The following is a 144,179-nucleotide window of genomic DNA, read 5'->3' as shown; positions in this document are numbered from 1 at the left end:
ACCATGCAAACATGCAAAACAATTCTATGAATAATCTCAATGTCAATATTGTAACATTTTTAGCACATATTAGATAGTAAAATATTTAATATTTGCTTTTAAAGGATTATTATTCTTATAAAAATCATATTGATGTGCTTTGTTTTATCTTTTAATATGAATATTCAGATATCTTAATTAATGGTTCTTTAATAAAATTTTGAAAAAAGAATTCGATGAAAAGACCGATATCAAATATAACTCCTGAAGGAAATGTTATCCATTAATGAACTAACTAATTTAGCAAATTTTAAGCGTCATCTGAAGCTTCATTGTTTTCAACATCTATAAAGCTCTAGCAGTGATGAAAGATATTACGGATTGTTGGAAACAACTGAATTTGAAATATTATATGCCCCATTTTCTGCTTACATTAGCACAAATTAAGCTAAATTATTTTCTTTTTCATTATTATTAAAGCTTTCTTTGTGCTTTTGTAATTTTGTTAAAGATAATTAGACTAAAAGGAAAATCTACCATATTTGAAAAGTTTCAACGAAAAATTTCTGCATTACTTATATTACATATTTAAAACACTATGCTTACAAAGATTTGAAGTTTCTTTCTTTGCAAGAAGTAATCGAATACTAATATTATTCTTACTTTACGTGATAAGAATTTATAGTTCTTTGAGACTTTTATTATTAACTTTAGAATGAAAATAAGAATCTCTTGCTGCTGTACTTGATGAAATACAAAAATATATTCTAAAGTTGATTCCTCCAAAAATGGTCCAGGGAATTTGCAAAAGTTATTTCAATAACGTTAAAATAAATATTATTATTTTTTATAACAGTTATTAGCTACATGTCTTCAAATGGTAACATTGTACAAATTTTGAGAAAAAGGCTAACAGTATGTTCTTAAAAAAAACATTACATTGTATGAATATTTTACAAAGATCTGGCTTGAATTTGAAATAAAACAAATGTAATTGGATTAAGTAAATGAATTCTGTTTGTGAAATATTCCTTTAAAATAGTTCTTTGAGTTGCATTGAGTTAGGAAATAAAATTTCATTTATTTTTCTTGAATTTAATTGGTAGTGTAATTGCCTATTTTTCGTCTGATACGTACTGCTAATGATATCAATCTCATTGCTTGGTATTTAAAACGTTATTTAGTAAGTTTTTATTTGAAAGCTAAGACTTTGAAACCAAAATTAAATTTATCCTGTTGTTACTATATACCACATAAATCCTGGAGAGTGCAGAAAATTTGTTAGATTTTTGATGAAATATCTAAAAATTTTCTCCTTTTACACTAAGATACAAAAAATATCTCAATTATTTCAAATCCTTCTTTGTACGTTTTGTCGCTATTATAGGTTTAAAATTTTTAAATCTACTCTTTATAGGATTTGTACACAAACTCAGCAAACAAAAGTAATATTAACGCTTCTACGAAGAGATTTTCAAATATTATTGTTACCACATAATTTTAATGTTAGAAATATATTAATTATGAGGAAACTCTGAATTAATGAGATGAAAAAATACATTGTTCAAAAAAATTAAGGAATATTGTGAGTTCGTTAGGAAACAGACATATAATTGACAACTTTTTAAACAAAAATGAAATAGAAATTAAATAGGAAAATTATAACGTTAACAAAGTTCGGGATGTGTATATTTTGTCTGTGACGTAGAAAACTACACGTTTTAGATAAAGAGAGAAAAGTGAGCAACAACGTGCCTTCTGTTGGAGTAGATTAAAAATAACTGACACGCGCTCAATGTTTAACAGCGAATACAATGTCTCGACAACTTGACTTAGTTGAATTAGTACCCTGGAGGGTCATCTATCGTTTAAAAACAGATCAAGTGCAACCTGTTTTAGCGAAACCGTTAGTAAGTTCCCCAAAGTGTCATTTGCAAATTAAGGAATCGTTTCCTATATCTTCATCGCCAAAAATAGGGACCAGTTCATATTCCTGCAACAACCAAAATAGGGATCGATATTAAACACTAATGGTCAGAAGAAACCGCACCGTAAACGCCACGTGCAACACCCGCAAAGATCTATTGGTAGATTTAACAATCATCTTAATTGCTTGAAATAGACTCCGCCGCGTGGGTTTGTATGCTCACATTTCAATGGCTTGTGCGTCGTTGGCACGGGGACACGTGTCATCCGCAGCAGGTGCTCACCAGAGAATCTCGGATGGGGATGGGGATGGGATGTGATGAGTGGAGGAGCGTGCTCTTCACGGACGAGTCACGCTTCACTGAGCAATCTGAATATAGACTAATCTAGAGGGAATATGGTACTACTGTTTTTGTGAGAGAATGATCCTGTTTTTGTACATGAAAGTGTTCGATTTCGTGGAGGTATAATTATGGTCTGAATCGATGTTTCTATAAACAACCTTGCCGACCTATGCGTTATCAGGAATGGAGTTCTAACGACTCAACTATACAGAGATGAGATCATTAGATCTATTGTTGCCCTTCTATTGCAATATTTAGAATCTAAATCTTCATTGGTAGATTGCTTAAAATACTGGTCAAAGCTAATCATATGGTTACATTATTTTTCTCTGAATTAAAGTAACTTGATTTAGATTGGTGAATGAGATTTATGAATTATATATTATTAATCAGTGCTAAGTGTTATTATTATATTTGTCTCATTTAGAAGCAACCCGACGGCTATTTTGGGGCGAAACTAATAACTTTGAATCGTGGTCAGATGACGACTACGATATCTAAGTCACTGATTACAGTAACTTACGAAAACTTATGTCTCAATACTGATAGTATATATGACTGCGCTGTTCAATGTACTGACGTTTGTGCAGCATTGCTAATGAGAATTTGTGGGAAAGGAAAAAGCGAACGACATAAACAATAAAAATAATTTTGAGTGATAATTTACAAATTATTGTATACATAATATATAAGCCGGTTCAAAAATACATCATAATGCATAAAAATAGTTTTTAAAAATACACTTTTGAAAGTGTACTAAAAGTAGAATATGTTTTTATTTTAAGTAATTTGTGCAGTCTAGCTTTTAATTTCAAATTCGTTATTATCATGTCTTGATATTGTCCTTTTTTTCTTTTCAAATTTATTACTAGATAGCACCACTCTTATAAAATCAAAATTTAAATTAATTATTTGAATGATTGTTATGAACTGAAGATATTAAGATTGTATATTTCCATCTATACAAAATTCAAAATTCATTCAAAATTCTCAGAAGCCCAGGTCATAAGAAAGGAAGATAAAATTTGACATTCTATCTTTATGAACATGAAACAAGTAACAAGTGTTTTAAAATATCTGCATTTCTATACAGCTTGTAATTTCATAATATCCATAAACGCATGTGTATTGTGTAGGTGAAATGTGAGGTATCTTTACAGTAGGGAAATTTAATAGTAATTTGTAAGCCTGTTCTCTACAAAATTAAGCCTAAATTTAAGGTGTAAAGTTGGCAGAAATCGCGAATTCAAATTTGTATTGTATCTATCATTATATCTAGTATTATAATATTATATCTAATAGTTATATCAAATTAGTATTATATCTCGACCTGCACATGTCATTCTTTTTGACTGTTTACCACAATGAGCGACCTCCCCGCGACTTGCAGGGTAATTTGAATGACTGGTCGCAATTAACAGGACACTAAAATGGACATAATTTAACCCCAATGATGGTGCATATCATTCATGCAGCCCTCACTTAAGAGTTATGTTCCGTCATCGGAGTTCAGATAACTGGATTTCACACCATTATTGTACCAACCAGAAAAACGAAGACCTGTTTACTCGTACTGCAATTTCTCATCCCCGCCTAGTGGGGTAAGGGGATTCTTGACGACTGATTATATAACATTAAAACGTTAAGCTTCAAGCCTATTTAGGTATCCTTTCGTCTAACATACAATATCCAATTTCATTGATATGCTTTGAAGTGTATTATTTTGTGATCTTCATATTAAAATTTACTAAGAGAATATAATTTTCTTAAATGTATATCTTCAATCAGCAATAAATAACGCAGTCTGAATGAAAATTATATTTTCTTTAAACAGTGACTGATGTGACCTAAACAAAAAGTTCAAAATCAGTTACCAGCGACTAACGATGTATGAGTTAAAAATATATCGTCATACACCAATATCTGGCCCAGTTCTAACGGAAAGTTCAGGGTCATTCACTAATAACTGACATAGCGCTTATTGTGATAAGTTTTATATAACTTTGAAATTATAACACTCTGTAAGTGTTCATATAATTGCACATGCAATAATTACAAATGACATTCTGCTTGTAACCTAGTCTCCTCCTAATTATTAAGACATAATTTTATACTTTAGAAAAATATTTTAATTTAGGCTAAATTTTCCCTGTTAAAGTGTCACTGAGCGAATTAAAATTTTTAAATTATACTTTAGATTATAATTTAAATTTAATTTTATTTAATTTAATTATATATTAATTATTATTATATATTTAATTATTATTAATATATACTTAATTTAATTATATATTAATTATTGTTATATATTTATTAATTATTATTAAATACTTAATTTAATTATATATTAATTATTATTATATATTTAATTATTATTATATATTTAATTTAATTATATATTATTATAATTTAAATTAAATTTTAAATTATAATTTAAATTATACTTTAGATAAATATTTTAATTTAGGCTAAATTTAGATAAATATTTAAATTATACTTTAGATAAATATTTTAATTTAAGCTAAATTTTCCCTGTTAAAGTGTCACTGAGCGAATTAAAATTTTTCTTCCTCATCTGTACAATAAATTTCTATATTTAACAATAAAAGGGGGATTTTTAATATTATTGTTATATTTGTGATTAGATTAAATCAATGTTTTTTCATATAAGAATAACTAAGTCTAATAAATGTAGTCAAACTAGAAATCATCATCAATGCTAAGTACTTAGTTTAATCCTTGACAATGGAATGGCTCTAAATGATAAGTATCTGATCACTCGAAACCGTCCCAATCATCATTATAAAATTACTACACTAAAGGCATAAATGGAGGAGAGAAATCAATAAAACATAATTGTTAAACCTTTGTTTTGCATTCTTCGAATGCTGAATAAACAACAGATATATACTTTATACTTTTAAAGGTATACATATAATGAGTTTCTAAGCAAGCGTGGGTTGCAACTCTTCGAAAATAGCTTAGAAGAACAAATAAATAAATACAAGATTATTAAATTCAGTTTTCAAATTTGCAGTAAAATAATAGTGTTTACAAAAGAATTTCCTTCATCGGTTTTTATACTACCTACGAAATTGCTTTCGGCTAGCTCAGACGAGGATTAAATTAAAGGAAATTTCGAATCACTAAAATCAAGAGCTTGAATGATAATAAAAGATTTATGTAAAAAATTTCGCTTATAAATTTTTATTAATTGCTTTTATTAACAATTTATGATCTGTTACATAAAAATTAATCAAAATTTATGAGTTCTCCAAGGTCGTCAATTTTTCCTTCAGGAGAAATGATTAAGATGAAACTTGATTTGTTATCATACAGAATGACCTCGGGTTAATTTATTTTGTATCGGTTTTAGCCAACAACGTATTCATATTAATAGGTAGAACTCAGAAGAATATAAAGGCCAGTAAAGTGATAAAATTAACTATCATGTTGGTTATTATTACCGTGTTCGTGGCATATTTTGCTCCAAACACAAAGTGCTTAACTTCATTTTCCAAATCAGTGTTTTTATTTATGAGGCATTTTTTGGTCAAGAGACGGACGTCAATATTTTCTCGGTCTTTTAATAAATCTTTATTGTTATTAACATATTCTATTTGTTCAACGAAATTGACAGATTTTGTGGTGCTTTCATGATCTAAGCGAAAACTGAATTCCTTATAACAACATCCATTTATCAAAATCCGTTAAGCCATTTAAATGTTCTATACACATTTTTAAAATTATAAAATTCTATTAGCATTTAGAGTACTTAAATTTTTCTATTACATTCTAATCATCAGTTAAACAAGAATCGAATATAAAAGTAATGATGAAAACATTGGATGGTAACACAAATATTTAATAACTTCTATTGCTTAGTGAATAAATAACATTTTCTCTACTTTTTATACGCTCTTTAGTGTAAATTCTTTCTTATATACCCATTTTATTTTAAGGAAACAAATCTTACTTCAACTTTCAAAGCATATTTTCCTTCTGTTGTGGGTGAATGAATAGCAAACAAATTTAAGAGATGTATGCATTTTTTTAATTCTTAAAGAAATCTTAATGTAATATTCTACTACGGTAATTCCTTCATTACAAGATACAAATATCTCATATTGAGTAAAGCATTCAAAACAACAGCTTTATTTTCTCAGTGAATTTTAAATCTTTTTAAATCCTCCATATTTAATTCTCATAAATAATTGATGCTTTTCTCTTTTTCAGCGTGTGAGATCAAAATATTTTTCCGAACGAATTTAATTTGGAATCTGAGCAAACAAGTTTCTGGGTACGTATTTGTTTTTTCGTTCGATGCATTATGAAATATTACATTATACCAAAGTAATTTTGCATAAAATAAGAATGATACAACAAAATATGTTTATTTTAAATATATTATTGGAAGCATACTCTTTCCTTTTACACTATCATATTTCTTGCTTATATCGATGAAACTTTTATTGTTAAGAATAAAGAATTTATTTCCATTTCCTTTTAGTTTCTATTTATTTGAATAAGTTAGAATTACTGTGGTGTAATTTTTTTCTTTTTCCTAAAAAAAAAAGGCTTAGACAAAGTAAACAGATCTAGATAAATCATTTTGTTAACAGAAGATGCCAGAACTTCATTTAACTGTCAATAGACAACAGTGGAAGTTCTGATTATAAAGAAGAAAAAAGAAACTTTTGTTTATCTACAAAGTGGGCGAGTCAGATTTACGCTAACTTGTTTCATTTCCCGAGCGTCCACAGATTTGGGGCTTCTGCATTGGATTTCTATCCAAAACAATGGATTTTAAAAAAAGTATTCAATATCCATTAGGTGTGACCAATGATGAATGGAAGCCTAAAATGGAAAAAAATTCATCAGAAGCCGAAAGTAAGTTTATTCAATAACTGCTGGATCATTCATCATAAGCTTACGGTAATTTACCACTCTTGCTCTTCATGCCGCATAGAATTTGAATCGATTGAATTATACCTTCAAAAAATGCTGTTTTATACTTTTGGTGTCTGTTACAGAAATACTGAATGTAAGTGGAAAAATTTCCTGTGGACAAAAAAAAAGGATTAGATGACTTCATATATATTGATTACGCGGAACACAGCATCAGGCATAGAAAGAAAAATGAGAATAACATAACTGAAGCTGAACATTGGGAAAGCGCCCTTAACTGATTAATGAACCAATGAATTAGAATTTTGAAAAGTTGTCCTCAGACTATTCTGCATAAAGAAACATTGACTGATGAATGAATTTTTTGTGCTTAATTTATGACCAGCAAGAGGCCACGAGAACATTCATCAAGAAGTTGTATCCATGATGAAAACCCATGACATAAACAAAACAGAAGGATGTGATATACCTTAGAGCACATTCCACCAGTGAAACCAGGTTTTTATTCCTTTTTTAAAGACTCTTGATTCTAGGAAGCAGCCACCTAATGAACTTGACCAAATGAAAATTGTGTATTCAGATTTTCAGCCATTAATATTGATTAATACCAATTTCAATAAATATTAACACTTTTGTGAAGCCTTTAAGTTATTTTTATTTACATTTTGTTAACAAATACGCTTCTGTATGACATGCATGGTAAATTATTTTCATTAACAGTAAAGTTATGGAAATTCACTCCAATTCATGCTCTGATGTTAAATTTCAATCCAAATGAAACCCTTAAATTAATAGCATTAAAAATTTAATTCTCAAATCCATTATGCTGCATCTTGTGTTATGTTCATTTCTGAAAAGTGAAGAAAATTTGATAAAGGCCATTGAACTTTAAACCATTAATTTATAGCTATTTATGTTACATAATTTACTCAGACATTTTACAAATGCATTAGAATATTTAATTTAGAGAACAAACTAAAAGAAGCTATTCTTTTGAGTCAGTTTATTCTACTTTATAATCATTGGAAAAGTACAAATTAGCTTCATACTTTCAAATCGGAGGTTTCTGCTGATGTTTCAATTGAGAATTTATGCTGATGTAGCAATCACCTCATGTTAATTTAAGGAATTTTGGAATTTAGTTTTCTTATTTCCATTACAAAAGTAAGCTTTTAATTCTTAGATTTGATGCCTAGTAACACCGTTCCAAATAGTAACTAATTTCCCTTATTTACATCTTTAATATTCATTTGCAATCTTTAAGCTATTTAGTTCATTCGGATTCGTTATCTATGAATTAAAAAAATTTAATTCTGTTGAAACTAAAATTTATAAATATCACGATAAAATGTATTTCCTAGTGCATTTATTTATAAATTGAAATCTGACAATTTCTTTAGATTTGATTTCAAAAACAAATGTTTAATGAAATGAAAACAGCAATTGCATTTTCTCTTTTGAAGCAAATAAAAATTTATAAAAAAATGTGATAATTTTGCAATAAAATTTTAATGTGTTTAGCATTTTTAGAGATATAATAAAATTCATACTATCTGAATTAATTTTTATAAATTGATTTGTCATATATCAATTTAAATTAATTATGATAATGAAGATAAAGCTATATTTTTAATTATATTATGATATAGTTTCCGCTTTACGAATAATAATAAAATTTTAGTTTCATTGAAAGGTCTTTCTAAAAACTTTCCTCCATCATCATCAATAATCAACACATAAAAAACAAAAATTTAGAAATTTATCTTCTATGCCTGTTGACTAACTTAAATATTAATTATATCAAATTAATAATTATATCAAAATATCGATTACTTCCACTAACAACATGCAGCATTATTTCTGAAAACCAAAGGACAAATTTATCACATTTTTCCTTTCACGGTATTATTTTTTCGTCTGATTTGGTTATTGGTATTCTGAGAAGACACCTTAAATTGCTCTTCTTAATTCGAATTTAATTATTAAAGCTAACGCATCCTATGTATAAAAAAACTTTTAACTTAATGGAACCTAATGTAATAAAGGAAAAGACCATAAAGGAATAAATTAAATATATGCCTAATTGTAATTTACAAGATCACATTAGTTTAAGAAAATAAAATATTCCAAAAAAAAGTGTATTGGGGTGTTTACATTTCCTCTTCATTTCTCTAACAATGTCCATGTATGAAAAGATTTTCAATTTAGCACGTGTTTGCACACTTTGTTTACTTTTAAAATTACCTATTCTTGAAACTGTTTACATTTTATCTTAAGATTGCGTCATTTTAATAGAAATACTTTTTTTAACAGTTAGCTTCCTGAGCACTGCCGTTGCTTCTAATTATAGAGATTAGTTTAATAAAATATTTTAATAACCCTTACATAGTTATTTTTATCATCGAATAAAAATGCCTTACTTTTCTTATAGCTTTTACCAAAGTATAATAACCCATAAAATGTTCACCTTTCATAGTATCATTCATTAATTTTAAAAATAAAAGTTTTACGTAAACTATATATATATATAAAAGAGCGGCTATTTATAGAATTAATAGCTATTTTAAAAAGACTCTTGAAAACTACCTTCAAAAGAATTTTCAATACATTTTAAATGCTATTATATCATTTCTTTCAAAATTTTGATTCTAAAAATTAAAATTATTTTTCATGTGCAAAAGTATATTGTTTGGCTTCCAATAGCGAGAGAGTTTCGTATAAGCTATCTGTAACCAATTAACCAATAAAACTATAACTGTCTATTAGCATGAACTAGAACTAGTGAGTACCATATGTTGATTTTTTGAAAATGGTGTTTGTTATATATCCAGCAAAATAATAATTAATTGAATCATTAGCAATTTTAGTTTAAGTAAACTGCGATGTCGTAAAAGTAGCTAAACATGGGTATCTGTAAAAATTGAAACCTATATCAAAACAATCTGTATCAAACATTATCGTAAAACTATTAGTTGGGTCACTCCGAATCCAATATGTTAAACCTAGCCTCAATATATGCAGCGAGTATCCAAAAAACATTATTTTGTGGAATAAAATATAATGCGAAATTTTCTGTTTAAGGGTAATTGTTTTGATAAAAAAAATCATATGTCTGTCTGTGAATGTATTCAAATAAAATGATTAGCTATACCGAAATTTACCGGAATAGAAGGAAATTAGAGGTGCACAAATTAATATTAAGGTGAATGCATGGGAGAGAATGCATGGGTGGGTTATGGGAGATTTATTGGATTGGGAAGCCGAGAATTTTATTAATTTTATTCTCCAGTTTCATTTCCTATCTAATAGTGTTCATCAATTGTATATTAAATATTCATTGAATCCAATGAATCAATTGAATCTAATAGAAGAATTTTTGCCGCTTTTTTCGGACCGATTGAAACCAAAATTTGACACAGATCTGCAGTTGTAGACACATATCGAATTTCATTGATTTAAGTCATTTAGTTCATGAATTATTGCATTTAAACATATGCAAGAGTACAGACCGATAGGCAGCCAACCCTCAGACAGATTTGAAATTTGTCAAAATTTGATAAACAATCTACATTTTAAATTCTAAATCTGTGCACCAAATTTGACTTATCAATCATTTTAAGCTTTGTAGTTATCAAGTTCACTTGTAATCATACGGCAAGCCAGATAGACTTCCTGAGTATGGATTTTGTTCAAAATTTGGCAAAAAACTACAAATAGGATGTTAAATCCATATACCAAATTTCACTTGCGTAGGTCAATTTTTTTTTATCGTATTCGTAGGCAGATATGTCAAAACTGTGTCTTTTAATCCTTTCTAGGACCGTGGGAAGTATGCTTCCCACCAAATTTATCAATCTTTGTAAGTAATTATGTAGGTTGGCATAAGTTTTGACAAACTTTTTAGTAAGTCAGAAACTTAGATGCTTCAGTTCTTTATCTCAGACTAAATGATGTGTCTTGATTTGTTACATTATTATTAATTAACCAAATTAATTAATTAATCAAATTAAATTTATCGAATAAGCTAAATGAATCCCTTTTCTTATTCTAATTTCAGGCCTAAAAATATTTTAACATAATATGACTAGAAAAAAATGGCCCTTTAAAGGGTTAATCTCAATAAGAGGAAAAATGTAGAAATCGCCAAAATCTGTTTTTAATGATTGATTGATGAATTAAATATTGTAATATACAATTTCTCTATATTTCTTGTATACTAAATAAATATAGGGAAACATACAATTTCCCTATATTTCTTGTACCTCTACATTTCGTAAACAAGAAAATAAAATGAAAGCCGTTTTGTTCTTTTTAACAATTTTCTGTTGCACAATAAACCCTTTAAATAATTAGTTATATTTAAAAACCGGATATTCTTGACTTTTAAAATAAAATTTATCCTTGCATTGTATTTCTGTAAAATTCAACACTAAATAATAAACATTTATATTATTTCTGCTCCATTTTGGAGAACTTGACTCTTTATCTGCATGATATTAATTTTGTCAAAATCTAGCGAACGTTATTCTATTATTGAGTAAAAGCCATTAGATTTTAACCTAGCAAAGTTTTACATTATTATCGAAATATGTCTAATACATTGTTCATTTCTCTTTAAGAATTTGCTTGCATCCCATAACAAATAAAACTGTTTGATGAATTGCAAATGTCCTTACGCAAGGAAATAAATTATGTACATATATTTATAAAACTCATTAGGAAAAGTAACTCAGTTGGATAATAGTGGAATTTCCATATTGATGAAAACGACTGAAGGCTACTGCGTAATTCTAAGAAAGACAAAGTCTTCAATCTTAGAAGAGTAAATTACGCTATCAGATTCCTGTAAAAGCGAATAAATAAATTAGCACAAATATTTGAGGTTATGTAAAATACCAAGAGTGAAAAAAATGAGAGAATCATAAATATGATGTTTAAGCGTTTGAAGTAACTTACAGAATATATTAGGATAGGTTTTTTTAATTAATTAGTTTATGTAAACAAAATTTCCAATCACAGATTTTTCAGCAAGATATTTCGTAACTTAGGAATAAATTGTGTAACATTACTTTAATCATTTGAAAGGGAACTTAGTTATTTTAGCCCTGTAAGAAGGAAATGTAAACAACATCCCATTTCATGTAATTAGTAAATGAAACGCCCTCGATAACATCTAGAATTTCTCAAGAATTTTGTTATTCTATGCTTACTTTCTGATAATTATAAAGCGAGGAGTAAATGCGACTTTTTCTAAAGAGAAAATCTCAATATAATCATTATCCTCAGTTTAGAATTCAATTTAAAAAGAAGCTACTTTTAAATGGTTTTGTAAACATACTTAAAACTAGAATAGAATAGGAAGTATGATTAAATAAAAGTATAAAAGTATGTGCAATGCAGATAAATCACATAGATATATAAAAGTGGTCAAACACAAACCATTCTTAGAATCAATCGCATAGGAGGGGGGGGGGGGAGGGTGTCAAAAAAATTCTACTATGACTATTCGTAAATAATCTTGCTGACAATCATTCAAAAGAATTCGAAGTAACTGAAAAAAATTTAAAATATAAAATTTAAAAAAAAAACTTGTATAATTAACTGTATTTTTCTACAATAAAGCAATTTATCCATTGAAATTTAAATACTGCTTACTACACTATTAGTTTATAATTCCCTAGAAGTTACTTACTAGTGAACTCACTAGTAAGTTAGTACTAGTAGCATATAATTCATCGTTGTGATATAATAAATTTTATCGACGAACTTGCCTAAAAATGACTTTTTTTTTTATTTCTTAGCATTTATTTATTAGATACTTCTTCAGATGTCATATTAGATACTTCTTCAGATGTTTTTCAGGAGCGATCCAGATGTAAAATTAAAATCTTGAGGTTAATACCGAAATATGATTGATGGTACATTGAAAGGTTGCTGGAATCGTTCGAATAGTTTCCTTTACACATAACTGCGACTGGACATCAAGGTTTCAGCTCAATTCTAATAGAAACTCTGACTAGACGTCTGTTCAAAAGGTGCTCAACCAGGAGACTTTCTATGTTTTCAAATCTCTAAATATGATGAGTCTCTGCCTGAAATCTATAAATAATATTTCTATAATTTTATGTAAATAAAGATTTACCGTAGATTCAATTGCTGGGCATGTTCAATGATATTGCATAGAATTAGCCTGCTCCAGCATTTTTCTGAAGCATTCATTTCTGTTATTGCAAATTTTAATGTCTTACATCGTCGACATTTTAAATCGAACTCGTATGCCATTTGTTTAATAAATAATTCTAAAACATAAAGTAGATTTTCATTTTTCCTTAAAAGAACTTAAAAAGAAGCAAACTTGACTTCAGATGTTTGTTTTTAAAAATGCATAATCTCTGGTTTCTGCTTTTAGTAGTGCGTAAAATGATTGAGACGTTCATCAGTTTTAATCCTCAATCTTCAAATCAATGATTCTATTTAAATGTATCTTAATTAGCATTTATCTTATCATCTTAAATCTTTCTTAATTAAAATACCTACGATATGTCTTTAGCTATTACTCTAGAGAAAAGTAGTAAGCTATATCATAAATGCTTTCAATGTATGCTTTATCGAAAATATAAAAGATAGGGCTTCGTAAAAAGATTTAAGAAAATTCAATTTTTAAAGAAAAATTTCTTTCAAAAAAATATTTTTACCTCGTCTCAAAAACTTTTTTATCGTGTACTTATGGGCATAGCATATTTCTTGCATTAGTTCAATTTTATTTTTATGTTAACTTTTAGATTTTCCTTCGCATTCTATACTGATTAATGAAAAAGAAATACTCTAGACTCCTTGACTCTAGAGAAAAGGATTTATTATATTTGCTATCCAAAGTTCTGATAACTAAAATGTTATTTTGTTTTACATTTTAAACAAAAATTAATCATAGCTTATTTCACTTTTTGAATTTGAATTTAAAAAATGCTTTTTGAATGAATGCTCTAATTTTTTTTTCTTCAGAGAATTCCATAACATTTCATTTCAGTCATGACTTATTCATATTAAATGAATTCATTCATTTCAGTTGTAATATAATGATTATTTAAATTTTTCATTTAAATCATATGTAAATTTAATCCATCTATATATCAAATATTTGAATAATGAAAATATTTTGGTCATTAACAGGTTTTTATCTTTTTTTTATTTATTTGTATTTTCTTACTTTTTTCCCTATACGAAATGTATTCCTGGAATAAATTTTAGGAGTTAAATCAAGCTATCTGAAATTTGATTAAATCTTGTCAAACGCATTGACGCATTTCTTTTTGGATAAACATTCGGAACTCATTGTGAGATATTTAGCGCAATCGCTGAAATTTTAAAAAACTAACAATTTCCTCTCCTTTTCCAATTCTCCCTTTTGTATAAAGCACTTGAAAACTCATTATACAATCATATCACGAAACTATTTACTGACCTTTTCTCCAAAAAGGTGATAGTTTCTAATTTCATTTATAGAAAGTTCAGATTTTATTTCGATGTCCATCAAAGCTCTTTAATTTTCAAGAAAATTGGATTTCGTTAACTCTTTTGGGATTTTTAAAAATCAGTATCTTTAGTTTTTTCCCCTTGACTGCCTGAAAAGTATAAATTTATTAGCTTTGCTTAGAACATTGCAGAGAAGTATCTCATTTAAATCTATGATGAAATTCTTCTATAAAGAGAGTTTTAGGTTAAGAGTTTTGTCTTTCATTTCTGCAGATATTAATAATATTTAGTTATAAAGGAGTCTCTGCTAATATTATGGCCGCGGTGGCCTGGTGGTAAGGTCTCGGCCTGTGAGCCGTAGGGTTTTAGGTTCGAGGCCCGATTCCACCGAAGAACCGTCGTGTAAGGGGGTCTGTTGCACGTTAAATCCGTCATGCCAAACGTCCTTCCTCTGGTGTGGTGTGGCGTGGAGAAGGGGGTGACAGCTCAGGTGTCGTCCTCGTCATCTGACCGCGGTTCAAAATTACGAGGTCCGTCCCAAAATAGCCCTAGTGTTGCTTTACAACGGGACGTTAATATAACTAAACTAAATTAAACGCTGCTAATGTTATTCCTTTCTGCGATCAACATAAGTGTGCGACTCATGACAAATAATGTAGGGTATTCTGTGACAGCTCAATGTTTATGCACTCAGTGCCAGAACTTCTACTGTTGACAGTATCATTTTTCCCCTTATCATATTCGAAGCCTGCAAAAAGAAAGCTTTGTAAAAGCCAAACAATTCGATATCGAGATTTTGACGAATCTTCATTTTCAGGTCTCCCTGAGTCCGAAAACCCTATTTTAGGAACCATCTCTGTCTATCTGTCTGTGAAAACAATAACTCAAAAAGCCTTTAAGGTAGATTTATGAAATTTGGTAAGTTTATTTTGCATTGTTCATTCTTTTATATTGCAGTGCTCAATCAAATTTTTGACAAAATCCATTCAAGAAAGTTGGTCTGTTTTCTCTGTGATAGAGCAATAGAATGCGTTAACTACACAAAGTAAAGATCCAGATAAATGGAATTTGGTGCACAGTTACAGCATATAAAGAGACGCTTAAGCATCTGAAGTTAAAGTCATATCACTGACACTCCGATCCGCCCGAAGGCACACGGGTAAATAATACTGAATGACCGGACCGCTGCAACAGCAGCATTGGCGGGAACTATGGTTGAGTCCTAAGGGCCATCACCGGCTACGGTACAACCCTTCCCGAAGGAAGAACGTCCCGTCATCGATAGGATGAGCCAGATCCCCCATCTATTTATATACCCACCAAGGTGGCAAGATCCAATCACCATACCAGAAACATCTCATCCTCATCTCGAGGTGCCCCCCCGGGGGATAGCATCTGAAGTGCATCAAATTTTGAAACAAATTTATCAAAGAGTTAATAATCTGTCGGACTTTATGTTTGCATACATATAAATGCGACAATTCAAAAACGCAAATGATGAAATTAGATATTTGATCTTATAATAAAAATTGTAGTTCCGTGTGAAATTTTAATTTTAATACATTGAAAAAAAAGCGTCTAAAATGCATACTTGAGTTTCTTCCTGTACTACAAAGCACAAATTGGTTACCTGGAGGACTCTAAAAATAAAAATCTGCACCTTCGTGGTGTCTACCATCTTGTCCAAAGTCTGCAATATTTTTATTGGTAAGAGTAAAAAATAACATCGTTATTAGAATGTATGCAAGAAAGATTTGGTAGACTAATCCCGCTGGATTTTTTTTCCTTTAAGAATAAAACCATGTTCACATTTTGAATTTTTTTTTCTGACGGTACCTCTTATACATTATTATTATTTTACTATCCCGAAATTTTCTCGTATACTTTCTGTAGTTAAATGTACTTGCGCATCAATTTTGCGCACAATAACTACGAAAAAGCGTACTGATTGAACACTGCAATATGGATCAATTAATACTCAAGAAACAGAAAACCACTTATGCATTCTGTATGACTCTTTTTCACATAGATTGAAACCACAATTTGACATAAAAATACAATTATAACCTCAAAATTACATACCGAATTTCATATACATAAGTCACTACGTTTTTGAGTTATCATTCTTTTGCGTGCTTGTGATAATACAGGCCAACAAATAGTCAACCCCTTGACAGATTTGTTTCCGAATTTGATATACAGGGTGGCCATAATTAAACTGACAGTGCTCACAGTGTTCTGTAGCGCGATCTATTTGCGAGAATGACGCCACATTTTGTAGGAAGATTAAACAAGACGGGGGACAAAGGATTCCGCGAAAAAAAAATTAGTTCCAAAAGTCTGTGGCGCTGTGTACTAGAAGATAGATTGTTAACAAATGCAAATCAATACGGAAATAAAATTGCCTTTTATTTTGCACATTCAAATCATGTTCAATGTGGCTGCCGTGTTTGTGGACCACATATTGCATTCTGTGCACAGTATTCACAACAGCAGAAAGTAACATGTCTGCAGGAATCTCCCGTACAGTCCGTGATATGTTATCCTTCAACTTAGCCAGGTCCTGCACAACTCCTTGATAGACCTTGGACTTAAGGTAACCTCATAGCCATTGAATAAAGAACTTCTTCTTCTGCTCAGCATTCTCTATTACCCAGTAGGTGGAATTGCGGATAAGGAGACTTTATCGGTGTTTATGTAAATTTTTCACTTTTTTTTAAAAGTGTTGCCATATTGCACTTGAACTAAATCAGCAAATGTGCAAAATAAAAGGTAATTTTATTTTCGTATTGATTTGCCTTTGTTAACACTCTATTTTCTATTACACAACGCCACATATTCCCCTAGCGGTGACTTTTGGAACTAATTTTTTTTTTTCGCGGAATCCATCGTCCCCCGTCTTGTTTAATCTTCCTACAAAATGTGGCGTCATTCTCGCAAATAGATCGCGCTACAGAACACTGTGAGCACTGTCAGTTTAATTATGGCCACCCTGTATATGTATATTTTAGATGTTAAATTTGTTTTCCCAATAGTATCCATCTAGTTATGCACCATTAGCTGTAATTGTTCGTGCAGTCGGACAGACAAACAGACTTCTTCTGAATGGATTTCGTCCAAAATTTTATAGAAAACTACATGTTTGGTGTAAATATCTTATAACAAATTTCGAATATCTACCTAAAATTTTTTTTGAGTTATTGAGTTCACAGACAGACAGACAAATATAATTCCGAAAATACGTTTTTCGGACTCGGGAAGTCTGAAGTGTGGAAATCCGTCAAAATCTCAAGTTCATTTTTTTAAGGATTAAAATACTTAATAAATTAAAAAGGGATGTCCTTTTAGAAATATTAAGAAACGTAATTAACTACATTCTGAATCTTTTTTAATCCTGATATCTTTAATACTAACAAAATACGGGAATTTACAGTCAATAAATAATTTTTAAAGTATGGAGAAATATAAGGATGATGGAAATCTCTTGGTCGTAGTTTGCAACATCGTTTTTTGATAACTGTAAAATCTTTGCCTAATATGGGATGGCAAAATTTTACATGTAACATACTTTCAAAACTACATATTCATCATCTGACAGTTATAAATGCATTCTATAATGGAGCAGACAAATATATTCTTGTGACAAAATTCTTGTATATAAATTCTTGTGACAAACATCTTTTAACCTTTTAAAGGGCTATTTTTTTCTAGTCATATTATGTTAAAATATTTTTAGGCTTGAAATTAGAATAAGGAAAGGGATTCATTTAATTTATTAGACAAATTTAATTTGATTAATTAATTAGTTTGGTTAATTAATAATTAAGTAGAAATCAAGACACATCATTTTGTGTGAGATAAAGAACTGAAGTATCTTAGTTTCTGTCTTACTAATAAAATTTGTCAGAACTTATGCCGACCTACATAATTTCATACAAAGATTGATAAATTTGGTGGGAAGCATACTTCCCACGACCCTAGAAAGGGTTAAATAGAATGCTCTTCTGAAAATGTCCTTTTATATTCGTAGATGATTTTCATTTTAAGAAAATATCTCGAATCGTATATCAAAAAGTCTTGCATGATTGTAAATAGGTTTCTCAGATATTTTTTTTTTTTAAATGCGCTTAAAATGAAACGTCAACTCTTCAAATGCCAATATCTGTCTCTGACAACAGATTTCTTGCTTTATTTGTCACAGCTGGAAGTGAAATTCTTCGACCAAATAAACTGAGAATTTACAGAGACAAGCAGGAAATCTGAAACAGAAAACAGAACGTTGCATAAGCGTAATCTATTATGCAGAAAAATCTGCAAAAGGAAAGCTGTTATAACTTTTCTGCAGAAAAAAAAATTGTTTCAATTGTGTACGAAAATACGAAAAGAAGATACACAAGTAAACTCTCCGATTCCTATAGAGTATAAAACTTTTATTCGTCGTGCATTTGAATTCAAGATTTTCTTTATATAGATAAAAGCAGAAAAATGCAATATTTTACATGTATGAGCCACATTTGTATAGAGATATTCATAAATAATTGCTGTTGTGAGTGATAGAACATAATTTGTAGAGTAGCGTATCTCAAATGTTTTACTTTCTCGTACATAAAAAAATACAAAAAGAAAGAATTATTCTCAAAAAAAAATTCGAATTTGAGATTTTGATAAGTTTTTACGTTTCAAATCTTCCTGAGTTCGGAAAAAAACATTTTTGGAATTCTGTCAGTCTGTATATGAACACGTTAATTCAAAAACGCCTTGAATGAAAATAGTAAAATTTGACATATGGACTTAATATCAAATATGTAGATTTCAATCAAATTTTGAACGAAATCGATGTACAAATAGTATATTTATCTGACTGTCCTAGTACAAGTGAACCCTATAACTGCTAAACGTAAATATCTATATAAATTTGGTACACATGTGTAACAGCTAAAATGTCGATTCTTATCAAATTTTGAATCCATTCTGACAAAACGGTTGACCTCTGTTGGTCTGTTCTTTTACATACAAACGCAATGACTTAAATAAGTTATATTTATATGTGATCTTGTGTCTACAATTGTAGTTCTACGTCAAATTTTGGTTTCAATCGGTCTGAAAAAAGCTTCCAAAATACATACTCGATTTTCTATTACTTGTGTATTAACCACATACCAGCGGATAATCGCCAAAAATCTCATGAGATTCAAAAACGCTAGATTCAAGTTGCAGATTGATATTTCACAACATTTTTTCGGCATTGCCGTGCTATTAATAACAAGCAACTGTTTTCTTTGTTGTTTCACAACGTAACTGTCGTGTTAGATTACGAAGCACATAATTCTCATGTGTGGAACTCGGCGATTTTTAAAAATCAACAGTAGTTTCAATACAAATAATTTCATTTCATATGTAAACGTTTCAGAAATAAAAATCGTAATTTTCTGAATTGAAAGTAAATTAACTTTCTGAAATAAGACCATTTGCGAAACCCAATACTATTTCGAGGTAGGTTGTCTATAATTTATTCTCATATTATGGGCACCCTAACGGAGATGATCATTCCCTGAGATAGTGCGTTCCTACCAATGCCAGGGACTTGTGTTCGGTTGGTGCTGTGACCGTGCTATAAATTTCGATTTGCTGTATGTGAAATACCAAATATCGATTTAGGGTAGACGCGCATATTATTGAAATGTCACCAGTTATTAACACTTGTTAATTTAATATAATGTCACCAATTATTGACACTTGTAAATTTAATATGATAAAAAAAAACGTTTGGCGTCACTTAGGGTTTCAAATTTTACTCCATTTAAAGCTCAGTTAATCGATCACCAATTCCCGGCCATATATAAAAATTATAAGTGAAATCTATCCATGAAATTGTCATGGGAGAGGGCGAAACACTTCGAAACATCAGAATATATTAATCAATAAAAAAGTTGTTGGGAAGATATTGGAAAAATTTAGTTAAAGTGACTATAATTGAATACATATATACATTCGTGAAAGCGCACAGGTGTTGATGATAATTAGTATCGGGGAACTCAAGAGGATCATCGTTCATTTACATAGTCGTTAGACGTCTGAGACATAGATGTCTGAATCGAGCATCATAACTACTGCATTATCCTGAGTGCCATGTTTCAAATGTTGGATTTGCGAAGACAGTCTTTGCCGTTATCTTATAATCGCTGCAATAATCGGAATATGAAATAGAAAATCGACAATATTTTTTTAATTACTTGAATATAATTAAAACCTATAAAAACGCCAAATTAAAGAATTCCTAATAATTCCATTCAAAAACGTTAAAAAAAGCTGAAGTAAAAAGAAATAATAAAACAGATGTTCTCCTAAGCGTAAATGTTTTTTAACCCTTTCTAGGTCCGTGGGAAGTATCCTTCCCACTAAATTTATCAATCTTTGAATGAAATTATGTAGGTTGGCATAAGTTCTGACAAATTTTTTTAGTAAGTTAGAAACTTAGATGCTTCAGTTCTTTATCCCAGACAAAATAATGTGTCTTGATTTGTTACTTAATTATTAATTAACCACATTAAATAATCAATCAAATTAAATTTATCTAATAATCTAAATGAATCCCTTTTCTTATTCTAATTTCAAGCCTCAAAATATTTTAACATAATATGACTAGAAAAAAATGGCCATTTAAAGCGTTAACACGCCATGGAGTAAAAGAAATCGGTTGTGTGCTTTCTCTCGATTTTTTATCGAAATATAAAGGCCGACCATAAAGAAAGATTAGCTGAATAATTTCCTCATTATAGTTACAGAAAATATTACAGTTAATAAAAAAACAAGGATTCTAAAAGTGTGGGGTTTTTTTTCTTTGTTAATAAAGGCAAACTGTCGACCATCTATATACAATATACCTTAACATGAGACAAAAGCGTGCACGTTTTGAAGATAATTGGCGCCATAAAACCAAGAGGGTCAATTCTATGGATATAGATATTTGAATCAGGAATATACCCACTACATTGTCGAGACTGCTTTGCCATTTTTGATGCTTGCTTTTTTTATACTAATTTTTATTTGTGAGTTTTTACTGTTTCGTTGAACAGACGAATTCCTGTTCCCGAGCGAAATACTGTACAAAATGAAAATTAAAATAGTGCTTTAAATCAAATTCCTTATAAATAAATGAGTTAAGTAAATTAATATCTCAACAGATTCAATCAATTTTCACTTTTCAGATTAGAACAAAATTGCCTGAAATTAATCTGCATTTTAATTTCATTTATTAAGTTGGCGTACCAATTCGAAGGCTTCTTTGCGACAGATATTCCAATTTTTAATCAGATGAAAAGAACTCCATTCAACTCTCCAACTGCCACACCACACTAGCGTAAGAATGCTTGACCCACGACAACAGATTCGACATGCATCAAGTTCGAATGCAGAATGCGTTTCGATCAATCAAATCCTTAAATCCTCATATTGCGAATCGAGGTCCATTTCCAGTTAAATAAACATTTCAAAGAGCCTGGCCTTCCGATTATTAATCCGATCCATGCATGAAATAAAAAATGAGGTTATAGAAAATAAAATGATAATCCAGGAATTAAAATAAAGGGCAAAAAAGAAAGGCCATGAGAATAATTGAACTTTGAAAATACGTTCTTTGCTTTTTAGCCCCTTAGAATTAACAAAACTACTTCAATATATTTTATCTAAGGCATATAGCATCAGCCGGAGCTCGAATCAAAATTCATTATTTTTTTTTCATCACATTTCTTTGTTAAATTCTATGCTTCTTGACAATTATTTTTTATTTTTCTGTATAAAAAAACTAGTAAAGACTCTGATGATTTTCTTAACATCTGCTGAATGGACGACTGATTAAAGGGGATTCGGTGCTTAAACTTCAGGAAATTATCTGTGACCTAGACTTCTTTAGAAAAAGAAACTAATGGATTCGGTGAGTTTTCAAATTAGCTTCATTCAGTTTGCCCAGTTCCTTTTCTTCATTATGTGTAAAATGAAGCCTCTTTGCAATCGAATTCTCTAAGAAATTCGAAGAATCGAATTCTCTTTCTCTCTCGTTTTTCAGGGAAAAGCACCCTCTTTTTTTTCCCCGAATTCCGTGAACGCAGCACGTGTATAGATTATATATAAAATTTCGCTGCAATACGTTCATCCGTTTTCGTTGAAGGACTACCTATACTTTGTTTTACTTAGAATGTAACCAACGAAAGGTTTTTTTTTCTTCTTTTTTTTTTGCAAGACTAACTTTCGCAATTTCTATGAAAGCAAATCTGATTTAAATGTACTTTGCATGCACTATTAAGAATTGATTAATTTTTGCATCAAAACTTATCTTTAAATTTTCCATATTTTCTCAAAAAGCTATTAGTTCACGCACTCAAAAAATATCTAGGTACTTTTATGCAGTTTTATTATCACTGTTTAATCAAAAACAATAAAATATATAGAATGAATTTTTGCATGTGAATATGAACTGGGATGTATATAACATGAATTACATTAATTCTAAACTTGTTTTACAACTTTTGAACATTGATAAACATATTTAAGGTTGACTACATATTTTGGACTTTGCATGGCATCTGAAGTGTACAGACATGCACTCTATTGATATTTTTAATTTCTTGAACTAAATAAGTTTTCGGTCCTCCATAAAATAAAAAATATAAAAGTATTTTTGAGGTTTTATTCTTTATTTGATACGAAAACTTTGTTAATTGGAAGTCGTATCTTGAATCTCATTTCTTCCCGCTAATTGTATGAATGACACAATTTCTCCTGCTACTGACAGATAAAGGATTCGGTGAAATCAAAATTAAAACTATCTTTGTTAAGAATAGAAGATGACCAAATTTCGCATGCATATTTCTACTAATACATTAAGTGTAAAATACACATTTATCAATTACGCATAAACTAAAATTTCATAATTGAAGCTTCCTTCGCTTCTGGCTCTTTCTGACTCGCAAAATGTTTTCGCCATCTCAAGGGAATTTACGCTGGTTTATAAAGCACAGAAATAAGGCATTGAAAACTAAACGAAATTTTAATGGATTGTTTGAACGGTCTACAAATTTTCTAATCGTTTGCACTCTGAAAAGTAAAATGTGTAGTTAACTGTTCGGGTTCATTTTAGTGTTTCCAAAATATACTGTACAAATGTAACTCCTCTTGAAATTCAACATCTGCGTAGGTACTTTCTGACTATCAAAATCAAATGTCAAAATGTTTCGCCTTCTAAAATAGCAGCCGAGAGTCGGTTTTGAAGTTCAAAGAATTGAAAGGAAATTCAGTATTTTGCTTATAACGTAACAGAATTCAATTGCTCGAGTTATAAGTTATCTATGAAGTCTTGCGCATCCATGGTTTATTCTTTTAGTTGTTTTGCCTTTAATATCTAATTTAGATACCTTTCATTTCGGGAATGTCTTTAAAAAAGGATTCCAAGGCAATTTAAAGTCAATACAACACTTGAAGTGCTTGTGGGATATGTACAATTTTTGAATCAAATTAGAGCGTCTTTAAAATTAATTGTGGTTTATAAATTTTAGAAGTAATAATTCGATGCCTACTTGATGCACGGACTAGACACTAAAGGGGTTAAGTAAATTTGGCACCGATTACATTAGAATGAAGAAATCAAAGCTTCATGTATTTTATTGATCAGCGTCAAACGATGCAAAGAAAGAAGCAAACTCATTATTTTCCATTGACAACTGAGGAAACTTATCGTTAATTGCATTAAAACTGTTTTGAAAAACTGAGTTTTAAAGCAATTAGCTTTCACAATCTTTCCTTTTTCAAACGATATTTAGTGCACTTTTTCTGCGCAATTTAGATTAGTTAATAATGAATCACCAGATTAATTTATAGGTTCTGCCAAAAATGATTCGACATCGATCAGGTGATTACGCATACTTCTCTCATAAAAAAATGTTCGTACTTAAGTTCTGGAAATTTTAGAGCGGCTAATATATGTTTCAGATACACAATATAACCAAAATTAATTAGTTGTAGTTTTTTCCTGCCTTGTAAGTTTTATAATATAAAGTATCTTCAATAAATTTAGCATTAAAATTGCCTTCGTTATTTAACTGGAATATCGAAAAAGCATATTTTTAAGAGATCATATTTTTAATGCTAGGAGTGAAAATTAATGTAATGAATCTATTTTTTACAGACATCTTTCATTAAAAGTGGAATCTTTTATTTATTTTTTTTAATGATAGTCGATATCGATTGTCGATATGCTATGCTTGGTTCAGCTAGTTTACTTTTAGTTTCGTAATTTCCCGCTTCTAAAACTCATTTTCTCTAGTGTTGAAAAGCTTTTGTAATCGATTATTTATTTAGCAAGACTTAATTGGATCCATAAAAATTATAATTATTAAAGTTAGTAGATAAACAATAGAATTCAGAAATTTTTCTCGGAAAACATTCGAAAAAATTCGTTGTTCAATACTCGACAAGTTTATCTTTGTAATAGTTTCTAAATATTTGCCTTTCTTTTAATATATATAATAACCATCAATACAATTTCTAATTCGAAACTTAAAATAAATACGAGAGGAATTGCAACACTTTTTTTCTGCAAATAAATTATTCGTTAAGCGGTAGAGGATTTCACGTTCAATGAATTTATTTTTTATAAAACATATTTTTTACAGAAATATAGCAATAAATACAGTCGAGTTTCGTATTTAGGAATCAGATTTTTATTTTTATTATTGTAGATTTGCCAATTTTTACGAATCACTACACACCAATTTAAATGATAATTGCTGATTCATCTTCTTTCACATTAAAATGTTAACTAATTAAAAATTTCATTCCTTTTCGTTAAGAAAGCTGTACAAGTGCATGCTTTCATGGTAATTTTACTCCAAATATAATTTGTTTCGTTACATTTTAAAAAGCTTGCAAAGAAAATGTTTCCTTCAAGTCAATTTTTCTCTTTTCAGCTAATTCAATGCAATATGTTGCAAGGAATGAAAGCAGCTGACTTCTACATATTTAACTCTTTGAGTAATGTGAAATATATCAAGAGGCTGAAGGCAATATCGAAAACCTGATATACTTTCATATTATTGCTTCGAAATTCTGTAGTGGAAACAGATCGGCAGCACGAACCTGGCATGAATTAATGATGGCCTATCTTCCGTTTTTTATTCAACACGTATGGCTATGTCAAGTAAGATTGTTCAATTATGTGTTATCCACGGAGATCAGATCAAAGATAAAGTGAAACTGTGCATTCGGAGATGGCTCTTCTACATTCAGAATACCATAAGAGACGATCATAAGCAATTTAAAAATTTATAATAAATGGGATAATATTTTTATGTCAAAGAATCGTCATATTCTCAGACAAAAAAAATTCAGATTATGAAGTTAATTTTAATTTAAAAAATTCTCAAATTCATCTGAAATTCTGAAGTAATTTATCAATGTATGTCGGCTCATTTTTAAATCTCGTATTTTATTGCTGAGCTCGTTTCACTCATTTAATAAGCACAGACTTTGAGGGAAAATTCCTCGGTTTCCTAAAGCAAGTTTCCAATTAAGATTTTCAACGTCTAATTAGGGCACCGTTACAGTTCTAAGAGCTTCATTTCTCTGTCTGAAAGTTTTAAGTTCATTTCTCCGCAAGAAAGTTTTAAGTGCAACTCATTTGATGCATGTCTCAACATAAGATGTCGTCGAACATTTCGTATAAGGAGGGTGACATACGCCAGGGGCTGTAGAAAATATTCTAAACTCCAAGCTAGAGGCGATTGGCTCTATGTATAATTTAAGCTGTTTCATTCGCTCTTCTAATAATGTAATAGTAATTCAAATGTAGGTTTTAGTTCTGATTATTATTCAGGATGTATCAATCTACACTTTTCGTACTTTGTAAGATATCGCTTCATAAATAGCTAAAAAAAAAGTGAGATATGCCAACTAAATATTTTGCGCAACTTAGAAAATGAAGTTATTAAAATTTATGTAACAGATTTTTAAAAAAATCGCAAGAATAGCAGGTAATAAGTTTAAAAGCATTTTGTAAAGACAATATAGTAAAATGTAAAGAATATTTGTTAAATTTGTTTTTACTTTATTGCAAACAGGAAAAGAAAATACCATAGAATGGGTAATGTGCTGCAAAATATTGGATGAATAAGCATTTCCTTCCCTCTTCTCACTAATGTCCAACGACTTCAAGTTTAATTTATTTTTCTAACACACATTTAGAATCTCACATAGCAAGAATACCCCATTTAATCGAACCAGAGGGAAATGGAAGCGATATTACATGAAGCAATTTTCATGTTATATCTTTTTAAAAATGAAGCCATTTCTATTCGCTATTTTTCAGTCGACTAAATAATCACTGAGACACTAATTTTGAAAACTGTCCAAATATCTCGGAATTATTTCTCAGCTTATGCTAAGTAGTTCATGTATTTGCGTTCAATATTTTAGATGTAAAATGTTGTACCGCTTTTTATTCAAATTAGAGAAATTTTAAATCCATTCAGGGTAAAATTAGGATTCGTTAAGAAATATTATTACTTCGTTAAGAATACTATTACTACTGGAAATTGAATCCTTTTCTTTTGCATAGGGTAAAGCTGAAAATTTCAAAGTTAAAAATTGAAACGCAGCAGTGATATCTCGTTAAGTAAATCTTGTCAAAAACTTTTCGTTAGCAAATTTTCATACCCAATCACTTAGTCACTGAAAAAAAAATATTTAATGCTGGTGCATACTGATTATGGGTTTACTAAATTAAGAGCTTATAAGGAAATAAAAGGTGAATAAATTAATGTCAGTTATATTTCACTATTTACAAGTATAGGCACTATCGCTTAAGTAACGTGTCACCGTTAGCGTTTTTCGCAAGTTTTGAAAATAATATATCGTGGTACAACATACTAATTACGGAATTAAATCTCGACTAAGATACAACCGTTTTCTGAATCATACTGTTTCGAAAATTTTTCTTTGAATGCCCGTGATATAATTACTTCAAGAACCCAACGGAATATCAACAAAGATTCGTGAAATTCATGGGTTGTTAAGTATGTTTAATTTAGATTAGGCATGAGAAAATATAAAATTTCAAGCAGAAAATTTTTAAATACAAATGGAATCATTATGCATCGAATTAAATTGTAGTAATTTTGATTCTTTTCCAATAAAGTTTAGTTATTTCTATAAACAATGTAATGCTTGTTATATTCATTGGGATTTAGATTTCAGTAAAATTGATCCGATTACCTTAAGATATGGAAAGCATTGTTAGAGACTAAGCGATCCTTAGGAGTAACCGGTTAAGCGTTTGGGAACTTTTGAAGACTTTCAGTATATCCCCCCCGGGTGATAGATGTGTATAACTTCCATTCTTAAGCGAATTTATTAAAATTTTAGCATTTAACAGGTAATTTAGACCATATTTTGACAATATAGTTAGTCAATTAAAGGAAGCCACACCTCATACCATATCATATTCTTTATAAGAAGTTAGCTCCCTCTTAGGCATTGTAATGATTTTTTCTCCAAAGAATATGTTGAGTTTTCACAAAATAATATTACATCATCCCCTAAAAAGTTTGTATTGTGTATACGCTTCCTCTAAGTTCCAGCAAAGTTTAATGGAACATTTCTGAATGGTTTTCCGTTTAGCTTAAATAATGCGTTTCAAAACGAAATTAAAGGAATGAAAATATACTCGTCAATTAACTCAATTCTAAGTACCCTTTGTTAAGCAGACATCTTCATGAAAATATATGGAAGAAATCCATCGAAAAAATAATAATGTAATGCTGGTAATATATAGTGTAAATTCAGGGAATTTTGTGAAAGATTGACGTGCTGTGATGTTATTGGAAATTGAATTGTGATGAGGGAATGACATGGTATAATGCTAATGATGTTTACAGGTCATAAGTGTATGATGACTTGAAAGTGTTAATTACCTTGATGTGGTTTATATGAGGATATGGTGTGGTTTATGAAATGAGGGTCATGAGAGGATGTGGTATGGTATGAGAAAGGTGGGTCATGCGAGGATGTAGTATGATATAAGGAAGGAGGGTCTTGCGAGATTGTGGTGTGGTATGAGAAAGGTGAGTCGTGCGAGGTTGTGGTGTGGTATGAGAAAGGTGAGTCGTGCGAGGTTGTGGTGTGGTATGAGAAAGGTGAGTCGTGCGAGGTTGTGGTGTGGTATGAGAAAGGTGAGTCGTGCGAGGTTGTGGTGTGGTATGAGAAAGGTGGGTCGTGCGAGGTTGTGGTGTGCTGTGAGAAATCTGGGCCATGGTATTAATGGCCCAGGGCGTGGTATGGATTGGGAAATGTAGGACTCGTTAAAGTGTGTGATATGGTAGGGTATGATTTGTGAAATGAAGAGCTTTTTTATAAGGCAGGTGAAATGGAGGGCATTTGAAAATGTGTGATGTGGTGTGTCGTGGTTGTGGTTTGTGGAATGTGGATAAGTGTGGTATAGTCTGACTTATAAAAAGTGGGTCTTTCGGATGTGCAGGACGAAACATTTTTTTCGTGTTAGCGTATATGAAATGTGTGGTCGTAGTGTGATGGGAAAGAAAATTCTGAGCTTTTATTCGACGCGATACGAGAGTGGAGCATAGATTGCTGTGCTTGAGTTGTGTAATTAATGTGGCAGATGTGAATACTTGTGAGATGACGTTTATTTAATTAGCGAAATGTAGATTCTTGCGCAGGGCGACGTGATGCGAATAAAGGTTGTGATATGGAGAGGACATGGGGCAAATTATAAAATAAAGTAGTGTGGAATGAAAGCTCTGGGTCTTGTGGCGAGTGTAAAATTTGTTGGTTATTGGTAGTTTGGCATGAAAATGTAGCGCTTCAAGTGAAAATGTTGGGTATTTTAGGGTGCTATATAAAATATTTAGGAAAAACAAAACATTTCCAAGAAGGATTTTCAGCTAATTGCAAATAGCAATCATTACTTTAATGTCTTAGATAACGTTGTATAACAATGAGCATTCTTCTTGATGCAACGTTATAAATACACTGAAAAAGTAAATCATCCTCTGGGCACCATTAGGAAAGAACAAAAAAAAATGCTTTCTTTCTCCATACTTTTTTGGGCATTAAAATTCTGAAAATGCTTTTAAAAAACTGACGGAAATTCTTGTACAAAGTTTTGGGATCGGCTGTTTTGTACGACATCTTTTTTCATACAATGTTATTTAAAAACGATAGGACAGCAATTGAGAGCATTAAGAGATCACCTTTGGTCAAAAAGAAAAATAATAAATTTATAGTATACTAATTTTATGCAAAGAATATGGATTTAATGTTATTTTTTCAAGACATAGATTTTTTTGTTTCTAACTTATTCTCACTGAATTCTGTAGGCATTGGTTGAAGATGGAAAACGCTTTCTTCATGTCATTTATTTTGTAAGAATACACTAAGCAGTAAAAGCTTTGTGACTAAACATAAAATTAAATCCATAATTACATTTTTTACATGATATATTATAAATACCGCAGTTTTTTTAGTTTCATGAATGGAATTATCTCACATTTGTTTGAAGATGAAAAATTTAGGAGCGAAACGATAAAATTTCTTACAGTTCAACTTAAGATATTTTAAGGAGGGAAAACCTGTTTAAATTCATATAAAATGAACACTAATTTCAATATAAAATTCATTTCCCATGCTATATAATCATATTAGTGACTTTCTTTTCTTTTTTTCTTATATTATGCTATTTAGCTGCATAATCCGTCAGAATTACAAAGTACTTATGCCATTTTAGAATGGATCATTTGAATTGGTTCTTTATATATGTTATGAATAAAAACAGGATCAATTTTTTCTAATAACCATCTTAACGCTGCTATTTATAAAAGTTACTAGATTAATCATGCATTGTAATTAAAATTGAAGCGAATGCCGTATAATCCTGACAACAAATTAGTTTTTAAAAACATTACAACATTTACGATTAAATGAGCTTCACGTCCTCTTTCAAATCGTTAATCATTTATTTTCTTCCTTTCCTTTTTTCCCAATCAACAAAAACTTTGATTCAAATTATTTAGTAGTTAATAAGAAAAATCTGATCCCCGTCTTGTTAAATTGTTTTCGTCGTTTTCTTCTTAGTGTGCTATCTTTAGATTCTAATTTTTAATGAGATAAGCTCTAAATCCATTTTCTATTTTTTTTTTCATACATTTTCAGGAAACGAAAATGGTAAATTTTAAATTAGCATTTCTTTTGCTATTAAAATAACAATAAAACCTCTCTATATTTTCATCCTTGTTGCAAATATTCCTGTAATAACCAAAACGATGCATAAGCAGTGTTGCAGGATTCTTTCTGAATTTTGTTTTCTCTGAGAGAAATCTAATTAATTCATATTGTGGAAACCTTTAAACATATTCAACATGACAGAAACACAATTGAGGATTAGAAAAGCAATTAAATGAATTCTATTCTCAATACAGAAATTATAAAAGCAATGCTGTTGTTGAAAGTGTCAGAGGAAATTAAATTTATGAAAAGTTTATAACTTTAAAGATTTTTTTTCAGGTTATTAAAGAATTATTTCTAATATTCCACCATGTCTATCAAATTGACCGAATCAAATAATTATGTTTGTAGTAGCTAAATTTAACGAAAATCTAAACAACTCTTCTGTTATCTATATAAATGATTTTTACACAGAAAAATGGAGGTTGATGTAGTAGAATTTCTGGACAGGAGAACCTCTATTTCATTGAGAATCTATCGTGCATCATGTCGTTGAACGTGACATCTAAATACGGTCCCGAACCATCCTGACTGACATATTCATACAAACTTATGCAATTAATGATTCAGTGATCCGTACTTGTTCGATTATAATCATCAGTCAAAGATGAAATGGCTACCAATAGTTCATTATTGTAAGGCTAATAGAGTCAGTGATCATGACTTCATTGTCACATGACCAACCTATCTGCTCATGTTACCTAAATGAATGTTATTTTATGCTATTTCGTGCTGTTTCTCCTACAGGATGCTCCGAAATTATATTCATGTGAAACATAAACAAGAGAATAACCCTAGACTATAATTTCCCAAGACATTCTAGTAATTTCTCACATTTCGTTTCCACTTGACTTCCGCTCTTACAGCAAACATCAATGACGGAACTAATTCACTAAAAATACAATTATTCAAATGATGGTTTTAGTTATAACTTTAAATTTGAATATAAGGTAAAATGCCTTTATAATCATCAGAAAATAATGGATTATAATTATCATCTAAAGGTGAAATGATTTGTAATAATTCGTGGCAATGGAATCATTGCCATAAAAATAGTGGAATCAATTATTATGGGATCAAAATCGCATGTTCATACTATCTACTGAAATTCAACTGAATTCTGTTTTACACAATGCCTTGCTATTCATCTTGTAAGTTGGTAATAAATTTTAGAGCTATATTCAAGTGGCACATTAACTAGATAATTACATTGGTTTGTATTCGAAATATTTAAAATTTCCTAGATGTTTTAATATTTTTCCATTCCACTTCCAAATCAGTTCCTCTCTTTTCAGTAAATATCAATTACGAAATATATAGAAAAAAAAATGCAATTGCTTAAGGATTGTTTTAGCTATAACTCTAAATTTGAGTACAAGGATAAGCTAACAATCTGGAAAAAGATTATTAATAATTGTATTATGTTTGATAAAAAAAAATAAGTATTGAAAATCAAATTTTTCAGCTTGAATGTGCTCTATATTGATTTTCGAAAACATCTGCCCGAGGCTTTTTTAACTAAAAGGATAACTTATCGGATAACTGAAAATTCTGTAAGGACGAAAAAAATTTCTTTAAAAAAAATGCTCTCTCTTATGAAAGGCTTCAAAAACTTTGATCTGCCTATAAAAACTATTAAATTTTTATTTTTAGAACGTGTTTTTAAACTTGAAAGGTTATAAAAAATACGATTATTAGCCTTGAAGTTTATTTCCTTAGTTAAAATTTTGAAAAAAGAATTTCACACGTAGTAAGAAACTAAAAATACTTGAAGATTAACGTCTTTAAAAATATCTTTTTACAAACTTAATTTGTTCACAGGTGCATTTTTCAAGATCCTATGAAGAGATATCTATTTGCGTCTTTCACTTTTACGGGAAATTCTCTGTTTGGTGTCGTATTTTGAATGTATGTACCTAACATGTTTATCTTTTATTATTTTTTATACTGCTTCTTTTTTTACCTTTGAAAGACTGGGCATATTTTGCATTTAAAAATCTTGCATTAAAAACCTACTAGTTTTACAAAAATTGCTCTTTCAGACTTTTCGCTAATTACCTTATAGGTGACAATTAATATTAAGAAATATGCAGGGTGATTTAAAAGCTTTTATACAAAATTTAGAAAAAACAGGAAAAATACAGTTTTATAATAGAATTGCAAGAGTAAACCGCTGAAAGGAATTTTTCTTTAACTAATTAAATTAGAAAACGGGATATTTCTGATAAATTGTACAAAAAAGGTTTAATGGGATATAACTTCACAATAGGATAGCAACACAGTTGCATAAATAACAGCATGCAATTTAAAAACAGATTTGGATAGTAACTGCTTTGAACATTTATTTATTACGCTTGTTACTGATAATGCCTCTTGCATTGCATTGTATTTATTGCACAGTATATGGGCTGTCATTTTGTTATATATTTGACAAAGTTGTTCTCTTTTGCGAATTTGTATACCATAAAATCTGTGCGATTCCCTTTATCTGATGTATACTATTTTTACTTGATTCTCGGCAAAATTATTTCTGTAACTGTCTCCCTTTACGTATACAATTTCATGTTCTGTTATGCAAATGACTTATTGCTATATATATCACTTGCTTTTAAAGGTTGTCTAAGGACTTTTGAATCATTCTGAAGAGTTCCAATCATAAACTTACACATAGCCTACGTCTGCTGATTCCAGTAAACAAGAATCAATATACTTCATAGATAGATTTATAGATATTCTTAATATATAAAAAAGAATTTTTATAGTATAAAATAGATATTTTTGCATTTTTAAGGAAATGTTTTAAAAAGATAATCTACATGTGACAGAAAGAAAATCATTTATCACATTTCTTGGTATGTAAGATGAGGGAATATTTTTCACTACATTATAATTATTTTTTTATCGTTGTTATATTTTTTATATAAATTAAGTTCTTAGGTAAGATCAGTTCTTCCACAAATAACAAAATAATGAAGCAGAGGTATGATTATCTTTGAACGTATCGTCTGAAAATGTTTGAAAACATCCGAGTACATTTATATTTGAAATTATCTGTTGATATCATCTTCCTTACGATAAAAAAATATTTTTATGAGTTCACCAATTGTTTCTAATAGGAGATGATTCGTAATTATGTGGCATGTCCTCCAATTCATTTATATTGTGAATTTAAAGTAAGTACTTATATTCATTGACTACCACCAATTCGAATCGATGAAAAATAAAAGATATAAGAAGACACATAAAGTAGATATCTAAATAACTATCTGACTTATTATTTGTTTCATGATGATAGATTTTTCTCCACAATTTAGAAAATAACAATTTTTTCCAAAGCACTATTTAGATCTATAAAGCAAGATAATTTTTCGCTGTACAGTATTAGGTCAAGATCCTAAAAATCTTTCGATAAATATTTATGGTAAATAACATATTATCACTCTTCGCGTGAAGTAACACGCTTTATACTGCTTTTATGCTCAGAAAAAAAATAATGAGTTCCATGTATTTACATCTAAACACGAAAATGTAAAATATAGTGTAAGCGCTTTGTATACCTTTAAAAATAAAATGATTGTCAAACTTGACAACTTTTATGAATAAACAAATAACTTCCCTCGCCTCATACAATGTTTAGTTTAAACGGCCTTTCATGAAATGTTATCCCTTAAAGCAAAAGCTTTAAAGGGTAACATTTGTTTCCATATTGAAACATATTTTTCTTTCCAGGTAAAGGTAAAAATTAAATTTTTAATGTTTGGCAATAAACAACAAACAAATCTAACAAATTTACTCTTTTATATTTCTAGATCCTAATTGAATTCTTATGTAATATGTGACTGTAACATAAACAATTTGTACTGAGTAATAATTGGGGAAACAGGTGTTTCTTTTCATAGCAAAATGTTATTCAAAACTCTTTTGAATCATTCACATCTAATACGCATAAATAATTAAAGCATTTTTATTTTTCCGATCGTCTCAAAAACTATTGTAGGATTTAAACAATTTAGCAATAATAATTTTAATTAGAATCCGAGTAAACCATTTTCTGCTTCCGAGAGTATTTTTTGTGGGGGGGGGGGCGAAATCAAGAAATGTTTTCACATAATAATAAATTCCCATAAAATTATGCATCTAATGTAAATATTTTTTTTTACATTTTCAACATATTTTAATCAGTATTTTCCTTAATCTCGCATTTTTATCTTTTTTTCTTATTTGAATCGAGCAATATTCAAAAGAGGCACTGAAAAGGGACAAAGGTGTTATTCTCCCCCTCTCTTGGCGATGTTGTTATCGGAATGACCATCGTCGCGGCAAAACGAGGTGGGAACTTGAAGTTTTAAGAACCATCACCGCTTCGGCACAACCCCACCCGTAGAAGGTGCATCTCATTATTGCAACAGAGTTAACTCGTCCTTATAACCTTGCTGAACTTGCCAGGAAAGTAAGAATCATGTCACTGAACTGAGGATGACTCGTCCACATACAAAGTATAAATATAGAAATTTCCTCCAAACTCCTTATGTTTTTCAAACTTTTTTATAATGAGTAATTATGTTATCTTATTGATTAAAAACTTTTCTTAAATACAAAATTTAATTTAAAATGCAATTTAATATCTTCCAAGACTTCAGAGACAGCTTTTCTTAAATTTTTTTATTCTATTTAATAGTCATTAGAATGCTATAACGTAGCTTTATTCTTTTAAATGATATATTTCTGGTGGTCTTTTATAGCAAAATGAAAGATATTAGATTTTTTTTAGGTTTGCTTAAGGAGTTTTGGAATTCTTTTTTTTTTTTTCCCTTCCATTAAAAAGTAAGATTTAATTTCTGATAGTCGATTCCCAATAAAGTCTTGGCAAATGCTTTCTAATATCCATTATTTGTCTCCTTTTTTTTAATTTGACATTTATAAAAGTATTTAATTGATGCGTGCTCATTATCTACATTTAGATCATTAGAATTTTCAGATATTTAAAAAAAATATTTTTAATGGGGAAAAAATATGTCCTTTACTAAAGCTAAAATGCATTTCATTCTTCTTTCTAAAATTTAAACTGAAATCTTATCTTTACTTAATGGGTAGTTGATGTATTTCCCATTTCTCTTGTTTGTTTGCTTTCTTGAAAAGAGAATAGTAATTACATATTTTCTCTTGAAACTAATTATATTATGAAAATATTACTATCCTGTAAAACAGTAGCAATACGAAACGTGACTGAATAGTTTTTAATACTTTTATGAAAGTCAGAATAGCTGAATGAATTTAACAAAATGATATATCATAATTCAACTTCAGCTAATGGAACGTGATTAGCTATTATTAACTTTAAAGCATTTTAATTTTAAAATATGAAACTATTCTTATGCTTAAAAATTTATAAGTTTCAGTGGGATTGTACAAAGCAATATCCTTTCTGAAAATTTTATAGTACCATCATTGCTATTCAATTGAGGAAAAAATCCTTATTCCAATCAGAAATTTAAAACGGCCTTCTATATTTCTAGAATTTTTTCTTTCTCATAAAACTTTCTAATAAACTCCTGAGAATTTCCTTTTTCTTTCACTTCATAATGAATTAATAACTAAATAGAAGAGCTGAATACTGATTAAATCACAGTTTATTGTAATAATTTTTGGAAAATTAAACGTTATGTACATTAAAAGATTAAAGATTTAATTGAGAGGGGTTTTTTTTGTAAATATTTTTCCTTCTTTATTTCTTTCTTTTTTCTTTTTTTTTTTTTTTCCTTTCTTCCTTTTTTTCTTCCTTTCTTTTTTTTAAACTTTTCATATTATTTTGTTTTGTAAATAGCTTTTATTCTCATCTTTCAGCTTGCTCGTTTTCTGTTTATATTGATTGTTTGTCTTTATGAACTGATTGTTTTTGTCATGTGCATTTGTGTAATTTTGTGCCTTCAGTAATCTTGTTACCAACATATTTTTGTCAAATTTTGTAGTACAGAAGAACATTTTAACCTCAGTTACCCGATACTGATCAGTATACCTTAAATTTTTGCTCAGGGTTGTGATTTTTCTTCCACTTCATGTTCACGACAATGCTTAAATAACCTTAAGGTTATAATTGCAAGGGCAAGGAGTGATGTTATGTTATATATTTACTTCTAGAAGAATTAAAATAGCTAAAAAATGCCATATTTTTAAAAATTGCTAAATAGATGAAGTTGAAAAGCTGACTGTGATAGTTGAAACCTCCATTCATACGGGAATTCATATTTTTAGTGACATTTTTTTATAGATAAGGTTATCTTAAATAAAATGTCATCCATTTCGAAAATATGCGATAAATTGTGTGGCAGGATATCCATAGACGATCCGATAGACGATATGGATCCATAGACGACAGGATATCCATATCCATGTTGAGATCCATAGACGCCATGAAGAGAATTTCATGTTTGCTGCCTTTCAAGGAGGTAGACTCGTCATAGACGAAGAGATCTTTAACCAGGTTTAACACTAATATCTAGCTACAATTTGCAGCGAAAATTTCTATAATTACAAGAAATCCTAGCATCTTCTTGCTCGAGAAAGAAATTAATTAAACCAAAATTTTAATATGATTACTTTATATATCACGAAACATTACTTTAAAAGAACTAAAATCCAAAAAGATTGTTAAAATAACAGCGCAAATTCATTTTTTTTTTTAACTTCTTTCAAGTATGAAGAGCATTTAAATACAAAAGTTTTACATTCAAATCAGTTTTATTTTTTAAAAATTCCATGCATGAAAGGGTGAAAATGATATAGATAAATTCCTTAGCAGTGCTTTAATACGCCCATTATTCACTTCATAAACACTTCACACCTCCGTATGCACTCATACACATGAGAAGATTCTACCGAAATTTTTGAAATAAGACAAAAAAAAAAACTTCATATATATCTTCCTCACATATATACTTTTCTGGGGCCCAAAAAGTATAAAAACCCTTCCATTATATACAAAGTAATAATGGAAGGCAAATAAACTAGGCAAAAAATTAGTCTTTTATGAAGATGAGCCTACATATTCCCATATGACCAAGCTTGAGAAAGCAACAGTTTTAGCTGCATTTAACAATTTATAGCTGAAAACTCAAGTGTCTGATTGCAAATATAGTTAAACAGCCTTGTACTATTCTACTAAATGCATTTTGAGCATGAGTCCGCGTTTTCCTATAGGCCCTAAGTAACAGCGAAAACAACAATTGTAATTGCAAAAATGTGCAACTGAAACTTTGTTTCTTTTGGAAATGTGGTTAATTGTGGTAGTATTATGAATGGTATTTCTCCACTAATGATAGTGTTGTACTAGCCATATTCAACAATCAAAAGAGCTACGTATTTATATGTCGATCAAAAGGCATGTCGATTAAACCCCATTCGACTAAGTTTCGCAAACCCAATATTTATTGTATGCAAAATAAGCACGCGCTATTTACCGCATTAATCTATTAGTCATATCATCTAAAGATTAGCAATGGAAGTGCAACATTCTTCAACACAATAATAATTAAAAAAATTTCTTCTTAATTCTCTTTTTTTTTATCTTCCTTCCGTTTGAATTAATATCTTGATATTTGAAATGATGCGTTAAACAAACAACTTACCTAATTCAGATTTAATAATAAAAACAATCGAATCATTTGTAGAAACGCTTTCTTTCGATTTGTATAAATTCAATTCGATAAAGTAACTGGAAATAAAAAAAATAACTAAATAGGCTTTTAACAGCGATTTCAGAAAACCCGTATTCCAGAAAACAATTCAGTTTTATGTGCATTAAGTGGAAGAAATTATTTAAATAATTGAGAGAAGAAAAATACTAATTGAGATGCTTGTTTTGTTCCTTCATTTTCGTAATAAATATCCTTAACGATATACTTTCAAATTTGCTTATATTCGCTTATTTTATTTTAAAATTACCTAATCCTCCCACAACGCTATTTATATTTATATATATTTCTTATGTTCGTATTTTTTTCTTAATTTTATGTTACTTCAACAGAGATATACATTTCAAATAAAGAGAAATCCTGTCGAATACTGTTGTAAATTATATAAACAAATTAATTGTGTAACAAATTCTTCTTCTTTGAAAAGGTTTAATAACGTATTGCAATTTATATCAGTATTTTTTTTTCTTTTTAGAGGTTTTTGGAAAATATAATAATGCACAAGATTTTTAACTTCCCAGTTCTTCATTAATATTGACAAATAAAAATATTTCAGAAATTATACGCAACCATTTAAAAATACAGTAAGAAGTTTCTGAAGATCTATAAAATTCTTCGAATAGAATTTGATTATATTTTTAATCTCATTACATCCATCCTCTCTAAATTTTGATTCTAGTAATTAAAATGGCAATTAAATTTCACGTGCATTAATTCATTATACCAACAACGCCATAACATATTAAAGAATTCTTTAGCTATTCATCCAATAATATTAGAACTAACAGATTTTATTATATCTTAAACTAATTATAATAAGTCGAGGCAAGTACATTCAACTAATTATAATAAGTCGATGTATTTACACAGAGCTTCTGAGTTTGATTTGGTTTGGTTTGGTTATATTAGCCTCCCGTTTTAAAGCAACACAAGGGCTATTTTGGGACGGACCTCGTAATTTTGAACCGCTGTCAGATGACGAAGACGACACCTGAGCTGGCAACCCCCTCTCCAAACTTCCACACCACACCAGCGGGAGGACGTTTGGGCCCAATATAGAGCATCTGGGCACAACCCTTTTGTATTTTTTAAACCATCGATTAATGAAGTTTACACAACTCTCATTGACAATATTCTATAATGATAATATCTTCCCTCCAACGGTCGCTTGTAATAGAACAATTGAGATGAAAGTCATTGGTGAATGAAAGAAATTTTGATGCTTATAAATTGAAACCCGTCTCGATTCAAGTTATTCAGATAAGTGCATATAAATAATTGCCATATAAATGTAAGTGTCATATTGCCAAATGCCATATATATGTAAGTGCCATATAAATAATTGGGTCACCTCTAAAATTTAGAAATTATTCTAAATTTTAGAGGAGAGAGATATCCTCTGGATTGAGTGCATATGGCTATATATTTATTTTTTAAACGTAAACAGATAATTAATGCTAAAAATTCCATATAGCAGTTTGAAAGCGAAAGTCCATGAATATTTTGATATAGTACAATATTATATAAAAGAAAATTATAGCAGAAACGTTTCAACGCAGGTTGAGTTTGTGATGTTATTAATCCGGTACTCACTTACCTCGCCTTATTGTAGAATGATATTAAATACCGATTACGTTAAAATGATGCATTGTTATTACATACATCTGGATATTATAGCTAAATCTCTAATTCTTTAAATCTTTTAAAACCATGAGTAAGAATGATCTCCAAAAATTTTCTCGTGTGCTCTCTAATAAATGTATATTGGTATTATTAACCGCAAATCATTGGCAAACAATGTCACAAAAAAATTACAATGCGATCTATGGCGTTTAGCCGTTGTGATGCGGTTCATACAAAATTAATTTGAATCTTATAATCAAATAATTGTTAATAATTGATAATAGTGGAAAAATTTCTTAATAATTCCATTTTTTAATTTATATTTTAGTAGAAAGAAATATTAATTCTCCTCCTAATTCAACTAGGATAAAACTGATTTCTTAAAATGTTGTTTTAATCATTTTCTCCATAGAAATCTTTAACTTCTATCAATTAATTAAAGATTTAAAAGTTTGTTTACCATTTTCTTTTCAAAAATGGAATCTGGCAGCAAATGTTGTTGTTAAAAAAAATAAGCAGGAGAACTCAGTTATATATCTCTGATGTAAATAAAATTTATACAATAAGCATATCCTACTTCAAGCATTTTTTGAAAAAACAACTGGTAATTAAATCTGATAATTAAAATCAACTGACATTCTGTAATAAATGTACTTCTATATTATTAATCGTATGCCATTGGCAAACAATAATTATGAAAGAGCCAATTAGAGTGCGATCTTTGTCGATTAATCGCTAGGATGCGGCTATTACACAAATACCAGAAAACTGAATGTGTATTTTGGCATTATTTATTGGCCGGTTGAACCAAAACTTGAACAACAATTATAGTAGCAAATCCATATGCCAAATTTCATATATTTAATCCATGATATTTTTATATTATAACGCTTGCATGCTAGATCGACAGATGTTCAATCCTTTGACGAACTTAATTTTAAATTTAACACAAATCTAGATTTTACGTATTAAATCTGTGTACCGAATCTTATCCATCTAACTCTCTTAATTTTGCTGTTATCTTATATATTTGTATCGTAACTTATATTTGAACAACCTGGCTGACAGACTGCCTCAAAATGAATTTTATTCAAAATTTGATAGAAATTGGCGCATTTGGCGTTAAGACCATATATCAAATTTCATCCAAAAGGCTCGAAGCGTTTTCCGTTGTCGTGTACGCAGACAGTTTTTTTTTTTTAACTCAGGGAAGCATGAAAGAAAGGAGAAAAGTGAATAGTTACAAACTGGTAGAAATTGATTTTCAATAACTGTTTATAGCTATAAAAAATAATATATATCTATTAATATTATGTAGGCATTTGCCAACAAATAGTATCTCTCTATTTTTTGGGTAAATCTAAGCTTGGGAATGAACTTTTGGTATTCAAAGAAAATTATTGTTGATTTAAATATGGCAAGAAATTTAATGTTTAGAAATAACGCATTCATAATTTGATTCAATACATAAATATTTACATGCATCTATTATGTATTTATGCACTGAATCAAAATGGAAAGCAGTACTGAAACTAACTAAACGCAATAAACTTAGAGAATTACAAATGAAAAATAAAATAAATGCAATGGAAATTATATGCCTCATGCTATATTTTATCTTCGAGAATTTTTCTTTTACATTAAAGATTTTGTTTTATCTAAGCTTTTGAATTTTGTAGCAGTTGATATCTGGTTCCGCATGTATTATCCCAACAAATGAGCTGAATTTTCATTTAAAATTAGATATTTGACAACATCCAAAAAATATAAACACATTCAAATAAAGAGGCAAATTTGTAATAACCAACATCGCGTATAGCCTTAGAAAATATTTCAGGACTGAATTTTAAAATCGCCTGTTGTATTTTGAATAAGGTAAAAGAATTCAAGAACAGGAGAGTTTTAAAACATTAAATGTAAGGAAATAACAATTGATTTGATTTATTTCTTTAATCCTAAATTAGAATCAGCCAATACATTGAAAGTAGTTAATTCTATTGATGACATGAATATAAAATGTATCTACTAAACAGTAAATCATTTATTTATCTATTTTACAAACGCTTTTTTTGCAAACAAGTAAAATTTTTCTATTGGCATATCAAATTGATTATTTATTTAATCAAATAAAATTATAATTTCTTTTTATTATTGGCAAGTAAATTCGCATTTGAAGAGCACCTATAAAATCTTGGATATTAATAATTTGTTTTATTCAATAAAATTATAATTTTATATGGTTATTGGCAGAAAGTTTGACACTTATTAGGGGAGAAGAATTCATTTCATTTTCAAGACATTTCATTTATTCAATGCTTTCTTTAGTAATTATCAAAGACACAATTTGTCTGTCTATATGAGAGACTATAACACTCTATATGAAACACTGTTTATGAAAGTTTTCCCCTCATCTCTCGAAAATGTAGATATCAGTCGAAGAGGGCATATTTAGTATTTAATTTATCACTGATAGATAATAAGAAATAATTCCCTTTTATTTTTGAGAAATACTTGAAACTCGATGTGAGCTTTTAGACTTAATTTAGTAGCATAACGTGGTTTATTACATAAAATTTTAGTATAAGTCTTGTAATAGTGTAAGTTTTATTTATTTTAATTTCTTTTGCCTTATTTATTTCTTTATTTGAAAACAGCATTCATTTTCACAATCCTTCTTCAAACAAATTACCTGAACAAAAATCCATTTCTTATTTTTTATTCATAACTAGATAATAACGATATATAATATTTAAGGATTCGAACCGCTATACAGGGTGTTTCTAAAATCCTGAGATAAAATTTGAGGTCAGAACAGTCTCACAGAATTAATTCAGCAATATAGCAGAACAGGAGTTCGCATATATAAAAGGTGACGGCTTCAGGGGGTTGTTTGCCAATGAATTATTTGATGATTATAAAAAAACTCATGTATCAATTCAGGAGTAAAAAATATGTGTCTTTTGCCATAATTTCGTGTAAGAAAATGAAACGGTAGAAAAACGAACTCACAAATCAAAAGATAAATCTTTGGTCGTCATACCACTCTAGAAAACGGAACGAAATTATGATGAATGTGCTTTAATGTATACTCGAATAAATTGTATTAAAAACAACAATTCAACTCTCATAATTAAATTTACACTGTCAAAATTTCGGAAACTTCAAACTGCAACACGAACTTTTTTGTATAGAAATATAATCATAATAAAATACCATATATGTCATTAGAGCGGTAACTGTGACTTAAAAAACATTGCGTGAAAGCAGAGAAAAAGAAAAAGGTGAAAATTTTACAAGTATGTTAAATCTTATAATCATATACTGTAATTTATTACCCTTATGGCGATTACCCTTTGTCTTTGTCACCCTACATCTTTTGTAAAATTAGCTTGCTTTTGTACGCCTGATTTACCCTTATGATTTGTTCCCTGATTTAAGATCCACTGTGTATATTAGCTTCTTCCCGCACTAAGAGGCACCTAAATATGGGAATTAGAATCTTTTGGTATGGTGATTGGTTCTCGCTTTCTTAATGGATAAAGTAACAATGCGAAACTTGCTATCTCCATACTTATAAAAAAACATACCTCCTATGGAAGGAGTTGTATCGCGATCGATGATGGTCATTGAGCTTACCGCAGACGCTCTGCCGAGCAAGAGTAGCATTTTTACGGTGAATTAGCGTCTTACCCTCCCCCTTCCTTACCGTGAGGCACTTCAGATATGAGGATGAGAAATACCCAGTTCAGAATTTGGTTCTCTCTCCTATGGTGAATTTATGCTGTGAGGTCGAATTGCCTCTATTCCCATGACGGAACATACATCCAACTCCGGTTTATACTTTGGCTCGTAATGACTATTAAAACTCAGTTTCGGTTTCCATCTCCGCGCTTTCATGTTGACGGTCATTCAACTACCCTAGTTACTTATGCAGGGCATGGATAACTCAGGCACGCGTATGGTGTATCAACTTTTAAAAGAAAACATATTTTTATTCTTAAGAAAGTATTTTCGTTTGAAGGCCTTTTTTAACGAATTTCAGTCATGTACCAGCTTCTCAGATAAATAATTATAGTTCACAAAGTATGAATTTTTTTACAAGTTATTTTAAAACAGTATTTGTTTTTCCATGTTGACTTCAAAATCCAAATAATGTGCAAATGACATTTGCATTATTTCTGCTTCAGCTTGGAAGATTAATTTTCGTTAGTACAGTATAATTCTGTTAAATTGTAATAAGCATCATTATATTTACGAGTAAATATCATATTACGTAGGCATTTGGCGAAGACACATTTTTCACGATATAATTAAAAATACTTTTTATCAAAATAATTATGATAAATCTTCAAACTTTCATTATTCTTTTATTATAAACTTTCACTACTTTTTTATGCCACAGACAGAGTTGTTTAATAAAATATAATATTTTAAATATTTCTGTATATTCAATTGTATGATTCAAAATGTATATATTTGCATAGAAAAAATATTCGGAAGAGAGCTTAATTAATTAACAACTGAAAGTTTAACTTCATTAAAATATTTATAGGTATTAAAGAAATCAGAAAAAAAAGACAAAATCATGAGTTTTAAAAGTGCAAAATTTTAATCAAAATTCCATAAAATTGATTAAATTAATTAATTCAGATATCTGAAATCATTAATATCCTAAGTATCTTGTTTATGAATATGAAGTAATTAGCAGAAAGATTCCCACCAGAGTATTTTGCAATAAATATATAATTTTTTATTTCAGATTTAAAACAAGACATTTTGTAACCTAAGAATGCATCCTATAATATGATTTTAATTACTTCAAGAGGAATTTAGATAATTTTGCCTTGTGAGAAGGAAAAGTAAATAACATTCCATTTCATGTAATTAATAGATGAAACTCCTATAAAGGCATCAAGAATTTCGTGAGAATGTCCTTGATCTTGTTTTACTTCATGATAATTACAAAGACAGACGTAAATAAGATTTATTAAAGAGAAAACGCATTTAAATAAATAACATCTGTTTAGAATTTAATATATTAGAAACTCTTTTTAAGAAGATTCATTTCATTTTCTTAAACTCATTTCAAAAATGAAACGGTGATTTCATAAATTGCAAAAACTCAATAAATCACATTGAGACCATGCTAAGTCAATCTGAATTCAATCCACACTTCAAAACAGAATCATAAAAATAGAAAAAAATTATCAGAAAACCTTTCATGACTATCCTTAAATTCTCTAGATGCCAATCGCTGAAAAGAATCCAAATATGTCTACAAATTATTTCAAAGTATGGAACTTAAAAAAATATTCTTAAAAAAATAAAACATGCTTCATTGTATAGTCAAAAATACTTTAACACTTTTGAATTTAAATGCAATCAAAATATGCCATTCATAATTGTAATAAATTTGGAAACTAATATCAATGAACTGACTCAGTATAAATAAATAAAAATAAAAAATAAAAGTGGATTTTTTTTTATTTAATATATTTTTTTAATCCTTCAGGTGAATACTTTCGTTGATATTCTGGTGTAGCATCCGTTTCTATGCCTGCAAAATAATACTTTAATGCCTTTACATCTTCAAAATTCAAGAACAAGCATTATTCTAACAAACCTTAATAAATTGTTTTAAGTTTCAGCAATTTTTTTTTTCGTAATGATGCTGAAGCAAATTTCGCTTTAATTTTCAAAACAAATGTGAACTTTGTAAATGTTCAGAACCAAAACAAATGTGGTTCAGAATTCAAAGTGATTTGCTGAAATAGTAAATAATTTGCCATTTTTAAATATTGTCCTAAAAATTAAAGGCTTCATTGAAATGTTTCTTAATTAACGTTTTAGTTGTTGTTTTTACGTCTATACCTAGAGTACTTGAGTCTTAAATTATTCGCATAGAAAGGGTTGAATTGTTTCATAAATTTTCCTGAAGAATACGAAGAAGTTAATCTTATAATAAGGTTATGAAGAGGAAAATCGTAAAAAAAGAAAGAACTGAAAGCAATGCGAATATTAAACTATAATGTGCATCATGAGAAAGAAAATTCGTAAATAATTATTAAAAATTTAACTACCTTGTAAATATTTTTAAGTTACAATTTACTTAGTGTATTTCTATATGCGCTTCCTTTTTCTTTCCACCTCAAGATCATTTTTTTAAATTGTTTACTACAATGCATTAATAAATGCATGTGTTCTAAAAGCTTCTGAATTCTTTAATGGTTATTTTATAGTGTAGCTATTGTTTCTAGATAAATAATAACAAATTGGTATAAAAAATTCCTAATCTTTTAAAAATTACTCAAACCGCAAATACATGAGTAGATTTGTATAGGAATGTATTTGTTATTAAAACCGCCTTCATATAAAAACCATAAACATTTACGCCCAAAAGCACTTTGATTGTGCCCAAGACCCTCGTCTTCGGTAGATGTTTGATGGGTAGAAATACAAACAACTGGTTTTCCGCTTATGCATCTGAGAACCCACTACAGATTGAATTAAAATAAATATACATGAGATAAGGCATAAATTAAAACCCTATAACTTTTAAATCAGTAAGAACATTCTGAATATGATACTTATTTTTGGTAGCATAACTAATTGCCCACAACATAACACAACCCAACAGCGATCTGGAAGAATGCCTGAGGAATAATGCCCCTTGCATATACAATACATCTCTAACTGTTGATTGAAGTTGTTTGTTGACAGAAGGATTCAGTTTTGAAAAATCGCATCTCTTACAGTCTTAAACCAGTAAATAAGGGTAAGATTGATTTTATGTTTGTTGGCCACAGTGATGTTTTCGCAAACAAGAATATATGCGATGAGAGTGATAATACAATCATAGGTGTGGACCATATATTCATTTATTCTTGGGGATTATTTCTCTGAGAATGAATGTGCACCTGGTTCCAATATCTATAAAAGGTTCAAATAATTCACGATGCTTATATTTCACATTGAGAAACATTGTTAATTGCATATTTCTTTTATTCTAAATACCAAATTAAGAAATTAATAGAAATTTGACTCCATTTCGAATGTTTTGAATAAATGCTTTGATAATGCCATAATATTTTCAAAATTACATAAAATTTTATTTCATTCACAACTTATTTGTGTAATAATAATTATATTATACAAACTCTACCGCAGATGGAATTCATTCCTGGAATAAGTTCCAGAGAAAACACAAGTTTAAAAGAACTGCGATAAATGCTTATCAGATAAGTTGAAAATTTTCTACTTTAGATGAATTTACAGTGCAGTAATACAGAAATTCAAAAAGGTGGCCAATTAAATAAATTTAAGTCATCCCTCCTTGCTTTCACTAATACTCGAAAACTGATTAAATATTTCTGGCACAAATCTATTTGCTAACCTTTTCTCAAACAAGATGGCTCTTTCTAATTTCATTCATTGATAATTTTATTTCCTAATCTAAATTCTAATGAAAATATTTAACTTTCAAAAAAACTGAATTCCTTTGACTTTTTTGAGATTCTTAAATGACATTGTAGTCCCTTTCTTGGCTGTTAGCGAAGAAAAAATGTGATCATTATAAACAGAGCATTGTACAAGAGATGTTTCTTATATACTGAGGTGAAATGCTTGCAGATAAATGAATTACTCCATCAAAAACTACTTTCAGTTATAACTTATGATTCTGAATTCTTTAGATAATTTTAGTACTAGAGTGCTTATAGGAATCCCTCAAACTTACAAAAAATATATATTAAGAAACAAATAGATTGCATTAACAGTGCTTAATATAAACTCAGATAAATTAAAAAATACTTTCAACACACTGTCTGGTTTATCGGTATTTTTAACAATTTCGAATTCTATAATCTCTTCTACTCTCAACAATATTCATAGATACTTTGAAGGATTTTTAGTTTCAGCAAATCTTTTTTGCTGCTTGGCCGTTGGGTATTCAGCGCTCACCAAGAAGTGAAAATGATTCTACACGTGTTTATCATCAAGTGAATAAAAAAAATCAGCTTTTTAATTGTTCAAATTGAAGTGAATATTTCTGGTCTAATAATTCTGATCTATACGGAATATGAAACTACAAGGATTGATTTTGGAATTTACTTACAAAGCAATGAAAAGTAGCTTCAAGATTCTATACTTGGTTTTAAAGTAAGAAAAAACTTTTTTCGATATTAATAACGTTTATAGCAGTAATCGCAAGATCTTTGAACTTTTATTTATCCTAAAAAAAGGCCTTTTCTTAAAAAATATTTACAAAATATTTAAATGACTTTTATATATTTGAAGATAAAAGACAAATTTATAATTTTTTATAAATAGTTAAAAAAAAACTGATGCCGGCATCAGTAGGATATTAATCTTTATATACTGACGTAACTGTAAACTACTAATTTAATCATATTTTTATCTTCGTAATAAGGCCGTTTTTCCTGAAAATACGCTCGAGAATACAAAGTTTATTCCTATTAGTAGACAGTAGCTGATACCTGAAGATAGAAATTAGATTATTTAATTATTAATTAAATTATTATTATTAAGTTTTTAAAATTAATTTAAAAGTATCTTAATCGATTCTGAGGTTCTTCTACGCCAAAACTTACCTAATGATGTAAAAATATAAATAAAATGTTGCTAAAAATTAATTCAGAATATAAATGATTCGGCATTGATCTGGAGAGATTTTCGCTTACCTCGAATTTTTTCAACAAATGGCTTGAATGGCTTGCTTATTTTGAATAAAAATTAACTTCAATTTTAGATTTGCCAAATACAATTTAATCAATATAAAATTGTTTCAATAGACTTTTATCCACGCAAATACTTTCAAATTGTTTTTAAAATATTTCTGATTCTCAAAGATTAATGACGGTTTGCTAAAAGAATGAGAAAGATTGGAATCTCAGAAGTTTAAAACAGAAGCCATATATAAGTGTCAATATGTTGCATATTTTAGTATGATTGAGTTGCAACAAAAACATATTGTCAAAATATTACTTTACCATATGTCAGTTGTAAAAGCAATCTAAAATGGAACAAGTAAATATAGATATTTTTTCTAAATGATAAATATTTTTAAATGACATGTTGTTAGGAAAATAGCGAATCAGAGATGAATTGTTCTCAGATTTACATTCGTAAATGACATATATTTAAAAAAATAAATACATGCATCGAATAGTCTCGAATGATTGTAAAAAGATTTTTCAGGCGCTCTTCTAGAAGGCAGGTAAGAATCGTTTAAAAGCAATCTCAATACGTCAAAAAGTCAACACCTAGGGCTAACAATAATTTTTATGCTTTATTTGTCCATAATTGAAATGCGATTCTTCAACCAAGCGAAATTACAATTTAGAGCAATTAAGAGGAGGCTTGCAGTTTATTTGATGAAAATTTGAAATTTATATAAGAATTTGGATAATTTACAAAAGGAAAATTGAAATGACTTTTCCACGCGGATGAAATATTCCGATTATGTTCCGGAATATGCAAGTTTGATCCATAAGTAAATGCTCTAATTTTTACCCTTTGTAAGAGGTTTTCTTTCGCAGTACAGTTAAATAAGTGCGCCATGCTGAAAATGCAGAAAAATTCAATATTTAACGCCATAAGACCTAACGAATCCAACTTACGGAATTTCTGAATACGAAGAAAATCTTAACATCTCCATATTACATAATTCGACGTAAAGTAATTGCGAACTTTTAAGGATAAAATCAACTATCTAACGAAGTAATGATTGAAGATAACAAAGAGAAAAATTTTAATATGTTTCATGAATTAAGAATCAATTTTAGATGTTTTCTAATTTCTAACTTAATACATGACATATTTGAAATTCTTCTTCTTTCTTTGAAAAACATTCTTTTTCGTATAAAATATAAACGAGGTGATTATAAAGGTAAAAGTAAATTGAATGCAATCAATAGGAAGGAAGTATTTTTGCACTAATTTAATTTAGATTTACCATCATCATTATAATTAATTTTTTAAAAATTTTCAGAACGTAATTTCAGAAATGAATCAGAAATTTCTTGTAAAATATTTCAGTGACGTATATTTAAATTAAAGGTTTATTTTCTTCAGGAAAAATCTTAACTTTTAATTTGATAACTTGAGTCTGAAAAAGAATTAAAGAAAAAAAAATGGACTAGCTAGATTAATCTTCATAAAATGCTATTTTTTAAATTTTTCTCATGAAAATACTTTTAATTTTTTACTATGCATCTTGTCTTCTAAATGGATGACATGCAAGCTAACTATTGCAATATCAAATGCATATCAATTAACTTTCCTTGCATAATTTTAGACTATCCATACTTTTAAGCATCAAAAATATATTAAATAAAATTTCGGTATATGGAAAATTAAAGGCAAAGAATTACCTTTTTTGAGAGAAATAAAATTCTCTAAACAATTTCATTTCTTCAACCACTCTTTTAATTGATATCATTTCTTAATTCTATTTTGTGTCAGAAATCCATTAGTTATTTTACAAGAATTTTTATTTTTAACATACATTTAAAGACATTTGACTTGAAAAAATAAATCGTCCCGTCATCTAACGTAATTGAGCTTTGCCATTTCACTATCTTCTGTGATCACGATCATGAATCTCCCTTAAGATGTGCATGGATTCGGAAATTTAATTAGAAAGAAACATTTTAATTCTATCATTTAAGGATAAATTGACCCCACTTGTTATCTATCAAGGATTTCTTAAAATACAAATCTTAACAGATCGAATAACTAATTTTAAACTTCTAAAATGCAGTAAAATTCTTTGAAAGAATGAAAGGTAAGATAGTAGTGTAGCTGAAACAGTCTCAACAGAAATTTTAATTGATATAAGTTCAATAAAGGTTGCAATTGAAGAAGCGCAGGGAAAAGTCACATGTAGTATATGATATACAGAATTAAAAAGAGATTTGTAGTTACATATGTTAACTACAAATTTTTCTCTGCACAAATTTGAAAAAAGTTCAATGTATCCTTTTATGCCAAATTGTCAGGATGTATTATTTAAAGATTTACATTTTACTGGTTAAAAAAGGCTAAGATAACGGGAAATTAATTATTTTGAAACCCCGTATTTTTGTAGAATAGTGGAAAAAATTTGGGTTAAAAAGCAACTATTAATTTTACATAATGGATTTTACTATCATTTATTTTTCTATTTTGCAGCTTATCTATCTTTTCTTGATATAAAAATATTTTTAAATGAAAATTTTGAATAAAAACGTAGTAAATATTGAAAGCACTTTGATTTCCTTCACAAAAGTAGATATGAATCCTTGAAAAAAAACCAAAAGATATTTTAGTGGAATAAATACAACAAAAGTCTCTTTTTTCCACACAGGTTTAATATATTTCAATAAAACATAGTCATGTTCTTTTTCTTATTATACTGAGAATATTATGAACTGTAATATATGTTCAACTTAAGAAGTTGAAATTGATAATAGATTTTTTTTAAATTCCAGATTCAAATTAAGTGTTGAATAGCCTTCTAAGGATTCCACGACAATTTTGAGATACACATTGGTCCGTATTATTCCTGCAGATAGAAAGGCTCTTAAAACTGGTAAAACCAACCAACCGGAAAAAACCAACTGGGAAAATATTAAGAGTAGAACTTTTTAAATAATTTCTAATTTGGTAGCCCCAAAAATAGCAAATCATATTATCAAAAAATCCAGGTTGCATACAAAATATTTGTTCGTTCCAGTGTTTTGTCCAATAAATAATCTATTATTACTTATAGAAAAGTTGGTAATAAAATATATTGCACATTTTCTTCTTTTTCAATGGAAATGAAAATGAACTGGAGTTGTAATTAATTGGTAATCAAATAAATTCAAGCATTATCAATATATTTCATTTCTATATCAAGTGACTGAAAAATTCGTTGTTTAGAATGAAAATTAGCATAATAAAATTTGCATTAATAATTATAAAAGCATTAAATGCAAATATTACCATAAGGATTATCACATACATGAATGAAAAATTACAACTCAATAAATTTGTGCTGGCAGTGACTACTAAATTTATAATAAGTTTACGATTTTTATTTTAATAACTTGCATACTCTGTAACAGTTGCTATAAAAATAGCATGGCATTTCATACTAAATATTCTAACATACTCTGTAAAAATAGCATGGCATTTCATACTAAATATTATATTCTTGAATGAGAAAGTCTTTAGTTTAAAAATTTAATTCTCATTTTTTAATAATTTAGTTTGGTAGGCATTTAATAAACTTCTTAATTTAGTTAAACTTTAGTTTAGTAATTTAGTAAAATTCTCGTCAATTTTTATTTGATACGAGAAAGGCCGTTTCTTTCATTTTTCCCGCAAAACTATTTAAAACGAATTTAAGCTCACGTCTATTTTTCAAGTTATTCTAATTTTTTTATCACGTTTCTCATGTTCTCTTTAAATTAATTTAAGTTTGATCTAAAAGTTTCTAGACAGAATTTTTAATTTCTTTTAAAGTTATTCATTTGCTGAAAAATTGTATTTGGTTCTTTTTTAATAGTTTTATTCTTTAGATATTTAATTACGAACAGAAAGTTTCGAAACTATTGAAGCTATCATTTTTTTTACGTTTCCTGTTACGTAGTTACTAGATTAGGAAAATTACATTTCGTAACACTTGAAATTCAGTGACGTTAGCTCTTTAATCATAAAAATTAATTGGTTGAGTTACTTCATTTATACAAATTTTTCAAGTTGTTGGTTAATTAACTGCTGCAAAGTCTTCTGGCAGAAGACTTAAATTGCATGTTTCTTATAATGCAATGATAATTTTTTTTTTACTCTCTGTTCTGTTCCACTGAACAATTTTTTTAAATGGGAGCTTATTTAGCTTATTTATCTTGATTCTATTATACTACATATTGTTGGTAGATATTATCTTTCATGTTAAATAGTATCTTAAAAACCTGTTTTAAAAATTAAAAGATCAAAATCAAAAATATTCCTTAATTTTTATAATTAACATATTTGTAATCTAACATATCCATCGATAAAATCCATTTTATTTAATAGCAGCTTTTATTGCAAGAGTTTTTCCAATGTTTGCAGCTGGGAAATAACTTCTTTGAAATGTTAATAAGTAAGAAACAATATTTAAAATTACTTGAAACAAATCATTGACATATTTTAAACGGTTATTTGTATTCAATAAAAAATACCAAGTGGAATACTTTTATATGAATGATAAAACCTTCTATATCCTTATATTATCATTTTTTCGTCTTACTTGTATTATACATTTTTAATTCTTTATTATCTTTTTGTCAAGCACGGGTTGGCAGAACACGATTTTACACAAATGCGAATTCGAATTTCATTCATACACAGGAAACTTCAGAACATAAGCAAAAGTTGTCAATCATTTTATAGAATTTTCCATCCATAGGAATTGAAATTAAAGGAATCATATTAATTGCAAAAACAGTAGACGAATAAAGATTTTTATATATTAAACAGGGATAAATTAAAAAATTAATCCAGAAATGAACGAATAAAGAATTAGATGACTTATATTACTAGCCAATAATAAAAGTAGCAGTAGTGAAGAAGATAAAACACCTTTGTCTTTCAGAAGTTATAGGATTTGTTAACCCTTTAAAAGGCCATTTCTTTCTAGTCATGCTATATTAAAATATTTTTAGGATCGAAATTGTTTTAAGATAAGTGATTCATTTAGCTAATTAGATAAATTTATTTTGATTTATTAATTAATTTGGTTAATTTATAATTAAGTAACAAATCAAGACACAACATTTTGTGTGAGATAAGAGACTGAAGCTTTTAGGATATTGTCTTACTGAAAAATTCGTGAGAACTTATGCCAATCAACATAATTTCATTCAAAGATTGATGAACTTGGTGGGAAGCATATTTCCCATGTCCTTAGAAAGGGTTTAAAAAGCCACGCATCTCATTTTGAAATAGAGATTGATCCAAATAAAGGAAAAAGAGATAATTTAAGGGAGCCATTGAAAGACTCTGAGCTTTTCATCTCGAATTTTTTAAGAATTTCGTCATTCATTGTTCCAAACAAAATTCACAAGCTTTTTGAAAAAATAATTGCATTGTGTACCTACTTATTAAACAATAATATATATCCTCTTTTAATTCTAACTGTAAAAATTTGAGCTATAACCTAACGCATTTAACTTTCAGGAATGCAGTTTTGCCATGAAGCGCAAAGTTTAAACAAAGTTTAAAATGCCTGCAAGAATAATATTGAAAATCCATAAAATTTAAAAATTTGTAGCTAACTTTTGCACGAAAATTCTTGCTTGGTTTTAATTAATATCTAATATCAAACTTTGTTACTGATATGTTAATACCACATGATAATTATTCTTTAAGTCTTATAATACATAATTATTTTCAATAATACTTTTGCAAAAGTTGTTATAATGTATATGATGATATTGGTTATATTTCATATTTTTTTATACCTCGTCATCAATTTTTCACAAAAGATAAAGGAATTTTTCTTCTCATAAGATTAACAAGTTCCTGAAATATCGTTATTTTTTTTTCACATTTTTGCGTATTACAGAAAATAAGTTCTAATTTTCAATTTATAATCTTCATTTCGAAATCGCAATTTTTAAATAATCAACTCTTCACTTCATCTAGAGATATTCACCTCAAATATGGAGATGAAAATCTTCTTGAATGCTGGTTGCTTCTGACTTCCAGGGTACATTAATTTTGTAGAGTTGATTTACCTCCACATTCACGAGAAGCCACACTTCCTTAGACAAGGGTTGTATCATGGCCTGTAAAGGGCTACTAAAACTCGACCTTAGTCCTAAATCGACCTGTCGCGATGACGGTCATTCAATTTACCTTGGATGTGTAAGCAGGATGGGGATAACTCTGACCTAATAACCACAAATTCAAAGACCAGATGCCAAAATTCTTACATACTATTAAAGTTGGATTCATTTATGTAAAACTGAGCTATGCCTAATATTTTTCCATAGAAAGTTAATTCTGCGAAACTCAGTTTTATCATGAACGCACTGTATTAATGGTGTAAACCCAGCGTTTAGTAAGGGTTTTCTGTACTGTTCATTGTTTTAATTTTTACTTTTATTTTCACATTCCTTATTTGAAAATTTTGTTTCGCCATTTTTTCGTAATCATAAATGAAGCATATATTTCAAAGCATATATTATTAATCTTAAAGTTCATGACTATTAGGCTTTTCAGACTTTATATAAAGAGATTTCTGAAAGGCATTTTTAAAAATTTGAGCCAGGGTTGATAAAGTAAATATCTAAGATGAAAGTAAAAAATTGCATTAGATTTCCTCTTCTCCTTGTCCTTATGCTCCAGTCATAAAAAAATTAAAAAATAATTATTAAAAGGAAATTCTTTTTACAAAATTTGACAAAAACAACTAAATTCAAAATAAACTAAAATTTCATTTCGAAATTCTGAAACAAAAAGATAAAAGAAAAATCATTTATCACGTTTCTTATTCTTTTAAATAGTACCAAGAAAACTTTTAAAAAGTAGGTGTATTTCTTAAAAACTGAGCAAAATAGCTTTTTAATATTTACTTGTATGTTTTATTATCTTAAAGAAGGAGCTATTTTGGAATTTATAAAATTTAGGAAATAATGTATGTGCTTTTCAAAAAAAATGTGTAAATGAAATAAATTTTCCCTAGAAATATATCTTGATGCAGAGCACAATTTGCATTTAAATTCATTTATTTAAGAGAGTATGTGCCATTTTCTCACATCTTAACCTTTTGTGCGAAATTATTTGTTGATTGTCCTCATAAATGAGTCCATATCATTCTGGATATCCATGTTTTAAAAGAAGAAACTTGTGTGTAGATTCCTGGTTGCATGGGAGAAGCACAATCCCCTCCTGATGACACAAGTCCAACTAGATACCAACGCTTTCTCTTCTTAATTGCCAAAGGGCCACCACTGTCTCCCTATAAGAAAAACATACACAATGAAGCTAGTGAAAAAACTCATAATTGTTATCTTGCTTCATTAAAATTAGTTAACAAGAAATGAAATTACATTTGAAACAAATTATATTGAATGCAGTATGCTCAGGTTAAAGTTGAAATCTTTTTCCACTCTCAACAATTAAATCTATAGCAAATATTTATTGATTACGAGCAAATGTTTATGAATCTATAACAAATAATTGTAGGGAAAATTGCCAGGCATTGAGTCATCATAATCAAGGATTTGAAAACGCGACATTTTGGGTCTGAGTACCCGCTAGACATAGTATAGTCAAAGTCTTTGCAATTATCAATATTAACCCTCCAACTGCGTAACTTTTTTAAATCACTCATTAGATGCGATGCTTGCAAATAAGTTCAAATATTTTTCAAACAAAGTGAACTGATACTATATATCACACGATAATAACATAATATAATAAAAATCTGTAATCGTAAAAATAAACACTCTAAACTGCGAAAAACATGGGATGCAATAATGAATGAACTGATTGCCATCCCACTGAAACCACGGGATAAGCAGTTGGAGGTTTAAGTCTCGATGTTCAGTCACTATTATGCCGAGTTTACACTCGGCCAGTTATAGGATGGCAAGTTAGACAGCGCATGCGTAGAAAGGCTGAAAAATGCTGTTCGGTCGATGGCAAGTAATTGTAGTAAGAACAACAACATGCCTCAGTATTGCATTTTTTCCTTACTGCGCATGCGCTTGTAGAATTAGGCGGATTTTTTGGCTTGAAAAAAGGTTGATCACTTATCATAGATTAATTCCGACATTTTTTGCTCTTTGTTCTTTCTGATTCGAGGTTTTTATTTTTATTTTATTTGCCATTTTATTTCCAATGGTTTTTCAAATTTAGGTGTGATGGACTTTTTTTTTATTTTATCATGTTTCTTAATATAAATATCCATCACTTTAATGCGATAGGCAATAAATTGAAAATTCAGGGAAGCCAAAACGGTAATTTATAGCCAAGCATGGAATGCCTGAATCTCTCTTATGAAATTGTGGCAAACATAAATCAGTCTCTTTCTACGCATGCGCTGACTGCTTCCCGTCTTATAACTGGCCAAGTGTAAAGGTGAGTTCACACGAGGCCAATGGTTGCGCGCAATTGTTGTCTCTCTACTATTGTCTCTGTATTGTCCTCGTGTGAACAGTTGAGACAACGCCGGTGGGACAATGACAAATGGTTGTCTCGAAGGGACAATCATTTGCCATTGTCCCATAGCGGTCATGTGATTTTCCTGAAGTAGACGTGACCTTCTATTGCGCGCAATAGTTGGCCACGTGTGAACCCACCTAAAACCCGGCATTATTATCACAGTTTATTTTGCCAGTTTCCCAGAATTCCCAAGAGCATTTTCAGTGCATCACCCAGCACATGTGGTCATTTGGTAGTCAGAGTCGACTTGCGCATTTGGTACATGTCAGTGAAAGTAATCGACATTCTTTTCCGTAGTGCGAGTTTCTACTTAATGAGTAAGTTACATGAATTCATTTTCATAGTCAGAAATCCATTTGAGTTTCAGATTAACTATCCACTAATTATGGTATTTCAATTTATTTGGTAAAGAGAATTTTTCATTATTAAATTTTTTTAAGTAAGTTTCAACTATTTATTTTATTAATGTAGCGTATAATTGTATTTGCAGTTGTGACTTTAAATTAACCACTTTGTAGTAAAACAACATTTATACTCATTTACGGATTTCATTTTCACGACCAACTCATTAATTAAAATGTATCATCAACAAAAATTGGATACTTAAATAGTAAGTGTATCGGAACTAGACCTAGTAATTAACAGTTCAAAAGTTTTCTACTTGCGATGCTTTTTTGTACGGATTTTATGAAAAATACGCTTGTTAATAAAATTATTTCTAATCATATTATTTGGATGGATATATTATAAGGATATTATTTGAATGCTGAAAGGAGCACCCAATTGTTTTAAAATTTATTAAATAGATCAATTTAACAAAAAATTGCTGCATCTTTTTTTTTTTTTTTTTAAGTCTTCACGTTATAGAAATATAAAATCAATTTGAAAATGTTTGTCTAAAGCGAGCGAAAAACTTTCCTTACTATTTTTGTCAGCCTTATAACTATCGTTAAATATATCGTACTTAATAATTCCTTTTCAAGGGAATTACTATTGATCTTTCAATGTATATAAGAAAATTTAAAATAGATTATATTTAAAATAGATTTATAATAGCAATACGATACGTTTCGGGTCACAATTTTCCATCTGTTTGCTGATAGAAGTTCATATGTGATATATATCAAGTTTTATTCCTTTGATCATTCCCAGTTTTGAAGCTTTAGAACGTTAACCAGATATCAACTTATCAACTGATGAGATTAATATTTAACCATTAACTCTTTTTACAATCTTTCTCCCGACTCATCATGAAAGCGTTTAGACTACTAGTACAAACTTGGCATCCATCATGCTCATATACCTGTGAAATCATGACGTAATCGAGGCTTGAACCATGCTCCTTTAAAATTAAATGAACAAGATTTCAGTTCTAGACTTCTGGACATTTCACTAAAATAAAGGATTTAGTATTGTAAACTTTGGTAAAGCTTTAAACAATAATCAACCTAAAAGAATAATATTTCAACCAGAGATTCGCTTTTCAAATGTTGGTGCTTTCACCAAATCACAATGCTTGCCTCATAACGGGATGATAATTTAAAATGCGTTTAACAATATATGCAAGTTAACACGTTGCAATCGCTCTCTATTCAACAATCCAGTGGGATCAAATAAACTAGAATTTTGTTTTAGCCTTCAGGAAAGTTTTCTATAACCAAGATTCTAAAATATTCAATATTAGTTCATTACAAAAAGATTCTACTTAATAATATTTTTATCTTTTACTTTATGAAGTATGATAACGATCTACATTCTTTTTAATTTAATCCTTCAAGATGAGTTTTAATTAAATATCTTGAAATTCTTTTCTTAAGCATGAAATTTGTAGCCATAGTGGAGATTATAAGCTATAAATTTTATTAGTTTTGTTATAAAGATCGTTATTTAAGCAAAAAAGGTGGTTGTTATACCATACCTAATTTTAAGCATTATATACATAGTTAGATTATATGTATATAGTTATTGCTATTTCAGACATATGTAACACTCTTAGATGTCAAAGAAAACATGATTAATTAGCGAATCTATTACACTTGGGCAAATAATGCATATTTTACGCACTTAATTATTTCTTATTATCTGTATTTCAGAGCTGCCATTGTCGTTTAATTAATATTCTTCCCAAACTTTTGTTGATTATACTTTTATTGTGCAAAAAAAATCGAAGTAAATTGCGAAATTTTAAAACTTATCCTCAAAAGTTAGCAAAATTTATACTTAATGAATAGAAAAAGGAAATTTTTCTTTATTCGTTTTCAAAAAGGGTATACTCCTCATTTCAAATCATAGATCAAATGTACTGTAGTCAATATTAAGTAAACAGTAAGCAATTCTGCAATAATAGAAACATAAAGAGCATGTAATTTGTATATTTTACCTAATTGACCGAATCTGAAGGTCTTTTCTATTTAAAAAAAATCTTTTGATATTATACTCAAATCATCTAGATTTTCAAATGCTTACAAGACGGAAACAGCAAATATATAAATTAACAACTACTATAGAGGATATGAGCAAAGAACTTTTGTGATGTATTATAAGTTGCTTAACTATCTAAAACGGATATTTTTTCAAATGAATTTCTTTGTTATTGATGCAAAATAAACACTGAAAAAAATAAACATGTAGGAACATAAGTATTTTTAATGTTTTTTATTGCGTCATTTCCTGTTTTTGTACTTTATTAAAGTTTATGTATTTCTTCTTTATTTTTAAGAGTTAATCAAGAAAAATGAATCTCGTGTATTTTTTTACTAACCCTTTGAGCTCGGAAAAGTAATTCGATGCAAATTTATTCAGCTAACACAAGGACTTGCTTAGTGTTATGAAAAAATATTTACTATAGTTTTAAGTTGAATTTTACCGAAAAATTCATCTACATATTGCCATTATTTAGGTATTTTTTAAAAATCAAAATTTAAAAAAATAAAACATAAAAATAACGCACCGTCTTGAATGGAGAGTGAGAGTAAACCATCCGAATGCTTTACTCGCTTTCTGATATCTTTATCGTATACAACTTTCAAAATCCTAACTCAAAAAAATAGCTTTTGTAAATACACCATCCGTCAAAGTCCACGGAATTTTATTCCTATATTTTATCTTATTATTTAAAATATCATTTTAGATAAATAAGCTTTGATTCCAAGGGAATTTAATTTGTGTAATTTAAACCGAAAATATGAAGCTATCCGAATTTCATTGATAAGAAAATTAAGTTATTCTGCTTTCTATATTAATCTGACAAATATCTCTGAATACAGGAAAAATAAAAACTGGTAAATATTATACTTATGGGATTTTTATTTCATCTCCGACCGTATTTCTTTCATTCACAAAATTGTCAGTGAAAAGCAGTCTAGTTTGGTATTTCTTCACAGCCTGAAAAGTAACTTTCATATTTCTGTATAAACAGGAATACTGTAAAGAAATGAGTTAAAACTTCATGCAAAACATCAAATTAATTTGATAAAAATTTGCAGAAGACAAGCATTTATCCTTTCTTTTGAGATAAGGCGCAGAATAATCTAACAAAGAAAGTCGCAAATTTTCCAGTTTCTCAAACCCTTTAAATCTTACAAGAAATATATAATTAATCACCTTTCCACGAATTAAATTTAAACATTAATCGAAATAAAATCAGTTCCATGATATATTACTTCAATTTATTAGTTTTCTCAAATGCGGTAAAAACTTTGTTATAATAAACAGATGCGAAATAATCATTAGTAATGCAAGAGAAGTTTAGTTCATTTAACTCTTCCTGTTACAGCAACAAGAGACTTATTTTGAGACGGACTTCATAATTTAGAACGTCTAGCAGATGAAAATTACGATGCTTGAGCCGCTACCTATTCTCCAAATTTCCACACCACAACAGAAAGACGGTATTGCATCTTCTGCAGATTTAGTTTGTTGTAGATCGATATAGGATTTACATTTATAGAAATGAAGCTTCAAACTCAAGATTTTCGGCATCGAAGATAAAACTCTGTCAATAGGGGCCGTTATATCGGAAAACCATTTGCGAAGTTCTTTAAAATATATACGCAATGGATGTGTTCTGACCCAAACTTTGATTTCACCCTACCGAATTCTACTATAATAAGTTAATGAATTTCAGATACTACTAATGAACTGCTTCTACTAATGAATTTCAGATTTTATACTAATGAATTCATAACAACGAAGCTCGTTCTGTCATTTCTTAACTAACTCCATGTTCAAACTTTTGTGGACAAAAATGGGCAATGGTGTCTGGTGATTGTTTTGAGAATCGCAAACAAAAGTTCGAGACCGGTATCCTTTGAATTCATCGTATCCAAACTTTCGCCTGTTGGTAAAGTATCCAAGTTTACAAAGTTGATGCTGGTTCAGATATTATCCTTTTCAACTGATCATTCTTCGAAATGACAAGATCCGATCCTAAATCTGGTTTCTAATATGGAAACATTAAATAAATGAAATGAGCTTATTCCTCAAAAATGCCCGATGTTTTAGAAATTCTGATAATTTTATTTAGAAAGCTTATCTTTTTTTTTAAACAAAAATTTTACTTTTTAGACAATATTCTTTAACAAAAGATACAGATGCTTTGAATAAATTCAGAAAGGTTAAGTGGACATAGAGTAATTTTTTTGCAACTAATTGACTACCAAAATTTCATACGCACATTTTAATTCTAACAGTCACGAGTAATCTTGCGGATGGCAGTCTATATGGAATTTAAAAAATTGCATAACTATTGGCCTCTTTCCGAGTTTGAGAATTTGGATTTTTTAGTAGAATAAACGATATGTAGAATTTTGCATTTGCAACAAGGTAAATGAAAATGTATAATAAAATTTAATCTAGTGTATGACAACGAAATGCCTAGCTATCATGTCTTGCCTAATTTGAATTTATAATATAAGTATCACTGCATATTCATGCATCTTCAACTCATTTCTTGTGGTTCCCATCCTTTAACGGCTCTTGAAGTTGAAACTCATTTTATTCGTCATCGCAGGATATAAAATTTTTCATGAGAATATTTAACTTGCGTAATTGTTTGGATATCAATGTCCTTTAAAATAATAAGTAACTGAAGAATAGATCATCCATGCATTTGTTGAAGCACATTCAAGTAAATTTATCTCAAATTGAAAATATCCCTTAAATGAGGGAATTCTTGGGGGAAACAGAGGGGGGATTTGTTTTCCGCTTTTCCATGTCAATGAAAACTAATAATCCGTGATCCCTATTAGTATATCCAGAGTTATTTTTGTCTTCTTTAGAAAAAAATCTTGCGTTGGTTTGGAATAAAAATATGTACAGCAATATTAAGACTAAGAAATTCGTTCCGCACGGTTTAATAAAATTTAAATGAAATTTTAATGGCTTAATTCCTTACCAATTGTACTATCCTGTAAAGGAAAATATCTTATAAGATAGTATCTGCATGGTCTGAAAGGAAAAGGATAAAAATCTGTTTACCTTACAAGAATCATGTCCTCCTTCTGGATATCCTGCGCATACCATGCTTCTTGATATGTTGATAGTACCATATGATTTTTGACACATTTCACGAGATACTATTGGAACAGCAGCTTGTTTTAGGACATCTGCGTTACCCGTTCCTGTAACAAGCAAATCGCTAAATTAATTTGTCGAGAATGAATGATAATTTAACTACCAGCTCAATATTTTCAGCTGCAAAACAAATACAAGACGAGGTAGGAAAATACATTTGCAGTTTATAACGATTCTGTTGATAGTGCGCTATATGATAAGTCAGTAATTTTTGTATCAAAATTAATGTAAATTTAATTCAGTAATTTTTTTACAAAAATTACTGACTTCTGCTCCTTGTGTCTTCCCGCAGGAACGACGCAATAGTTTCGAAAGTGAGTATAAGTTCAGATGTCGTTCTCATTATGATGACGGTTCAAAATTGCGCGATCCGTTCCGAAATACTCCTCCGTTGCTTTAAAACAGGACATAAATATAACTAAATTAAACTTAACATGTTCCTCTTTGAAGAAGTAACTGCCGGTACTTGGCAATAGATTCATCCCCGGCTTCATTTGGTAAGTGTTGTCTTATTAAATTACTTCAAGAAGATGCATAAATGTAATGATACAAATATGACTCGTAATATAAAGTTGGATGAACAAACTTCTGTACGTTTTTAGGCTTTATTCTTTACTTTTCTTGTCCAAAGGCCCTCGCATCCATTCTATCGTTAACTAGTGAGTCAAAGTATACATTAACATATTGCAAAGCGTTGTTGAGGAATACAAAGCGCACTAAAAATTATTTTGGATCATTTTGTGTTAGATTATTAAAAAGTTATTTGAATGTTTGCAAACATTCTCAAAACATTATTTGAATTCTTGTATTATTTAAAAAAAATGTATAGCCAAATTTATATTTTTTATAAAATTTATCGTTCCACAATTTCTGCGATTTTTTTTAAATGTGGCGGCTGCATGCGCGTAAAATTAATTTTTGAATTTCTGTACAAACTAGCTATCTTGACGCACAGATTAACCAATAAATATTGTAAAAACCTAGGAAAAAATACTGTCGAATGCATTGAAATTTTCCACTTGGTTTATAATACGCCGACACGAATTTTTTCAAAGTGAAATCACTATTCGACAATGAAAATTAGGAGTTCAATATAATGACGCTGATTACTGGAAATCTAGAAAATGCTGGATTTTTTTTTCTTCACCAGAAGAGTGCACCTTTATGTGAAAAACAATCTTGGCACCATCTGAACTCATCTCACAATATTATTAGTATTTGCAACCCTTTGAGACAAGTATCTTTTATTTAATATTTTTTTTATTGAAAATATTCTTACTCATACATGTTGAAGATATTTAAAAAATATATATAATCATGAAGATATTAGCTAAACATACATTAGGCTAAGTTATTCGTTTAAAAAAACACAATAAAGTGGATAAAAAAAACAATTAAGTTTTATTCAAGAAATTAATTCACACAGTAAAAATCTTTTTTTAATACAGCTCTAATCTGCATAGGACATTTTCACAATTAATAGGAAACTCGGGATTGCGCAATTTTTTTTTCTCAATGTGAAAAGACTAATTTCAAAGAATGGAGATTTACTTTTTAATAATTTTCTTTGTTCTATTTTTACGTATTGAAGAAATAAAGGATCTAATCTCGACCAATGAAAACAATTCTATAAAATTTTGAAATCAGCAATTAAACCTTTTTTAAAAAGGTTTCTTCAGTATTTGAGATTACTTAAAATTTGATTCACTAAAGGAAATATTAACCGCTTAACTGTTTTGCCCGAGTGCCATACGTGCATCGATTTATCGAATTTTGATAGTTGTAAGCAAAAAATAAACCATTCATAACGATTATAATTCAATATTAAAATTACTTCGAATACATAGATAAGTCAAGTATTCAATTGATTTCCATTTGAATCAAAATAAGAAAATATTCCCAAAATAGGAGGTGTCATCTTATTAGATAGTAAAGAAAATAAAACAGTTAAGGGGTTAACCCTTCTGCATGCGTTTTCGTAAAGATGCATGCGATTATTTAAAAGAAATGTAAATTATTCTCAACCGAAAGTTAAAATTTCACATTTGAAAAAAAATCAAAAGCTGTATCTTTTGAAACTATCTGGTTTCGAACTGACGATAAGTACCCCCACGATCAAATAATATAGACGCAAAAGAAAACTCAAGATATAATTTCAAGAATAAAACTCTCTACTCGTTAGTAGCAAATAAATATTCGAGTATACGAACCGAAGAAATTCATAAAGATGTAAAGCTTATTTGCTTATTCGTCCACCGCATCTGAAAACAGGAGTAAAGCCAAACAGTCACATGCAAACTTTTCAGTAAAGATTTGTAGATGAAAAGCATAAGACATGTGCATTAAAATTTATAGTATTATCTTTATAGTATTTTCGAAACTAAGAAAAATACGAAATTCATTAGAAGGTGCATTATGTATCAAGGATTGGTGTAATGCAAATATGAACTGGCTTTTTTTATAAATGGCTACCACACTTAATTTTGATTTAGTTTCTGTTTTATCTTCGAAATCTAATAATTTTATATTACACCGCTTTATTGAAATAACTTTTTATTTTAAATCCGAAATGTAACATTTATTTCGGAACGTCTGTTAATACCTCAGAATTGAGTATCAAATTTGAATATAAGAATAATTTTCTTTCGCAGTATATTTGATGGTAAATCTCAAACCTTTCTGTTAAATTTTAATTTTTCTTAAATGCATGTTCTTTTTCACTTTAGGTTAACTCTATAAATTTATCTCTGGAAAACCAACATCATCTTGAATCTCAATAATCATTCTATATTAAAATCAACTTTCCATGCCAAATTGAAAAATTCCAACTTTCACATTTCATTATTAACCCTTTGCACTCGAATGGTGACTCTCAGGCACCAATCAAGACGGTGCATCATTTTGACACATTATTTATTTTTCAATTCTGAATTTCAAAAATGCCTACAGAATGGTAAAAAGACGTAGTTATTTTTCGGGGAAATTCAAGAATTATATTTATTTATTTTGGCGCTACAAACCCTTGTATTAAGTGAATAATTATGCATCGAATTATTTTTCCGATTGCAAAGAGTTGATATTTCATAGATAAGTTTTAAACCATCTAAAAATTTTGGCTATGGCAAATAATTTAATTAAAAATCCATGAATGAATAACGTAAAGCAACCTTCAATTCTAATGATCGATTAATTTAATTATCTGACCATTCCATTCATATGGCTCCGTTTCCACCTGGTAGTGAATTTTATCAAATTCATAGTCAGTAGTCTGGTAGTGAATTTTAGCAAAGATGTCAATTGCAGTATTGTATCTCTGGCATACTTTCCAAAGGAAGAGGAATTGGGCTATAGATCTAGAAACATGCAAGTCGCTGGACATTTACAAGTAAAAATATTCTTGAAATTTGAAGAGCTTAACGAAAAGTGCTGTAAAAGGTGACAAAACATTAAACACGGAAAGTAAATGAGAGATAATTCCGTATTTTTATAAATTATAAATTGAAAACTAAAAGATGGGAATCTATTTTTTTAATGAACTAATAAAAATGTGTTTTAAAATACTGCCTGTTATTAAATTTATTCGATAATTTAACTGTTCAAGCATCCAATAAACAAAGGAAATGTGTCATTTTTCCACTGTAATGATTAAAGTACTTTTTTAATACAAGTGTGCAATGAATTAGAAAATCATATTAATAAACTGAAAAACAATGAATCAATTATCTTAATTTCACATTTTTGTTATATTGGAATTTTTATGATTCTATTATTTGAATATAATTTGCATTCTTCTTGCAATATTTAAAATCTGAGTACCTTGATTAACTTCTTAAAGGAAAGCAGTATTAAAAATGCATCTTTCCCAAAAATATAATAACAATGCTTGAATTTTTTTTAAACCAGTAACTACGCTTTATTACTGGTTTATCTGGAAGATCGCAGATTGATCGCAAGATCTAGTTGATTTCACAAAAGGAATACTACTTTACTAGAATTTGATAATTTCATAATACTAAAGAGAAAAAGTTAATGTTAAATTCAGATTCCCCTAATATTATCTTTATTCATTCTGGTCTGTATCATCTGATGATATCCATCTCCAACTGGAAAATCCTACTCTATGAATATATCTTGCAAAAAGCTTAATCTTAAGTCCTCCAGTAGCACAATCCAAAGTTGTTATTGTAAAATGGTCTATTCATTCTCCGTCCGATTGCATGGGTTATTTCCACAAATAATTCAACGGAATAAAGCGTTCTTTACGCAGAATTGTACAAGCTTAATTGCCATTTTTGGCCATTTTGGCACTCTGGAATACCTTGTATGTGCCTTTAGAATATTTAAGTTCGATTATATTAACGCCCGGTTTTAAAGCAACACCAGGATACTTCGTAATTTTGAAACGCAGTCAGATGACGAGGGTGACACTTGAGCTGCCACCCCCTAACCCAATGTCTGCTCCACACCAGTGGGAGGACGTTTATCCCCGAAGGATTTAACGCCCACCAGACCCGCTTACACGATTGTTCTTCAATGGAATCGGGTCTCGAATCTGAAACCCTGCTGTTCCGAAGCTGAGACCATACTACCAGGCCACTGCTGTCATTAGAATATTTAAATCACGTCAGGGATATCAGTGTTAATATTTCATTTCAATTTTAACAAGGACAGATAAAAAAAGATTATCTGCTGATTTTGACTCTGCGTTACTTGTAAATAATTAGTTTTTCTATAATCTCTTTAGTTTGAGCTATAAGGATATATTTATTATGTAAAAATTACTTACCTAAAGTTTCTCCCCAGCCAGTAACATGACATACAGTGCCTATGGGTAGCTTTATTTGCCAAGGTGGCAAACAGATGGGACGAACAAAAGGCGTCATAGTAACAGGAGCATTTAATCTAATGAGTGCTATGTCATTCTCTTTATTGCCCATCAAGAGCTGAAAAGAGTTTTAAAAAGTCTTAAATGAATCTAAATATAGGAAAACGTGATTTATGATTAAAAAAAACTAATATGCAGGAAAATACTGTGTGTGGTCCATTAGATGGGTTTGAATTTTATTTAAGAATCTCATTAAAAAAAATCCCTGTAATCTTAATATAAATAATAATCATTGTGACTATATATGTATGTTTCCACATCACCTCGGAACACCTCAGCCAAATTTTACGCAATTATTATTTAAAGCGATAGAAAAAATATTGTCAGCTTTCCAAAGTTCAAATAGCTTTTTCGCAGTAATTTCAGAAAATATTATTGCTAAAGAGCAAGAATACATACTGTTGGCAGAACGCAAAAGCAGAATTTTAAAAGAAAACTTTAAAAGTGGTAGTTAATAATTTGTATCGAGCAACTATTGATTTGATTTATTTTCATGTTTTTTTATTAATGAAAAATTAACTATTTGTCTTAAGATTATCTTAAAAACTTTTCTTAAGCTTCAACATTTGTGAATAAAATTTAGAATACTAAAAATTACAAATAATAAATTATGGATGAGATAAGTTATCAGTGCTTTTTTTAAAAATGTATAGTTTAGTCGATATTATAATTTTAATTAAAAAAACATTTCAGAAGATAAAAGGGTTTTGTATATTATAATATTTAATACAAAATTATTTTTGTTAAATATACATATATGGAAATAATTAAATATACATGGAATGAGTTTAATTCCTTGCAACGCCAGGTATATAAGTTAGCTTGGAGTTATAATTTAATCTATTGACTTCTATAGATAGCGAATACTGTTCAAAAACATACAAAAATAGCATGGAGATTGGTAAACTGGAGATGTCATGTTTATAGATATACAAGTTTAGATTTAGTTATTAATATCCTGTTTTGAAGCAAGGGCTATTTTGGAATAAACTTCTTAATTTACATCTATGGTAAGAACACGCGGACGATACTTGAGATGGCACTATCTCTTACCAAGTTTCTAAGCCCCATTAGAAGAGAGCATTGGATCCCGACAGAATTAGTGTGCCCCACGTCACCTTACACGATGGTTTTTCGGTGAAATTTAATATTGATCAATGAACCCTACTACCCCAAAGCCCTTACCTTTATCAACATATCAGAAGCCTCAAAGGTAGGTAATGGTTAAGATAATAAAGAATAGCTAATTTTAAAACTAAATGTAGAATCCTTATTCTCCATTTAGATATTCTATAAATCATAAAAAGGTATGTTTATTGATACCATTCACAATGAATTTTTTATTTATAGAGTCAAAAGATATGGATTCTTTTGAGTGAAAAATTTTAAATAATAATTCATATGGCATAATATTTATTCACTTTTTGTCATAAACTTTGAGAATGTAATGATTTAGTGATAATCGTTTTAAAAAGCATCAAATTGATTTTTTTATGGCTCGGCTTATGGTAGATGCATACAGAATTATGTTGAAATCAGCAATGCATAAGCTTAGGCAGTTCACTTTTAAGAAAAAAATGCCAGTTTATAAAATAAGCTTTAGGAAATTTATTGAAAAGCATGTCTGCACAAATTAACAGAAAATTCACTCTCCAGTTATGTCTGAAATGGAATATACCTAGTAATTAGGAAAAAAATGAGCTGAAGTGGAAGATTAAACACATTTTAAGAACAGATAATACAATGTGCATTAAAATAGCATTCAGTTCCCTCATTTCAGAAATTTATTTATCGTTTACTTTATTGCTTATAAATTGACTTAATTTATTTTCACTTATTAATAGTTTGTAAGAATTCAAATAGTTGCTTGGCTGCCTGGAAAAAATAATGCAATGCTCGAAATATAGTTAAAAGATTTATCTAGCCCCATGAAATTTCATCAATTAAACCATTTTTTTTTTAAGAAATAAACATTCCCAATAATTAAATTAATTTTTTAGAAACTTTTCAATCAAGTCTTTGAAACCTTTTTGTTCATACCAATGCTAAAGAATTTCTTGTTTTATTCTTTTATTTAAAAGAAAATGAACCAAGAAGTTTGATAAATTACACACTAAATCCAACTCAAAGAAAAATGGTAGAAGTTTTAATTTTTAGAAGTACCGGAACACTTAAAAGAATTCCCTGCGCACAATTTCTGTAGTAAAATATAAACATAAAAAGCGATATGTAGTAAAATGTAGCTAAAATTTCTTGGTGCATATCTTAAGTAAAATACAAGAATGCAAATTTTTAAAAATTTTAATAAAAATCAAGAAAAAAACATGAAAGACAATTTCCGATAATGACATAAGCACTTTTTGAAATTAAATGATAATTTCATTTAATCCAATTGAAAAAGGGTAATTTCTTTATATTTTATTACTTTGTTGTGCGCATAAGCTAACTTAATTATCGAAAACATTTTAGCTATAACAATTAGCTAAGATAAAATGACTTAGAAGAAAAGAGAAACAAGACAAAAACGTGTTTTGAAAAGAATATCCTGAAGTAATATGAGAAAAAAAAATTTAGGAATCTTGGTTTTATTTTTATTTAGTAGTTAATTGTAAATCAATTTTTCTATTTTTATAACTTAATAAAAAAAAAAACATTGTCATTGAAAGAAAAATCTATTTTATAAGAATTTTTATTTGCTTTTCTAATTAATCGTTAATTATGAAATAAGCATTATTCTGGTTTTAAAATTTTGCAAAAAAGGAAAAATATTTTACTTTCATTAAAATTCTCGGTAATAAAAAAAGCAATTTAGCAACTCATTATGAGCATTTTTTATTCATTATTTATTCATTCTGAATGTCATAAAATATTAATCTATTAGTTGTTTATTTAATTCATCATCGAATGCTACATTTTACATTTAATTTGCAGCTTATTTTTTATTATTCATTTACATAAAGCATATTGTGACAAGTATTTATTATTAATAGAGTGCTAAATTCGGTCATTATATGAAAGTAAAAAAATAACTAAACGTCTGACTGCTGGATGACTGGTGGGATTTTTTTTCTTCTCACTTCCTAATTTTTAACCATTTATTTCTCGAATTAACTGCATACTGAATTGAAAAAGGTCTTTTTTTTTAACTAATTTTATTTATAGTGTCTTCGTTTTAAAACTTTAAAGTCATTGATATTGACTCTTTTTTTTTTCGTTCGAATGCTTTTTTCTGGAATCTTTTCAATACTTCATGATAACAGCACTGCTAAAAAAATAGTTTCCAGGGGAGTTTATACAAAAACTGATTATTTAACTATTTTCTTTTTTTGGGGGGGGGGGCTCTATTTTTTAAAGTAACGCATATTCTCAATATTTCAGTAGTCCTGTTGCCGTTATTGTTTGCTGCTGATTTTAAACCTTACATTTTTATTTCTATATTTTATTCATTTTATTATTTTATTTATATGTTTAATACTATAATAGGGGTTGCCTAAGTCAAATTCTAGGTAATAATATTTGGACTCCACGCAGAATCTGCAATAACTGCTAATAGTGTGTTATTAGCAATGGTGAAATAAGCCTATTTATGTTGGGACATTCCTTTGGAGGAGAGCGTCTATTAATCCAAACGATAATCGTAAATTTTGTCTTACAGACGTGAAAGGCTTTAATCGTTACAAGACAATTGCCTTAATTACTTCAGCTAGATGATCTTTGCCACACAGTGAGGTTTCAACTATGCCAGTTTTCACATCATCACCTAAAATTCCTTTGTCAGACGAAGATGCATATAAATTTAAAATTTAGAAGTGAATATAAATTAAGTATGTCAATAATAAAATTTTCGGAAGGAAAATTCAGTCATTTGAAGCGAGAATGTGTTCTACTAAAGCAAAGTTCAAAACTCTTAGCATCTAAACTCAGAGGAAAAAAATTGTTTAAACCTGATAAATAACAGCTTACAGGACCAAGGAAAGGAAAATTTTTCCTTAGTTTAGCCAAGATAAGTCAACCATCTGACTCTCCGACCCGCCACGAAGGTGCACGGATTTAAACCATAAAACTGAATGACCAGACCGCCACAACAGCAACACTGGCGGGAACTGTGGTTGAGTCCTAATGGCCATCACCGACCACGGTACAACCCTCCCCGAAGGAACTAAGTCCCGTCATCGATGGGAGGAGTCAGATCCCCCACCTATTTGTGTACCCTCCAGGGTGGCGAGATCCAACCACCATACCGGAAGCATCTCATCCTCATTTCTAGGTGCCCCCCGGGGGTTCTTTAGCCAAGATAAAGTGATTGAAGTTGCAATGACTTTCGTCTGCTAGTTTTTCATATGGGAATAGAATAAGAATCAGAAAATCGGGAACTCTTTAAATGCAATTCGACAAGAAGTTTGAAATATCTGTTATTGCAGAACATCATTTACCCTGTGAACTGCGTTCTGCAATAAGATATTTCCTTTTTATAGAATGAGCAGTTGACAAGACGCTCCTTGCCAATTTCTCATTCTATAAAATTAAAGGAAGAATATCAGAATTCTAAAATGAATATGAAATTAATTTATGAAAGAATGATACTTTAATTGCTCTGTTAAAAACGATTCAAAATTAGCTTTCTGTCTGTTGAGATAAAATTGCTGGGATTTGGAATTTATTTTGCTTTGAATATTTAAGATGCTAAGCAATATTCATTGGCCCAGCCTTCGCATTGAGCACTTCAATGTTAAAACAAGAACAGATCCACACAACAAACTTTTTCTGAATAAATTTATATCAGTTTTGTTTTTAATTACTCATTAAGTGAGGATGCATAAATTTTCGTTTCAAAATACATTTATTCTTCAAAAATATTCTTTCCAAATTAACATTTGAAAGTCATTAATCATAATGGAATATGGCAGTAATAAAATGTGTTTAACAATATTACATGGAGTAAGGTTTTAATAATGTTTTAAGCAAAATATGATTTTTGTATGATATTCATAATTCTCTATAATCGCTTGGTATATATAAGTAAGATTACGGTGGCCTGAGAAATAAATCTTTGATTTGTGTAGGCCAATTTCATATTAAATCTTCCTTTCTGAGGCGAACTACCTGACCTCATTACTGTGTAGAACCTTAAAAAGTGACAGATGGATGACGCGTGATACTCGTCAATTGACCGCAGATTAAAATCAAGAAATTTATTCTCAATATCCCCCTTGCCTTTAAAATTAACATTTTAACAAATGCAGTCTAAATAAATATTTTGCATGACTTTTGTACTTTTGCTTCTAAAATAAAATTTAAGTGATAGGTAATGAATTGTTTCACAAGCTAGAAGTGTCTGGCAAATGAAAATGATAATTTCTATTTTTATTTTCTTGATATTTATTTCTTTTCCTGCCGATTCAGAATATTCCAGAGAGCAAATTTCATTGTTTAATTAAAGGAATAATAGATGCAATTAATTTATTGGCGAATCTATGTAGAACAAATCTGAACTATATTCAAACGTAACTGGCATTCGTATTAACCGCATTTTAAATTTATTTCAAAGAGCAATGCCGCCTGTTAATAATAAAAAGAGGGTAACAGCTTGTTTCTCTTCGTTATATTTCTGAAACTTCTTACCATATCAAAAAAAATCCTATAAGTTTAGCCAAAAGAACATGAAAATATATAGAGGCCAAAGTATTTCTAATCGAGATTAAGGAATATTTCCTCGCCAAAATACGTAATGACTCGTGACATAATATCCGCCATATAAGGTTCAAATGTGTGAATCGATTTTCTGAAACATTATCCTAACCAAATAGAAAAAAATTGTATTATCTTCTTTAATAATTATGTCTCTACATTATGTTTTTCTATATACTATATACTTCTATATTATTATTATGTAATTTTCATTTCTTAGAAAAAAATACTAAGATTTATGTCTTGCAGATAGTTTTCCTTTCTGATCGTCCCTCACGTTGACGGCCGATTAGCTCAGCTGTGACATAATTGCTAATGAAACGCGATTCTTATACAACCCACGAATTTGTAATTATGAATGTAATAAGAATATCCATTTTGATCTATCTTTTTTTATCCATTGTTCTTTCCATTTCTTGTGGAATTTTCAGTTTGATTTTAAACAGTTTTGTAATTTATGTGAATTTGTTAATTATAAACGAATTAATAAAATGTTTTTAAGTCTGAAGTACCGATAAAAGACTCACCTCACTTTATTAAATTTTTAGACTGAAGTTTTAAATATGCTTCATTTTCACCAAAATTATCAGCATTGTTAATTAACTATCAACAAATATAACTTCTAGAAATTCAACTATACACACTTGAAACTTATTTGAAGAACTGCCGAATAAAAGGATTATTTAATGACAGCTAAAACTTTCTATAAATGAAATTTGTCTACATTTGTTTAGAAATTATAACAAATATAATTTAATTATAATTTTAAATCAAAATCATAAATATATAATTGTAATCTCAAGTTTCTATAGTTCGGTAGAAGTTCCTATAAGAAAATTATTTATTTTATTCCATTTTTTTGGAAGACTGCTTCATGTCCAGTCAGTAACCTATTTAAATATTCAAATGCTCATATGCTACGGTATTTCAAAATAAATATACATAAAGATTAATTCACGCGTAAAGAAAACGCGTGATTTATTGAAACACAGTATTTATTGAATATCAGTATGCCTCCCCCCCCCCAAGTTCTAAAAAGGATTGACTCTTGGAAATTTCTTACCTTTAAACTGAAGGACGATTAACTGTATAAAACTTAAGCTTTTCATTTTATTCTTATTTAAAAGTTCTAGAAATTTAATTTAAAGGTTAAAGAATCAATTGTCACTATCTTTTCTTCGAAGATTTTTCTGATAATTAATCAATAAAAGAAAATCAAGACAATTTCTGAAAAGTTATCAAAATTGTTTATTAAAATATTTTTATGAGTTAAAAATCCGAATAATTTCCGTCTTTTTCATACTGCATTTTATTATAATATTTTCAAGATATCCATTCAAAATTTTCTGATACCTCCTAAGTCATTAAAACGAAAAATAAATTAATATTTTTCTTATGAAAATGGTTCGAAAATAAAATATAGAAAATTGTCATAGAGATAATCAATTAATGAAACAAATGGATTTCAGTTCAAGTAGAATGGTTTTTTTTTTTTAGTTAAGTCTCCGAGAAACGCAATTGCAACTCAGCATACTTAATCCCAAACATCGTACTTTCTCAGGTTGAATAAATATATTTTTAGCTTTATACTTTTAATTCCAGAATGATAAAACTCTATAATGGCAGATTTGGGTAATCTGGAGCCTTTATTAGTTTTCATTTAAAATCTAGAAATGTAGTTTAGGGAGTAAGGCTCTTTAATAGTGTTGGGGATAGTTACTGTAGTATATGGTTGACTCTAATGCCAATTGCTTGCTTTGAATCAAGAGTAGACTACTGCATTTATCAATTTATCATGCTACCAGATTCATCAGTATCTAACAACAATGATTCCCCAGGGTGAGCATGATTGATTAATATCTCATGCTGTCCATGATCATAGGCATTAACAAGATGTAACCATCTATTTTTCATTATTCATAAAGAGCTGCTATTGATTCATATTAGCAGCGTTGACAATAATAGTTACGAATAAAAGCAACAGGAGCTGTCTCCAGAAAGTTACTCTCTTCTGTACTCTCTAATAAAAATGTTATCTCCCAACTCCCCCATGCATAAAACTGTGGACTTTGGGTAAGCCCACGAATACCTTGTATAGTATTGGCAAACAACGATCACGAAATGTTGATCATTGGCTTTAATTCATTTTTGCTGAATCTATTGTGTGATTTTTGGCGATTAATCCCTTGCATGCGATTAATAATACCCAAAAAAGTTTTTATTTTAGACACGTTTTTTACCCAACCGGCTGAAACCACAATTTGGAGCAGATCTACGACTACGGTCACAAATAGCATACCAAATTTCATTTACTTAATACAATAATATGCAAATTTCATATACTTGTGTTTTTAAGTTACCACGTTTATATGCTTGTGAAAGCACAGATAAACAAATGATTAATCCTTTGTCGAATTTGGTTCCAAGTTTGACAGAATTTAAGCTTTAGATGTTAAATCTCTGTGCCAAATTTTGACCACCTATCTTTCTTCGTTTCGTGGTAATCGTGTTAACTTGTGTGTGGATAGCCTAGCAAATAGAATTCTTCTGAATGATTTAGTTCAATATTTAATAGAAATCTACGAATTTAGTGCAAATACCATTTCATCCGTCTAACTCAAATCGTTTGAGTTATTGCGTTCATTGGCATAATTCGAAAAATGCGCTTTTGGAACTCAATGTCTGAAAGCTGTAGATTCGTCAAATCTCAAAGTCGATTTTTTAATGATTACAATACTATTTCTAAACTCCATATACGAAAAAATAAAACTCAACAATTTTTTTTAAATGCAGGTGCTTTTGATAAACGATTTCAACCTTATTGTTAAATCCAGAATGTCAACAAATAGAGATGTATGTGCTTCATTTTATTACACATACTGTATTCTATCGTATGATAAAGTTCGCTATCTAATACTAGAAAATTAAAGGAGGTTCAATTTTTAGAAAGATTTGTTTCATTACTACATTTTTAATGTTATAAATAATTTATGTGATAAATGACAAAGGTTATAACATTTGTTACTGTTTTCAAATTCTCAAAACCATTTATATCAATTCAGCGATTTGTCAAATCAAGTTATTCAATATTCAAACCTTGACGTCCCTTAAATCTCATGTCATGTAAAAGCGATAATCGTATTTCGATCCTTTTGGTTATCAAACGTAAGAATATAGACCAATAATGGCGCCATAAATATAATACAGGAAGAAAATATACCTTTTGAAACTCTTTTCTTACAAAAATTTCAAACAGTTTTATGTAAATTATGTATATTATGCTCACTTTCTATCTTACAAAACTTAAGTTTTGCATAACTGCTTTTCATAGAATCATGATAAATATGAAACAGGAAACCATAATTATATGAATTCTTCTAAGTGCATACTTTACGAAAACTTGTAATTTTAATATTTTGTGCATTACATAACTTTCCTTTATTTCATTACATGTATTAAATTTCACATTCCGTTTCTTTTAAAGAACTATAAAAAGACCTCTTCAAGGAGAAAATATTGTGAGAACTCTTCTAAGCGATTTTCGATTTCACACATTCCGGTAATTGGATGCTCCTAAAAAGAATTTTGTTGGTAGTTCAGAAAAACAACTTAAAGGTATCATTTTTTGCTGAGTACACAAGTTCTGTAATGGAGAAACTGGAATGAAAATCTAAAATCAATTAATGAGGCTCGCTGAAACTATCGGTATGACAACAAAAGTTTCATGAACAGGAATTTTTTTCTTCGAAAAAAAAGAGGGCGACTAAAATTTTTTTCTTTTAAAGATTCTCAAATTCAAACATGAATAAAATATCGATCGATATTGCGTATAATATATTCACTTAAAATAATATATTATAAATAACACATTAGTACTCAAATGTCCTAATGTATTTGTGGTTAAAAAAATTTTAAATACTTCATGCAATTTCTTTTAAAAATGAAATTAATATTTCTAATTATTTAACTGACCAATATTTTCATCATTTAGATACTTTTTTATTTTCTGAAATTTGAAGCTAAGAAATTATCAAAATTGTAACTTTTAACCGCAATAGAGAATAAATTATTGGTTCCAATTGATTGGCCCTCAAGCAATCAGTTTGGAATCAGCATTTTTGAGAAATAATTCAAATCGTCTCTCAAGGTGCAAAAGGGTATAGGTCATTTTTTTCCTTCCTTATTCCCATTATTGCTATACGTGGTTATATACGATATTCAACTGGAGGCAAAATCTTCCATTTCCTCAGCTGATCCAATAAATGGAACAAGCAAATGTCAAAAGGTTCTACGTTTTTGTTGTTGATAGTGGTTACTGCAAATAATCGTATTAGGCTTGCGACTTTTTGCACTTTTAGTGAAGAAATGACCCTTTCTTGGTTTTCTTTGTTCGTAAAACTTTACGGTGCAAAATGCTTTCTTTCTTTCTGAGTGAAGAATGCTTTTGTGTGTGTGTGTGTTTCTTTTGTTTGTTTTATCTGAGAAATTTGATTTCGGGTTAATTATAACTTTATTTGATTTATAAAACCTGCAATTTTTTTTTTTCTTAATGAGAATTCGAAACTCATCTAAAAAAATATAAACCAGACTACTAAACTTTTTTATTTCTCTATTTTAATTTTCCCAACTTTATTCATTTTATTTTTATTTACTCGAGCTTATTAATTTATTTGAAAAGATTTTAATTAGCTGGACACGAAATCTAATTTAATCGAGAAATAATGTTCAAGAAAATAGAAATAATAAAAATTTTATAAACATTTGTTTTATATTTTACGTTGTTGGTATTTTGACATTTTTTTTATTCAATACTTTTAACTTGATTATTTTCGTTTAAATCACTTTTGATAAATATTCCTGTTTAAAAATAATTCTAAGCAAATTACAAAAAAAAAACTGAATATAGTGTAAACAGAAAAAAAATTCTCAAAGTAATTTTAAAATTTCATGGCGTTAAATTATTCAATTTAAAATTTCTTCATAGAATATAGGCTTGTCTATAATTTTTAATGCATAAGTCCTCATATTTCATCTAAATTTTATTCAAGGTTCTGAAAAGATCAGGACTTTATTTTTAACTTAGTTTGAACAATAACTTGTTGTAATAAGTTCGATTTAATTTTTTTCGTACTTCTTTACATTTAGCTGAACTTAATCTTCTAATACAGCAAATCTCTAAATGTTGCTTCAACTTTCATTAAATAATGATTTTCAAAAATTAACATCCTTTTTCTGAATATTTTCTCTATTTTTTTTAGAAAAAGAAATAAGTGTGCCCCCTAACGATTAAAAATTTATCATGTGTCGTTGGGACAACTAGGTTAAAGAAGGCGCAGAAATAGAAAATTTATTTTTCTATAATTTAGCATTGTACATTGTTATTATGGAGACTTATTTTAAATTAAAATGCATTTTGTCTTTAGGTATTGAACAGCATAAAATCTTATCTTTTCATAAATTTGGTGACGTAATAATCCTGAAATAAATAAGTAAAGGCTCGGAAAATCTCAAAGAACTAGAAAAGAAGCTAAATTATAAATTAGATGGCTTAATAGTGATGCAGCTATACTATAATTTTGATTTGAAAGCAAATGTGGCTTTCAAAAATTCACATTTGAATTGAAGAAGTGATTCAAAATAGCTTTTATTTGAAAGCATTTTCCTATAATGCTTGTCATAACAGAAAAATTTAGTTTTAGTTTAGTTTAGTTATATTAATGTCCCAATTTAGACAGATACAATGGCTATTTTAGGATGAATTTTCTAACTTTGAACAATTGTTGGATGAGAAAGGACGACATTTGATCCAGCATCCCTTGTCCAATCTTCCACACCACATCAATGGAAGGCAATTTCATTGTTAACATCAGACATAACAAAAGAACTAAACAACATGCACCAGGCCAACATATATGAATCTTTGATGGAATCGGGTTTTGAACTTAGTATCGAAACTTGCTTCTCACCATCAGGTAACAACGATTTACGCAATCTAATTCAAATAGACATTGCAGTTAGACATTATATAGAAAATTTGTCTCCTCCTTAATCTTCTTGATCTTTTTAACCTGAACACCCTTTGAATATCCATCAATTTACATGTAAGCAGTCGTAATGGCCGATATTTCTGACATAGGAATAATACTCCACCAACGGTCTTTTAGAAATTCCGACTAAATTATTCCATATAGTTTAGAGAGTGACTCTATAATTCCTTTGCATATAAATGACAATTTTCTTCTTTATAAAAGCATTTGGATTAATATAAATTCTAACTTCTAATGCTTTATATGCCATATTATTTATGTGCATGTTACTTCTTCAAAAAAATAATAAATACGATTGCTTTCTTTAGTTTTTAGAAATGTTAATCTACTAGATTGAATTCTAGAAATCGGAGCAAGAAAAACATCGACTTTTTCCGGAAGATAAAATGTTAGGCAAAACGACTCAATAAGAGAAAGTATTGTCCCACTGTACAAAAAACGAACACCAGTTACATAAATGGAAATTAAGATATTCTGATTTCTAGAAAGTACCCTTTTGAATATATCTGGGGAAAATACTTTGACTCAAAATTTTAAATAAGTTCAGGAAACTACATAGAAATGTTTGTCCAAGAGAAATGTCGAGTTTATATATGTTCTAATCAGATAAACTACTCGTAGCTTCTATATTTATATGAATTATATCCAAAATAAAATGTAATTTCACAAACTGGGGGATTCAGAAGCTTAATTTCGATAAAGAAAATCTTAATTTATAAATAGATATCTAATATTTCAAAATACATATCTGATAAAATAATAAGTGAATTTTAAAATTTTCTTCAACTGTCACTACATTTTGCAAACAATTGGTTGAGTTTTGTCAAACTCATACGCAAGCTTACTTTATGTTTAATAAAGTTAATAAAAATAGTTTTTACGGCATTCTTTTCTTTGTGTACTAAGAAGTATAATTTTTCATTATTTTTAATAATTTGATTCATTAATATAAATATTATGGATTATTAAAAAATTTTCACGAATTCATTATTGGATGTTGCTACTTGTATGAACTTATTATTTATTAAAATTAATATTGGTATTTATATTGAAATTATTTTTAATTGGTTATTAACTTGTATTTAAATTTTGAAAACGTTAAAATCGTGTGTTGCCATCTGGAACATTGAAATGAAAGATATTTTAATATTCTACTACAAAAGGAAATAAGTCAATTAAGTAATAATTAAATAAGTACATTCTTATAAATTTGAAATGAATTAAAGTATCTAAAAATATGAGTTTTTGTTTTCCTTTGGCTTTATGTAGCTGAATGACATTTTATAAATTTGTTTGTTTGAATCTCAGAATGGACATTCCATCCATTAACCCTTTAAAGGACCATTTTTTTCTAGTCATATGTTAAAATATTTTTAGGCTTGAAATTAGAATAAGAAAAGGGATTCATTTAGCTTATTAGATAAATTTAATTTTAATTAATTAATTTGGTTAATTAATAATTAAGTAACAAATCAAGACACATCATTTTGTCCGAGATAAAGAACTGAAGCATCTAAGTTTCTGACTTACTAAAAAAATTTGTCAGAACTTATGCCAACCTACATAATTTCATACAAAGATTGATAAATTTGGTGGGAAGCATACTTCCCACGGCCCTAGAAAGGGTTAATATTCTATTTGCATAAGTAGAAACGCATTTTACTTAAAATACTAAAGTTATTACCTCAGGTAATCTATTCATTTCTTCATATTTTTTAATTTTATTTCTCAATGAATTCCCGATTTCAATTTTATCTTATCTTTAATATTTTAAATGGATAAAGAAAAAAAAGAAATTAATAGAAAAAGAATAAAACCCTTTTCCACTTTACTATTAACAATTCTCTAATGATAAAAAGGAAAACAATTTTCCATTTTATTGAAATTCGTTATTCGTTGTATAAAACAAAAAGCGCTGAAATGAACCTAGAAAATAAGCGAAAATATTTGTCTTACTTACGTGTTCTTGCGAAGTCTGCAAAAGAATTATGTAACAATATATTTAAAATATTATTCTTTCCTATTACATCAGATCTCAAAAGTTTTTTTAATTAAGAGCGATGTCTTCAAGTTAAAAGACATATTTGATCATCGGAGAAACAAAAGAGTTCTCTATCAAGTTTTTCTTAGAAATTTACGTCTCCTCAAATGTTTTTCATATTTTATTTCAGCGATCACCTGCTGAAATTCATTAATTTTTTTTCCGAATAGATTTTTAACTCTATTGAAAACAAAAATATTGAACTGAGAAAATTAGCAATGTGAATAAAGGGCAACATTTTAGTGCTTTATTAATAGGTCATAAAAAGGGATCGATATAAAAATTCAAAATTCATCTCTAATGGTCACGAAAAAGTTTAAATTATTAAACTTTAAATTATTAATTATTATAAGTAAAACCAGAGAATAAAAATAATTCATGAGTGTATATTTTTTGTTCTGGTGTAAAATTTAATTATTATCTACGAAAATGTAAACACTTTTTCGCACACAAACTATTCACTTGAGGCCAACCGATCAAAGGAAACTTTTCGAAACATATATTTTGAAATAATCTATAAAGAAAACTCCGAACTTCGCAAAAAGAAATAGTAAAATATGTCAACTTGTGCTACATGCTGTATACTTTCATTATTCATGTCCTGTAATGTCTCTCTTAGAGCACAGCACTAAGAATCTCAATATATCTTTTTTTTTTTTTTTTGACAATCCATCTGACAAAGAACGTTGAATAGAAACATGAAACTATAATTGCTTATTGAAATGAAATTCAATCAAAATTCTCTATCATGTGCACTGAAATAAATTAAAAAATAATTTGCTATTTCGTGCACTGAAATAAATTAAAAAGTAAACTTTGTACACTGAAATAAATTAAAAAGTAAATTTTGTACACTGATATCAAATTAAAATGCAATTTTTCTTTCCTTTTATAAGTTGAAATCAAACTGAGACATATAAATTCACGAGCCGTTTCTTATTACAGGCAAAAAGCAAAAATATCTGAATGTAAGTATTGATTAAATATGGAAGTAATGAATGCATTTCTATCACAAAATAAGAATTTTAAACAATCGAGTGTAAATAAAAACAAGCAATATAAGAGAAAGAGAAAAATGGTTCTGTCTGCCGAATCATTCATAGTAAGATGAGTAATAGCAATGTCGGGTATTATGCGATTACATCACTTCAGACAAGCCTTGAATTTAGATTAAACCAGGCAGAAATGGCATCTGTAAATATCGCCAAGGAACTCGCTCTGGTGGATTCAAATTAAGATCACTCCTTTGAAGTTTGATTATACTGGAGCCTTATTATACTTGCCTTAACATGTAATAATTAATGAAGGTTCTCCTTAACAATTCTCTGCCTCTTTCAAAGAGTTTAGAATATGTTCTATGTCATTACTTCAGCACAAAATACTACTTTTCTTTGATTTTACTAAACATTTATGTTTGACTACCAAAACATGCAGCCAATAAAAAAAAATGTGATCCACATATTCATGTTATTATACAGCTGAATTCTCTGCATGAACTTCCAGAGAATTCTGTTAACTAAGGCTGTTTGCGTATCGATGCAAAAATAATAATTTCTCGCCATAGTAGTATTAATTTTTAATTTCGTGAATATTAAGGATACAGAGAAAAAGTATTGTAATCATCAATAATTTTGGTCATGAAAATTTGATGAACTTCTCTACTTTTTAGAACTCCCTAGCTCCAAAAATAGAACTCTCTTTTGGAAAATTCTGTTTGTTTGTGAGCATGACATGAATAACCATAAACATCGAAATTGCAGTGGTCTACATAATGAAAATACTACCTTTACATCAAAATTATAGATATTCTCCAAATTTTGAATTCCGTCAATGGGAGATCTGTCTCTCCATCCGTCCTTGTGCTTGGGAGCACTAAAAATCAAAAATGTCCAAGCAGAAAGAATAAAATTTAGTAATTGGTTATATCTCATGAATTGGAAATCCACCCCAAATTTTTAATCGAATCCACCAAAACCTCATCTATTGGTCTATCATTGGTCCATCATCTATTGGTCCATCACCTATTGGTCTATAGATTCTTGAGTTTGTCAATGAAATAACTAAGAAACATTGATGTCCATAATTCATACTAGCTCCCTTTTACTTAATTATAAATCACAAAACACAATATACTATATAAGCATATAAGTATTAAATAACACTTTTGTTATTTTATACTTATTCATCACTGAATCGCATATCACCAAGATATAGAAATTTTTCAAATTAATTTTCTTGGTGCAAAATGTCTAAAATATTGCACAAAATATTATGCTGTTCAGGAAGTGTTCGTCTATTATTGGGATAAATTGAAAAGAACCTGTTTTGTTCTAACAATGAAGTTTATTCAATAATACATGCATCGTTTTATATAATAATGATTCGTTATGTTTTGAGAAGTTTCTCCCAAGAATTTAAATTTGTTCCCTCCAGTAACTTTTGCAAACATACATGCAAGTGATTATCCGAAGGTAAAAAGTCTGGAAAATAAGGAAGATGGAGCAAGATATCCCAGCCAAGTCCCAACAACTTCCGTCAGCTGGCTAGAGACTTATGGGATTTGTCTAACATTATTCTGGTGAAAAAACATTCCCTTTATGTTTTACCAACTCTGCCCATTTCTGTGCAAAAGCTTGCTTCAAAATTTTCTGTGCAATAGCTTCCTAATATATTTAACAGAATTAATCGTTTTGTTATTTGACAACAGCTCATAACAAACTATGCCCTTCCGATCACCGCAGCAGCTGAGATTAATTTTCTGGAATTGAATATTAGCTTTTCAGGTAAATGAAGATTCCGTCGAATAATGTCAGGACTTTTTTGCTCGTCATTATTATAGGACTCATTATCATCATCCGTTTCAAAAATAAATCGTTTTTTTTTTTAAATTCTGTTTGAGCAATAAATCGATGGAAACACGGTCCACTTAAAATTTTCTTTTTATTCCTTGAATAATCAAGTCCAAGATGATCACCCAAGCCAAGTCGTATCAAATGCTCATAAATGGCCCAATTCGATACTGCCAGTCTCTCCGCCATTTCATAAGAATTATTATTCGTGATCTGAGACTGAATTTAATCCACATCAACCGCAGACATCAACCAGAGCATTTCTTGTCGTAAACGTGAAATTAACTTAGTGTGAATTTCACAAATCATTTGTGCACAGTTCACTCATTTACAGCATTATCTACCTAAACCTTGTGTGTGTGTGTGTGTGTGTGTGTGTGTGTGTGTGTGTGTGTGTGTGTGTGTGTGTGTGTGTGTGTGTGTGTGTGTGTGTGTGTGTGTGTGTGTGTGTGTGTGTGTGTGTGTGTGTGTGTGTGTGTGTGTGTGTGTTCTTCGGCTTAAAGAAACATGCATTTGCGGGAGCAAAAGAAGTAGTAAAGTACAAATTCACCTTTTCGTTTACCATGTTTACAGTGACGCCAAACAATTAAGCCTGTGTTGATAGAAAATAGACACCTTCAATAAGACAGCGCCATCTATCAAAAAATAACTAGTTTCAAAGGCTGATATCAGTAATTCAACGTCTTTACAGTGATTAACGCATGACTTAAGAAATCCGCAGAAAGTTTTGAAAAGTTTAATATATTTCCATACAATCATAGTTCGTACAAAGAATAAACCATTTTTTTTAGTAAGAGATTCATGAAAAAACTTTGTTTTTAATTTTTTTTTAAAACCTTAAAAATGTATTTTAAAAATAACCGCATACTCTGAATGTAAAATCAGAGCTTGAAATAAACTTAAAATTCGGTAATCCCCAACTCTTTTACTCTTACGGTAATCTTTGCTCTAAGACTTAAGTCATCATTTTTATGATTAAAAATGTAAATAATATAAAAAAAGCAATTGTGTAGTATATTGTTTGCACGCAAAAAAGACTAATTTATAAGTTAAAAAAACTTTCTTAAAGTTTTTCTTTAAAAGTTTAAGAAAGAAAGTTTTGATCAGATGTATAAAAGGCTTTTTATGGAATCTCTTGAGGAAAGGAAGAGATTACAGAAATCGTAATAGCTTGACCTTTAATGTAAATAACTAAAATAATTGGAAATTTATTCACGTCATTATATATATCCTCTTTTTATATGCATTGTAGCTTAATTTCCTTACTGAATTCTTTTCAGCGCCTGAAGAATATAGGATTTTTACTTTGATTTCCAGATTTTTGATTAAGGAAATTATTTTCTACACCTTAGAACACTAATAAAAATGACCTTTTTTTTTTAACTTTTATCTGCTACTTTTAGTCTTTATACTAATTATTATGATAAATTATAAAATAAATTTGAGTTATATAATCAATTTTTCTCAATCACTACCAGGTCATAGTCCAAATTAGTCTCTAATAAGTAGCCTAATAAATGAAAAAGTTTAAAAATTTAACGATTGAATGACAGCTAAGTGCTGAAAATAATGGGAAACCCATTTTCGTCGAACGGTACAGATTTTTCAGGGCTTTAGAATATCAGCTAGCGATAAGAAATTCGATTGTTAAATGCCATCTATAAAGAATGAAACAAGTAGATTAAAATTGATGCATACCACAGGAAGAAAATTTTAGAGGAAATATTCAGTCTTCAACGAAAAACAAGAGAAAAAATGGAAACGCGATAAATAATATATTATGATATTTCTGAATGAAGTATTAATGAAATGAAGCTACTTGAAGCTGAAAGAGTTTCCAGTTTCTTTTTGGTCTGATGTATATAAGAATAATCATGGATTCAGCGAATAAAAAGAGTTCTATTCAATGAATCTGAAAGTCACAAGTCCAGGAAATTTAGAATTCTGACTCCTAAATTCTAGTGTAGGATTCAGAAGGAATGAAGATAGATGTTACTTTTAAAAAACTTTTCGAAAGATTCGTCTTATGGAAAATTCAAAATCCATTTTTCTTTTAAATTCATAGAATATTTTTAAAAAAATCATTAAAACTAAGATCTCACGAGCTAGAGATCTAATAAAATTTTATTGAATCGCCATATATTATGCAAGAGTGTTTCTCTTTTTATTTTTATAATTATTATATAGTGTATTGTTTTTTTATAATTTTTATTTTGTACATAACGCAATATTGTTCTATTCTTGTTTTAAAAGTAGTTTTCTTGCTTAATTCTTGTTTTCAGAGGAATATAGGAATTTAGAAAAATATTTAATAAGAGGAAAAAAATGTAATAAAAGATGAAGCTTCAGAAACCTGTTGGGAACAAGTTTATTACTGTGAAATTAATGCAATTTATTTTTTAATAAAAATTGAAATGCATTTATTCTTCGTTCCTGAGTAAAGCTTGAAATATATTACTGAGATGAAATCATTGTTCCATTCTCTCCTTTTTGGTTGTTTGTCATTTCTAAACGTTTACTTTCGGGAAAATTTTATTAAAATCTTCCAGAAATAACAATAGAAAGAAGACAAAATCCAACGTTTAATTCCTGAAAAAAAATGACCAAGATTTAAGGAGAAAACCTTATTCGCAAAGACGTCGGAGAAACGTCAAATGAAGGTTTCGATTGCTCTGATTTGAATTAAATCCTCCTCCCTTCAAAAGATAACAAAAGAAGGCGAAAACCTTGAAATTTCGACTTCCTTACTCTCTAGTAAATGAAGCTAGCGGAAAGAGAAACGCAGAGGCAGCATGTTTAATTTATTTCCTTTTGTACCAAAAGCACACTACGTATATTTTAATGGCTTTAAATAGAAACCGGAAAAAATAAAGAACTATGTATGTGACAACCATTGAAATTTATGATAAGTCAGCTTTCAAAGAATTACAAACATTGATGGAATTGAAAAGCTGACTTTTTAATGAAAAAGCTTAGGTATATCTCCTCATAATAATGAATTTCCATTTGCATTAAGTATATTTCCCTTCATTTTTTCATTCTAAAATTTCCCTAATTTGCAATTAATTCGACATTATAATTAATTTTTTGGCATTACAATTGAACTTATTTTAGCAAACTTTCAGTATCAAAAGAAAATCCTTCAATCAGTCTGGGAATATTTTATCTTAACTTCTTTAGTGAGATGTTTTCACTTTCTTCCTTCATTTTCCTTACTTATTTCGAGTGCCAGAAAATTGAGTAAAATTAGCATTTAGACTAAGCCTTTAAATTTTATTTTTAATCTCTCCTATAGTACATATCACGCTGCACAACAAAAAAAATTGTGTTACAATTTCAGAGAATATGTCTAAGATTTTTGGCATTTTAAAGCTATTTATTTGAAAAACGATATTACTTTTGCCTAATTGACTCCTTTTTTTTTTCTCCTTAATATTGCATACTCTCTACATTTCAATTTCGTTTATAGCCACTATTGTACAGTACTAATTTTAACATTTATAGCTTCAAATTTCTTTTTTTTATTCACTAATAATTTTTTTATATTCTAAATATTATAATTGAGTACACCAAATACTAAGTAATAGGTCAAATAGGGTAATTGGGAAAGAATTTTGCTGTAGTTCTTATGAGATGGAAAACATATCAATAATTAATGGGAGTGCATAATCATAATCTGAAGGGTTCTTTTTCTCCAAATTAATCATAAATTAACTGGTCTCAAATAGAGTAACGTCCATTATTACTTAGGTATGTTGTGTTCCATTTTCTGTGCTAATTGGGCATACATATTTTGGCTTCTGATAACAATGAACTGATTTGAATAAAATATATTAGAAATTATAAGAAATTGTTTATTGCCTTCTTTACCACCCATTCCTAAATATCCAAATTACTGCTTTTTTTTAACGTTTTTAACTAATAATAAATTTTATGAAATATCGCATATAAGGTGTCATAAACTATTGAATACCTTCAATTCAGAATAATTTATAAATAATTCTATCCCTACTCTTGTCGTGTAAAGTCAGGAAATGAACTTTATAAAAACAGAAAAGGCTGAGCATAATGAGACCCGATATGAAAATATCTAAGATTTAGAAATTTGCTTTAAAATGAATAAGGACTAATAGTTCATTTTAGTAACAGAAAGTAGATATCTCATTTCAAGTAGAACGTTCGGTCTCCAATTAAACTAATTCTTCTCGTACATTTACGCAATCGGAAAATAAATCTATGCAACAATAGAATCTGGTTGTAAAACTTTTATCCAACTGACGACAATCGTAAACTGCATTAACCACCAAAATAAATTCTTATTTAATCAAATTGATGCTCTTGAAACCTGTCACGTTCAGCTAATCATCATCAAATAGATCAGTCCCTCATACGAAGGAATAATAGTTGATCTTTCTGATACCTTCATCATAATTGTTCAAAATACTCATTTATTAAAAAATCGGCCATGGCTGATGTTACTTTCACCATTTTCACTTATTTTGTTACTCATTTTCTCTATCTCCACAACCTCCATTTGTTATTCAAAAGAATCATGATCATCATAAAATTTCTCTCTAGGCATTCAGTTTTTATTCATTTTTACCTTCTTTAAAGGCAGTTTTAATAACGATTTGATACTGACTGATGTCGAGTATAGGAGAAAACAAGAAAACTAACTTGCACACGTGAAAAGTATTATGTATGTAGTTCACATGGTCATTGTTCACTGTTCGTACTATAATAACTCGCACTGAATCGTTCGTACTGAAATTAAGATACTTGCCAATGCAGAAATATCGGAATACACGAATGTATATGTCATATTTTAGATTCCCAATAGCAAATTGATTGGAAATCACAGATTCATAATAACTTTCATATAATTAAAACTACCATAGATCTCTGGACCTCATTATCTAGCAGAAAATTGGATACAATTTTAACAAAGTTGAGAATTCGCCATATCTGTTTCACCGACCAATATGTGCTGCTGGTGAAACCTTCAACATTTTGCTTATTTTGCAACCGATCTATTTCTGTTATGCACATTCTAATAGTGTCAAAGATTTGTTTCAAAGCTTCTATTATTTTTTCAGATGTCTCACCTTGATTTGGGCGAGTTGATTTCCAAAAGTTCTCATGTTAACTTTCTTAGTTTTTCTTATATAGTTTTTGAATCATATCTAAACACTGACCAAGCGTTTTAGTATTATTTCATACCTTGCATCATTCATTGTTTCTTTATTTCATGATTGTGGGTTTTTTTTACATTTTTAGGCGTTTAGACTTCGTTGACATTCCGTGCTTCGTTTTTATTATAAATTGATGTAAATATTTTATTGCAGTGAATGCGGTCCTGCTTAGTCAAAGATGGCTTTGTACCCTAAAACGCAAACAAATTCAAACTCTTCCCAAAATTATAGAGACCACGACAAAAATTTGAAAAAGTGGAACAATAATAAAAAAAATCAACTCGTTATGTGGAGCATTATCTAAATGAAAAGCAAATAACGGAAAAAGTCTGGAGCAATAACAAATATTACATCAGAATTTGCAGATATATTTTCATCATAAGCATCAAACATATATCAATAAAAGCTTTAAAGCAATATAAAAACTTGTTGATTCTTAACACACTTAAAATCAGAATATTATTTTTAATATTTCCATTAACTTGGATTCTAATAAATTTAAAAAAAGCATTATATTATCAAGAAACTAAAATTATTTCGATTGCTGTCACCAAATATGTTAAATCTTTCCATGCTTTGTTTTAAAATATTTTTCACATCTATAATATCAAAAAAAGCAAATGAAATAAAGGGCAGAGTTACGCTTTTGTCTCCACAATGCAGCATATAGAATTTTCAAGGCAAATAATTGTTTCGAACGATTAGAGGCTGCAAGTTCCTTTCTTCAATGAAAAAAAACGCAATTTGGATAGAGAAATGATGGCTCGAAATATAATTTTCATGATTTTTGGACAGGAAAAATCTTTTTCTAAAAGTCATTTAAACTATGTGATGGATTTTTTATGATGTAGAATTATTTTTAGTTTAATGGTGTAGAGTCTCATGATTTTGTTTCCAGAAAATGGCTATATTCCACCTGTTCAACCCTTTTTGGAAAGGAAAGGATAAATTTACTAATAAAATAATGGGCTTATTTACACAAGTCACAGATTTGAACTCGGATTCCAGAAGGATAATAGAAATGATAGACTAACAATATTCGAATCCTTTTAAGAACTTGAAGGGTAATCTGGCAAGAGAAATTGATCAAAATGGAAGGCATTTATCCTCATTTTCAGATCCATTACTGTGTGATCCATTAGAGCTGATGAATCCGAACCGAGTAAAAAACAAGCCTCTGAATCAATCCTGAACAAAGTAAAAGACAAACACTGTCAGTGAAATTAATATGTTTCAGATCATTAAGGATAAAAGTTAATATAAAAAAATTATGAAATATTAGTTTCTATAACAATAAATTGTTTTACTCTTGACGGTCTTAAAAGTTTTTAAATAGACCTTTCTTGTATCACTGCCTTTAGTTTGTAATAAAATGCTCATATTTATACTTCGTTAACTTTTTTAATGGCATTGAAACTGCATAGTAGTATTAAAATACATTTTCTTTCTTTTGCTTTTAAGTTATCATTAATTTTTAAAACTTTGCTGACGTTTAAATTTTTACCCGTGATGTAGTTAACAATGAACGCAGGAATAATCAACGCTGATGTTGGGAAATATATTTGATTTCGTGTTCACATCTTGTTAGGCATGAAAACTTTTATTTCGTGAGTGTATGCCATGTTTTGATATAACTTTTCGACGCAACTCGGACATAGAAGTATGATTTCAATTGATGTTTCATGGGTTTATTAATACTGTTACGGAATTTCCGGGGTTCGTTTGGATAGTGGAAGTTATATGGTGTGGAGAACGCTCAATCAGCAGGCGGCAGTAGAAAATAAAACAACGACGTTTATTTACACGAAGAAACACAGGACAGCACAAGGGCGACAACTATATACAGCACAGAAGACGATTATCTTCAGCCGAGACGTGCAGCATACAAGACTCTCTGCTGCAGACAGTAGCGCACAGCTCAGTTCAGCACTAGCTTGACTCCGTCGCTGCTCCGCTTATCCCTGGAACACCAGTTCTTTACCGTCGATTCCGACTACAACGACCCTGGCAGCCGCGGCCGCCTCCTTTTATAGGTCTCAGGGGGCGGGGCTAGAAGCCTCTCAACCAATCAGGAACGTTCGAGGCGTATCTCGGTTCCTACTGGACGGAGCGGGAAAATTCTCGATGTTTCGGGTATAATCTATTTTGGCGCCAAATTCGTCACCAAGTTGCCAAATGGACGCCAAATTTGTCGCCAAGCTCCGGGACCTCCGACGCGACACACGGACTCCTGTCCAATACAGATGACTGTAAAACATTCTTTCCGATGGTGGAACCAACTATGCTGGGAAGCAGCATTACAGATTCATAACAATACTTTCCTTGAATTTTAGAAAATTGTCAATGAATTTGAAACTTTGTCATCCAAATAAAATTCCATCCTCCAATCATTAATATCTTTATCATTTGCAGCGTGGTAAATGTGTCATTTAATAAATAAAAAAAATGTAACCTGATTGTAATTTTATATAAATTTGAAGAGAGAAATCATTTTTGATTCTTACAAATACACAAAATGGAAATGTGATTGTGACCCGTTATGACTGAATGTATTCTAAATTATTTTGAGGGTAAACGAAATAAAAATATTTTCTGTTTATATTTTAAACAACTTTAATTTTTTTATTGAGTTTAACATAAGAAATAAATTTTTTTACTCAAATGCATTGAAATTTTCTTTATATTATAAAACATACATTTGTCAGCATTTGGAGTTAATGATTCTTAACCACTGGTATGTTATAGATTTTTGTTAATTATACATTCTTTAAAAACATAAAAAAATTTACTAATATCCCAAAGTATATTATTTAAATTACTTTCCTAACGAATTCCTTTGAGAGTTTCTCACATTCCAAGCAAGTATTCCAGATTCTTTTAAGAAGATTTGTCGAACGTTTTTGAATGAATTCTTAGAAAAATCTGCATAATGACTAGACTTTTCCTGTTCCTCGTACACAGCTTCTCATTTCGTAATGGGTATTTGACCTAAATCTCTCAAAAAATGCTTGCTTGTGTAGGCAACATTTTTTTTCCTGAATTTTTCAAGATCATTTACCAATGAAGTATATTAATAATAAAAAGTATTTGTGAATTTACTTTCTATACTTTATTTTCTTAAAAAGGGTGCTAAAAGTATTCCAGACAACTCTTATTAAATTCCTAAAAAGTTTCCTCTACGATCATTTGAATATTTTTTTTCCTACCCATATCCTTTTCACACTTAACAAACAACGAAATTAAAAGAGTTCAAAAATAAAATATTTTTATAATTGTACTAAAAAGTTTGAAAATAGTTATTTTATTGAAAATATTGAAGACTCAATAAAATCATAAAAGTGCAAGGAGCTGTTTAAATTACTGAAAGCTAATTAAATTTTAATTATATCTATAATAGATTCTTAATTTTTATTGAATTTTAGAAATTTCCTTTCTTATGATATATATTATGGATTGCTGTCCTAATTGTATGTTTTTTTCAGCGCATTGCATTTTATGATTTAGTTTAAATCACCAGATTTTCTTTTTAAAATATTATTTTCTACCTTTTAGAACATTCGTAAATCGTGTATTAAAAAACTTATATTTATTATTTTAGTATTTGAGTTTTTAATGTTTTTAAGTAAATATCATAAATTTTATAGAATCATGTAATTAAATTTAAATCAAAATTAATCAGTTAACTCATAATTAAGTTCTGAAACCATTAAAACATTGCTTTGTTACCATTAAACATTGCTAGGAATAGATATCGGATCTCCAATTGAATCTGGAAGTTGAGTAAAAAAATTGACAACAAAATTTAATCCGTCTTCGAATTCAATTTAGAAACATGAAAAAAAAAATAAGATGGATAAAAGAATGTAACATCCATTTAAAGCATGCGAAAACATTCATTAGATTTATAGTAAAAAGAATACAAAATTATAAAGAAAATCAAATTTATGAATAAAAATACAAGGATCATGAAGAAGAATCATTGAGAGAATAAATTTCTCAATCGATCTTATAATCTTGAACTTTTTCTACTGATTTTTTTTTAACTCTAAACCACAAACCTATTGTATAAAATAATTCTTCACCGACGAATACAAAATTTATTTCAATGTTTTAGAAAACACAATCCAGAAAAAAGGATAATGAAATATCAACATGGAGTAAGGAAATTTCTTGCAGAAACATCTGATATTGATCTAAGGAACGCCATCTCGTTTTCTCTCCTACACGAGCAGATATTGAAACATAAATTTTACTTTGTTTTCATAAATAACTAGACAATATTCATGGTTTTAGAAGAGTTGGCCTTATAAGAATCCGAAAAATTCAAAACATCCATGTGAAGAATATGGAAATTTCTACTTGTCTACTTGAAAAATCAATACAGGAAATTTCTACTTGTAGATGTCGAGAAAATGTTTAATTAAGGGAATCAGTATACTAAAACTTTCGCTACTTAGCTGTAAATTATGGGACGACACTTCGTAAATTGTCCTACTTGAGAAAATATTAAAACTTTCTACTTAATCCTTTTTTATAAAGAAAATATTCCCAATTTTAAAAGCATTGGTCCAATAAAAATCTAAAATAATGGAACTTTACTAAATAATTTTAAATATGAATCCTTCTCGGTGTTGAGGTAATTTTATTTCTTCAATTAAAGTATTGGTTCTGACCATTGTTTGGGCGGAATTTCTCAAATTTTAAATAAAAATTAGGATTATAACGCCAAAATCTTCTTTATATAAATCATCAGATATATATTATAATTTCGATAGTACTTACGGGATCCCATGACAATCCAGTATATTTTGGATGAATTAAGATTTCTTTTATGTACCTCACTTGTTCTGTGGATTCATCTGTTTCTTTGAAAAACTTTCCCAGATGAACTGTCCACAAGCTGGCATTATTACGACTATAAAAAAAATAATGGACGTAAATTAAAATCATCGAGTAATGCTAATTTTTATTACAATGCTGAAACTCAAATGAAATTTAAAACGAATTTATGAAGTATGTAATTGACAGAAAATATGGATCTTTTAATAATTCGAAAATTTATATTTAATTCAGAACTAAGCATGACATTCAAACATAGATCTATCACTTTTTTTGTCCACTAACACAAAATTAACTCAAGATTAAACTAGTTCTTAAATTTGCCTTAAGTAAATATATATATAATATAAAGCTTGCGATGAATTATTTAATGATATTGAGACAGAAATGGTACTGATACTTAATCGCGTGCATGTTGCTTGTATACCCTAGCATATAAAATTATGATTTTGCTCGTGAAATAATATACCGCATTAGTAAAATTATTATTTATTTTTAAAAATATTTTTAGATTATAAGGGTTTTTTTTTTCAGAAATGTGTAGATAATATAAAATAATATTGGTACTTATATGGCGATTAAATTGCATAAATGAATCATGTATTGTTTTTTAAACTTTGTAGGGCTTAAATTTAATTTTAAACATAATTTTTTTAAAGTTATGTGAAAATTTTTAAAAGCTAATTAAGGTTTGTAAAAAGATACGTTTAAATTAATTTAAATATAACTTATAAGCACTTTTATATTTAACTTGACATTATTCTTTTTTTAATGAAAATTTATAGTTGATTTTTTATTTACTTGCGAGAATGATATGTGCTAGACAATTGAAATTTTGTGCACATGTATTTTTGATGTCAATGTAGTACTTTAATATTTTCTAAACTTTATTATCATTTATGGTATATATAAATTAAATTAGGTTTTAGTAAGTACCAGTTGCTCCCAATGGTAAGAAATTTAGATAATAGAACTGCAAATTAAGAAGTAAAAAATAATTAAATTTTAAAAATCTGATATTTTTGTACTAATTAAACTGTTTTTTACTTTTTAAGTTAAATTTATTAAAACTTTTTTACCACTTACCTAACACTCATACATATAAAAATGCATATTTTATACTTAAAATAAAAATCATGCTATTTAGAATACTTAAAGGAAATTTTTACAATTAACATTCTAAGAAAAGAAAAACTATAGAAAGCTCTAAAGAAGGTAAAGAATACATGACAGAAAATAACAAATGAATGCTTAACTATAATTTTCATAATTTATATTCAGTAAATGAAAAACCATAGTTTGCAAAAGAAAAGAAATGCAGCATTATTTTATAACCTAATAAACACAAATCTCATAGTATCTTGAACAAAAATTAAAAAGAAATGTTTATTCAATATTGACTCCTTATTCTTTAAAATTTCTGAAGAGCCTATATGTAAAGTCGAAGTAAATCTTTTGTAGTTTCTCGAAGAGTTTCATCTATACTCAAGACACTTTATCGTATGTCTTGTTCTAAATTTAACTTAGATCACAAAACTCTATTGTATTCATAATCTTGTAAAACTTCTGTCATGGAACAAAATATTGTTTCGACTTTCTTTTTTGCTTTCATACTTGAAATGAACCCTGTGGAGGAATCATCTTAAATTACATGCGTGTGTCTTTTGCAGGATTTTACTTGATTTTTAATCTGGAAAGAATTTCGAACTCCATTTGTTTGTCAAAATATTTTCCTAATTTAGAAATCACGAAGACGGTTTAGACGCATTGTAAACAACTCTGAAAATTTTATTAGAAACAAAGCCTCAATAACAATTATTGCTTGTAAGTATATTATGATTCTTATCTATAGACTTTAATAAAAGTTTTTTAATTTCCTTTTCGAAAAGTAGTATACAGATTTTTTATGATTAAAAACCATTTTAGCAATGTTCAAAAATATTGTTTTTAATATGTTTGTTACTTTTAACAGTAATGAAGCAAGTAGATTTGTGGGAAATTTTGCTTTTCTTCTATAAACGTAAGATGTAGTTACTCATTTGTATTTAATTAAATTTGAATTTGCATTTTATTTTTTCTAATTAAACTAAGAATTGTCTGCAAGATCACGTTATCTTCAGGATATATATTATAGCCAAAGGTTTTGAATTATAAAGCTAAAAGATATATTCAAGAAGAAAGAAAATAAGCAAGGAATGTCAATTCGAGTTTGAATTTATTGTATATTTGTAAAATCTTAAGTCCAACTTAAGATTATAGATTTAGATTATTTTAACCTCGTGCGGTAGCAAATTATCCCACCATAGATCAGATATTTTGAATACATTCTTTCTATAGAGAAACTATTGACACACCCCTTGAATTTCATATAAAATAGTATAGAAGTTAACTTGAAAGCTGGTTATAAGAACGTATTCTAAATAAAGATGATATAAGCTTCATGTTGTGTTATAGGTTTGAAATAATAAAATAATTCTGAATTGATTAATAAATAATTCTGAATAATTCTGAAAATTAATTAATAAATGCAATTTTTAATTTCTTTTTTAAAGGGAAATTCCCAATTTTGAAAATCCATATCAGAATCGGAATTTTTGAAATTGAGAATTGTGAGCTTGAAATATCTAGATACTTTTGAAAAATATTGATATATCTTTACTTGAAAATATATTCTTATCTTTTTCTGTTTTTAAGGTAAAACGTTAATTTTTTTTTTTTTTTTTTTTGTAACACGTCACTATAAATGAGCTTTAAATTTGAGCCAGATTGATTGGTATCCCCGAAACGTTCTTGCATACTCTCTAATAAATAAACTTGAGTATTAATATTGCAAATGTGGTCAGTGGAGATGCTTAAGGAAGGACTTCCAAAAATGTCTTGAGATATTTTTTACTAACAATAACAAAGTTTAACGCTCATGGCACTTTCCATTACCGCTGGGGTCCGTGCCTGCCACTCAAGTCCCTGTTCTCTGGGTGGCTGTGGACAAACGGGAAGTAAACAGCAGGCGGGAGCGCCATCTATGAACAATCCGCAACAATTAATAACTGTATGCCATTGGCGAACAGTTATTTTGAAAGAATCTATTAGATCGCGATCTTCGGCGATTAATCGCTGGGATGCAACTAATACAAATATGCTAGAAAATCCAGTGTGTATTTTTCCCTTTTCTTCCAGAGCGATTAAAACCAAAATTTGAGACAAAACTATAATTTTAATCACAAAATCACATTATAAATTTCATATAATTAAGTCATTGTGTTTTGAGTTATTATGTTTGCATGCTCGTGAAATTACAGGCTTACAGACGGTCTACCCTTAGAGGGATTTGATTCCGAAATCGATACATATTTATATTTTAAATGTTAAATCTGTGTACCAAATTTCATCCATCTAGCTCTCTCCGTTTTGTAGCATCCTGTTAGCCTATATTCGGACAGCCGGAGAGACAGACTTCCTCAGAATGGATTTCCTTCAAAATTAGAAAGAAATCTGCAAATTTGGTGTAAACAAAATATACCGAATTTCAACTATCTAGCTTCAAACACTTTTGATTCTCAGACAGGCAAACATAATTCCAAAATGTGTTATTCGATTTCAAGGAGGTCTGAAACTTGCAGATTCGTCAAAATCACGAGTTCGAAAAAATTTTTTTAATCTGTTCTTTAATTATATAGGATTTATTAACAAATTTTGCTCCTGTTGTATATGTACATTCTGATAGATTTCATTTGGGATGTTTTTCACTTCAAAATAGTTCCATTCGTTTTATTATTTCTCTTAATATAGAAAAGAATGTTTGAGAAAAATTCATTTAACTTTAAATATTGTGTAGGTGATTCAAAATAACATGGTCTTTTTCAACTTTTAAAAAATAATATATTTTGTTCTGATGACGTTCGACTTATCTGCTTTGAAATCAAAAATAATTCTACAGATGTTATTACTACTCTTCATTCAATGGTACATGTCTGAGCAAGACATGTTTAAATTCTTTGCAAGGGATTTGAATAATAAGAATTTTGGGGCTGTTTAAAATTCAGTACACTATTTGGAGCATGATTAAATAAACATTGCCTGAATACGAAATGCAAAAAAATGAGAACTCGAACTAAAGGGAATAAAAAGAAAAGAAAAAATAGAGAGTGCAATTTTAAAAAGCATATGTATTTTTAATCACGATATAAAATACCAGTATATACCATCTATTTCGGTCTACCATTAAAATGCCTTATCTTCTTATTCGTAATATAAATCAAACATTCAGCATTAGACAAGCAATTTTACGAACATTCTGATCCACTATCAACCTGAACATTTAAAGAGCCAACGAATTTCCGAAAAATGGAATTTAATTTAAATTTTCAATCAATTTCTGAAAAATAAATGTTTGTAAACAGATACCAGCATTTCCTTCGTCAAAGAGAAAATTCTTTTGCTTTTGTTTAATAGAACTGCATAGATTAAAAACATGTATTTTAACAAAAAAATTCAAAACCGATTTTCTCTCTATAAAATGAGGTTAGTATCTTCATTTTCACTATAAAATTTGTTTAAGATAAAGTTTGAATGGAAATGTCATTTCTTATTAACGATTTTCAAAAATAGGAGGTGCACATTATAGGAGCTTCTTCTTCTAGATGATTTTGCAATTGTAAGCAAAGCAAAAATTCTGTTGAGTGATTTGCTCAAGAAATTTCTTAACAAGTGATTCTTATTATAATAATTAAATCTCAGTGTTTATCTTTCGAATAACAATCTTTTGAGATGGTGAAAAAAAATTTGGAAAAATGAATCATCCATACGTTGTCCAATATTTCTCTTTTAAAATTTTAATTTGATTCAGTGCTGTGTCACTTACAGTTTCAATCATTCATTCAAACCACACAACACAGCAATAGCCCTTTTGTGCTTGGCGTATCCATAACACTTACTCTGTATTAACATGCAGACATATTTATGTGACAGCAAACATTTTCTGAGGAATCCCAAAGATTCACAAATAATAAATGAGACTCAACACGTATTTCTCAACACCTGTCTAACTAATACCAAACACATATGAGTTATTCTTAATTCTCTTAAGCATTTTAAACAGAATTTCAACTTGTTTCAAGGGAAGATCATTTGAAAGATAATCACCTAATTATTTACAGGTATGAGGGAATAACGATTTATTACTTCTAGTTTACCCTAAGAAGACATCTGGGATTCTAAGAACTTCAAATTCTTGAAACCTTAAATTGATCCTCTGCTAATGAAAAAGAAGACACCTTTGGGATTCAATATATTTGAAAGCTTTTAACTAAAAGCCTCTATTAATTTTCATTCTGATAGTTACTGTCACCTGTGGACTTGGATTTATTAATATTATTTTAAAATAATCTTTAACGGTAGAGATTCAGTAACCTGATCTTAGGAGATTTGAAAAATATCTTTTGTTTTGGTTCATTGTTTCATTATCGTTTGTTTTGGTTTCCTCGTTTCTGTATAAAGTACAGTTTCAGTTATCTGACATTCAATCATTCTAGATTCCGTTTTTAATCAACGTCGGTTCCGAATTAATGAAAAATTATCAACCTTAACATGCAATCTATAATTTCCCCTATGAGCAATGATAGTTTTGGGTACTTTGCGACCCTAGACAATGCACCATTAGGTTCCCTTTTTAATAAGCTAGTCAATTTATTTAAGTTTTCAATATATATTAGACTAATTTTTTATTTTAATAATTTTGTGAAAATGCCTGTTTTTATTTATGCATTATAACTAATATCAAAATAATCATTCAAATAATACGCATTTATTAATTACAAAAAATAATGCGACTATTAAAAATAGGAATTTTATCTTTGAAAAACGAAAATGAAATTCATCTTGGAAACAAATCTGTTTATTACATTCGACACTTCTAAATGTTAAATAAAATGTATGTATAATATGTTTTTAGGACAAGTAAATTTATTTAATACTAGAAGAGCCGCCGAGGCATTTCCTGAGACCGATGAAGAATCCTTTCCATTAAGAATCCATGAAAATCCCCCCCCCCTCCCCTTCCGCTTTTACAGATCTGCAGTGAAAATATTTCAGCTCATAAGGAAAGAAGTTAAAAATCAATAAAAAAAATATTCTACCGTAATTTTTTTTAAATCGAAAAGAAGCATTCGAAAAATAATCTCAAAAAAAATGTGAAAAATATAATGAAATTAGAACGTCAGACTATTTTTTTAAACTTCTGGAAAATCGACTATTTTACTTCCCAGAATTTCATTAAATTAAATTAGATTAGAGACGTAAAACAAATTTCTTTGCAATGGCAACAGTTTTTTTTCTTCAACAGTGCACATAATTATTCTTTTTATAATTATTAGTAGCAATGCTAAGCTCAAAAATGGGCACACAAAAAAATCGCCCAGAACAGCATGAAACATTGAATCAAAATGCTTCTACATTTAATTTTAAAATTCCGATTTCGAGAGGGCATTGATACCTGATAGCCAAACTTCATGGTAGTAAAAGCGATGGGATTGTCTGGGCATCGCAGACACACACGTAAGCCCAAATATCTTTTTAAGTATAGATGAAGCACATAATGTTTATAATCATATGATATTTCTGTCTGAATCTAAGGATAAATTTCTGGGGAAAAAATCTTTGATTTTAAAATTAAACAACATCACGAAAGAAATAAAGCCATACAGCTAAGAATATATGGAGAGTCAGTATATTAGAATTTAAAATTCTTTGTCGATGTTTTTTTTTTATAACATGAAAACTGTCTTCTTGGCTATAGATGTATAGACATTCTATTACTTAACTCAAAAATGATTGCTTCCTTAAATTATATTGCTCTTTTACTAATTATTAAATGAATTTTGAATGTATCAGCATTTTAATTAAATAATGCTGCTATAAAATGCTTGAAAACGACTTTAATTAACCACACAGATATTTACATATTAAAAGCAATTCTTCATAGGATTAAAGGCGGAATTATTTCAATTTAACCTGTAGTTTAACAGACAGTTTTGGAAATAAATTTACACTTTGGAAATCTAGTAATTAATTTTCTACCTTTTTTATAAAGAACATCCACACCTAAAAATTGAAAGATTGAAGCAAATTTTTATGCGAAGTTATTAATATTGACTATGTGACAATGTGATTTATTGACTTGAATGAAATTATTTTTAATGGGACGAAAAGTATTTAATCATTTAATGAAAATTTTCTATTAAATTAATGTTCTTAAAAGATTCCATATATCAGCTTGGTTGTTTATTTTCTTTTTGTTTTGTAACAAAAGATGACTGGTCTTCTTTTAAACTTTGGATTGGTGCGGCATGGCCAAGTCTGGTCTTTTGTCCCGCTAATCCCAAGCATATCATACAAGACAGCAAAATACAAAATCAGCAGCTGTGAATTAATTATTTGCTATTGAATTAACATCATCTGAAATAACTAATCCCCTTTCAATTTATACATATAACAGAAAAATATTTTTAAAAAATATCCGTTTCTGCTGAGATTTGATGATAAATAATCCCCTTAATTTGCACAGAATGTTAAACTTAGCATAAATTGTAGTCCTTAATTTAATTATAGTTAAACAATGTAAAATTACTTTAAAGCGTTTGCTTCTCAGACACGAAATTAAATGGATAATAACCCGATACTGAATAATGTTATTTCATCTGTTAAAGCAGCAGAATAGAACTTTTATAAGTATCGCCATAAAATATTCCTGCATTTAACTACTCACTCTCTGAAACAGTGTGCTGCAGTGAGGGCCCACTGGTCATTTATTAAAGCTGCGCCACACAAATGGCCATACAGACTATTTCCTTTACGTCTCAGAGAGCATTGCCAAGGCCAACTTCCAGGAATAGCGGCTCTTCCTCCCACTATTCTGTCACCATTTCCGATATCTGGCGCAATTGGAGCCAGCCCACACGGTGCAGAGTGTCGTACGGTGTAACCTAGAAGATGAAATTTTCAGATAAATCCTCTCAAAATCATTATAATTTAATAAACAAATTTTATTTTCTGTCCTAATATTATGTCCTTTTCAATTTTAATTGTTTTAAAATGCTAGAAATTTTTAACTACATTGAAAATTTTATTATTAAGGTTAACATTTTAGAAATATGTAGAATTTCTTACGTTGAGAAAATCGAAATATTATTTTTATCAAGTAAAAAGTTTTGGAAAATAAAAAGTATTTTGAAAAATTTCAGTGAGAGAATGGGAAAATTTCCACAGGGCCAAATTATCTTTTTTTTTCCATGGTTCAGAATGAAATTATTGCAATTTTCAGCTTTCGCCTATTTGATATCAAGTAAAATAAAATTTGATAATGATATCCAGCCTACAGCACTCTTCATCTAATCAGTAGCAAATCTCCCATTAGAACTGTAGATCTGCAGCACTCCCTGAAATTATTTTTTAGAGCCTTTTCGCTTTTTACCTAATTTTCTTACTTTTCCACACTGAGAATTTGACGCTTCTTACTTATATATATATATTTATTTTTATTTCTGGGAATTCAGAGTTCAAATAAAATGAAATGAAATAAAATAATAATAATGTGAAATAACAAACCAAATAATAAAATGCAAAAAACCAATAATAATAATAAAGTGCAAACCAATAATAAAAGGCAGTAAAAATGTGAAAAGGAGACGGAAAATGAAATAACAAACCATAGAAACGAAAATAAGGACTGTCAACAAGCAGTCCAAGAAAGCTCTTTGCTCACGCGATTGATTGATACGGTGATCAAAAGCGTCTCTTTCACTCTTTGGCCTTTTATGAGTTTTGATTTCGATTTTTGATATTTGGGTAGAAATACATTTGACTTATTGGATGCTCATTTCCATTTGTTGGAAGTCAGCTTCGAAAAAAAGTGTGTAGTTAATATTCTAAAATGTTATTCAGGTGGAACTGCTTATAAGGAGGTACCAGTTGTTATTAGTTGATGAAGTAATGAACATTTCAGGTCATTTTTTGCACATTTTATTTGATATTCCTTTTGAGCTATCATTATCGAGCTGAATGGGCATAGATATAATGGGGAAATGGATTCTCCGATAGTTTTATCTTCTGAATCATCACTTTAATATCCGCAAGCTATTCAATTGACAAAACTACAGGATATTTATATCATTTACTTGTTGTTTAACATTTTTGAAACAAACAAACTTTATGTCTGGGTTTGAAACTAAAAATCCTCTCCACTGCCTCTAATATAAAAACACCATTAAAAAGGATCTTTTTTATAATTAATTGAAGTAAATTTTCACTTCAACTGGCTTTCACGGTCACTGTTAACAAGTCACGGCCACTGTTAATATTGAGGATAAATTTTCAACAATGGTGGAATTCCCCTTGAGAAACACTGCATTTGTTTATGGAATATTATATGTAGCATTTTCGAGAGGCTCCAAGAAACAGAATTCAAAATATACTTCATTTCATTACATGAGGCACACTTAGATATAGCTTAGCATACTGAAAATATAGTTTATCCTGAAGTTCTGGCCAATTAAAATATTTGCAGCTGTTTCTAAAGCATTTTATGTTCTCATGCCGAACATCGAGCCCAATTTAGTATTTTAATTTTATCTTCTTGGCGAATCAAAAAAAACAACAAAAATCTTGTCTTATCAAATAACAAGAATGCATTTGTAATAATCCTTCATGCTGAATTTAAAAGTAACATTTTAATTTTTACCCTATTCTAGATCATGAACCATGATCATCCACCTTAAGAAAAGTCCAAGAGAGCCTCTTCATTAGAAATTTGCCTTTAAGAAGACAATGCTGCTAGTACTGAATTTCTAATTCAACCAAAGGATAGGACATGAAGTGATTACTATTGAGTTCAAAATCCGCTCTATTTATAATGATGTAGGAGACTAAAAGGTAGGTCAGTAACTCAATTATCGGCTTCATTACAGGTATACGGATCGAAATCGTGAAAGCCTCTTAGTTTATGTACGGGACACTGATTTCAGGAATTTAATTCAAACCACAGACGACACGTGCATCTAATTGATCGTTGTAAGTGATAATTTTGAAACTTAAGAATACAACCCACTGCATGCAGAAAATTTTATATTATTATATGACTATTAGTTAAATTTCTTAATTTAATATCTAAAAATGAATTCCCCTATTCTAAAAATTGCTCCCCGGTTCTCCAATTATTGATTCTTATTAATCATTAATTTTTTAATGCTTTATACAAAATATTTTTAAGTCCGTGGTGGCCTGGTGGTAAGGTCTCGGCTTCGGAACCGGAGGGTTTCAGGTTCGAGACCCGATTCCACCGAAGACCCGTCATGTAAGTGGGTCTGGTGCATGTTAAACGCCCTGGCCAAACGTCCTCTCACTGGTGTGACGTGGTGTGGAGAGGGGGGGGACCCAGATCGGGTGTCGTCCTCGTCATCTGACCAGGTTCAAAATTACGAGGTCCGTCCCAAATTAGCCCTAGTTTTGTTTTAAAACGGTACGTTAATATAACTAAACAAAATATTTTTAGTTTCCTTAGAATTCTGTATTATTATGATTACTCTATAAGATATTTGAAATATCAATGACAAAAATTGCAGAATTGGGAAAAGTTCAGTTATTAATTTTGTAAAATGGAAGAAAGTAAATAAATCTGGAGAAAACAATTTATCTCCTTGCGAAATCAAATGGTTATATTCTCAAATGACGTAGTCCCTTAGAAATAATATATTTGAAATGAAACCATATACTTGTGCTTAAGTACTTTTGCTAATGTCCCTTATTAATCATAAATATAGAGAACTTGACAGTTGAACTCTTTTGTCCCCACTGAGTATACTAATTTCTTACTCAAAGACGTCATCTTCAACAATAAAGACACAGTCAAGTACATTTGTCATTTGAGACTGCTGAAACAAAGAAAAAGTAAAAAACAAGCTACTGAAAGCATTTTCCAAATCATTTAAAGCATTCTTAGTTAACCACAGAAATGAATGATGGCGTCTACCTTCACCTCCTATCCTTCTGACTTAAATTTTCAATGCTAGAAAAGAAAATGTAGTTTGTTCTTCTAAGTACTCTCTGTAATTTACTTGAGAGCTAAGTTTATTCCTTTAGTACGTTATATTTAATGGGGAAAAGAAAAAAGATTGTTAGAAGACACAGAATATTTTTCCTATCCTTCAAAATATACTTGTCCCTTACTGAATAATCTTGTTAATCCTATACTTTTCTATGTTATATTATATATATAAACTCCTATATTTTCAAGATTTTCGAGACCCCATTTTTATCTAGAGAATTCTTTAAGATTCCTAATAATGGAAATTAAATTTTATAGTCAACTGTTAATTAATTATAAATTATAGTGAGTGTGTTGTGACTTTCCAATGAACTGCCCGGTTTTAAATATAATATTTTTAATTTACACAAACACAGCTACACTACAGAATTTACAAACACACATAGACAACTAGGTAAAAGAAAACAGTATGGTGGAGGGATTCCACCGTTTCCAACCGAAAGCATTCGGCGTTAGCGCAAGGGTTGCGCATAGAAAAAAGTCGACCTCAGGATGCAGGTCTCCCGTTCAACTGCTTGTCTGTAAACGCCACAAGAGGCTTCTGTAAAACGCCACAAGGGGGCGCTCTCTGCTCAAGGGGAAAAAGAGGTGCTACAAAATAAACTTACGATAAATTTTGCTAATAATTTTTTAAAGTTTCGTAGTGACTTTTAATTAAAAAAAGTGCTGAAACATTAGAAAAGAAAAAAAGAAATCACGGTTAACGGTTTTAATGTTATTGTATTGCTCTACACGATCTATTCTGGTTGATATCCACAGTTTAAGCACTTCTGCTTTGAATAAACTATGTACAGATGTTAATATCAGCATTAAATTATCAAATCTTAGATGTAACCTAATTTTGTCCTGAAAACCTAAACTAATACTATAAATGAATATTATAATGTAAACATATTTTTGTTTTACATACTTGTGTTTTTTATCCAATAGTTTCACTGCGAATTTATGTATTTTGCTTCCTTAGGCAGTGCACATTATGAGGCCCCCTTTTGAAAAGATGGTTAATTAATTTCACATTTCAGCACGTTTTTAACATGTTAATTACTTATTTTAGACTAATGTTTTTTATCTTATTAACTTTCAGAATACCTATTTGTTTGATATTTATCTTCCATTTTTTTTTTTTTTTTCAAATTCATTCATTTAGTAACTACAAAAATAAAATTCTTTAATCGAAGTACTTGCGGACCCCTCTCAAGCAAACGACTCTAAGCAGCTGTCTACTCTGTCTAATTGGAAATCTGCTCCTAATGAATTTCGAAATTTCAGGAGCTAAAATGAAAATTTTGTTCATAGAAACCTATGTAAAAAAAGTTATTTTGAGTTATAGAAATATTATTGACCTTTGTGTTACTTTTGAGTTACGAATCTAGGAAATATAGACGTAGAAAAATTATCCAGCTTAAAACGGCTCATTTTTTTTTTTTTTTAATGTTGCAGAAGTCAGCATAATAGAAGTGAGGTTCTGTGAATATACAGACTTGCAGATACATAATTTTAAAAAAATTCTAAATATTCAAATAAAAGAAAGAAATGATGATTTATAAGAATATAAGATTAATTGTAACAATTAATGCTCAAAGCTATCTTATTAAAACTGCAATTTCTGTTTATTATCTAAACAGTCATAGAAGAAACAAATTACTCTAAACAGTCATTCATCACAAAAACATAGTTTCGTGTGCATTATTAATATTTCTTTTTATGAATCATTAATGTCAGAGTTTCAATTTGATCTTTCTTTTAGATTCTTTTTTAACTAATATTTTCTGGTAGAAAGAAAATGGACAAGTCTTGTCCGATAAAAAGTAACTCAACTCAATTAGAAGCTAACATCGTTACAAAGCATGCAATTGAATATTCCCAACAAGAAATTGATAGAAAGAAAATTTTTTCGTCATGGTTAGAAAGCAGCGATATCTTTGGAATAATTAGAACAAATAGTTTCGTATTTCAATCATTATAATATTTCTCTCTGAGCCGTGTTCATATTCAGACACAGACTAAAAATATTAATAAATGCAAAATGGTGTCTCTGACTTGATATAGCAAATATATTATTATACATTTGTATTCAAATATCTCTTCTAATAATATACATTGATTTTCAAATGATACTTTGATTTTTTTTTTCTTATTTTTATTCTACATTTTGTTGATTAGGAATTTGATATGAAAGCTTCTTTTGTATGTTATAGATAGATAGATAGATATACATATGTATATAATTCTTTTTCAAACTTCAATTTTCTATCACAGTTTAACTTAATCTACTAACTACACAAACAATTCGCTGTATAAATCCATTCGTTATAATAATGCCAATTCCTTTCATTATTTTTCAGGATAATGTTTGTGGGATTCTTTGCGTTTTTCTATTCACTTTTTTTAAATTTTTTCTTCTGTTTTGCATTTTTGAATTACTCTTTTCATTCTTTAAATAACAATATAATAAGAAATATTTTTTAAGAAATCGCATATATAATTTGAAATTAATTATATTTTGAATATATTTGAAAGTATACATTGTGGGCGTCTATCGTAATAGATGCTTTCAACAAAATGTTATAACGGACCATCCTAAGATTTATAAATAATTAATGGTGAATTTAAATAACTATCATAAATTGATTTTAAAGTAAAATAATGAATTCTAATTTTAAATTTAATAATGAATGACTGTCTCAGAAATGTGAACATCTTTGAAGTTTTGAGTGGTATGTGATCTCCTTGTAAATGAAAAGCTAAGTAACCAGCCATCTAATACATTATGCAAACTATCTGTGTCGTATATCACCCCTCTGCAAACCATCTAGTATGATTATAATGTAGGGTGAATCCCATAAGACGACGTACGCAAGGTTGTACGTAGACGTCACTGAACCAGCTTTCATTTACTTAATATGCAATTAATGCTGAATTTCCATTGCCTGCTAATGTAGTTTCACCTCAGAAAATGAATTTATTTCGTTACAGTTATTATGTTTTTCAATCATAGAAACCCTCTTTGGCTACTGTGAATGTGATAATTATTTGTATACATAATGTTACTTAATACGGATGCTTTTAAGTTAGTATAAATGATTTTTATCTTGGAATTGTTAAGAATAATGGGGAATAAGCTAGAGATAAAATATAAAATGTCAATATTTCTTTTCTTCTTTTTTTTTTTTTTTTTTCCCCATTCGGAATTTTGAGAAAAGAATTAGTTATAGGAACTTGGCATTCTTACATGCATTGAAATGAATACCGTTAAGTATAATTCATGAATCTAAAGAATTTATGTATGTAATAATGTGTATTTCTCCTGAAGAGATGGAGTTTCCTGTCCTTTTCTATGTTACTGAAATCCCGCCAGGATGTGTTTCGTGTTACTCTTAATAATCTTTATGATTAGGCAGTGGCATAGCAAGAGTTATAGACATCCGACACAATTTTTTCGTTCCTTCATGAGGTTTCATTTCAAATTAATTAAAATTAATTATAAAAACGTACTAATGTTTTGTCCTGATGTCGCTAGGGGCATTAATCACTCTTGCCCCCCCCCCGATCGCTACGCCACTATGAATGCGCTGATAAATGAAAGAAACAAATTAGGTAAAGCGTTTTGTTATTTTTTCGTGATAAATTTTCGAATTTGAAAATGAAACTTTATAAAGCTTAGCATCGTGATTTTAAAAAAAAGCTGTCGTCCTCTATCCGTTTAGGATCAGATTTGGTATTAATCAAACGTTATTACAATTCCCTATATACAAAGGAAAACAAAACTTTTTGAAAGTTAGGGAGATATTAAAAAAGAAATTATTTATTAAAAAAATCCATTGATATCATAATATTTGAAAAATTAAAATTTGTGTAGGATTACAAAGGATTTTAAATGGAAATAGAAAAATACCTCCGCCAGCGATTTACGTTATCGACGAGCTACCGAGGGCCTTACTTTTGCAGGATTTCTGTAAAACACGTTTTTTTAATCAAAACTTAACACAAATTACAGCCAAAATGCAACTTTATTAAATCTTAAAAGGAAACCTCAACAAATAAAAGACACAAATATGAATCTGCAGTCAATCCTTGCAAGTTTCGTCATCAATTGATTTATAATTATCTGTGTTTCACACCATTTCTCAGTTTTAAAGGTTCTTATTCTTAATTTTTAGAAAGACTGAAGAATTACTTTGCTAGTATTTTACTATACTAAAGAGGGATGTTTTTTAAGTAATTTCGCATTTCGCAAATTTTATTTACGTTATAAGCATTGAAGGGATTTGGTATTCAATCATTATATGATGATTACTAGCGAGTGGGTCCGTAGGTCATATTCCTATCCCCTACCCTATTTCAAGCATAGAAGAAACTAGAGCAATGTCATTGGCTCGCACCACGGCGAATTGCTAAAAGAGGCAATGTCAATATAAGAGAACTGCAAATTTGTTTCGGTTTTTGATGCTTGAAATTCATGCATCATAATTTCCAAGCAACGAACTTCCCCTTTGTATTTAATTGAGCGACTTTTCTTTTTTTCCTTTTAACTCAATATAAAAATAAAACGATTAAAATGCATCAGCCAAGAATTTGCCTTTGAATTCTGAAAACAAAATTGTAGAAAGCAATGATGTTGTTCCCGTCAGAGGCAACTTAAAATTCGTGGTGATCCAAACCAGTAATATATTTCTTAATAAGGCATTTGAAGAATTTACTCCGAGCTTCTTTTCTTTTTAGATTTATTATACAATTTAAAGGATTTGTATTAATAACAGTATTTAATTACATATTTCCTTTGCTTAAAATTTTTGAATGATTTTTTTTTTCTTTTTCAATGACGTAAATAATGAAAATTAATGTGTATTAAGTTAATATCCAATCTGCTAAAAATATTTCTGGGATTTATTATGGGATGAAATAGCCTTTTTTTAAAAAAAACTTTTATTTCTCGTATTGTATATTTTGCCGATAGATCTCTTATTGTCAGAATGTTTGAAAAAATTGCTTTTTGACATTTATTCAAAAGTTGTATGTTTAGAATTTTAATAAATATTTCTTTCTTATAAATTCTTTAAAACTGTGATAATTATTATTATGGTTTATATTCAATCTATGGAAACACTATTTTTTACATTCCGAAAATATTAGAAATGTACGCAAATTCCATTTGTTAGAAATATACGTTTATAAATAAGTATTTCATTTAAATTTTCAAAAATTTTAAAAACAATGAGATTCTATCACATTTGTACAATAAAAAAAATTCAAACAAATGTTAAATTAAGATGTTAATTCAATTATATGTTTTTTTTATTCTACCCGAACACTTACGTCACCCGTCTATTCATTTCCTTTGAAGTTTGGCTCTAAACAACTTTATAGGATACGGGCATTTTATTTATATATATATATATATATATATATATATATATATATCTTGCTAATTAAACTTTTATTTATAAAATAATTATATTTGTCAAACTTGTTTCAGTAAAGAGCATACTAAATTTTCAAACATAGTAATGATTTTTTTTTCATTAAGTCACAGGGAAATTATTCAACTATTACGCAGAAAATTTCATTAAGAAACGCCAACGGCAAACAAATATTTAATTAAGTATCGGCTAGATAACGCTATAACATTATAAAAGAATAAGCTAAATTCATTCAATTTATGTGATTTAGCTTTGAAATGTATCAATACAAAATTATGTTCTGTATGCTGAGCAAGAACACGCATGATGACATTCGAGGAGTGAACCAATGATACAACCTGAATAAGCGTCCAGATGGACATTTTGGTTTTAGCCATTGAGGGACGTGAGAATCAAAGAATTAAAAGAAGGAACCTCCCCGCATCGCCGCCACCAATTGAATGGGGTGGGGGCACTTTTATACTTCTACAAAGGTAAAATGGGTAGTCTGTCACCGGCTCCCCTTTTTCTATAAACTGTAGAATGAAAGGGATTAAATTGGAGTGAACTGAGCTGTGAGATTATAGATGAGTTATTTGGAAAGTGGAGGTCAACAGAAGTAGTTGCATCAAACGACACTAAGGTTGAATGTGCTTTGTGCAGAAAGGTGAGGTATTGTCTGTGAATAGAAAGCGAATCTATACAATTCTAACATTCTGAGGCAGGAGTGAAAATTGCAAGAATGAAAGCTCAGGTTATGATCGCAACTAAAATAGACTTAATTTCAATTCTACCATTCTTCATTCATCAGTAACTAAGCCTCGTATATGTATATAAAACAATTTTTGAATCTATATTTAAATTATACGAACATAGAGTAATTCGTGATAAATTGGAAATTCTCAGCCACTGTAAATTTGTTATAAACAACTTAGTTATCTACTTAAATAGATACCGAAAGCATATTATGAAGGGTGTATTAAACCGAAATGTCAATGAAATTCTTATGAATTTTCTCTTTTAATAAATGCCTTAAAAGTGAAAATTTTGAAAATTCCATATCTTACCGCATGATTCCTCGTCAGTTCCGTCGCCACAATCGTCTTGTCTATCGCACATTAAATTCTTTTTTACACATTTTTTGTTATGGCATATAATTTCTTCGTCGGTACATTTTTCTGTAAGAAAAAATAAAGAATTATAACATTAATAAATTGCAGAAAGATTCATTTTAGTTTATATATAAAATAAAAAAGGGAAACTTGGCATGAAGTAGATTATGATGGATGAGTCATTCTCATTTAACTTTTTACAACTCCTGTAGATGGCAGCATTATACTTATCACGGTTATGTCTCGGCTTTCTTTTTTTCTTAAATTTTATTATTAAAGAATTGTGGTATGCTTCTGGTATTTATTAACATCTGGTCGTAAAAGTCATCCATGAAGGAGATTGCATTATTTATATGCATAAAATGTGCACAATTTTACCGTCTAAGCGGCTTTTCCACTCGGGATTCCTATCGGGAAAAGAAAACTTTAAAGAAATCTTTTCGCGTAGTTTTTTTTTTTTTTTTTTTCAAGGAGGAAGGACAAAGCGCATCGTGTATATAAAGCATAAAATAAAGTTAAAAACATATAAATAAATATAAATAGGAAATATGATTTATGGAAATGTTCGTAAAAATGAATCGTAGCAATTTTGTTATATTAACATATTTAATTTTTATAATATTTTTACTTTTCCATCAGCAGCGTAGCTATAAAAAGAAAGCTCGCTAGCCTTAGGTTGGAAGCTAGTCTTTAAATCATGATGACAAGATGAAAAATGTACACTTTCTAAGCTACTCAATAGACGAGACGAAATAATCACGTCTTGCCATACATGCGTGTATATAAATATATAATGATTAACTAACATAAAACTAAATAAAATGATTATATCTGTAGGTATTTATTATTATTTGATATTAATTAAAATTTAGGGGCAAGTTAAGGCAAATTCCAGATTGATTAAATAATTGCATCCGAACTGTTTGATATAAATGATTAATTTATTATTCATTTGTATTAAAATTATGTTGCCTAAATCCCGTCAAATCCTCTCCACCCAAAATTAAAAGCCAATTATTCAGGTGACACCAAAGCACCTGAATACAAGAAATAACAGGCCTGTAATATGTTAAAGGATTTCAGTAATTATTTCTTCGAAGTAAGTAGATGGTGCAAGGATATAAGTTGTGGGTAGACAATTTTTTTATATAATTTATATACATTTAATATCAAAATTTCTTTACCGCCTCTTTCATTATTCCTCATATCTTTTTTTTTATTTTATTGCATTTTATCATTGAGTCAAAAATGTTTAGTATTTTATTTCAACATTTATAATATGGTATTTGTATAGTAGTATTTTAATGAGAAAAAAATTTAGCTGCTATTTTTTAGCATTATAAGCCTTGATCTATGTTTTTGCTTCTAATTTTGCTTTACATTCAATATTAAATCTCAAGGTTTTTGAAATAAGGATATATAACATTATCAATCAATAAATATCCTAAGAAATCCTATGGTCTTTATATTCCTGTAGTATACTTCTGAATCAATACCAGTATAAAGAATTTGTCATCCTTTTCATTAATTAAGAGTGGCCAACGCACAAATGAAAAAAAAAGGGGGGGCGAAACTTTGTTATCTGATAACATCCTACCGCATTATCAAAGTGCGCTGTAGGATAGTTGCTCATTTAAGATTAAAAAACAAGGGGTGTTTTTATTATTTATTATTATTACTATTATTCCAAGCGTTTCAAAATAATTTGAAATCATGGCCGCAATATCGAGGTTCATGCCAGAACATCCAACATCCATTTTCAGTAGAAAAATTAATAATTTTTATTCATACAAAACTGCGTCAGTCTTCGCAATTTACCACGTGTTCCAGTTAACTTTTTATACATATTTAAATTATCTAAGCTTTTTTCAGTTATCTACTTTTTTTTCTAATTTTTTTATTGTATTGTTATTATTGTTCAATAATTTCTGAATTTCGTACTTTGCATTTTTCCTTTTAATACTTTTTTTTAAATTCATACTCTATCAGTGGCGGATTTCCAGATGATTTGATTAGTTTATTAAACGAGGGGTTTCATACTACGCATTGCCTTGAACCTCAAAATGTCTTAATCCACTATTGTACGTTAAGAACAGTATCAATATCGTCCAAAAAGTATAAATTGATAAGTCAAATATTTTATAAAAGTAAATGTTTTGAACGAAACTTAATCTCTCCACATTTCTTCATACATCGAAAAATGTTCTGTATTTACAGAAGTTAAAAATAAGAGAAAATGTCCTAAGTATAGATTTCTACCTTATAAATAACAACTCGATAAACCAAAGGAATACTAAAATAAAAGTAAGACTAGACAAAAATACTTAATCTTGGCTCCGGTTATTAAAGTCATACTCGTATTCTATGACATGGGTGATAGAGTATTTAAAATTTTCTAAGAAATCAGTTTAGATCCAACCTTGCCTCAAGATCATGTAAGATACGCATCTGACTTTTCGCTAATCAGTGCTTTTTGATATTAAAAATGTAAAATCTTTATTTATATTTGACAGTTGTATAATTCTTGATTTAAATAATACTTTTATCACCCCAGTTTCTAATCTTTCTAAATGTGACATTTTATCTGCAAATAGGCAAATAATTCCCCTACCATTGTGTAATAATATTTCTTTCCAACCGATTCAAAAAAATATCTTTCAAATTTAACAACAAGCCAAACTACTGTGAATAAATTTCTTTTCATTTTTTATTCATGATTGAATTTAATGCCGAAGAAGAAAGAAATAATTTGTAAAAGTTATTGTTATCACTACAATTTATAAATAAATGATTTAAAAATACGTAGCAGCAATACATTATTAGCATTTTGCTACGATTTTAACCTACGTTAGCGTAAGATAACATGGATTTTCCTTGATGAAATAAGGTATTCCTAATAAACTTAAATACAACTAGCAACTTATTATTACATATTTCGATGACTTTTTATGTGACTCAGTTAAATTTAGAAAATTTTATTTGATGAAATATTCAGTGAAAACTCATTCTGAATAGCTTTTATTCTTAATGTTAAACCGAAATCATAAGAGGAATAGTGGATTGTATTAAATTTCAAGGTTACATTTATTAAGATAGCCAAAGCTCGCATCAAAGAGACGGTAAAAATTGAAAATAATAATAAGAAAAAAAATGCAGCCTTCATCCGGGCTTTCACCATGGGTGGGGATTGTTGATGCATACAAAGGGAACAAAAAAGGGGGATCAAAAAGGGATCACCAGAGGAGGAAGGCAATATGAACAAGATTGCGCCTCGAAATGCTATTCTTCGACATCATTTCCCTCTATTCAATTAGATGCGATAGTGTAAGTGTGAATTTTTGTATTTCCTACTGATATGCATTAACAACAAATAATCTACTATTTAAAATCCTATGCAAAGAATTGTTAATAGATACTTGATGAAGATTAATCTTGAATTGCATCGAATAGTGACGAATACTGTACGCGTTAAAATCATGTAAACAAAGCGTAGTGAAGAGATCGGATCAGAAGATATTAATACTAAATGCTCATGAAAATTTCGTGAAGGTATAATATTTTTATATCCATTGCATCATATTATTTAATCAATAATCATTAGTATGTACTTGTTAAATGGCATAATTATTATTATTATTTTTTTTTTGTCACAAACTCTCAAGTACATGCATTTTAATTCTGCGACATTTAGTTAACACTCTCCGAAAGGACTAAAAAATTATTTCATTAAAACGATATCGAATGGAGTTAAATTAGCATTCTTACATTACACAAAATGAAAAATAATACAGCTTTTAACATCCCGTCCCATTCTTATTGCCAAAATATTTTATCATTTTACATGAATTTTTTTAATTATTTAATATCTGCATATTTAATCTAATTTAATAACAAATCCAACTTTTTATGTTAATTTAGTGAAAAGAGTAATTGTAGGTACAAAGTTTTAGAAAGATAAATTGCGGACTTCGTTCAATATAAATGCTTTCTATTATATTAATTTAAATATTTAAATGGGAATTTTTTTGACGTTCTTACGTAACTAATTAACATTTTATCCAAGTACAGTGCAATCATTACTTTTCGATTACTGCGAATGAAATCAAAATGTATGGGTTTTTTTTCCTCTACTTTCACTGGGATGACTCGAAAACTTTAGTTCCCATACACTTCAAGGACTTCCAGGAAATCTATCACAAATTTAATTTAAGCCTTCATTTATTAAAACTATGTTGTTATCAACCTTCACGCTCTGACGATCACATTCTAAATGAACCCCTAAGAATGGGTTCTCAAACTCCAATGTTTGCACTCGCAACAAAATTATATACATTTCTTAAGTTAGAAGTATTAATTTACGAAAACGTAAAGCTAAAATCAAAGTTAAACTTCTCGAGAAAAATGCAATATTCGACGAAGAAATTTTCGCTTAGCCTTTTGTTCTTGAAAACTGAGTTTTTGTAATTATACCTTAAAGTTTAGATTCGACGCCCTTCACTGATTTCTCCCCTAGCTCATTTATTTCTACCAACATTAAAGTCGTCATGCTCTAGTGATCAAAGTGTGCGTTTATATAAAATTCAATAGAAACAAAAATTGTTTAAAATTATTGTTTCAGATAACGTTTGAACAAACTAAAGCAAATTTCTGCATTTTACGTGTACCTATGAGAACGAAATCTACTCTATATTTACCACCAATTAATACTATTTTCCATCTCGTGGATAATGATATACTCACAGATTTAAGTAACATCAAACCGGGGAAGAAATTCTTATAGAATTTTAATGCAAAGATTAACGCGCCGTTTTTATTTTCGGTTCGTTTTTGGTTAATGCTTTTCAAGCAAAACTTTTCTTTCGGAAGTTGGTTGTTCCGCGTCGGTGGATTCCCTTTACTCAAAAACAGTTTAAAAGAAGAGTAATTTTGATTGCAGTGTCTGCAGTTTTTTTTTTTTTTTTTTTTTTTTGTATTATACGGAACAGTTTGAGCATGAAGGGTGAAACATTTTTTTGGATGTCTGCGATATAATTATCTGAGAGTAAACAGTGTTCGGAGCAGACTGGCATTAAATCATACCTCGACTTCCAGTAAATATATTTTTTATATCTAGATACTATTTTAAATTACTTTGATTTCATTTTTAATGTTCAGGATGAAAAAATCAATTTGAAAGCATCTATTTGATTTCGCCTGAGATGAACTTAGTCATGTAATAACGAACCACTGTCAAATATTATACAATATAACTATTTTCTCTTCATACAAAAAAAAAATTCGAACGTTGAATTTTCCCAAAATTAATTGTTTCATTGAGAGTAGTCGGTTACCCAATCGATAATAATTGTTTTGATTTTGGGAGAAAAACAGTCATTCCGAATTTTTCTCATAGATGGCGCTGCACCTTCAAAGCAACTTCAGACAAGCAAAACTCGCGACAAGCGATAGAGAATTTACTTCATCACAGAGTTGATATTTTTTACTATCTTCCTCTTATTTCAACATCCGTTATCTTATGTTACACAAACCACATCCAAATAATTCTATTCAATCTAAGTGAGTGCTAGCACGAATTGTTTAAGAAACTGGATTGCATGTACAATTCCAGTTTAATTTGAAGATTTTGAAAACCTCATACGTAAACAAAAAAAAAAAAAAAAAAAAAAAGGCTTCTAAGATGATTATATAGTATAGTATAGTATAGGATAGGATTTTTATCCCTGCTTTTGCAATATAACTTTACCTGTAGACAAAATAGGTCCAAACTGCTTTATTAATGCGCTGGGGGGGGGGGGGGAGGTTACAGAATGAGAATAATTTTAGTGGGAACTGCATGGTCTGTAATCGAGGATTTTTGATACAATCTGTATATTGGTATATATTCAGAATAAGAATTAAATTGTTATTATAAATAGAAGAGATTTTAAAGAGAAAAATTCTTTAAAATTAACCTCTTCGACGCTTTCGTTTATATTCAGAAAATTTCCGTCTTTCTTTTCATATCTCATCCCTATTTTTTGAACTATCCGTACAAAATATTCGATGAACAATGCATAATTAATAAATTTATTTTATAGCATTTTCTTTTATCATTGTTGAATTTATATTTAAAAAATACCACATGTTTTGTCCTATCTGTTTTTCCCAAACTTCAGAAGTCGGAAATTCGAATTTGCTCACATCTAAATATTCAGAGGGTATTCAGCTGTCTCGTTTAATTTAATTATATTAATGTCCGGTTTTTGAAAGCAACATTAGAACTGTTTTGGGATGAACCTCACAATTTTGAACTGTGATCAGATAACGAGGGTGACACTTGACATAAGATATTAAATACATTAAATATTTGACTGATCCTGTTTTTTATTTATTTATAAAAATTAATTTTAAGAAATATCCTACCGCCTTGTTTGTTCCGTATAAAGAATGGAAAAGAAATAGGTCTGAAACTGAATAATTAATATAATTGGATAAGTTTCTCATTTAAAGAAAATCAATATTATTGTGCAATAAAATTTAAGCAGGTGTCTTTCTGCTTTAAGTTAATATTTTTACTCTACTGATTATAGTTCATTCATAATTGTTCTAAGCATTTCTTTGTTTTATAAGGTTGTATGAATTAATTTAAAATCGGATACAATTTGCAAGCATTTATTTTTCATCTTGTAGGAAAATATTTTTTGTTTTGTTTCAGTTGCATATGTATATAAGTTTTTTAAAAAAACATTTGAGATAAAAATTTCTTCTTTTTCAAAGATAAATTAATTTTCAGGAAAGAAAAACTAAAATATCTCAAATGCCTACTCAACTGTTGTTTGTTTCTCTTGATTCAAAACAGGGGTGTCTTTCAGTTTATTATTCCAAATTTTATAATGAATTTTATGGTGTATTGTTTTATAAAATCTTCCAGTTAAAAGTGCAAAAATAAAGCATCCATTTGATTTTCTATTTTCAAGTTCATTAAAAATGAAAATGTATTTTACTCACTTTATTTATTGTGCTATTCATTCTTTATCATTGACAAAGTAGAAAAACCAAATCAAATAAAAGGTATTTAACTTACTTTGTTACATATTGAAAAACTAAGGAGGTGGCGCTTAGTACTAGATTGAAAGTATTATTGAACCTTTAATTTTTTTTTGGTGGGGGGTAGGGGGTAAGTCAACTAACTGACTCTCCGACCCACCACGAAGTCACACGGATTTAAACCATAAAGCTGTATGACCGGTCCCCGCAACAGCAACACTGGCGGGAACTACGGTTGAGTCCTAAGGGCCACCACCGGCCACGGTACAATCCTCCCCGAAGGAAGTAAGTCCCGTCATCGATGGGAGCAACCAGATCCCCCACCTATTTGTGTACCCTCCAGGGTGACGAGATCCAACCACCATGCCGGAAGCATCTCATCCTCAATTCGAGATGCCCCTCCTGGTGATGGAGGTAGGGGATAAGTAATTTCTAATATTTGTAACTATTATTTGCCTCATTCTTAAAAATATTCTCTGTACCCCTTTTTCTCTCACTGATTTGGAAGTAACAATATACATAAAATATATGTACGGAATGAAGGCTCTATTCTTAAGCCAACTATATTTTTAAAAATAAACTAAGTAAATATAAGTAAAATATTATAATAATTATTGTTTCAGTTTAATTTCACCAATTAAATCTTAGAAATAATTCAATGTTGTTAACATAACAGGGTATTTCAATTTCTTATTTCCAAATTCTCAAAGATGGCCAGAAAGCATGATATAACTATGAATATGTAAATCAGTAATTAAGAATGTCGGATTTTATTAAATTTTAAATCAGTAATAACTTTTCTCATAAGACATTAGAAATCAATTCATATTACTAATGCTGCAATATTTTTTCATTTGATAATTTGGCAGTCTTGGTAAAAAAACTTGGTTGGTTTCAAAAGAAAAAAGGAAACTAAGCCGTTCTTTCAAATTTGTTTTTTCAAAAGCGATCTCTCATTTTCCTTTTTCAATATTTTCTTTTCTTTCCTTTTAAATACGAATGTACATATGTTCAACAAATTAAAAATTGAAAATAAAAAATTATTTTTTATGAATGAATTAATAACTAGTTCACGAAATTTTAATGAATGGAAAAGTTATTTTCTGACATTGATTAATTCAAATTTAATCTTCTGTAAAAAAAAAAAAAAAAAAAAATTCTCATTATACTTCTTCAGAAAAGTTTTAACTAATTTACTAATGATTAATAATTGTAGCGTGTTAAGACTCACTTTGTCATTACTTGAAAACTAATAAAAGAAATACAGTATTTATTTATTTTTTTAACTTAACCAAATGACGATTATTTACCTTCTGGATCCATATCTGTTATCCGTATCTGAAATCCTCTAAATGGATACATGGCTAGATCACTACTGTAAAATATAGCATGAAGATGGGGTCCACTGGTAGTTAAATTAAATGATGGCGTACCGGTACAAAACTTTCCTAATATTGGGTCAGCTGTAGTGTTACCATCAAATAGAATTATGCCGTCAAATAAACAGTTATATGACGGCCAAATCGAAATAAGAAGAAATTCGATAAGCAGCCTCTGTCAAATAAAATAAAAAATGTTTAACATTTGTGTTAAAACATAAAAAAAAAAATTACTTTCTTGAAAATAAAAATATCTGAGAAACCGAGATTTTTTTTTTTTTTTAATTTTGTAAAATCGTGTTTTTTGGGAGAAAATATTTAGATGCGAATCATACCGATTACATATGAATATGTTTCAATTTTATCTCATCTCGCATCCATCAGCGTCATCTCGCAAAATTTGGAGATACCAGTAAGTTATCATCCTATGGCAACAATGGAAGTACCACAAAAATTTACGAGATGGCGCTCTCTATATGATATTGTCAGCATAAGAGCAGATAGAAAAGGGCTCTGCTAGTTAACTATAAAGAAAAATGTTTTGTGTGTGTGTGTGTGTGTGTGTGTGTGTGTGTGTGTGTGTGTGTGTGTGTGTGTGTGTGTGTGTGTGTGTGTGTGTGTGTGTGTGTGTGTGTGTGTGTGTGTGTGTGTGTGTGTGTGTGTGTGTGTGTGTGTGTGTGTGTGTGTGTGTGTGTGTGTGTGTGTGTGTGTGTGTGTGTGTGTGTGTGTGTGTGTGTGTGTGTGTGAGCGCGCGCGTAAAATCACGGGGTTTTTCCCCCCTCTTTAGAAAAGGCACTTATATAGATAAACTTAGAAAGCAAAGCCTTATTTAAATATAAGATTTGATTCAAATCGGTAGAGCCGTTTCTGAGATACACAAAATAAATTTATATATATGTATACACGAATTACTCGTTTAAAGTTATAAGATAAAACTCGCATGCATTATTAAATATAAAATAATTTATTCTCTAATATTTTATGTTTCCTTTAAATTTCATATGCTGAATCATTTATAACCGTGTTTTTTTATCAATATGTATTATAGATAATCAATGGGTATTGAAAACTAATGCTCTTCTCTAGTGTTTATAAGTATTTCTAATACTATTTATCACCACCATAGATAGTATAGAGTAAAAGAACTGCGGGAAGACAAAAATATGAATTTTGACAAACCGAATTGCTAGATCCGAGCCGCTGTTTTGAGCTATTCCGAAGTTGGCGCCATTGCGAGCGATTTGAGCCAAGTCTGGCGACTTGTGAATGCTCAGATTCTCTGCTGCCTCTTTGGTTCGTTTATCGATCGGTCCCGGAGAAGAGGATTCCTCTTTCTCCCTCAAGGTTTGCTTGTTTTCTTTTTATCTTTTTTTTGGGGGGGGAGGGGGGAAGAGGATTTTCCAACTCCTTGTTGCTGACCTGTTGATACTTGATTCAAGATGGAGGGCAGGAGAGCTACCGTGGTTTCCGCCATATGTCTGTTGTTATTCTATTTTGACGATAATGTAAAAATGTTTACACAGATGTTGCAATACATCTGTAACAATTTCACTTGCGTTTTTTAAGTTTTATTTCAACTATAAAGAAAATTATATTGTTGTGATTCTTAAATATTTTAATAGCGCGAGGAAATTAAATTTTATGCAAAAATGTATTTTAACGAATAATGATGACGCAAGATATTATCAACCATCTGTTACTTTCTTGTACGCTAACAGGCATAGGAAATTACAAAATAATGTTTGTTTAAAACATGGATTTATTTTTTATCAAAACCAGGTTAAGATTATTCCAAAATTAATTATTTTTCTTTATAATTAGTTACTACATTTCTTGGTAATTTTGATTTATTATAATGTCGATTTATGGCTAAAAGTAGCCAAGTCGAAAAAGAAAGACAATGTATTCTTGTAACCATCGCTGTTAAAGAAAAAAATAAGCATATCAATATATATATATATATATATATATATATATATATATATATATATATGCACACTCTAAACAGTAAACGAAGATATAAATCTAGTTTTTCCGCTTTTTAAGTTAATAAACTTAATACAAAATCGTTTAATGAAATCGCGTTTGCTGTTATCATTTGCTTAATTATTGAACTCTTGCTATCTAAATACCCTGAATTGATTCTATTACTGCTCCAGAGGTGAACAGCCTCTAACCACTCATCAGCTTGTGCCAGTAATATAATAATAGAACATCCAAATATAATAATTTATGTATTGTGCGAATCATAAAATATTACATATTCTTATTTATAATTGCATGCGAAATTTTTTGGGTCAAAAAAAATCTCTATCAAAACAATTTTAGCATAGATTTTAGACAAATTTATTGAAATGGCTGGATTATTAAATAGAAAAGTAGGCAATTGTTTAAAAGCACTGAGCCCTCAAGAGTTTTGAGGAATCTTAAATTATTTAATTTTAAAAGTCGTGCATTCGAAATTATTCAAATTAAAATCAAGCAGTGTTTAAATTTATTTTAGAAAATTATTGTAGTAACATTTCATATTAATTGCCATTTGCAAGTTTTATGTTATGCGTTTTTTAAAATTCTAAAAAATTGTGGTGCATTCTAATTTTTAAAATAATATCCGATTTTGTTGTTAGATATAATTCAAAAATTGGTCTTTTCCCCCCCCCCCTTTCCCTTTTGTTTAAAATTACTTTTAAATTTCAGTTGTTCATTTTTATACGCGACATACAGACGTCAAATTCTTATCAAGTAATCTGTTATTAAAAGTTTCCTGTTTCAGATTGCCAAAATATGTTGCATAAAACTACTTATATAAAGATTAAAATAAAATCGATTTTTAAAAGTCTGTTTTTGAAATTTTGTACGGGAAAAATTGCCCTGAGATTTGAATTGCCTAAGGACCCCTAGGAGGCAGATAGCAGTCGGCCACAACAACTCCTGTCGATACTGCTACGTTCAGTGGTGGCGGGGTGGTCGGCTGTACGCAAGAAGAAGAAGGACCCCTAGGAGGCTTAATCCTACCCTATTTATTGAATAGTTGGATAGCTTGTCATTTAGTATCCTTGCTGTTAGGTGGTTTTAGACAACTCCCTAGGGGTACTACAATGCTAAAGCGCGTGTCCGTTCAATTGTACGTCGGATGTTCGTCTTTCAATCGTGGAAAAAAAAAATCGTACTCCTTTTTTATTTCCTGGGGGATTGTCGTGCTGTTTTAATATTTTGAGTAGAATCTTATTGAATTCGCTTTTCATCTACTGTGGTTCTACTGCTGTCATCTGGTATGGCGTAACAAGAGGCGAGCAAGCGGGGTAAATGCTCAGGATGTCAATACCAGATGGGGCAGAAGTGAGGAATCAATTTGTTGTATTTCAGAAAAAGAATAATTTTTTTACACTTTAAACTTTTAAAGTTTTTAATGGTTTTATTAAAGTATATGAGAACATACAGAATACAATCTCTTTTACAGCCTGAAAGTCAACTCAAGCTGGATTTCTCAAAACAAAATAGTAAATAGCTTTACGTTTCTGATAACTGATGACCCCATCTACGAAAGGAAAAAAATCGTTAATGCCCTTTCAAAATATTTATGTCTCAGTGGTTGGGGGGAGGGGCTATACGCTGTCATCTTCATATTTTTTTTAGAAGAGGAAGATAATATATCGATGAGCGCAAAGTATCACATGATGCACATGGAAATGAAATGTTTTTGCTTCCATATTCTGATTGGATATTGATTTCTTCTGAAATTTTTGACAAATAATTAAGAATTAGAATTTTCGATTTTCAAAGAGAATAGAAAAGGAAGAAATATTTCTACATGTTTTTAGGGAAAGATTAAGCTCTGTAGGAACCCTTACATATTGAAATAATAAAACATTTAATTGCTTAGCTAGCTTCAAGAATATTGGTTTCAGTATTTTAAAAAAAAAATTAATTTGTAAGTTTGTCAACCAAATGGAAAGGTTTGAATCGCACTCAACTGTGATCAAATTTGAAAACTTAATAAGAATTTTTGGAATATTATTCTCAAATTGACATCGTCCTTTTATTCTAATTTGAATGCATTCGAGTATATGGCCTTTTCAAATCAAATCAAAGTGCAAAAAGGGATTATCCTAAAAATACTATAAAATAAATCTAAAAGCCTTGCAACCCCGAAAGAGTTGTCTAGTTAACTTATTTGATAAATTTCTTCAGTGTGTTTGGTAAAGTGGTATCTATTTCAGTTTCAATATTTGTGTGAATAGAAAGTAATGAATTTAATTCTTTCATTATTTTTTTTGTGACTTTCTTTCAGTGGTTTTAAGAAATTTGCTTATTTTATCATGATTTTTTTTAGTACAAAATCAATTAAATTCATACTTGTTTTGCGTCTTTCTAATGCATAATTATTTCCACAGAAACGATTGTTCAAATTCCTTATTTAAGTCTTTTTTTAAATTATTCAAATTATAATATATCACATTTTCTGAGCAGAGTTCAGCGAAATTTCATTAAATCTTTCGAAATATTTTTATAATTTTTTTAGATGTTTAAATCCTTTTATCCTTAGGAATATTTTTAAAGGAACAGTTTTGTGTATTTAATGCTTATTGTCTACTAATATAAAATGCCTCTGTATTTGTGTCATCTGTCTGTTGGTATATTATAGAGCAGAAAATTCAATTCCTTTACCAAATTTTACACAAATTAGAGAGTATTAAGTGTTGATTAGTAACTTAAATTGAGTGTTAATCAATTAAAATTTAGAGAGGAATTTCCATCTCGAAACTGTTTTTAGATATTTCTATTAATTTTGATTAATTTCAAATTAAACCAGATTTGATTAATTAAACATAATACTTCCAGAAATATTATTTCACAAAAGTATTTTTACACTGTTTTAAATTTCCAAAAATCATCTTTTCACTGCTCTATACTTAATCATGCAATTTTTCATTAGTTTTAACAATTGTTTAAAATTTATCCATATTTGATTAGAATAGTAGTTTTCATTGTCAAATTCATTTCATGCTTTCATCAATCTTGTGTCGTTTATTATTCTTCTTGGGAAAAATGCATTATCTCTCAAATAGTTTTTTTTAATCAAGAATTTTGCTAGGAAAAAATAGTGCGTGATTTTTATTGCTTACAAGTACTAGAGTTTATTTTTGGCTCTGTGAGTAATTTTAAGAATAAGATAATTTTTATTCCTAGATTTAATTTGTTATGTGGTAGTTATTCAATGTGCATAAATTACTTATGAGACTCTTATAATTTCTAAAGCTATTGATATATTTTACGGTGGAATTCAAAAGAAAAATGGAAATTTTTCTTGTATTAAAAGTTAAAATATCTAACTATTAAATTATTCCTTTCATTTATGCCATATAACTAGATTACATATGATTTAGGTATGTCATTGCTTATAAATGTTGATTTTTTTTCTGTGCTGTTGTCATAGGCATAAGATAATTTATATTAAAGAATTATATTTGAAATTCCAGGCATTTAGTATGTAGATGAGTAATATATAGTGTCTATCACTTTTTTTTCTAGATATATTTAGTTGTATATTTCATAAGATATTAATTTTGCTTATTTTCGGTATAAAAGCATCTATATCAATTTATTTGTTACCCAATCACGCGTTGTAATTTGTTTAAACCCAATCTTTATAATTATTTAAGTAATGTGCAATTGTGGTAAATTGTGCTATGACATGCTTTACCAGTAATAAATTGACTAAATTAAATTTCAATCTTTAAAAAGTCATTCTGTTTAATACTTTTATAACATTCATTTTCTATTTATCGAAATTTAGTTCAAATATCTATACAATTTTTGTGTTCGTCTGTGTTTTTCTTGTGGTTTCAGTTTATTGCTTGATTGTTTGTAGCATTTAATACTTCCATTGTACCAAAAATTTATTGAGTTCAGTTATTAAATTAAAATTAGCCGACATTATTAAATTAATGTAGATAATTTGATGGGCGAACTGGATGGTCACCGAAGATGTTTACATTGTAGCAACATGTAATATTAGTTTCAAAAAGGTTTAATGTATTATTATTTAATCTAAACTGTAATTTCTATCATTAACTCTCAATAGATATATATTTTTTTCGTCGTTAAGCTCTCCTTTCGTAAGATTTCACTTTTAAATATGCAAATTTTAGTTTATAAAAAGTGTGAGGATGGGAGCGCTCTTTTATTATAAGCCCTGGGAGCCTTTTTAAGCTAGCATACCTCCGATATGTTGTATGTATGCATATTATACAATATATGTGATTTCAACAATTCTGTTTTCATAAAAACTTGCTTTTTAGCACAAAAGTCAAATGTTTCGTAATACACATTACTGAGATGCAATGTCCTTGTCTTATTTAACAATTTTAAAGATATTTTTAACGATGTTTTCTTTCGGATTTCAAAAATTCAAAAAGTTTCTTTTGTTCATTTTGATAATTCTATATATTGGTATTTTGAATTTCCTTTTTAACACGACAATGGAACTTAAATTTGTTCAGTTCGAATATTTTGAATGAATAAAATTTTCGTATTTTTCTTTCAGCTTTGGATTACCGAAGTCGCATTTTAACAAATACATTCGCTGTATGTGAAAGAAGTGCTATACAGCGAAAGTAAAATGAGCATTTAACTTAAATTATTACGTAAAAATTGGCTATATTTCTGTACATTTCCGAATTTATTGTTGAAATTTCGTTTAGAATTTTGTTTCACTTCTTGAAAAATAAATATGAATTATTTTAAATATTTCACCAAAAGGAAGAAAAGAAGAAAGATATGAAACAAGTTTATGAATTATTTTTTGAGACTAATTTCTGCAATTGATAACTTCAACAGTTAAAATTTCACGATTCTCCAAATGTATTCATAAATAAATCTAGTTTTTCCTTTTTCAGATTTATTTTTATGCAAGAGATAAATCCTTTAAACTTTATATCAAATCGTCGTGTGATAATCAATATTCATCAGTGATTTGTTATTAAGAATTTTACTGTGTTTTGAATATATAAAATATTTTCCTTGTCATTTCATGTTAAGAAGTTTGACAGCTTCAATAAAGAAAGAGCCCTTTATTTCTTCTAATATTTCTGAGCCTTGGTGCAATTTTTCTTTGATGCATTCTTCATTTTATTTTCATTATTTTGGAGTTTTTTCAGAATATGTTAAATAAAAAAAATCATCATAAAAGAGCGTATACTTACTCGATTCGATCCAGAAACACCATTTATAACCCAAGAACACAAGGAATCAATAGGATAATGAAATTTTTCAAATCCTGGGCTAGATATGATGACGGCTTCTCCCTGTTCAATGCTAATTTCTTCATTTATAGAACAGGAATCATCAGTTGAAGCTAGACTAAATATTGTAACTGTAAAAAACGACAAACTTATCAAAAAATAAGGGAGATCTTTGTTATCTCTATGCATACAAATTTATATTTGCTTTTGTCAGGATGAGTTTTAAGATAATGAAATAATGCTACAGTCACATAAGCAGTTAAGCTAGGCATGTCGTTAAAAATTTACTACATGAGTTATAAGGCGATATGACAAGTAGTAAATGCAAGATGTTTAAGCCAGATAGGTGAGGCACATTTGACGTGTATCATGTGGCCAAGAATCGAATGTATCTTGTATTTTAGAAACTTATTTATTTATTTATTTTTTTTGGGGGGAAATACTAATTGTTTTATAGATTGTTGTAATATAAAACAATGAGAGATTTTGGATTTCAGCTCTTCGTCAACCATTTAAAAAAATCTATCAAATTTGTTCATCTTAAAAGAAAAATGTCACAAAAACTCACTTATATCCAAACAGTTCATATATAAAAAAAAAGAGGAAATAAATATAATTTTAAAAAATTACTTTAAAAAATCATTCTAATTTATTTTTAAAAATTAATTCCAAAGAATATTTCTTACTAGCCATATTCAATGACCAGTTATTTCGCAAACCTTTTTAACTATAAAATTCGAAGGTTTCTTATTATACTTATTATTTTTGTACTTTTTCTTAATTAGAAATTGAAGCTATCCCAGGAAGTAATTTTCAGTCGGAATTCAGATCGTAATGAGCTGATATTTTTGAAAAAAAACGATGGATAAAAGTGAAGATTAAAATTTTTAAAAAAATTCTACAAACCATATGAAGCTGTTTAGTATCCCGAGATATTCAAACTGCCAAGGGCAAAATTGTCTACCTTCTGGCAACCCCGCTTTTATACGTATCGACAACCCCCAGTTGAGACCCCGGATGAACGCCAGATTTTTTTACTGTTGTACTTTATTTCTTTGTATATAGTGCGAGTTCTGGCTGAATCAATGCAACTTGATAATTTAATATAATTCTTTTTTTTAATCTTATGTTTGTGACTTAAAAAAACATTTTAAAAAAACGATTGATGAAAACGTAAGATGATTTTTTAAAATGAAACAATTACTTTCAAAATAAAAATGTTGAGATTGAAATGTGAAAATAAATAAAATAATGGGAATCAAGACTCTTTGCGATTCAAAAAACTTCAAAGAAACATCAGTTCAAAGAGTGATAATTGATAAATTAAATTTAATATTGACAAAACTGCAAATGAATATAGTTATCCCCTGCCATTTGTTAAAATTGTTTGTTTAAATTTCTTGTTATATTATTAAAACCTTTTGAAATGCATTTAATTTCAAGTAAGAATGACACAAGAATAAAAAATATTTTTTGAAATAAAAAATGTAATAATCCCTATAACTTGAATTGTTTTATTGCATTTGTAGTATTCGAATTAAATTTGTTGAAAGATTGGTTCAGTATATATTTTAAAACAAGAATAAAATTTTGATATAAAATCTCATAAAAAGTCACAGGAAATTAAGTTAAATATCAATGGAAAGATTATTTTTACATTTTAAATTGCCTAAAAGTGCTTCAAGTTTTAAAAAAAGTCATTATAAAAAATTTTCTGAAGAAAAAACAACTCTTTCTGCTAGTGAACCATACAATTTCTACTCTTCGCCTCTTCTTTACACCCTGTTTGTTTATTCTTCTCCCTTCCAATTCCAGTGGAGAACATGTAAAACTGTTCACTTAAATGACCTGGACAGCTAATTATGATAGTTATAAAAATTAGACTACATACCATATAATTTTAAACGACATCTCTGGAAAAATTAATTTCTGCACTTTAAAATGGCGCAAAAATAATTTTTTGTGCTTTGTTTCTGAAGATATTGGCAAAAAACATATGAAAACTCCGAAATTTGACAGTTATTTAAATAACTTAAATTTGAAATAAAGGTTCCAGAGCGAGGTGCTCTGAAATCTTTATTTCTACCTTCCAAAGACTGGCAGCTCTAGATAAAGACTTTCTTCATTGTATTAGTTTTTTAATACAGAATATTGCCGCCGCTTTTCTCTGTTAAATATTAATATTGGCCTTCATGAGTCAGAAGTTGCGAACAAAATACTATTCGATTTTAAAAGGAGCAGATGTAGCATAGTGCACCTGCTGTTGACATAATGTTGAGAAATATTCAAAACTAAATAAAAATCGTTAGAGATTATAATTTTGCTTCACTAATGACGTGAAATAGCAAACGATTGATAATGATAACATGTGCTCTTGCACTCCGGGAAATTTCGAAGTTCATCGAATAGCTTATATAATATCCTCCCTCAATACAATAACTTCCCTTATAACCTCCTCACTGCCAAAATCAAAACCGTGCCAGGTGTTTTTAACCCACGGCTTTTAAAATCTCTCCCCTCCCTTTCATTGGAAATGCTCTGGTCACTCGAGCAACGATTGCATATTGCTTATTTTTGGGTGTGTGTGTGTTTTTAATTCAGTAATACTGTATAAATGACGTTATTTCTGTTTTTCGTGGAAAAATCGCTATATGAAGGACAAATTCTTATTTGTAATCCATAAAAAATAGTATTGGTAAAATTGCTATTTGTGGTTACAAAATTTAGAATTAAACATTCGTTTCCGTTATTTAAAATAAAAAACCAAATCGTTAAAAGTATGTCGCACGATTTTACATAAGTTATTTTACTGCTGGAATATTATTGAAAAACCGTGTCTTCTAACATTTAGCATTTCTGTAAACTTGAATTTTTTTTATTAGAAAAATTTTAAGAAAACGTTAAAACAAAGCGCATTCTTTGCAAATCTAAAGATTTCTGTATTCTCTTAAAGAAACTTTTTGAAACAACTCAACCCTCCTTTTTTTTTTTTTTTTTTTTTATTAAAAATCTTGACCCTATCTAAACTCCTTTTCGAAAATTTCAAATTATTCCACTGATGAAAGATTCTGATGTCTTATGCATATAAAAATTGAAGAAAAAATTTGTTTTAATAATTGTATGGATGCACTTTCCGTTTAAATTCTTCGGAAGGAAGCATGCACAAAATTTAAAGATGCACAAAAGAAAAATCAATCGATAAGCAAAAATGTCCATAAATTTATTAAAATATTTTTTGATTCTTTAAATTAAAAAAAAAATATTCTAAAATTTTGAAACATGCATTTTTTTATTAAAAATCTAGCAAAAGAAAGACTAGTAAAACCTGGTTGCCTTCAAAATCTAAATCAATAAAAATAATAAGAAAAAAAATCAGCGTAGTCATTGACAGTTTCAACCGAATATCCTGCCCATGAGCCATTGCTCGCTATTTCTCCCTTTTGCATATTCATGAACTAGTTCCTCATCTTGATTTTGACAACCTATAGTTAAGAGCATAGTTAATGTGTTCAGATCAAAAATGAAGAATTTTGTTCCGGCGAACTGTTTCCATTGACCTACATTTACTACGTTTAAACTTCTGAAAAAAGTATTGGTGAATCTTGCGCAAATAAAATGAGGTACTGGATGTCTGAAACTTAAAAAGCTTCACAAAATATCGAAAAATGTAACATTTTTTTAAAGTTTTTTTTTCTTCCCATCTTAGTTATTCAATCAGAGTGGCGATGATATTTTTGTTTTCTTATCGAAGATAAAACACTAGACAAAGTAAAGAAATGGATAATATAATAAGTAATAAAAACTATTTAAAAATATCTCTACATAAATTTGATTAACAAAATAAGTATAATTAAGCAACATGAAAGTCCCATTTGCTTATGTAGGTGTTGTCTCAGAAATTTTATAACAAAAGATCCCGTGTCTTTATATTTTAATATTATAATTTATATATCCCTATTATATATATTAGTATTTATTATTTTATAGGTAGGTTTAAAAATTCATGTTAGAATTATTTTTGATATTTAAGAAATGTTGGGTTCTAAATTGCTCCATATAAAGTTTCAAACTTTACTATTTCCTATAGGTGAAAAAAGGACTTCATTATATCCTACATTTCGTATATTTTTTATTGGTTAATTTTAAAAATTCATGACAGAAAGATTTGAAGTGTTAGTATTTAAGAAATATAATTTGCATTTAGAGTCATTCCTTTTTAAAAAAATATTTAATTTGCTCTATATAAAATTTCCAACTTTACTATTTTTTATACATAAATTATTCTTTCGTATCCTTCATTCAAATTCTTCTTTATATATTTGCTAAAACCGGAAAATGCTCCCTTTATTTTGTTGAATTATTTTTAAGATTTACGAAATGAAAACAGTTATTAAGGACTCCGTGTGTTCTTCACAGTTTAAAAAAATTTTTGAAACAAAACCAATATTCAAGGCAAAAAAAAAATGTTCTTTCTTATATCAGTTACTCTTTCATACATTTATTGATGGGGGATGTCATTCTATAAAGGAGCGTTTTTTCTTTTTTTTTCCCCTTTGAAAGCGCAAAACGTTCGCCATAACCGGATATTGAAATTCTCTTGAAATGAAATTATCTTCATCGAATGAGATTGGAAAACGTTATTTCCATCAGAGAAAAAGACTTTACACCAGGTTTTCCTCAAAATGTTTAAGAAAAAGCTATAATGTTAAAGATTTAAATTTCTTCGTTTATTAAAAAAATTACAATATCATAAATATACAGTTGAGAAAAAAATTCTCAATTTCTACAAATAATTTTTAATTTTCGCAGAAAATTAAATTACTGTCGTGGTTTAAATTACATCGCACGCATTCCGGACATGTAAAATTTTTCTTCTTGTCTATGATGCACCAAAAAAATTTAATTAAATCACTTGAATCTTAAACTCCAAGTTTTAATCCCTAACTTCAATTTCTCCGTACCATACTTAATTATCTAAAAATGGAAATACTTCTAGCCATTTTCAAACATTATTTAGATTGTTGAGACAATTAGAATCATTGGGAGGTTAAGAGAATTTCAACACATCTATCTTGATTCGGAAAAAAAATTCCATCCAAAAAAAAATTCATCGTCAGTGTTAATCGAAAGATAAAATTAATCTCTTGTGCAAATATGTTGCTCACACATAATGGATTTTCTCTGTGAATGTATGCTTTGATTTTCACGGATAATGGAGTATCAACTCACTTGTAACTGGAATGCTGGAGATTTGCACCTGATCGATGAATTTTTTTTATCTATTCTTCTTACCAAAGCAACTTCACCGATTAAAAAACAAATCTGAATAGTGTTGAATTAAATGAACTGTGCCTTTTGCACTTAGTCTCAATTTTTATTATACACATTGTCTGTGTGAGTGAAAAATTGAGATTTTGGATAGGTCCGAATGCATGATAATAATTTTACAATCTTCATTGAGTAAACAAGTTTCGAAACGTTAATTTATTATAATATACAATAAATTCATGTAAGAAAAAATTTGTTATAAACGGCACAGGCTATATCTTCTTATTCTGTGAGCTCCTCAAATAGATTTATTTTGTTTAAATATATTTCAGCTCTGTTTCGACACAACGCAAGTGTTGATTTGGAACGGGCATCATTTTTAACTGTAGTCAAATGACCAAGACACCATTAGAGTTGCACCACCCTCTCTAAACTTCATGATTACACCAGCGGGTGGACTTGCGAGGTTTATCAAACGGGTCTTCTGTGGAATTGGGTTTGGAACCCAGAGCCCTCCGGCTCGAGACTTCGCCACTAAGTTACTGTGGCCCTATATCATACTGAAGTTGCGGAGTGTTTTGTGAAAGTTTTGGCCTCGGATAGAGGAATTATGAATACGAGACCTGATTTCATAAATAAAAACTACCTATATCAGGATCTGTTGAAGGTAATATAGTCAAGTGTCAAACTTTTTTTGTAATGATGCGAGTTCAGAGACTTGGAAAAGGGGTGGAACGAAGAAAACTGAGGCCTCGTATTAGGATCTCGTCTTCGTGGTTGGAGAGTCGTCAGTTCTAAACCCAATTCTATGGAAGATATGCCCAATGAACGTCGGAAATATATCAAAGTCTAAACAAATTCCGTTAGTGTAATATTGAAGTGTGGCAAAAAGGTATTGGCTTAGGTGTCTGACTCAATTTATGACATCGTCCCAAAATCCTCCTGTTTAGCTTCAAGCTTCAGAATAATTACCACAAACCAAGCTATATGAAAACTTGGACAGTTATCATCGACTCAAGTATCACCCAAGTCTTTTGATTACTCTTTAAAATTTTAAAGCGCTTTCATGTTGCTACAAAACGAAGTATTATAATATAAATTCTTTACACTATTATTCATAATAAAGAAAAATTAATTTGATCGTATTCAGGGATCAATTTATCACTAATCCATTGACCTTCGGTAGCTATTTATAAATATTAAAAAGGGCTTTCAATCGAAATTATCTTCATGAAGAGACGAACGCACACAGAATGCAGATTTATCCATTAAAGAAAATTTCACCATTTTAAAAGTTTAGGTAAAAATTGATTTCTGTATAATAAATGTACAAAATATATATAATAAAGTTTAAATAAAGTGGTTTACTAAATGCAACCATCTTTAAAATTATCAATTTTAACTCAATAATACTTAATTTAAATTTTTACAAATACTCGAATGCAATATTTTCAACATCCAACATTCATCAGTATAAAAAAAAAAATTAATTCTACGTACTTGATAGCAAAATAGGCAGCAAACTAAATAAATCCATCATAGAAGTTTCCCCCTTTAGTATTCCAAGCGAAATCAAATTTCTTTGATGAATTTACATTTTACTTAACTCTCTTCTTCACAGGATACCTGTTGAATTCTAAGCACTAAAAACAATTCACTAAATTGTTCATCGTAATTCACACTTTTGATAAGAATAATCTTTTTAGAGATAATCGGTAATCCCGAAAAATTCTTTAGCAAATATTAAGAATGTTACCTATTATAAAAGACGCTATATTTTTGTCAAAACAAGACATCATTTCCCCTTTAATAAAAACACATAAAGAAAATGTGTTATATTTACTTTGCCAGAAAAAAAGATAAAATTTTGACAGTTCAGAAGATAATTTGCCTGACACTGTTCTATTTTAGAAAATTTTCATTCAAACCTACTGGCATAATTTTGAAGAACGGAAGACATTTCTTTAAAACTCAAGAGTCAAAATTAGAAGTGAGCTGTGCTGCTAATATGAAACAATTTAATAACAAAAAAATGTAAAAATCATTTTAATATTGTATTGATTTTAAGAAAAAAAATATTAAAAAATACTTCTTGGAATTCATGATAGCTTTATTTTATTTCTGGGCGGGTTTTTAAGGCCCGTGAAGTACTTGCTGTCGTTGACTGTACTAAGCTTAACTACATACAGTTGTATATAGTTAAGCCTATATATATATACACGACTAACATATAACGTCCACGCATGCTTTTTAAAAATACCTAAGGTTCCCTTTCCTAAATCGACAGATATCAAAGCAATTCTTAAAAAAATCTCTTAGTATCTTTATTATTTGCCTATATATCTTTTGCAACCAATACACTTAATTAAAAAAAAGCCGCGAGAAACAAAGTTAATAAAATTAAAATTTACAAAAAAAATATTTCATAAAATGAATGATTAATAAATTCCAATAGTTTCATAAATTCTTGTTTGTAAAACTGTAGTGCACTAGTGTTGTTCATGTCATATCATTGTAATTAAATAAAATTTGCGTTAGTCACAATAATTCCTATGAAATTATAACACAATCGAGATAGACATTTTTAGATTACTTAATTCTAAAAATTAAATTATCATCAATTTTGTTTTTTTTAACATCTCATGATACTGATCAAATATATGGCCGTAAAGTGTGCATATTTTGTAAGTGAATCTTTGTTCACCTATAATTAAAGTCTCGTCTTTAATTGACTCCTAAGTAATTGAACGACCATTTCGTCTGAGTCTTTTTCGATTTTTTTTATTTATTTATTTTCTTCGGTATAAACTACTAAACTTTCTTCGCAATGCGTATCCTTTCTCATTTGAAGTTTCGATTTCATTGTTTAATGTTTCGAAACGGAAGCACTCCTCCTCGCAGGTGAAAGAGAAAATACTCTTTATCTGCTATTTTTTACTCGAACTATAGCTCGTTGAACTGAAACGAAACAAATCGGATGGAGACATTTAAATGTGTGCTTGAGATGAAGTAGTAAATGAAATGGTTTGAAGTTTTGACAAGGCTGCTTTAACAATAAAAACTACAAATTTTTTTGCTTTTGTCTTACTACTGTTCCTCATTTTCATCACGACTATTAACCTTCAAAAACTATTTCTTGTTATATTATCTTTATTGATCAATATATTCCCCGAACTTCTTATCTAACTTTACTGATATGTTTTTATCATATCTTTAACTTAATCACAATTTAATGAAAAGGCAAGCTGTAACAATCACGAATTATTCTTTTATGTTTGCATAAAAGAATAATTTTCTTGTTATGAAAAAATTATCTTTCAAGGGCCAGAGATTGTCGGTTAATTATGCCTACTAATTTAATTTAAAATATCCCTTTCTTAACCTTTGGTAATGCGTTTGGGATATTAATGCTATGATTGATATATTTATTTTACGCTATTAGTTAGTCATACAATGCAGACGATTATTTGAATAACAAAATAAAATTATCCAATAATTCGAAGTGAAGTACTCGCGAAATTCTGAGCTCATTGAAAATATTGATTCTGTATTTTAAAGTATATGATGCAAAACAAAAACTTTCACAGAGTACACTTTTAGAAAACTTTAAAACAAGATATTCGCTTATAGTTACCATTTTTTTAAAATCTCTATTCAGTTATTTTGATATTTTTTACTTATTTTTAAAATATAAATACTGTAATACCAATTAACTCCAATAAAATAATTAAATTTATTGCATTAATGTTAGTTTCTATCCCAAAAACACATGATAATATTTAATTTCGGAGATTTGGGTATATGATTCTACCAACTATCTTAGCTCAAAATGATGTGTCGCATTTATGCTACTTAGTGCAATTTTTCTTGTTGTCCTAGGTGTAACTCCCATATTTGTCACATTACTCTATGGTCTATGAAAAATTACTTATTCCTCTTATTCTGGGTAACGCAGAAGTGATGTTTGTGGCATAAATAGTGGTTATTTTGACAAGCAACAAGATTTAATATCTGTTAATAAATGGAATGGCGTGCTAAAATTTTAGTATTTATTCTGATTTGTTTTAATTCTGCTTTGTTTTTTAAGTAAATCAAAACTGTATTCAATTTACAAGGAAACTAAATTTTAACGAATTTTGAGATGCAACGGATATAATGTTTTATAGCAAAATGGGACACTGCATTAAAGATTAGAATGGAACATCCAAAAATTAAGGATTTAATTTTTGCATATAAAACATATATTATTGTTTGCCTTTGTATAAATTTTTGTTTTCAAAGTTGATAGCAAATACCACCAAAATAGCTATATGGCAAGTCCAGTTAAAATTAGCACAGGAATACCAAAAAATTCAGTATAAAATTTTTGTAAATATTTGAAGTTAGATTTTATATGGAGGTTTAATTTATCAAATTCTTAAAGATTTTCTTTCCTTCAGTTACAGATATGTTGGTTCAATAAAACCATAACTAAACTAATTAATTCTGTATACTTGTATTTTACGCATCCAAGTATATTCATTCATAAAATACACATTAAATTTTGCTAGATATAGCATAAGAAGATATTAATGAAAGTAAAATTGGTCAAAGAAAAAAACAGCTATGTAAAGAGGAAAATGAAGATAAAGAACTGAATATATCAATTTATTTTAATAAAAAATTACCCTCCTTTCGCAGCTAATTGATTCGTAGGGAATGTTGGTTGTGTTTAATTTTAGTGAAATGTTTTATGCATAATTTGATTATCAGTGAATCCCACAACAAAATATTTTTAAGCACAAAATTGTGACAAACATTGAAGACATGTTAGTCTTACATTTATTTGATATATTTATATTGTACATGAGAATTTCTAACGAAGTCGAGTCTCATGACATTATAGTACCATTGAAAACTTAAATGCATGGATAATATATTTTCTAGCTGTGTTTCGCAGTACTGGTGCATTACTTTTGCATTCCACATCTAAAACTGTGGAATACGAAAACAAAATCTTTCTTCAGCTTTCAACATTGGAATAAAATTACACAATGAAATATTGATAATACAATGAAAATGATTTGAATTTAAATGTAATAAAATAACAATGTTAAAATTTACGTAAAAAATATTTTTATTAAATTGTCATTATTCAAGAAAAAATTGTACGATATTTAAATTGACCTAATTTAGGACAATCTTTTAAAATCTAAATCTTTGTAAAAAATATTTTTGTGTACTAATATTCCCTAGTTTTCGAAGGAAAATATCAAAATTTTACTCAATTATAACCATAATTGAAATTTCAAAAAAAAAAAAAAATGTCACTTAGAGGTACACATGACGACATTATTTGTGCCGAATTTGATAGCTCTAGATCAAATGAAATGCAGGATAACAATAGATATTATTATTAGTAGAGATATTCACGGCTAAATGTACTTGCAATTTCTAATTTATCCAAGAAGACAAACTACCCAGATAAATTTTTTTTAAACTATCTACCTTTGGATTTTTTTTTTCTATTTTTAGTCCTTTTGTCCTGTTGTTATTTTTGAATGCTCCTTGAGGTATACTATTTGAGCGTACTCCTTGATCACACTCTTTCTATCAGTAGAAAAATTGTGTCTATTACGAAAAAAAAATTTATATAGCAATTCAACTGAACACTCCATTAATAATTAAATGTTATGCATTTATCTGCTCATCTAACATTTAACAAATAAGTTACAAAAATGTAAATCGCACGAATTTCCATAACGATAGAATCATCTTTTTACATAGCTTAAATAATCTTTTATTTTCTTTGTAATAAGTCTAAGAATTATGTACTGATAAGCTGCAATTAAAAAATAAGTCTCACTATACCATTTCCCATCGCTGTACTTAAAAAGCCTAAATTAACTATATAATGCAATTTTGAAGAAGAGATCAGACAACACGGGAATTGCACGCGACGCTTATAATTCTGAAGTTCGTTCTGCCCTTTCGACCATGAACTTAATTTACCCTATAAAGTCTCGTTTCATTATTTGATGTAGATACTTGAACGTTTACTTTTGCCAAGGAGAACTAATCATTATCAGCTCTTCTTATCTAAATCAATCTCATTTTTTTCTTCTGAAAAGAAAACTTTTGGAGTTTCTTAATCTTCTCTTTGTTATTTACAAAAGGTCAAACCAGCAGATAAGATTTTTTTTTCATTCATTTCATAATCCTCAGGAAGTATTAACTGTTAAACGGATGAAAGAATTTACTGTGTTTATTGTGGAAAATCTAAACTAGCAGGATTGTTCACACCGCAAGAAAGAAAATGGTCGAGTACTTCTTGGTTTTACAATCTTCTTTAAATAATTCATTCATTATCGCATTTTTCTTTAAAAAATAAGTATAAAGCTATAAAGCAACACAATGATAAGATTTATTTAAAAAGATGTGTGCTCGCATTTACGTTATTGTTTTCGTTAGTATGGAAGATTCTCGGGATTATAATTAGGAAGAAAAGAAAATCAAACCAGAGCATTATTTCAGCATAAAGGTCATGGACGAACTTTTCAATTTTTTATATGTTAATTGCACTTTTTTTAAAAGAAAATTGTACTCTTTTTTCAACTAATGTCAATTTTTTTTCAAAAAAATATTACTATTGGAACTAATTTGCATGATTCATGAATGTAGGAACGAATGGAACAGTTATGCCGTGTGACTGTAGCTGCACTTCCTCTTATATAGTGATGTGACGTTACGTCCTTTTTCCTCCTGCGTGATGTATAATGGATATCAAAATTTAATTAGAGGTGTACTTGACGTAAATCAAGTGAATCTGGTTTGCCGCAATTCAAAATAATATTGGTAATAAATCGAAACGTTTTCTACTAGCTATATGATGTGCAAGTTAGAAAAATTTTAAAGAAAAAAAATCTCTTCCTTTTAAATTCTTTGAAAGGAGCGAGAATATCCACGAATTTGTTTCGAGTACTTCTAGCAAAAATTTCAGGCACTATTTTATAAAGAAAAAGGTCAGTATTGTTTTTTTTTTTTTTTTTTTTTTTTTTTTTTGAATTTTCAGAAGCCTTTTATTTTTATAGAAATCGATTTAAGTCTTGAAGTTTAATTGTGGATAAACATACTAAGATTTTTCAAAATTTAATAAAAGATTTTCAAGACTTTTAAAAAATATATAGTGAAATTTATTGAAAATCCAAATTGCGTACTTTGTCTTATTAAGTTATTTTGTATCTACAGATAGTTAAAATTGCTTATAAATCTCAAAAAACAGTTCACTGCATTTCTTTTTCTTCTTTATTTGTGCAATATTATGCTGCTTAATTTTTGGAAAGGATTTGAAATTACCAATATTATATATTTTTATGATATCCGCAGGTAAATTGTGCAATTTTAAGAGATAGCTCACGCTTTGTATTATTGTGCTCAGTATAATATGATTCTTTAATTCTGACATTTCATTTGATATTTCAATAATATTGTCCTAGTTTATTATTTTTTGCAGAATGTAAACTTTATTTGATTCCCTTGTTTTAATTATCTGTTTACTACCGTAACTTCCTGCCTATTATACTCGGCAGGTGCTATTTTTAACCCTGATAAAAAGAATCAGCAGATAATTTGCGCCGCCAATCGAAAACGTCTATAGGGCGAAAGTTGATAGGAAATTCGCGATGCCTGATGTCTAGAAAATACTTTCGGTGACAATTTTCATGTTTTTTAACAGATATTCCGCGGATTATATGCCGGAAATTACGATAATAAAAAAAAATAGTAGGCACGCTTTGTAAGCTCGAATAAATTCCATTAAGAAAAAACTTTTTAGGATTATTTCATATACTCTTTGTTAAATCCCTAAATTAAGCTATGTATAAAGCAGGTTTTCTTTTTACTTAATGATTTTTCATAAAGTATATAATGCTTAGCAGCTTCAAAGCCAAAATTAATCTTACACGTAAGGGATATTTTCTATCAATATTACTTAAAATCCTTAATTTCTCAATTAAAAAGACTTTTTTTAAACATTTTTTTTTATTTGTTTCATGTTTTATATTTAAAATTTTGAAATCCATTTTTCACTTATTTTCTGATGTACTAGGGGATTGAAATTTTGTTCACTTATGTTTCTCGATAACGATACATTGTTATAATAATTTTAAAATTTAGCAGTCGGCTAATCATTAATTAAAATTAAATTCGATTTTGTACCATTGGCCTCACCTACTAGTGAGTTTCAGAAACCATGCATCGCAAGGTTAAAAAGTAGAACGTGTTTAAAAGTAGTACGAATTCGACGAAACAAATCGACGTTGAGTTCCAGAAATAAAATCCGGACACTAAACAACTTTGGTTTTGAAGGCGCAGTTAACTGATAAATTCCAGCGTCTGGAAGAGTACCAATCTCAAATCAATGTTCAGATATTCAAAAATGAAAATGTTGAACAAGTGTTTGAGGCTGATTTTTTGAGTGCAGAAAAATAGCGAGACCGATATACCGAATTGTGCACAAAAATTGACCAACTGTCGCTAAAAGAGACGACAGAAATAGTATCGCCACAACGCAAATTTAAACTTCCAAAAATCGAATTAAAGAAGTTTAATGGAGATTCCAAGGAATATCTCACGTTCTATTCTCAGTTTCGTAAGTTTGCGAGGACAATTCTATGCCGCCTGAGGATAAGTTCCAATATCTTCTGCAAGCAATAGTTCCAAAATCAAAAGCTGCCTGTGTGGTCGAGAGTTTTCCAGCTACAGCGGATAACTATTGCCCAGCTCAGACAGGTTCGGGCGAGAGTATCTATTGGCTCAAATTTACGTGCGGGACTTATTATCCATGGTTATGATAAATGCTATATCTGGCCGTGCGACGACAGATCTTCCTGCCCTTTATGACGAATTAGAGTCCAAAATTAGAGCCCTGGAGAGTTTAGGTCGAACTCAGAAGAAATATGGTGATTTTCTGAGCCCACTAGTGGAGTCCTGCCTGCCCGAAGAAACTCTCATCGCATGGGAAAGACACAGGAATTTAAACGAGGCTTCTGATGGAACACGATTCCTGGAACAATTACTTAATTTCCTAAACAAAGAAGTGAGAGGAGAACAACTCATCAAACTTGCCCGATCTGGGTTTGCTTCTGGTTCACACGGAAAAAGGAATATGTGCCCAAAATCTGTTCCGGATTATGGAACTGCTTCCATGTTGGTAAATAGGTTTGATAAAAATGCCCCGTAAGCGAAATTTACTTTGTACTTTTTGTGGTAAAAAACACTCCTCCAAGGACTGTTTTGTAGCTAGAATATGCCTTTAGAAGAAAAAAAAGAACATTTTGTTAAGCAAAAAAGCTTGTTTTGCCTGTTTCACTATTGGTCATTTTTCTAAATTTTGTGAAGTTAAGAATCAGTGTTTATATTGTAAAAAACCCCATCATTATTTAATGTGTGCTAAATCCCAAAGAAAATAGTGTTAAGAGTAAATCTTCTGTAACAGAAACTAATTCATTGTCTAATAACTAATGTAGATACTGTATATTTAATGTCCTTATTTGTGAAAATACCAGCGGACGGTAAATCAATTACGCTTAGAACTTTGATTGATAGCGGATCTCAGTATTCTTATAGTATATCTCAACAAGCAATAGAAAACTTAGGTATTAAATCAAATAAGAAAATAAAATTGCAACATATGTTGCTCGGAGGAAAGAAAACAAAAACTCAATTTCATGATATGTTCGAATTAAAAGTTTCATCACTCCATGATTCATTTTCTTTTTCTAATAATTTCTATGTAGAAAGTAAGATTTGTGGCAGTATGCCAAAATTAACTTATCACAACCTCATAAACCAACTAAAGCAAAAGGGGATTATTTTAGCTGACTTCAGAAAAAGTGATTGCGAAATCATTTTATCGGATGGCAGATATGAAGTTAGTTTACCCTTTAGAGAAAACGCGAGTGAATAAGACAATAATCCACTCAATTATGTTTCAACAGGTACTCTTACTTATGCTCGAGAAAGAAAAAAAAAGAAAAAAGAAAAATATTGCTATCATGATAATTCATTGCGATTCTGAGTCCCGAGCAGTTTTTAATTCATTGCTTTAATAAATAGAATGCTTCACAAATGATATTCTATTCTGAAAATGTGAACTTGAATTTCACGTTAATACCACAATGTCCAAATAAATCCCCAGAAAGATTGTTTTAAATGCAGTTGCATGCATTTCTTTTTCTTTAACCCTTTATAGTTTTCTAGTATATATTCTTACCACCTGCAAAAGATTTTTTACGAGAGCTCAAAAAAGTATTTTAAAATGATAAATAATGTAATCAGATGCTTAAAATTCGATTGAGCTACCTTAACATCTCAGAAATGCATCAAGTCTATAGTTAAATATTACTTAAATTCAAAAGTGGTAAATGTGCTTACCACTTGACCTTTCACGATGTAATGTTTTTCGTAGCGACATTAAATTCAAGCGTTTATCATTCAATTTCGTAGCGACATTAAGTTCCAGCATTTGTCATTTATTCGGAAAAAGTTTTCAGACATGAACTACCACTGTTGTGTTCCTTATGTCTAAGATATTCGTATATCTAATTATCATTATTTGTTATCGAATTTATTTAATTTAAATTCAACATTCAGTTTTAAAAATGAACAAAAACTGTTGATGCAGTTGGAATTTCTTAAAATTCGGAATCTTCCTGTTAATGATTTTTTTATGTATAGATTATTTGTATACTGTAGTTTACGACAATTTAGTTTATTTCGTAGCGCAACAAGCGGATAAGATGTTATTAATAAAATTACATCAGATATATTTTTATGCAATGTAGCAATCCACCCAGCCAGCCTAATAAATGCAAAATGAGCTTCAAACTTTGATGTAAGACATTACTAAATTTGAATTCTGAACAATTCCGTGATTTCTAACTAAAAAACTGTACAAAGGTGTTAGTGTTAAGTATGCTTACCAAAGAACATTCCATTTTTGGCCTTAACGCTCAGTTTTAAATATGCTTACCACTTTCAGATTCCTCTGAACGATCTCTGGTAAGTATATTTACCACCCCTTATTTCATAAATTAAATGGCAAATCAATGAACTTTTGATTTTTTAGTATT

At 29.0% G+C, this 144,179-nt stretch overlaps 1 protein-coding gene across 2 annotated transcripts; it reads right to left on the bottom strand.

The window, feature by feature from the left end:
* Window positions 1–56,020: 56,020 nt before the first annotated feature.
* Window positions 56,021–134,697, bottom strand: LOC129960235 (serine protease 30-like). Of its 2 annotated transcripts, none has more exons than XM_056073497.1 (9): window positions 134,569–134,697; window positions 127,762–127,931; window positions 120,488–120,731; window positions 112,107–112,217; window positions 102,308–102,524; window positions 94,489–94,621; window positions 67,791–67,947; window positions 62,909–63,051; window positions 56,021–56,222 (listed from the first exon to the last, which is right to left on the bottom strand). In XM_056073497.1, the coding sequence occupies exons 1-9, from the start codon at window positions 134,606–134,608 to the stop codon at window positions 56,058–56,060; spliced, it is 1,380 nt and encodes a 459-aa protein (XP_055929472.1). In that variant the 5' UTR covers window positions 134,609–134,697; the 3' UTR covers window positions 56,021–56,057. The 2 variants fall into 2 exon arrangements, with proteins under 2 accessions (XP_055929472.1, XP_055929473.1); XM_056073498.1 differs by having other exon boundaries at window positions 56,071–56,222; window positions 62,914–63,051.
* Between the last annotated feature and the right edge of the window lie 9,482 nt (window positions 134,698–144,179).

The sequence above is a fragment of the Argiope bruennichi genome, chromosome X2 (genome assembly GCF_947563725.1).
Source record: "Argiope bruennichi chromosome X2, qqArgBrue1.1, whole genome shotgun sequence".
Taxonomy (NCBI): Eukaryota; Metazoa; Arthropoda; class Arachnida; order Araneae; family Araneidae; genus Argiope; species Argiope bruennichi.
This window is presented reverse-complemented; position numbering and strand designations above follow the sequence as displayed.

Bases quoted from the DNA above. Each gene is read 5' to 3' on its own strand.
- LOC129960235 (XM_056073497.1), bottom strand. From the start codon at position 134,608: ATGATGGATTTATTTAGTTTGCTGCCTATTTTGCTATCAA. The intron at 127,932-134,568 runs GTACGTAGAATT...CGTTTTTTACAG, and splicing joins GCTGCCTATTTTGCTATCAA to TTACAATATTTAGTCTAGCT. The intron at 120,732-127,761 runs GTAAGTATACGC...TTTATTTGACAG, and splicing joins GTGTTTCTGGATCGAATCGA to AGGCTGCTTATCGAATTTCT.